The 144,179-nt window shown below is 41.0% G+C and overlaps 1 protein-coding gene and 1 pseudogene across 1 annotated transcript; both read left to right on the top strand.

The window, feature by feature from the left end:
- The window catches only part of LOC143036593 (splicing factor 3A subunit 1-like), a 45,066-nt pseudogene extending 26,426 nt beyond the window's left edge, over window positions 1-18,640 (top strand).
- Window positions 18,641-52,698: 34,058 nt separating this feature from the next.
- On the top strand, window positions 52,699-140,406 carry LOC143040986 (NFX1-type zinc finger-containing protein 1-like). The gene is made up of 17 exons (XM_076212452.1): window positions 52,699-52,857; window positions 74,418-77,125; window positions 84,929-85,012; window positions 85,109-85,211; window positions 85,333-85,501; window positions 95,926-96,069; window positions 96,214-97,636; window positions 106,399-106,555; window positions 109,972-110,083; window positions 119,009-119,217; window positions 119,340-119,572; window positions 124,056-124,835; window positions 130,674-130,830; window positions 133,529-133,640; window positions 133,750-134,030; window positions 135,786-135,955; window positions 138,701-140,406. Exons 2-17 carry the CDS (start codon window positions 74,452-74,454, stop codon window positions 138,751-138,753), a joined length of 6,861 nt encoding a protein of 2,286 aa, XP_076068567.1. The 5' UTR covers window positions 52,699-52,857; window positions 74,418-74,451; the 3' UTR covers window positions 138,754-140,406.
- Window positions 140,407-144,179: the final 3,773 nt, after the last annotated feature.

Here is a 144,179-nt window from a genome sequence, read left to right as displayed (position 1 = left end):
AGGGTACCCCTTTGAGTTTTTTGGGGTTCTGGGTCATTTTGGTCAACTCGGCCGATTTGCGCGCTATTCGAGCCACAGGTCCGGGGCGGCCTGGGATGCCCTTGGGTGCAATGGCCGGGCAGTCCGGCGCACGGTATCCCTTTTAGAGGCATAAACGTCATTTGGGCGAACTTTGGATGGCTCTGACGGCCACACCCTTGGTCTGAGGATTGCGCGGTCTTCGGTGTTGTGGACCCTGCCCCACCCTCTACTTGTGGCGCAAGTTTGGAGGAAATCGGTGACTTCGAATTTCCCCCGAAATTCCAAAGGGTACCCCCTTTGAGTTTTTTTTGGTTTCTGGGTCATTTTGGTCACCTCGGCCGATTTGCGCGCTATTCGAGCCACAGGTCCGGGGCGGCCTGGGATGCCCTTGGGTGCAATGGCCGGGCTTTCCGGCGCACGGTATCCCTTTTAGAGGCATAAACGTCATTTGGGCGAACTTTGGATGGCTCTGACGGCCACACCCTTGGTCTGAGGATTGCGCGGTCTTCGGTGTTGTGGACCCTGCCCCACCCTCTACTTGTGGCGCAAGTTTGGAGGAAATCGGTGACTTCGAATTTCCCCCGAAATTCCAAAGGGTACCCCCTTTGAGTTTTTTTGGGTTCTGGGTCATTTTGGTCACCTCGGCCGATTTGCGCGCTATTCGAGCCACAGGTCCGGGGCGGCCTGGGATGCCCTTGGGTGCAATGGCCGGGCAGTCCGGCGCACGGTATCCCTTTTAGAGGCATAAACGTCATTTGGGCGAACTTTGGATGGCTCTGACGGCCACACCCTTGGTCTGAGGATTGCGCGGTCTTCGGTGTTGTGGACCCTGCCCCACCCTCTACTTGTGGCGCAAGTTTGGAGGAAATCGGTGACTTCGAATTTCCCCCGAAATTCCAAAGGGTACCCCCTTTGAGTTTTTTTTGGGTTCTGGGTCATTTTGGTCACCTCGGCCGATTTGCGCGCTATTCGAGCCACAGGTCCGGGGCGGCCTGGGATGCCCTTGGGTGCAATGGCCGGGCAGTCCGGCGCACGGTATCCCTTTTAGAGGCATAAACGTCATTTGGGCGAACTTTGGATGGCTCTGACGGCCACACCCTTGGTCTGAGGATTGCGCGGTCTTCGGTGTTGTGGACCCTGCCCCACCCTCTACTTGTGGCGCAAGTTTGGAGGAAATCGGTGACTTCGAATTTCCCCCGAAATTCCAAAGGGTACCCCCTTTGAGTTTTTTTTGGGTTCTGGGTCATTTTGGTCACCTCGGCCGATTTGCGCGCTATTCGAGCCACAGGTCCGGGGCGGCCTGGGATGCCCTTGGGTGCAATGGCCGGGCAGTCCGGCGCACGGTATCCCTTTTAGAGGCATAAACGTCATTTGGGCGAACTTTGGATGGCTCTGACGGCCACACCCTTGGTCTGAGGATTGCGCGGTCTTCGGTGTTGTGGACCCTGCCCCACCCTCTACTTGTGGCGCAAGTTTGGAGGAAATCGGTGACTTCGAATTTCCCCCGAAATTCCAAAGGGTACCCCTTTGAGTTTTTTGGGGTTCTGGGTCATTTTGGTCACCTCGGCCGATTTGCGCGCTATTCGAGCCACAGGTCCGGGGCGGCCTGGGATGCCCTTGGGTGCAATGGCCGGGCAGTCCGGCGCACGGTATCCCTTTTAGAGGCATAAACGTCATTTGGGCGAACTTTGGATGGCTCTGACGGCCACACCCTTGGTCTGAGGATTGCGCGGTCTTCGGTGTTGTGGACCCTGCCCCACCCTCTACTTGTGGCGCAAGTTTGGAGGAAATCGGTGACTTCGAATTTCCCCCGAAATTCCAAAGGGTACCCCCTTTGAGTTTTTTTGGGTTCTGGGTCATTTTGGTCACCTCGGCCGATTTGCGCGCTATTCGAGCCACAGGTCCGGGGCGGCCTGGGATGCCCTTGGGTGCAATGGCCGGGCAGTCCGGCGCACGGTATCCCTTTTAGAGGCATAAACGTCATTTGGGCGAACTTTGGATGGCTCTGACGGCCACACCCTTGGTCTGAGGATTGCGCGGTCTTCGGTGTTGTGGACCCTGCCCCACCCTCTACTTGTGGCGCAAGTTTGGAGGAAATCGGTGACTTCGAATTTCCCCCGAAATTCCAAAGGGTACCCCCTTTGAGTTTTTTTGGGTTCTGGGTCATTTTGGTCACCTCGGCCGATTTGCGCGCTATTCGAGCCACAGGTCCGGGGCGGCCTGGGATGCCCTTGGGTGCAATGGCCGGGCAGTCCGGCGCACGGTATCCCTTTTAGAGGCATAAACGTCATTTGGGCGAACTTTGGATGGCTCTGACGGCCACACCCTTGGTCTGAGGATTGCGCGGTCTTCGGTGTTGTGGACCCTGCCCCACCCTCTACTTGTGGCGCAAGTTTGGAGGAAATCGGTGACTTCGAATTTCCCCCGAAATTCCAAAGGGTACCCCCTTTGAGTTTTTTTGGGTTCTGGGTCATTTTGGTCACCTCGGCCGATTTGCGCGCTATTCGAGCCACAGGTCCGGGGCGGCCTGGGATGCCCTTGGGTGCAATGGCCGGGCAGTCCGGCGCACGGTATCCCTTTTAGAGGCATAAACGTCATTTGGGCGAACTTTGGATGGCTCTGACGGCCACACCCTTGGTCTGAGGATTGCGCGGTCTTCGGTGTTGTGGACCCTGCCCCACCCTCTACTTGTGGCGCAAGTTTGGAGGAAATCGGTGACTTCGAATTTCCCCCGAAATTCCAAAGGGTACCCCCTTTGAGTTTTTTGGGTTCTGGGTCATTTTGGTCACCTCGGCCGATTTGCGCGCTATTCGAGCCACAGGTCCGGGGCGGCCTGGGATGCCCTTGGGTGCAATGGCCGGGCAGTCCGGCGCACGGTATCCCTTTTAGAGGCATAAACGTCATTTGGGCGAACTTTGGATGGCTCTGACGGCCACACCCTTGGTCTGAGGATTGCGCGGTCTTCGGTGTTGTGGACCCTGCCCCACCCTCTACTTGTGGCGCAAGTTTGGAGGAAATCGGTGACTTCGAATTTCCCCCGAAATTCCAAAGGGTACCCCCTTTGAGTTTTTTTGGGTTCTGGGTCATTTTGGTCACCTCGGCCGATTTGCGCGCTATTCGAGCCACAGGTCCGGGGCGGCCTGGGATGCCCTTGGGTGCAATGGCCGGGCAGTCCGGCGCACGGTATCCCTTTTAGAGGCATAAACGTCATTTGGGCGAACTTTGGATGGCTCTGACGGCCACACCCTTGGTCTGAGGATTGCGCGGTCTTCGGTGTTGTGGACCCTGCCCCACCCTCTACTTGTGGCGCAAGTTTGGAGGAAATCGGTGACTTCGAATTTCCCCCGAAATTCCAAAGGGTACCCCTTTGAGTTTTTTGGGGTTCTGGGTCATTTTGGTCACCTCGGCCGATTTGCGCGCTATTCGAGCCACAGGTCCGGGGCGGCCTGGGATGCCCTTGGGTGCAATGGCCGGGCAGTCCGGCGCACGGTATCCCTTTTAGAGGCATAAACGTCATTTGGGCGAACTTTGGATGGCTCTGACGGCCACACCCTTGGTCTGAGGATTGCGCGGTCTTCGGTGTTGTGGACCCTGCCCCACCCTCTACTTGTGGCGCAAGTTTGGAGGAAATCGGTGACTTCGAATTTCCCCCGAAATTCCAAAGGGTACCCCTTTGAGTTTTTTGGGGTTCTGGGTCATTTTGGTCACCTCGGCCGATTTGCGCGCTATTCGAGCCACAGGTCCGGGGCGGCCTGGGATGCCCTTGGGTGCAATGGCCGGGCAGTCCGGCGCACGGTATCCCTTTTAGAGGCATAAACGTCATTTGGGCGAACTTTGGATGGCTCTGACGGCCACACCCTTGGTCTGAGGATTGCGCGGTCTTCGGTGTTGTGGACCCTGCCCCACCCTCTACTTGTGGCGCAAGTTTGGAGGAAATCGGTGACTTCGAATTTCCCCCGAAATTCCAAAGGGTACCCCCTTTGAGTTTTTTTGGGTTCTGGGTCATTTTGGTCACCTCGGCCGATTTGCGCGCTATTCGAGCCACAGGTCCGGGGCGGCCTGGGATGCCCTTGGGTGCAATGGCCGGGCAGTCCGGCGCACGGTATCCCTTTTAGAGGCATAAACGTCATTTGGGCGAACTTTGGATGGCTCTGACGGCCACACCCTTGGTCTGAGGATTGCGCGGTCTTCGGTGTTGTGGACCCTGCCCCACCCTCTACTTGTGGCGCAAGTTTGGAGGAAATCGGTGACTTCGAATTTCCCCCGAAATTCCAAAGGGTACCCCTTTGAGTTTTTTGGGGTTCTGGGTCATTTTGGTCACCTCGGCCGATTTGCGCGCTATTCGAGCCACAGGTCCGGGGCGGCCTGGGATGCCCTTGGGTGCAATGGCCGGGCAGTCCGGCGCACGGTATCCCTTTTAGAGGCATAAACGTCATTTGGGCGAACTTTGGATGGCTCTGACGGCCACACCCTTGGTCTGAGGATTGCGCGGTCTTCGGTGTTGTGGACCCTGCCCCACCCTCTACTTGTGGCGCAAGTTTGGAGGAAATCGGTGACTTCGAATTTCCCCCGAAATTCCAAAGGGTACCCCCTTTGAGTTTTTTGGGTTCTGGGTCATTTTGGTCACCTCGGCCGATTTGCGCGCTATTCGAGCCACAGGTCCGGGGCGGCCTGGGATGCCCTTGGGTGCAATGGCCGGGCAGTCCGGCGCACGGTATCCCTTTTAGAGGCATAAACGTCATTTGGGCGAACTTTGGATGGCTCTGACGGCCACACCCTTGGTCTGAGGATTGCGCGGTCTTCGGTGTTGTGGACCCTGCCCCACCCTCTACTTGTGGCGCAAGTTTGGAGGAAATCGGTGACTTCGAATTTCCCCCGAAATTCCAAAGGGTACCCCTTTGAGTTTTTTGGGGTTCTGGGTCATTTTGGTCACCTCGGCCGATTTGCGCGCTATTCGAGCCACAGGTCCGGGGCGGCCTGGGATGCCCTTGGGTGCAATGGCCGGGCAGTCCGGCGCACGGTATCCCTTTTAGAGGCATAAACGTCATTTGGGCGAACTTTGGATGGCTCTGACGGCCACACCCTTGGTCTGAGGATTGCGCGGTCTTCGGTGTTGTGGACCCTGCCCCACCCTCTACTTGTGGCGCAAGTTTGGAGGAAATCGGTGACTTCGAATTTCCCCCGAAATTCCAAAGGGTACCCCTTTGAGTTTTTTGGGGTTCTGGGTCATTTTGGTCACCTCGGCCGATTTGCGCGCTATTCGAGCCACAGGTCCGGGGCGGCCTGGGATGCCCTTGGGTGCAATGGCCGGGCAGTCCGGCGCACGGTATCCCTTTTAGAGGCATAAACGTCATTTGGGCGAACTTTGGATGGCTCTGACGGCCACACCCTTGGTCTGAGGATTGCGCGGTCTTCGGTGTTGTGGACCCTGCCCCACCCTCTACTTGTGGCGCAAGTTTGGAGGAAATCGGTGACTTCGAATTTCCCCCGAAATTCCAAAGGGTACCCCCTTTGAGTTTTTTTTGGGTTCTGGGTCATTTTGGTCACCTCGGCCGATTTGCGCGCTATTCGAGCCACAGGTCCGGGGCGGCCTGGGATGCCCTTGGGTGCAATGGCCGGGCAGTCCGGCGCACGGTATCCCTTTTAGAGGCATAAACGTCATTTGGGCGAACTTTGGATGGCTCTGACGGCCACACCCTTGGTCTGAGGATTGCGCGGTCTTCGGTGTTGTGGACCCTGCCCCACCCTCTACTTGTGGCGCAAGTTTGGAGGAAATCGGTGACTTCGAATTTCCCCCGAAATTCCAAAGGGTACCCCTTTGAGTTTTTTGGGGTTCTGGGTCATTTTGGTCACCTCGGCCGATTTGCGCGCTATTCGAGCCACAGGTCCGGGGCGGCCTGGGATGCCCTTGGGTGCAATGGCCGGGCAGTCCGGCGCACGGTATCCCTTTTAGAGGCATAAACGTCATTTGGGCGAACTTTGGATGGCTCTGACGGCCACACCCTTGGTCTGAGGATTGCGCGGTCTTCGGTGTTGTGGACCCTGCCCCACCCTCTACTTGTGGCGCAAGTTTGGAGGAAATCGGTGACTTCGAATTTCCCCCGAAATTCCAAAGGGTTCTGGGTCATTTTGGTCACCTCGGCCGATTTGCGCGCTATTCGAGCCACAGGTCCGGGGCGGCCTGGGATGCCCTTGGGTGCAATGGCCGGGCAGTCCGGCGCACGGTATCCCTTTTAGAGGCATAAACGTCATTTGGGCGAACTTTGGATGGCTCTGACGGCCACACCCTTGGTCTGAGGATTGCGCGGTCTTCGGTGTTGTGGACCCTGCCCCACCCTCTACTTGTGGCGCAAGTTTGGAGGAAATCGGTGACTTCGAATTTCCCCCGAAATTCCAAAGGGTCCCTTTGAGTTTTTTTGGGTTCTGGGTCATTTTGGTCACCTCGGCCGATTTGCGCGCTATTCGAGCCACAGGTCCGGGGCGGCCTGGGATGCCCTTGGGTGCAATGGCCGGGCAGTCCGGCGCACGGTATCCCTTTTAGAGGCATAAACGTCATTTGGGCGAACTTTGGATGGCTCTGACGGCCACACCCTTGGTCTGAGGATTGCGCGGTCTTCGGTGTTGTGGACCCTGCCCCACCCTCTACTTGTGGCGCAAGTTTGGAGGAAATCGGTGACTTCGAATTTCCCCCATGGATTTTTGGGTGAAATCCGAGGGTGAGCGATTTGGTCCAAACTTGCGCCACTTGTAGAGTGTGGGATAGGGTGCACATGGGCGTAGACAGCAGAATCGTGAGACCAAGGGTGTGGCGGTGAGAGCCCTGGAAAGTAGGGCCTTTTGACGTTTATGCCTCTGGCAGGGATAGGGTGTGGGTGACTGGTGTGGGATTGGACTGGAGGGCATCCCAGGCCTTGCCGGACCTGTGGGTGTGATAGCGGGTAAATGGGTGGAGGTGACCAAAATGGCCCAAAATCCCCAAAATCTCCAAGGGGGTACCCCATGGATTTTTGGGTGAAATCCGAGGGTGAGCGATTTGGTCCAAACTTGCGCCACTTGTAGAGTGTGGGATAGGGTGCACATGGGCGTAGACAGCAGAATCGTGAGACCAAGGGTGTAGCGGTGAGAGCCCTGGAAAGTCAGCGATTTAGCCGCTATGATGGCCACAGGTCCGCGGGGGCCTGGGATGCCCTTTAGTGCAATGGCACAGCAGTCATTGGCACGGTATCCCTTTTACAGGCATAAACGTCCTTTGGCGGAACTTTGGATGACTCTGACGGGCGTCCCCTTGGTGTGAGGATTCCGCGGTCAACGGTGACGGACACCCTGTGCCACTGTGTACTTGTGGCGCAAGTTTGGACGGAATCGCTGAGCTTCGGATTTTGCCCGAAATTCCACGGGGTACCCCCTTTGAGTTTTTTTTTGTTTTGGGTCATTTTGGTCACCGCCAGCGATTTAGCCGCTATGACGGCCACAGGTCCGCGGGGGCCTGGGATGCCCTTTAGTGCAATGGCACAGCAGTCATTGGCACGGTATCCCTTTTACAGGCATAAACGTCCTTTGGCGGAACTTTGGATGACTCTGACGGGCGTCCCCTTGGTGTGAGGATTCCGCGGTCAACGGAGATGGACACCCTGTGCCACTGTGTACTTGTGGCGCAAGTTTGGACGGAATCGCTGAGCTTCGGATTTTGCCCGAAATTCCACGGGGTACCCCCTTTGAGTTTTTTTCGGTTTTGGGTCATTTTGGTCACCGCCAGCGATTTAGCCGCTATGACGGCCACAGGTCCGCGGGGGCCTGGGATGCCCTTTAGTGCAATGGCACAGCAGTCATTGGCACGGTATCCCTTTTACAGGCATAAACGTCCTTTGGCGGAAATTTGGATGACTCTGACGGGCGTCCCCTTGGTGTGAGGATTCCGCGGTCAACGGTGATGGACACCCTGTGCCACTGTGTACTTGTGGCGCAAGTTTGGACGGAATCGCTGAGCTTCGGATTTTGCCCGAAATTCCACGGGGTACCCCCTTTGAGTTTTTTTCGGTTTTGGGTCATTTTGGTCACCGCCAGCGATTTAGCCGCTATGACGGCCACAGGTCCGCGGGGGCCTGGGATGCCCTTTAGTGCAATGGCACAGCAGTCATTGGCACGGTATCCCTTTTACAGGCATAAACGTCCTTTGGCGGAACTTTGGATGACTCTGACGGGCGTCCCCTTGGTGTGAGGATTCCGCGGTCAACGGTGATGGACACCCTGTGCCACTGTGTACTTGTGGCGCAAGTTTGGACGGAATCGCTGAGCTTCGGATTTTGCTCAGCGATAGGGTGGACTGGAGGGCATCCCAGGCCCTGCCGGACCTGTGGGTGTCATAGCGGGTAAATCGGTGGAGGTGACTAAAATGACCCAAAATCCAAAAAATCTTCAAGGGGGTACCCCATGGATTTTGGGGGGAAATCCGAAGGTCAACGATTTGGTCCAAACTTGCGCCACAAGTAGAGTGTGGTATATGGTGCACATGAGCGTAGACAGCAGAATCCTGAGACCAAGGGTGTGGCGGTGAGAGCCCTCCAAATTTGGGCCTTTTGACGTTTATGCCTCTGGCAGGGATACCGTGTGCCTGACTGGTGTGCCATTGGACTGGAGGGCATCCCAGGCCTTGCCGGACCTGTGGGTGTGATAGCGGGTAAATCGGTGGAGGTGACCAAAATGCCCCAAAATCAAAAAAATCTCCATGGAATTTGGGGGGAAATCCGAAGGTCAGCGATTTGGTCCAAACTTGCGCCACAAGTAGAGTGTGGGATAGGGTGCACATCAGCGTAGACAGCAGAATCCTGAGACCAAGGGTGTGGCGGTGAGAGCCCTCCAAAGTTGGGCCTTTTGACGTTTATGCCTCTGGCAGGGATACCGTGTGCCTGACTGGTGTGCCATTGGACTGGAGGGCATCCCAGGCCTTGCCGGACCTGTGGGTGTGATAGCGGGTAAATCGGTGGAGGTGACCAAAATGCCCCAAAATCAAAAAAATCTCCAAGGGGGTACCCCATGGAATTTGGGGGGAAATCCGAAGGTCAGCGATTTGGTCCAAACTTGCGCCACAAGTAGAGTGTGGGATAGGGTGCACATCAGCGTAGACAGCAGAATCCTGAGACCAAGGGTGTGGCGGTGAGAGCCCTCCAAAGTTGGGCCTTTTGACGTTTATGCCTCTGGCAGGGATACCGTGTGCCTGACTGGTGTGCCATTGGACTGGAGGGCATCCCAGGCCTTGCCGGACCTGTGGGTGTGATAGCGGGTAAATCGGTGGAGGTGACCAAAATGCCCCAAAATCAAAAAAATCTCCAAGGGGGTACCCCATGGATTTTGGGGGGAAATCCGAAGGTCAGCGATTTGGTCCAAACTTCCGCCACAAGTAGAGTGTGGGATAGGGTGCACATGAGCGTAGACAGCAGAATCCTGAGACCAAGGGTGTGGCGGTGAGAGCCCTCCAAAGTTGGGCCTTTTGACGTTTATGCCTCTGGCAGGGATACCGTGTGTCTGACTGGTGTGCCATTGGACTGGAGGGCATCCCAGGCCCTGCCGGACCTGTGGGTGTCATAGCGGGTAAATCGGTGGTGACCAAAATGACCCAAAATCCAAAAAATCTTCAAGGGGGTACCCCATGGATTTTGGGGGGAAATCCGAAGGTCAGCGATTTGGTCCAAACTTGCGCCATAAGTAGAGTGTGGGATAGGGTGCACAAGGGCGTAGACAGCAGAATCGTGAGACCAAGGGTGTGGCGGTGAGAGCCCTCCAAAGTTGGGCCTTTTGACGTTTATGCCTCTGGCAGGGATACCGTGTGCCTGACTGGTGTGCCATTGGACTGGAGGGCATCCCAGGCCCTGCCGGACCTGTGGGTGTCATAGCGGGTAAATCGGTGGAGGTGACCATAATGACCCAAAATCCAAAAAATCTCCAAGGGGGTACCCCATGGATTTTGGGGGGAAATCCGAAGGTCAGCGATTTGGTCCAAACTTCCGCCACAAGTAGAGTGTGGGATAGGGTGCACATGAGCGTAGACAGCAGAATCCTGAGACCAAGGGTGTGGCGGTGAGAGCCCTCCAAAGTTGGGCCTTTTGACGTTTTTGCCTCTGGCAGGGATACCGTGTGCCTGACTGGTGTGCCATTGGACTGGAGGGCATCCCAGGCCCTGCCGGACCTGTGGGTGTCATAGCGGGTAAATCGGTGGAGGTGACCAAAATGACCCAAAATCCAAAAAATCTCCAAGGGGGTACCCCATGGATTTTGGGGGGAAATCCGAAGGTCAGCGATTTGGTCCAAACTTGCGCCACAAGTAGAGTGTGGGATAGGGTGCACAAGAGCGTAGACAGCAGAATCCTGAGACCAAGGGTGTGGCGGTGAGAGCCCTCCAAAGTTGGGCCTTTTGACGTTTATGCCTCTGGCAGGGATACCGTGTGCCTGACTGGTGTGCCATTGGACTGGAGGGCATCCCAGGCCCTGCCGGACCTGTGGGTGTCATAGCGGGTAAATCGGTGGAGGTGACCAAAATGACCCAAAATCCAAAAAATCTCCATGGATTTTGGGGGGAAATCCGAAGGTCAGCGATTTGGTCCAAACTTGCGCCACAAGTAGAGTGTGGGATAGGGAGCACATCAGCGTAGACAGCAGAATCCTGAGACCAAGGGTGTGGCGGTGAGAGCCCTCCAAATTTGGGCCTTTTGACGTTTATGCCTCTGGCAGGGATACCGTGTGCCTGACTGGTGTGCCATTGGACTGGAGGGCATCCCAGGCCTTGCCGGACCTGTGGGTGTGATAGCGGGTAAATCGGTGGAGGTGACCAAAATGCCCCAAAATCAAAAAAATCTCCAAGGGGGTACCCCATGGAATTTGGGGGGAAATCCGAAGGTCAGCGATTTGGTCCAAACTTGCGCCACAAGTAGAGTGTGGGATAGGGTGCACATCAGCGTAGACAGCAGAATCCTGAGACCAAGGGTGTGGCGGTGAGAGCCCTCCAAAGTTGGGCCTTTTGACGTTTATGCCTCTGGCAGGGATACCGTGTGCCTGACTGGTGTGCCATTGGACTGGAGGGCATCCCAGGCCTTGCCGGACCTGTGGGTGTGATAGCGGGTAAATCGGTGGAGGTGACCAAAATGGCCCAAAATCCAAAAAATCTGCAAGGGGGTACCCCATGGAATTTGGGGGGAAATCCGAAGGTCAGCGATTTGGTCCAAACTTGCGCCACAAGTAGAGTGTGGGATAGGGAGCACATCAGCGTAGACAGCAGAATCCTGAGACCAAGGGTGTGGCGGTGAGAGCCCTCCAAAGTTGGGCCTTTTGACGTTTATGCCTCTGGCAGGGATACCGTGTGTCTGACTGGTGTGCCATTGGACTGGAGGGCATCCCAGGCCCTGCCGGACCTGTGGGTGTCATAGCGGGTAAATCGGTGGAGGTGACCAAAATGACCCAAAATCCAAAAAATCTCCAAGGGGGTACCCCATGGATTTTGGGGGGAAATCCGAAGGTCAGCGATTTGGTCCAAACTTCCGCCACAAGTAGAGTGTGGGATAGGGTGCACATGAGCGTAGACAGCAGAATCCTGAGACCAAGGGTGTGGCGGTGAGAGCCCTCTAAATTTGGGCCTTTTGACGTTTATGCCTCTGGCAGGGATACCGTGTGCTTGACTGGTGTGCCATTGGACTGGAGGGCATCCCAGGCCCTGCCGGACCTGTGGGTGTCATAGCGGGTAAATCGGTGGAGGTGACCAAAATGACCCAAAATCCAAAAAATCTCCAAGGGGGTACCCCATGGATTTTGGGGGGAAATCCGAAGGTCAGCGATTTGGTCCAAACTTGCGCCACAAGTAGAGTGTGGGATAGGGTGCACATGAGCGTAGACAGTATGTATGAGCCCCTTTTCAGAATGTATACAAAAAAAAATTTATGTCTTGCAATTTTTCATGCATTTTCCAAGTATAATAACATTGTAGAATTACCCCCCACCCAATCCTTGTAATATGCTTTTGTTTGATTTTGGATGAATACACAGCCCTGACATACCTACCTGTCGACATAAAAATCACCCAGGTAGCCATATATATGTCACTCCCTTTTGATCTTTATTTTCATTGGTCCACCACCATTCTCTGTATCATTTACATAACATATATTACTTCTTTTTTACCTTTCTGGTGATAATATTGTAAAAGGCAGGTCCACAAAAAATGGATTCTTTAACAAGTTTATTGTAATACTGTTTATGTGGGTAGATTGTTACAGATTGATAACCTAGTAACCAATTTAATTTATGGACCATGATTAATGTATATCTCTTTCTTTGTAGCGGAAAAAGATTTTCCAAGTGCACCAGCATTACCTTGTCCCTTGCAAAATCAGCAGCTTCCTCAACAGCAACAGCAAAAACAGCAAGAATTGTTACGATCTGCAGTTCAAGAAGTCATAGTTCCCAAAGAACCACCACCGGAATTTGAATTCATAGCTGATCCTCCATCCATTTCAGCATTTGATTTAGATGTTGTAAGTATTTAGATGACCTTTCTGTATGAAAACCCCTTTGTATTGGGAAGGGGCCTTTGACATATATATATATATATATATCTATTATATATTAAAGCATAATGTTCATTGATATTTTCCAGGTTCGCTTAACAGCCCAGTTTGTGGCAAGAAATGGAAGACAGTTCCTGACAACATTAATGAACAGGGAACAAAGAAATTATCAGTTTGACTTCCTGCGTCCTCAGCATTCTCTCTTTCAGTACTTCACAAGACTTCTTGAGCAATATACCAAGGTTTTGATTCCTCCAAAGGACTTAATGAAGAGACTGTCTGATGAAGCACAAAGTCCCCAGGCTGTCATGAAACAGGTATAGTGCACTTAAACCCATTTTATATGGTAACCAAATATATATATATACCAAGGGCTTTTATCCCCTTTCAAGGGAAGGAGCCAAGTCAACAGGACGGAGAATATGACTAGGTATCCTACTCTTTGTAGCCCCCAAATGGGCCTTCCTCCATCCTTCACCCACCCCTATCCCCTGCATTTTCCCTTCCATGCTCAACAGACATTTTCTTGTTGCTCAAAGCCCCTTTTACCCCACCCATCTACCTCATCCTCAGTCATCCTCATAAGTTCATACCATATACTTCTTGCTAATTTCTTCACCCATTCTTCCCATGTGTCCAAACCATCCTAATCTTTCATCTGTCCTATCTACCAGCTCCCTTTCAACCCCTGCTCTCCTCATCACCTACTCATTTCTCACTCTATCCAACCTTACAACCCCCTACCAAACTTCTGATACTTATTCTCACTCTCTCACTCGTAAATTCCAAGCCTCTGCCACATACAATGTCATAGGCACAGTCACCCCTTCATGTAATCTATTTGCATCCAGTCCCAGATGCTTAATTCTCATGACATTTTTAAAACCTAAAAGAAATTTACTTCTCTTAAGCTGCAGATTACCTTCACCCCACACCCTACACCCCACTCCTCCATTTCCTGCCACATGCAACCCCAAATACTTAAAAATTATCCACTTACTCCAGCCTCTCTCCTTTAAAACTTACTTCCAACTTGCTGCCATCCTCTCCTCTTTCACATCTCGCCTTACTTTTACCCTTATTTATCCTTATTTATCTATCACAAATTGCCTTAATCCCACCTCTGACCCTGCCTCAAGTGCAGTGTCATCCACAAACAACTAGCCCAACTCCCAACTCCCACTTTTCTCCACAATCTCTAACCATCTCCAATCCCTTGCCCATTCCCCTCACTTTAACCACCCATACCACCATATCCATATACACCTTGAACAGCCATTGTGATATGACAACCGTGACGCAGCCCCACCTTTACTTCAAACCACTTGCTTTCCGTTTCCAATCTTTACACAGGCTCTATTATTTTCATAAAATTTCTTGACTATTAATAGCTTTCCCCCAATCCCATATATCTGCAATACTCCCACAGTGCCTTCCTGTCAACCCTGTCATAAACCTTATCCAAATCTATAAAGACCCAAAAAACCTTACCTTTTGGCAAAGCCTTCACAAATCTACAAAAATTTGATACATGCATCATCTACCTTTACTAAACCCTCATTGTTCCTTACCAGTTACTCCCTCTGTTCCTGTTCTAATCCACTCAATTAAAACCCTCCTATAAGCCTCTCTAACTGCATGTAATAAATGGATCCCTCTAAAACTACTACAATTACACTTCCCCCCCTTTTTCTATGTAAAGTGGAACTATACAGGCAGTCCTGGCTTTCTCCTCTCCCTCAGAGACACATTAAACAACCTCACTAGCTAGTCCACTATAATTATACCTCCTTGTTTCAGACAAACTGCATGGCACCCATTGAACCCAGGTGCCTTACCAGCTCTTATAATTTTTCCAAGTCCCTTTGTACCTCATCTTTTGTTATATTTCTTCCATTTCCCTCTCCCATCACAATCATTTTCTTAGTGCCTCTCTGCCTGTATGCCCTTCCCTAAACTCCACACTCAACAGCTCTCGAAAATATTCTACTTGTCTTCCCCTTACCACCTTCACTTTCAGTAACCTCTGTCCATCTGTGCCTTTTACCTTTTTCTCTCTGCACTCTTTGTTTCCGTGCTTAACAACCATTCCTCTTGCATGCAATGTCCCTTTTACTTTATTGATCCACCTCCTTGGCCTTCCTCAAGCTTATTCCCTCCACATTTGTTGTTCATCTTCCCTCAGTCCCATCTTCCATATGTCCTAATCACCTTGGCATTCTTTGATCTGCTCTGTCCAACAGTACTTTTTCCACTCTACCCCATTTCTCATTATTCATTAATACTATTCATATTTCTCAGATGCCTCGTCTCAAGCATGCCTCCCTAAAATTTTAGTATGTGTGAATAATATTTTGATGCAGCTCAAACAGATTTCTCCCCATCTCCTCTTTTTCTGCATGAGGGGACGGAGAGTGGGGGTCACTGATTAAATGAAGTGGCCTTAGTGTGTATGTGCTTTGTTTTGCTGCATTGCTTCTGACCCAGGGCAGTGGGCAAGATGCAGGGATGACCTGTCATCCAGGGGGAGCCAGGGAAAGAGGGAAGGAGGGGTGGTGAATGGGAGTGGAGTATGTGGGGATGAAATGGGTGGGAGTGGATTTATGCCTTTGATTTTTGGCTACCTCCCTTGTAAGGAGGAAAAAGCCCTTGGTATGTGTATTATTATAATTGTATTTATTTATTTATTTTTCTATGCATAAGTAATAGATATAGAATTGAAAAATAAGTAGTTGTATTATTGAATTAGTATTTATTTATTTTATTTTTTCATAGATCAAATACAGAGTGGAATGGGAGAAACATCAGGCAGCACTGAAACGTAAAGAAGAGGAAGAAGCTGAGAAAGAATGAATGGAATATGCTGCCATTGACTGGCATGACTTTAGTGTGGTGGAGACTATTGACTACTCTCCATGGGAAAGTGGTACTTTCCCTCCACCCACCACTCCACAAGAAGTGGGTAAGAGAGTTCTTATTCAGGAACGACTTGAAGAAGGAGGACCTGATAATGATATGGTTCTGGAGAGTGATGAAGAAGAGGAGGAGGAAGAAGATCATGATGGACTACGTGCCAGTCGTGACGACACACAGGTTCAAGACATGGAGGAAGGGAGCTCAGAAGAGGAGGAAGAAGATGAAGTAGAAGAAAAGAGAGAAGCTGAAAAAATGAAGCCACCACCTCTTCCTAGAGAACCACCACAGCCTCCACCAGCACCTCCAGTGCCTGGTCAGGTGGTTGTCAAGGAGTATGATCCAAGGCAGCGCAAGGAGCAACAGAAAGGTGTTGCTCAGGATCAGTTCCTGGTTTCGCCTATTACAGGTGAACGCATCAGTGCTGACAAAGTAGGTAAACACATGCGCATTGGAATGCTGGATCCACGCTGGCTGGAAGACAGAGATCGTCAGCTTCAAGAAAAGTCAAACCAGGAAAATGTTTATGCTTCAGGCTCTAGTATAAGCTCAAGTCTGAAACAACTTGCTGAGCGCCGTACTGATATTTTCGGTGCTGGTGATTTGGAAACTGGTATTGGTAAGAAAATTGGTGAGGAAGAGAAACGTGAAGAAAAGGTGACTTGGGATGGCCATACCGCATCCATGGAAGCTGCAACTCGGGCAGCCCGAGCTAATATTTCAATTAATGAGCAAATTCATCAGATTCACAAAGTCAAAGGACTACTACCAGATGAAGAGAAGGAGAAGATTGGCCCACAGCCAAAAAGCAATCAGCCCCCTGCAAGAGCACCACCGCCACCACAGCCACCGCCTAAACAACAGCCTCCTCCACCTAAGCCTCAGCCTCCACCACCCCCTCCAAAAGCAGTACAGCCACCACAACCAGCCCCTCCTCCAAAACCGTCAGCTGCTCCACAGGTTGTGCATTCCACACCACCAGTGATGACCATGCCCCTCCCCTCACCGCTACCACCCATGACCCCCATGATGCTTCCCGGTAGCAACATGATGGTAGTTCCTCCAGTACGGGGTCCGGTTATGGTAGCACCCCGTCATGGTTTTATTCCTGGCAGTGGACCAGTTGCTGGCTTCATGCCACCCCAGAACCCACCACAGGGAGCTCCTGGTGTTGGGAACATGCATGGAGGAAATCCAATGATGGAAGCTGCCAATCCTGGTGCTCCAGGAACAGGCCCTATTGGTGGTAAGAACCCATTAGAAGATGGGGAAGATGGTCCTGCTGCCAAGCGTCCACGCACAGAGGATTCTCTTGTGCCAGAGCAAGAATGGGCACGTCGATTCCAGGGTGCCATAAAATTCAATGTAGGAGTTCCTGTTGTGGCAGACAAGCCTGAATGGAGATTGTCGGGTCAGACATTAACCCTGACCTTGCCTATTACTGACCCGATTAGTGTGGTGAAAGCTCGTATTCATGATGAAACTGGTCTCCCTCCTGGTAAGCAAAAATTGGTCCGTGATGGCCTTTTCTTCAAGGACTCCAATACACTTGCATTCTATAATATTACTCCTGGTTCTGTTATTCAGCTCCAGCTTAAGGAGAGAGGTGGCCGAAAGAAATAGATTTTTACAGAGGTGATGAAAGTCCTTATAGTTGTGTGGTCTTGATTTTTTTTTTTTTTTTTCTCTCTCTTAGTAATTATGGTAAAGCTACATATATCTTTCTTTAGTATAAAGAAATCTTTTTAAAGTTCATGCTTCAGAAAAGTTCTATAATAATGATAATTGTTGCCCTTAGTTTCACTGACTGGAAACTTGCAGCCCCCACACAGGCTGGCAGTACTCCTCAGGCCCTCTCTATGGGAAGAAGCTTTGTATCATCTGTTGTATTAATGTGGGATGGTTTCTATTCCACTGGCATGTAGAAGGAGGTGGTAAGCTGTTGTGATTTGTCAGCCCTCCTCCTATGAAAAGGTGAAGGAAATAAATTTATTGAGTTCGTCAACCTAGTCCAGACACAACCTCACAGGGTTGCACCTCAAGATAATAGTGAGGATTACGACAAATTTTGAATCTGGATAGTTAGGGGATGATTCTTGGATGTCTATATAGCAGGACCATCATATGCAGTACCCATCAGTGGTCCCAAGTTGCATAGCTATGTAATTTGTACAATACTGAAGACCAGTATATTTTCTTCAGATTTTGGTGAACTGTTATTGCTGTTTTTTTAACAGATTATCATAAGTTGTATGGGTTTAATGAAAAATATACTTTAGTAATTAACATTGGCGTTTACAAAGACTGCCTGGAGATCATCTGTTATATATTGTCAGATGATTGACATAATTCATTCTTGATAATCCCAAGTGTTTTGTGGGTGCATTACTATTAAGGGTTTGCTTTGGATAAGTCATGTTCAGAGTAAATATTATATGTAGGAACTACTGGTCAAATCTGGCCAAGACAATAAATATAATACTGGACTACATTTTATTTTATTTACCTTCAGCCAGAAAAGCTTATGGTGTGAAAAATGTACATGTATATATACAGCAGTACAAAGCATTAAAATTAACATATAAGAAACAAAACTAAAAATCAAATTAATATACAAAGAATTCATATACAGAAATATGTATATTTGTCAATACCACTTATATATCAGTGGTTGGAAGCATAGTTTTTAGTACACGAGCAGTAGTTTCAATTGTTGCATTGAACCATCTGGTTTCCTGTGATAATTCCACAGCACTGGCAATATATATGTTGAATATTTCTTCTGAACTGATTTCCTTGCCCCTACTCTGTACAATCTATTTACAATTAACCTGCCAGAGCAGACTTCTCCACGCAACCAGGCTCTTGCTCTTTCATATGTGGATGAAGCCAATCACATTGGTAGACACAAAACTGGAGAGAGCATTCCACGTAATGCAGAACATACTTGACAGGGCGCACCCATGGAAACAACAGTGGTGCATTAGGACCAGTGCGTCGAAATGCAAAGCTTCTGTTGCAGAAAAAAATTTGACAATCATGGACACAAGAATAAAATTATAATAATAATAAACATACATACATATACCAAGGCATTTTCCCCCTTACTAGGGAGGTAGCCAAAAAGGAAAAGGCATAAAATCTTTCCCACCCATTCCATCCCCGAAAACACTCCACACCCCTCCACCCTCCCTCCCATCTTAGCACCTCCTAGATGACGGGTCATCCCTGCACCCTGTCCACTGCCCTGGGTCAGAAGGAGTGTCGCAAGACACAGCACATCCACAGCAAGGCTGCTTCATTAAATTGGCGACCCCCCCCTCTCCGTCCCCCCATATAAAGGAGAGGACGGGGAGAAATCCCTTCGGGCTGCATCAAAATTTTGCTCACACACTACCTCACCCCCCATCATGACTTATCCATTCCACCTCATGCATCACAACATCTTCCATATACAACCATTCTGGGGTATTGGCTGCTTGTTATTGTGGCAAAGTAGCATGCAGTCGATATTTTAGGGTCTATATGGGGCGCCCCTACAGACCAGAGCCACACATCATTTTGTCTATGATAGAGGAAAACTCTGTTCATAGAGAAATTATGACACTTTTATACTACGACTGTCCCTCCGTTATGCTGTCCCCCAACCCCTTGTTGCTGTCCTGTACCATTTCTCTGAGTATTTCTTTTTCTGTGGTGGGGGAAAAGAATACTGCCACCAAGTATTCCCACTTGGATCATAAGAGGCGAGAAGAAAGGGACGGGGATTGGGACTAGGCATCCTTCTCCTTGTAGCCCCAAAGGGCACATTCCTAAAAGTAAAGGCATGATAAATAATAATAAAGAAATAAATAAACATCCCAGTGAAAGATCAAGCCTATATGCTGGGTAGCACACAGTGCACTGCGAAGTAGACGTGGGCAACGTGGTTTCCCAAGGGTATGACTGTAGTGACCAACCAAAGATGAGCCTATTTTTGCGATCTTTCACTTTTCAGCCTTTGGTGCCCGTGTCTTTGGCCTGAGTGGTGTCCGAGTGGAATCCACACAGGCCCGGGGCGGCCTGGGATGCCCTGCAGTGCAATGGCACACCAGTCAGGCACACGGTATCCCTGCCACAGGCATAAACGTCAAAAGGCCCAACTTTCGAGGACTCTCACCGACACACCCTTCATCTCAGGATTCTGCTGCCTACGCTGGTGTGCACCCTATCCCACTCTCTACTTGTGGCGCAAGTTTGGACCAAATCGCTGACCTTCGGGTTTCACCACAAATTCCATGGGGTACCCCCTTTGAGATTTTGGCCATTTTGGGTCATTTTGGTCACCTCACCGATTTACCCGCTATGACACCCACAGGTCCGGCGCGGCCTGGGATGCCCTGCAGTGCAATGGCACACCAGTCAGGCACACGGTATCCCTGCCACAGGCATAAACGTCAAAAGGCCCAACTTTGGAGGGCTCTCACCGACACACCCTTCGTCTCAGGATTCTGCTGCCTATGCTGGTGTGCACCCTATCCCACTCTCTACTTGTGGCGCAAGTTTGGACCAAATCACTGACCTTCGGATTTCACCACAAATTCCATGGGGCCCCTTTGAGATTTTGGCCATTTTGGGTCATTTTGGTCACCTCCACCGATTTATCCGCTATGACACCCACAGGTCCGGCAGGGCCTGGGATGCCCTGCAGTGCAATGGCACACCAGTCAGGCACACGGTATCCCTGCCACAGGCATAAACGTCAAAAGGCCCAACTTTCGAGGACTCTCACCGACACACCCTTCGTCTCAGGATTCTGCTGCCTACGCTGGTGTGCACCCTATCCCACTCTCTACTTGTGGCGCAAGTTTGGACCAAATCACTGACTTTCGGGTTTCACCACAAATTCCATGGGGTACCCCCTTTGAGATTTTGGCCATTTTGGGTCATTTTGGTCACCTCCACCGATTTACCCGCTATGACACCCACAGGTCTGGGGCGGCCTGGGATGACCTGCAGTGCAATGGCACACCAGTCAGGCACACGGTATCCCTGCCACAGGCATAAACGTCAAAAGGTCCAACTTTCGAGGACTCTCACCGACACACCCTTCGTCTCAGGATTCTGCTGCCTACGCTGGTGTGCACCAAAGTTGGGCTCTAGTTTTAATATATCATGGCTAGATTCAACCACCAAATCTAAGTTGAATATATCGTCCTTAGATTCAAACACCAAATCTAACTTGAATCAAAATTCAAGTAAAAGCGCCCCTTGCCTCCATACTACCCTCTCCAACTGCACATCTTCAAGCCGCTTCCATCTTCAGAAGGGACCAGAGTGCACCTCAATTCTATATACCCAGCCACTCGACAGTAATCCATCGTCTTATGCATGGCCTATCGGACTAGTACTGAATTGGGGGAGAAGGATAGCATGTGGTTGGTATTATTAGTCATCCACGCCTGAACCTGATTATATAGAATTGCTTAATGCGCACTCGGCAATTCCAAACCATTTTCAAACTTGGATAACCCCTCGAGGGAGCACCTCAATGCAGACTCGAACTCGGACCATTGGGCTCAACAGGTCCAGTCCTAATCCGCTTGGCCATGGGTGCCCAACCTAAAGTATATCTGGAACTTAATACCATGCTAGAAAAGTAACAATAAGTTCTCTGTAATTTCACTCCCGATCAATTTTTGCAACCTTCTCCTTCAATTTATTCATCTCCTCCTTCTTCTCCTCCAATTTATTCATCTCCTCCTTCTCCTCCTCCTATTTTTCCCCCTCCACTCATAGATTAATCAAAAACATTTGTACCCAGCATGGGAATCGAACCCAAGTTCTATAGCACTTTGCCAGAATCGTGAGACCAAGGGTGTGGCGGTGAGAGCCCTCCAAAGTTGGGCCTTTTGACGTTTATGCCTCTGGCAGGGATACTGTGTGCCTGACTGGTGTGCCATTGGACTGGAGGGCATCCCAGGCCTTGCCGGACTACCACCACCACCCCACCACGTTCCCCTTCTCCCGCCCCGGCTCCAAGGTCAAAGCCTGATTGACCCAGGCAGTTAGCTGAATTTTCCTTCGAGTCGGAAGATGGCCTGCGGAGCAAGTCAGGTTTGTTGTTGACTTCGCAGAAACACACTATTGTGTGATATAATGACCCGTGATATTATATATATGATGTAATATGAGGTAATATATATGTGTATATGTATAAGGTAACATTGCCAATTTCTTTCGTCTTCATCCCTGCCAGTCTCTTCTCCACACACCCCGACATTCTCCCACTCCCCCTACCACCACCATCCCACCACGTTCCCCTTCTCCCTCCCCGGCTCCAAGGTCTAAGCCTGATTGACCCAGGCAGTTAGCTGAATTTTCCTTCGAGTCGGAAGATGGCCTGCGGAGCAAGTCAGGTTTGTTGTTGACTTCGCAGAAACACACTATTGTGTGATATAATGACCCGTGATATTATATGATATATAAGGTAATATATAAAATGGTATAAAATCATATGTGATATAATATATGGTATATTAAAAAAAAAACAGCAAACCCCCCCCCGCACCGCAATTGACAAGGCTTACCCTACCAGTGGGTTTCTGTTTTTATGGTGAGTAGTAACTAATACAGTATTATATGAGATAGTATATAATATGATTAATATAATATCACATAATACAATTTAATATATATATTATGTGATATAACTTAACAAAAGTGGAAGAGAAAAGATTATTAGAAAGAAAATCTTGGATAGACAGGAGAGAACATGCAACTGGTACCTTTTATTATGAATACTTTGACCCCGTTGTTAGATACGAAGCTTGTTTTTTCTTTTTTGAAGATGTCCAATTTTCCTAAGATGTAACTGTGACCCTAATGACAAAAAAGGCAGTCTTCTTTTTGTGTTGCCTACTGAGTATCAACCAAACATTCTTTTTAAGGAGCTTGTAGATATAAGTAGACAAGTGAGCTAGACAGAGGGGTACATAATGAGAGTTTCGTTTATATTGGATCAGCTGTTAGGTAAACAACAGAGAAGTTGAGAAATTTTATAACTTCACTCTCAGCATTATGTTAAACAAGGGCTTGGGGACAACTCTATTGCTGATGTGACCTGGGTGAGTGTGCAGTGAATTCAAGATTGCATGAGTAAACAATATTGCATCCGGATTTCTAATGGAGGATCTGATTGGAGAAAAGGTGTAGGAAAAAATTCAATTGGTTTACAATTGTAAGATCATGTCCTTAGGGGAGGTTCTTACATATAAAGTTAAAGATGATTGGACTAAAGAAATCATGGCGTCACTGCAAAACTAACCTAGGACCCAAATTGAGTGTTATTGACGAGATTCCTCGCAAGAACTTTGTAGTGCTGTGTACAAAGATTAACAGAAGATAGACATAGAAGAAAAGAGATAATTTTATTCACCTCAATTGAAGGCTATAACTGAAGGAAAAGAAAATAACAGTGGAGGATTGGAGGTATGAGGCCTACTGACTAAAATTGTTTGTGATAGGGCACACAGATGGTGGGGGGTATATACATCTTCAGTTGATGACGTCATGCTGAGACATTTGCAGGGGTGACTGAATGAATGAAATATCAAGGTAGAAAAGGAGTTAGAGACTTGCTCTTGGGTTAATTGTTGTTGTTTTTATTTTAACTATTAATGCTGTTATTGCCATTGTTAGTAGTAGTATCTATTAGCTATAGATTCTCCTCATTTCATCAAAAGTAGTTCAGAAAAACAACCATCTATGACGTCCTCAGTAGTTATGTAATACTTCTGCAGTAGATTATTTGAAGAATGTGTGCCATCTGTTACACACAATTTTAGTCAATAGGCCCCATGACTCCAATCATCCACTGTTGTTTTCTTTTCCTTCAGTTATAGCCTTCAATCGAGGTGAATAAAATTATGTCTTTTCTTCTATGACTATCTTCTGTTAATCTTTGTACACAGCACTCTACAAAGCTCTTGCAAGGAATCCCGTCAATAACACTCAATTTGAGTCCTAGGTCAGTTCTGCAGTGACATCATGATTTCTTTAGTCCAATGATTTTTAACTTTATATGTAAGAACCTCCATTAAGGGCATGATCTTACAATTCTGAACCGACTGAATTTTCTCCTACACCCTTTCTCCAGTCAGATCCGCCATTACAAATCTGCATGCAATATTGTTTACTCAAGCAATCTCAAATTCACTGCACCCTCACCCAGGTTATATCAGCAAAAGTAGGAGATAATAAGCAGATGAGATGATGTTCTTACTAAGTAAGGAAGACTGTATGTGGATTGAAGTGTCAAGTAGTTTGCTAGTCCTTGTAATGGTAAATGGAATATGATGCTATTGGTGGAAGGTGTCTAAAGAGTGTAGCTTTTGATGTAATATACAAATGAGAGGCTAAATGTGTGTAAAAGCATAAAAGGATGTAAAGACAACATGGGCATTAAGAGAAAGGGCTGCATTTAGAATTGAGTAAGAGTGTTGAGTAGGAAAGCAACAAGCAGGTGGTGTAAAGGGTGGAACTAGTCATGGACTTGGGTTTTATAAGGCGAAATGGTGGGGGATATATATCCTTGGTTGATGAAGTCATGCTGAGACATTTGCAGGGGTGACTGATTGAATGAAATATCATAGTAGAAAAGAAGTTAGAGTGAGACTTGCTCTTGGGTTAATTATTGTTTTTGTTGTTATTATGATCATTAATGTTGTTATTGCCAGTGTTAGTAGTAGTGTTTATTGGCTATAAAGAGATTATCCTCATTTCATCAAAAGTAGTTCTGAAAAACAGACTGTAGAAATAACCATCTATGACATCCTCAGCAGTTACGTAATACTTCTGGAATGGATTATTTGAAGAATGATCAATTGATACTTGGTAGGAAACACAAAAAGAAGACTGTCTTTTTTGTCATGAGGATCACATATCTTAGCAAAATTGGACATCTTGAAAAAATATGTAACAATAAAATAAGCTTCATATCTAACAACAGGATCAAAATATTCATATTAAAAGGTGCCAGCCCACCTGTTCTCTCCTCCTGTCTATCTTTTAAAGATTTTCTTTCTAATAAACATTTCTCTTTCACTTTTCTTCAATGGTTTTTGACCCATCTCAGGGACTTGGTGAGGTTCTGCATTCTGATAGGCTTAAGAAGATACAGGTGCCCATACCTGCATTTACCCAGCCTCCCCCAGGGCCCAATATTCCTACTGTGTCACCCCTTGTTCATCACTCATATCATCTATGTTCAAAAGGTACAGTGCCTTGATGGTCTATTGTGTACATATGTGTTACTGTGCACCTTTTGTCATTGTAACCGCTATCTATCAAGATTGTAAATTGTATTTACTCAAGTGTATTTATCTAGTATCTTGTAGGAAAGGGAGCTATGCTCATGGTGTCCCGTCTCTGTATCTCGCCATATCTAATTTGCTCTTAAATTCTTGTATTGTTATTGCACACACTCTTGTTTCATCTAGTTTGTTCCATACATCCACCACTCTATGGGGAAAGCTTTTTATCCATGTCTTTTCTATAACTGTCCTTTGTGAGTTTCTTTCCATGTCCTCTTGTGTTTCTCTTATCCCAATTTAGTAAGTCGTTTCTATCAAGGATTTCTACACCTTTCATAATTCTGTAGATGGTCAAGTGATCTCTTTCTCTTCTTTGTTCCAGAGTCAGTAGTTCTAGTTTTGACAATTTTTCTTCATATGACACTTTTGATAGTGTTGGGGGCATCTTTATAGTTGCTCTCTGGATTCTCTCAGTTTTCTTTATATTCTTTTTAGTACTGGGTGATCATAGTGTTGCTGCATACTCCAATTTGGGCCTTATCAATGTGACTAATATTTTTTTTTACCATTTCTTCATCCAAGTAAATAAAAGCCCCTTTTATTGATCTTAACAAGTTATAGATTTCACCAACAATTTTGTTTATATGCTTGTCCGGGGACATTGTCTTTTTCAGATCCCACTTCCATTATTTCTTTTTCACCAAATTTATAGTCTTGATATCCTTTTCTTACTTTTTCCAAATTCCATTATGCTACATTTCTTTATGTTGAAGTCCATTTCCCACTTCTGACTCCATTCCCAGACCCTGTTCAGATCTCTCTGTAGTGAGTCACAGTGTGTAAATAATTATGTGCAGCCTCAGTTATGTTTGGCATAACCACAGGGGATGTGATCTGTTTTTCAATAGCTATTTTGTAACTGTCAGCCAAATGTATGGTTATTGTATATTTCCTCAGTTGTACTAATTATTATTGTATATTTCATGTGTGTATTGTATCATGTCCCAGACATCCAGCAATTTATGTCATGTTCTTTGTTTCCAAATTTTACTTACTGGTGCCAGTATATTTTCATGTCTTTTGTCTGTCATGTTCCTGTATAGGATTGTCTTTTGTCTATTGCCATATTTTATGTGCCCTTGTGTTTGTCTGCTCCCTGCCACAAATGTTGTTTCCTCAGTGAGGGTACCAAGAGGTGGTGGCCGAGTTATGTAGTGGGCACGTGTCAAGTGTTATATTTGTAATATTGTATAAATATGCAATTGTGTAGAACCATTTAGTGGGTTCTCGCTAATGAACTTGCCTGACCCCTTGTGGCATTAGTTTTTTGACGGCCTTAGGTAAGAGAACACGTCATTCTCCTTAATATCATACTTTCATATTAATACATCAGTGAGTTTTTTTTTTTTTTATCCCACCACTGTATACCCATTCCACTCCCCTCCACCACCCTTTCCTCCCTCTCAACTCCTCATGGATGATGGGCCATCCCTGCATTCTACCCACTGCCCTGGGTCACAAGCAATGCAGCAAGACAGCACACCCACAGCAAGACCACTTTACTTAATTGGCAACCCTCCTCTCCTCCCCCTCATGCAGAAAAAGAAAAGACAGAGAAATCCCTTCGAGCTGCTTCAAAATACCATTCACACATAAACACCCCCTATTCCTCCATCCCCTTCCCCTGCCTTCCTTGCATAACAGTATCATCTATACACAGTCACTCTCCACTCATCCCTATCTCCTGCCTTTCCCTTCCTTGTTCAATAGACATCCCCCTCTTGCTCAACACCCTCATCACCCCATCCATCCATCTCATTCTCGGTCATCACCTCAAATTCACTCCATCCACCTCTGCCTTCCACACCTCTTTTATTGTTTTTTCTTCACTCATTCTTTCCATGTGTCCAAACCATCCCAATACTCTTTCATCAGCCCTGTCATCTCCATTTCCACTTCCACTGTCCTTCTCACCTCCTCATTTCTTATGCTGTCCAATCTAGTAACCCCTACCACACTTCTCATACATTTCATCTCATACATACATACATATACCAAGGCTTTTTCCCCCTTCCAAGGGAGGTAGCCACAAGGGGAAAGGCATAAAAACACTCCCACCCATTTCATCCCTAAATACACTCCACACCCCTCCCACCCTTCCTCTCATCTGAGCACCTCCTGGATGACGGGTCATCCCTGCACCCTGCCCACCGCCCTGGGTCAGAAGCAGTGTCGCAAGACACAGTACATCCACAGCAAGGCCGCTTCATTTAATCGGCGACCCCCCCTCTCCGTCCCCCTTTGCACATTTCATCTCAAACTCATTAAACTTTTCTTCGCTGCCTCTCTTAAATTCCAAGTCTCTGCCCCATACAAAGCTGTCAGCACAATCATCCCTTCATACAATCTCTTCATTACATCCATTCCCAGATGCCTATTCGTCATGACACTAACTTCAGCTACATATATAGATACCATCAGGAAAAGAAAGATTATAATATTTGTTACCATGAGCAAATAAAATGACATCATCAAAGATGAATCACAGGTTGTCTAGAATAATTACAGAAACTCAATCAACATATCCTTGGTCTTTCCACTCGACAAAAAAATAAAATAAATAAATAAATAGATCAATAGATAAAAAATAAATAAATTGTCTGGACACCTTTTGATCAGGTCTTGTGACCTATTTGAACTCCTTTTGAGGCTCTTCTATCTCGCTGAACATGGGAATAAAAATCTATACAGCAATGAGTCTGACAATATTGCAAGTTCTGATGATGAACTCTAAATTAGCCTGAAAATGTACTGTTTTAGCATCACTATGGTCCAAAGTAAGTGCTCATAAGAATTAAAGTTGCCTTGGAAAAGTTGCAATGGAATTTCTTATAGAGTAATTGCACAGATTTTGGTCCATGGCCGTGAAGATATTTCTCCTAGTTTTCTCAATTTTCACATGAGGGGACAAGAAGGAAGGATAGCTGTGTAAATGAAATGGCTGCCCCTTCTGTGTGTGTCTTGCTTCATTGCTTTTGATTCAGGCAGTGAGCAGGAGACAGGGACGACCATGAGGAGCTAAAATGAGCAAGAAACAAAAGGGTAATGTATGGTAGTGGAATGGGTGGGGGTGGGTGCATGCCTTTGACTTGGTTATCTCTCTTAGAAGGTGGAAGAAGCCTTTGATATATAGACAGATATATCCCATTATGCACCTGGTCTTTACATTTAAACAAAACTTAGTATGTTTTGTTTTATTAAATATTTCATTGATCAACTTGCATCTGCATATCATCCCAGGACTTCTGGGAATACAATAAATAAATAAATATAGATCAGTAAATGAATAAAATATAAACAAATATGTAAATAAATAAAATAACATTTCATTACTATATTGCTCTTTATGCACTACCTCACCATATAAACAAATATGTAAATAAATAAAATAACACTTCATTACTATATTGCTCTTTATGTGCACCTCACCATTGTTGTGACTTGCTTAAACTTTTGTAGATTTTTGTCAGTTGTGATCACAGCTTAAAGTTTCAATGGAATAGTTATTTCATAGGTGATTTCAAAATTACAAATATTCACCAAATCTTGTAATTAATGAATCAGTCTAATGTATGGTAATTTGCTGTTCAAATTGTAATAATTGTTTGTTTTCCAGATGAAACCATGACAGAAAATGCCCTAATGACTATACTGCCACCGTTGACTGTTGCTGCAACCATAACCAACTTAGAGTAGCTCTATAGCTACAACTTCAGCTCCAGAAACAACCCAAAGTGTACCCCATACAAAGTATACCCCAAACTTCAACCCAAAGTATACCCCAAACTACAACCCAAAGTATACCTACTACAGTGCAAAGTAGTTTTACATCTGGAACAACAAACCAAAGTAGCTCAACAGCTATAACTTTGAACAGTACTCCATCTCCAACCATAAGTAGTTCTAAACCTGGAACTACAACCCAAAGCAGTCTTGTAACTACAAATTTGGATATTTCTGATAGTTCAATCACATCCAGTTCAACGTCCTCAGGGACTGTCTCTGTCCCCACATTGATGTCATCTACTAGAATAACGTATGTCAGCACTGAGGGTGCCCTGAGTTATACAATTGGAGATGTTTGGTACTGGGTCGGAAACTGCCAACACACAACTTCAGTGAAAATGTCCCGGAGCAGACCTTCTTGGTGGATCTGACGTTGATATGTCCATCTACAAATCTTAACTTTCCAGTGTAAAACTATGATTTATAAATTCTGTTCTGTTGAAGGCAAACCACTTAATTTGGCTGAAAGCCTGATCACAGATTGGAGGTTTTCTGTGCCAGATTTAGATGAGGTAAAGTCGTAAACAATGCAAAGTTTGGAAACCCTTTGTTCAAGATAAACAAGATAAACCTAACACACAGAAATTTTAGGAATAAGATATTACTATAATGGCACATGCAAAAAATGTAAAACTATGCATAAAAGTTCACCCTACAGTCCATTTTGCTAACTCCTGTACATACACGAAACCTGCCCTTAAAAAAGTAAATAAAATAATGAAATAAACAGATAAAAATTCTCACGCCCTTGAGATCACCTGAACTCTTCTTAGTGGGCCTGGTGAGTTCACACCAACATAGATAAAATCAAGTAATATTGACAAATCTGAATGAAAAGCAGGGTTCACATGAACAATGTTGCACCACCAAGTTCTCTTTTTCTTGGCAGCTTTTTTCCATTTTGCTGGGCTCTTTGTTCACATGATACTGGAATTTATTCTTGTGAGAGGCAGGACACCTTGCAGTCAGTCTCATACTAGCCAGTGTTTACAAACACCACCTGTGACCAACGTGGCAAGCCACACACCACCACCTAACCCAAACTAACAAACCTAACCTAACCTACCCAAACTGATCTAAACTAACCAAACTGATCTAAACTAACCAAATTAATTTAACCTAACCTAACCAAACCTTGCTTCCCCAAAAAACAGATAAATAAAAAAATGACTGTTACTTTTATAAATAAATTGTGGTGGGTAAAAATGGGGTTTAAATTACTAAAAATGAGAAATTTATGAAGTTATATCTGATGAGAAGGATATGAAAAGCCATGTTGAGATTGGTGTAGTAAAAGAATAGCATAACACAACCTTAACCAGATTTGATGTGCTTCAACATAGAATACATCAGAAAGGAACACTTTTGTCTCCAAGAAGGATGCATTTCACCAAAAATTACTCTGCATTCAATTGTAGATTTGTTTTGTACTTGACTCACTAAAAGTGTTATTACATAAATATTTTTAGTAGGATCTGTGATATTTCTATCTACCCTTTCTCATAAGCCAAGTTATTTGGCATATTAAGCAATTGTATATGCACTGTTTACAAAAACTAAGGCCACATAAAAGATACACATATTTGCTTATCATCCCCCGCCCAACCTTAAAAAATTGCCAGACTCGATTTTTCTCTCAAAAATGGGGAGCGAGGTTGGTGCCATTCAGACCTTCCATTTTCAAAATTTATGCTTCTCAAGTTTCCAGCCTTTCGAATGTGAGCAAGTGCACCTCGGTACTATTCAGCATAGTGCATAAATGGCTGACTTGATGAAAGTAAAGGAGCGTTTGGTTTACAGGATTTTTCACGGCTTTTATTGTCTCTAGCATAGTGCAAGAGGCCAATTCTACCCTATTAAAGTCCTGGTATGGATTAAGCATTGCCAATGACATGTCTCTTTCTGAATTCCATGCAGAATTCTCTGACATAACATTTGACAATGAGCCACTACAGAAGTCATGCAGGCAATCATTTGTCAAAGTTATAGCTGGTGAATTTGCATGATTCATGCACACATTTTGAAAAAAAAAACTCCCACCCAACCCACCTCCTCTCTGAAGGACTTTTTTTTTCTTCTTTTTTTTAAGTGACCTAGAGGTAACTGTTTTCTAAGGTTTGGTATGTTGTCAGCAAGTGTTTGTTAACTGATGTACTATTGTTACCTTTTTTAGGCAAAACACAGAAGTCATTGGCATACCAATTTTGAGTCAGTTGCGAGCCCAGTCTTGAGCAAAATTCCTGAAGTGTGTAAAGCAATTTACCAACTTCAGAAACCAACCTGCCTTAAGATGCCCACAAACAACAACTCATTTTTCTTTAACCATCTCCAGTCCGCCCATTACCTACCATACCACCCCATCCATGTACAACCACACCTCGTTTAACGACGACAATTGGGACCAGCGCGCCGTCGTTAACAGAATTGGTCGTTAAGCGAAAGTGTATACATATACATACATGTACTGTATGTACAATGTCCAGCAATACATGTATCTTTATTTTTTTGTATTTTCCCTCTTTTATACAGTACATTAAAGCTTTATTTACTGTTTATTTACGGTGGTTAGGTTCCTGAAATTACCGTATATGACCAAATCCGCGTATGCTGACATTCCATATTGAATACCGGGGTATTTTTTCAGTTTCGACCATGGGCACAATATAGCAATAGAAAATTATTAATTTTGTAAATCAAAATGTATCAACGTAATATGCAATTTTGTGGGCGGAAATGAAAGTAAAAAATACCATGCTACAAGAAAATATGCTAATGAATGAAGTTGGTAGCATAGGATCGGGACGCCATCTTGTCGTCTGCCAACGTCTCTCACGACGACGACAACGAGGACGAGCCGGATGACATTTAATTTGCAGGTAATGATTTATCAAACACAGGTCAGGTTAGTTTAGTTTAGGTTAGACAAATTCATCATCCTTTTATTTCTTCGACATCGGCATCTATCATAACAAACATGGTGTACCATTCATCCGAAATGACTTCGTTACTTACGAAATTTGTTTTAGCACCTTTTTTTTATTTCCGCTCACAAAATTGCATATTACTTTGATACATTATAATTTACAAAATTAATAATTAATTTTCTATTGCTATATTGCGCCCATGGTCGAAACTAAAAATTTACAACTACTGGTATACACTACCCCAGGTAGTTTTTGCAGCTTGCAGGATGGTAATGAAGACCTAAGCTTCAGAACACTTTACCTCACAGCTAATATCCACCGTACAAGTTCAATTATAACATCATACAAATTTGCCTCAGCCAACTTATTATCGTACACGACGTCGTAACTTCGGGAGATTTACGTTAAACGTCTGTCATAAAGCCCGTCGTAACTCCGTGTCGTCTCTAACCAAGTAGGTCATTAAACGAGGAGTACCTGTATATATCAAACAGCCATGACAACATGACACACCTTTGATGCAACCCCACCTTTACCTCAAACCACTCACTCTCTCCATTTCCAATTCTAATACAGGCTTTACTACTCTCATAAAAACTCTTGACAGGGGTACTTATCTAATTTAGTACACAGGAAAGGAGCAGCACATATTGAGTCCCATCTCTTACTCACCAATTTATCTTACCTAGCTTCAAATTCATGTACAGTTCCAACTCTATATATTTAATTTCCAATTATATTTATATTTGAATTTGTAGATTATCTCACCATGGGTTATATCACCTTCTAAACTATTCCTGGTATTTATGCATCTATATGGAAAACTGTATTTCTTTACATCTTTTAGGCATTTGTGGGTGGGTGGGGGTGGAGGAATAAGAGAGTCTGTGAATCCAAATAACAGACATAAAAGACATAACAAGAGATAAGGAAATGAGAATACAACTTCATTAACTAATTTTACATGAATGTAGTACTAGGAAATATTCTAAAGATCACATAATGACCAAAGCATTTGAAAACTCAAAAGTTTTAATACAAAGTACCAGTATTACTTGGTAGGTGTTTTAGCATTATTAGAAAGTGAATTTTCCTTTTGAAGTCCTCAAACATTTTATGTGCACTGCAAAATAGCAAAACCAACTTGTACCTGCAGCTGTGGAGGAACTACATTTATTGGACTTTCTACCCGCTGTCAAAATGCTCTTGGAGACTGAAGGGGTTGGTGGTGAATGTGTAGTCATCTGTAATGCAAAGTCCAGTGCTGTATTATATGCCTTTACTCTTTGCTTTTCCATGGTACTCTGAGACAACTCACAACTCATGACCTCTGGTTTGTGATTCTGAGAGGACTGGACTAGAAGATGCTGGATTTGTCAAAATGGGTGATGGAGATGAAGATGTAAGAGGCAACTCATTCACTACATTACTATTGTGCTGCTTGCTGATTGCTATAAATGCTTCAGTAAGGTCATCTGTTTATTATGGTGACCTAATTCATTGACACTTTCAGTAACAGTATACTCAAATCCATCACACATATCTATTCCTTCTATCACAGTACTGTATGGCTGTTCATATGAGCTCTGTGATGATTGTATTGAAAGACTGCCATCCTGTGAGAGGATGGTGCCATATTAGTGATCACAATATAATATTTTCTTCACACAAATAATCTGATCAACTCATCCCTATACCATCTGTAAAACCTCCCTTCTCTTTGCTAACTCTGCATTTTGTAATCTTTTGTACTGGTTCATTCAAAATTCTTCCACACACCTTTCCAGATATATTTAGAAAACTTCTGGCTCTACATACAAGACCTCACTAAGAAAGTAGTTATCTGTTTCTCTGGGTGTTGTTGCCAAGATGACATAATGATGCATTGAACCTGCTTGCATCATGATGAACTATGTTGCCCAAATTTAAGTATTGGTGTCATACCAAGTTATACCATTATGTTCATACCAGTTAATTGCACTAAAAGTGAGCGTATGGTTGGGTCATTACGTAATTGTAACTTATAATGCCTAAATTATTATTATGGCAATATATAGTTTAGAAAAAAGAAATTGTGATAGTACCCTTCTCATCCCCAATGAAAAAATACAAGAACACTACAAATTACCTCATGGTGTGTTGGTCATGACCAGTTTGCCTCTGACAAGAACTCCTCACCACTTACAGACAGTAAAACAAGGTTGATGAACAGATGTCTTGCCTGCTGAGCCACTTTGTGTCGATTGTATCTTTTTGTGCTATCTGATAAAGTACACCTTTAGCTTCTTAAATTTGGCATGAGCTTGGTTCATTACGTAATTGTAACTTATAATGCCTAAATTGTTATTATGGCAATATATAGTTTAGAAAAAAGAAATTGTGATAGTACCCTTCTCATCCCCAATGAAAAAATACAAGAACACTACAAATTACCTCATGGTGTGTTGGTCATGACCAGTTTGCCTCTGACAAGAACTCCACCACTTACAGACAGGAAAACAAGGTTGATGAAAAATTCCCATTTTCCAGATATCTTGCCTGCTGAGCCACTTTGTGTCGATTCTATCTTTTTGTGCTATCTGATGAAGTACACCTTTAGCTTCTTAAATTTGGCATGAGCTTGATCTGTAACAAGAGTTTTTATCATTATTGAGAACACCATTTCATCAATTGTATAAATGTTTGTATGTGCTGCATTATTCAGAACTGTTTGGTAAAATTTTAGTAAAATACATCCTTTGTCTAAGTTTGTTAGAGGACTGTATTTCCCTCACTTTTTATTTATCTATTCATTTTTTGTAAGCCATGCAGCACTGTGATACAAGGAATAGATATGTGTGATGGATTTGAGTAGCTGTATACTGTTACTGAAGCAGTGTCAATGAATTAGGTCACCACTGTAAACAGATGACCTTACTGAATCATTTACAGCAATCAGCACAATAGTAATGTAGTGAATGAGTTGCCTCTTACAACTTCATCTCCATCACCCATTTTGACAAATCCAGCATCTTCTAGTCCAGTCCTCTCAGAATCACAAACCAGAGGTCATGAGTTGTCTCAGAGTACCATGGAGAAGCAAAGAGCAAAGGCATATGATACAGCACTGGACTTTGCATTACAGATGACTACATATTCACCACCAACCCCTTCAGTCTCCAAGAGCATTTTGACAGCGGGTAGAAAGTCCAATAAATGTAGTTCCTCCACAGCTGCAGGTACAAGTTGGTTTTGCTATTTTGCAGAGTGCACATCAAATATTTGAGGACTTCAAAGAAAAACTTAATTTCTTTTGAGTTTTCAAACACTTGGGGCATTTTGTGATCTTTAGAATATTTCCTAGTACTACATTCATGTAAAATTAGTTAATAAAGTTGTATTCTTATTTCCTTATCTCTTGTTATGGTTGTTGAAATTTGGATTCACAGACTCTCTTATTCCCCCATCCCCACCCACCTACCCACAAATGTCTAAAAGATGTAAAGAAATATTTTCCATATAGATGCATAAATACCAGGAATATTTTAGAAGGTGATATAACCCAAGATGAGATAATCTACAAATTCAAATATAAATATGATAATTGGAAACTAAAGATATAGAGTTGGAACTGTACATGAATTTGAAGCTAGGTAAGATAAATTGGTGAGTAAGAAATGGGACCCAACAAGTGCTGCTCCTTTCCTGTGTACTACAATTAAATAAGTACCCCCGTCAAGAGTTTTTATGAGAGTAGTAAAGCTTGTATTAGAATTGGAAATGGAGAGAGTGAGTGGTTTGAGGTAAAGGTGGGGTTACGTCAAAGGTGTGTCATGTTGTCATGGCTGTTTAATATATACATGGATGGGGTGGTGTGGAAGGTAATGGGCAAGGGACTGGAGATGGTTAAAGAAAATTGAGTTGTTTGTGGGCATCTTAAGGCAGGTTGGTTTCTGAGGTTGGTAAATTGCTTTACACACTTCAGGAATTTTGCTGGAGACTGGGCTCCAACTGACTTACAAAGGATTACAAAGGACAAGCATGCTGACAGGAGACCTTTTGGTCTATAACTATGTCAGATGCAAAAAAAAAAAAAAAGATAATAATGATAAATAAATAAATAAACAAACAAACAAATACAAATTATAATGATATAATAGATAAAACTTGTAATAATATTCTCCTCTTGTTCACCTCCTTATGTCTCCTTGACCTCGTTTATGGCCCTGCCTCTTCATTGCAATAGAGGCCAGGAGGATGGAAGCACTGGTTACCCGCCTTCCAGTAGTTCTCCTTTTGCATTGTGTAGGCTAATAAATCTTTCACTGCAAGGTCTGCCCTCTCCTAACGTCCATTCCACTTCTGTTTCCTCTTACATTGTGTTGAATTCCTCCTTCTTCTTCTTCTTCTATCGTATTGAGTTCCTCTTTCTTTTTTCTGTTCTCTCAGCTTCCATCCTCCTCTTCCAGTTCCCGTCTACAGTCTTCATTTTCACCTTTCCTCCTTCCCACTACAAGCATTCTCTTCCAATTCTGTCTTCCAGTCCTCTTTCTCTTCTTCTTCTCTCTTGTTTAACTTCTCTCTTGTTTAACTCTTCCATCCTTCCTCCTCTTTCATCCCTGCCTATCCATCCTTCTTTGGTCGAAATTTATGTCCTTCCATCCTTTATCAGTCTCCTCGCTACTCTTGAAATTGGTATGCCGAGGACTTTTGTGTTTCACCTAAAAAATGTAACAATAGTACATCAATTAACAAACACTTGCTGACAACTTACCAAACCTTAAAAAACAGTTACCTTTAGGCCACATTAAAAAAAAATAGTGTGCATGAATCATGCAAACTCTGATGTATTCTATGTTGAATCACATCAAATCTGGTTAAGCTTGTGTTATGGTATTCTTTTACTACACCAGTCTCAACATGGCTTTTCATATCCTTCTCATCAGATATAGCTTCTCAAAGTTCTCATTTTGAGTAATTTAAACCCCATATTCACCCACTACAATTTATTTATAAAACTATTTTTTCTAATTATCTATGTTTTGGGGGAAGCATGGTTTTGTTAGGTTAAATCAATTTGGTTACTTTAGATTAGTTAGGTTAGTTTTGTTAGGTTGGGTTAGGTGGTGGTGGTGCGTGGCTCGCCATGTTGGATACAGGGGGTGTTTGCAAACACTAATTAGTATGAGACTGGCCGCAAGATGCACTGCCGCTCATAGGAACAAACTACAGTACCATGTGAACGACTGAACGAGTTCAGCATAATGGGGAAAAAACTGCCGAGAAAAAGAGAACTTGGGGCTGCGACATTGCTCGTGTGTACCCTGTTTAGGCCGACACACTGCTGGTGCAGAAGCAACTTTCTAAATGATATAGAATATTTTTTCACAAAAATTATAAACATATTTGATATTACCTTGTTTTATCAGTCGTTAAAATAATGTCAGTTGAACACTATCAATGATTCATCATGGATCCCTACATCACACTCATATTTTAACAAATTGATATTTGTTGAACACTTTTATCTATTCCTTGTTTTGTATGTACTATGTATGTTTTTCGTGGTGTATTTTTCCATTATGTGTTGTCTAGAGTTCTGAATCAAAGTGATGATAAACGTATATAATCAGATTTGTGATTTTTTTCAAACTATGCTTTTACCTGTTTTAACCATAAGAAAATTGTATCATAATTTTTTTCAGGAAAGAAGAGTAAAGATTAAAAATAGAGAATGGGGACTTGAGTGCAAGGGGAATGCCTGTTGAGCAAAAAAGAGAGTGTAAGACAAGTGTGACGCGAGAATGGTTGCGATCTGATCATGAATTGACGTACTCCGAAGGGATTTTTCTTTTGTAATCAATAAATTCTAGAGTAGGGATTGGGTCGCTATCACGTCACTCTCTTAAGCCTTAATTACTTTAGTAATGTTTCCCTAAATTAACGAGAATGGCGTAACCCAGTTTAAAATGCTATCCAGTCAAAACGTCCCCGGTGTGGTAGTACCAAAACGTCCCCGGGTCAAGTACCAAAACGTCCCCGATCTGCAACGTACTTGTCTGTTTACGATGAAAATAATTGATAAACCACATCTAATCTATAATTAAGAAGACTACAACCGTGAATGAATGACCAGGTGTCAAAGGAAGGAGGAAAAACATGAACATTAAACAATGTTTGTTTTATTATAAAATATTATTATGCATCAAAATTATATTTATCATATTAAAACTACTTAACACTTCATTTGTAAACAAAAAAGAAAAACTGTGTGAGAAGCGCACAGTTCCTTTTTATGAAGACATTTTAACTGAAACTTCATTTCTCTTGAAGAATGTCTGTCGTCGGGGCGTGGTGAAGGGATGGCAATGAGCCGACATCAATGATCAGGACTCAGGGGAGAGAACCAGTAGACTATTCAGGCTGGGGTGTTCAAGGGTAGGCAATGAGGGCCGATATTATGATAACAAGAGACTCCACTAATAGAATGTCCTCTGCCAGGGCGTAGTAAGAATCGGCTAGGAGGAGTCGATATTATGATAGTGACGGGGCTTTCCGGAAATTCCGTCATATTCGGGGAATCCTCTGCCAGATTGGTAGGGTTGGTGGAGACCGTGCGACATGACTGTGCGTCACATCGGAGTCGTATCATTATGCTATCCTCTCGCGCGTCGTTTGGTATTTGCCTATATTTTACCTAGTTGTATTTTTCAGGAAAGGGAGCTACGCTCGTGGTATCCCGCCTTTGTATCTCGCAGTGTCTAGTTTGCTCTTAAACTCATGAATAGTATTTGCGCACACTATTTCATTGTCTAGTTTGTTCCAAGTGTCCACCTCTTTAGGTGGGAAACTTTTTTATTCAGATCTCTTCTGTAGCCATGTTTTTTTTCATGTCCTTGTCAGAGTGAAAAGCTATCCCTCTAATATTTTGGATGTACTTAGAAATTTATTCATCATCCAGCTCTAATATCCTAAAATTACTTGTCACAATTTTTAAATTGTGACACCCAGCTCGTTGTCTCCCTTCCCATTTTCTCGTCTGTTTTCTCTCCGTATCAGCCCTTCATTCCCCATACTCGGGGGAATTTCCAGTCCTTAAGACTACTAGTAGCAACATCCTGTCTTTTCTCCTCGTTATCCTCTTTATTTGTCATGTCATTTTTGACAACCAATTCAATGCCTTAACGAAGGGAGAGACTTCTAATACCTAGAAACCCCCCCCCCCCTTTTGATTTGTGTTCTCGGAGCCATGCTCAACGATTCGCGCCCACACAAAGCACTCAAACACACCCCCTCCCCCCCCCTGCGCGCTGCCACATATTTGTTTTAAGCTAGGTAATTAGAATTATTAGGACTGTGTTTAACCCGCTCGTGAACAGTGTCTACCTCAAAGAACACTTGGAACTGTGTCACCCTCCCGCATGAACATTATTCGTAGTACCCTTCGCAACTAGGGACGGAGACATAGTACTATTGGCAACGTCGGAAGCCGGCTAGCGGACATCGTGACCTGACCTGTCGCAGGACAGGGGCAGTCTAGCGTGGGTTCCCATCCATGTAGGAACTCCTACACGGTCTCGGAAGATTCAGGTGCATCGATCTCGCACAGTGGATACGATGAGTTCCTTTCGTTATTACGAACTGGTTAAACGTCATCCAATATTCAAGGCATAGTGAACACGTGAACACGTGAAACTTTTTAGTGATGAACTCAGTGCTACGGAGTTCCGTGTTACCGGTGATCAGGATCTTATCAACATCGCGTAGACTACCAGGATCATCTCATCAAGACCGCCAGAGGCAGATACATCCCCTTTCGGGACATCCAGACCGGAGGGACATTGGCAGAATTGCGGAGAGACGCCTACCCAGCCGTCTTCAGTGCCCGCTCGGAGATGTCAACTGCAACCAGGCAGTTCCCGCCCATCGCCAACAAAGGCCTCATCCGAGGTGTGAAGCCGTGCTCGCCTGAATCCACTCCCACTACCCACATTAGATGCTAAGTTCAATTTATTTGATGTTACTGTAAGATGTTTAGTTGAAGCGCAGGGAGACAGAGTACGATAGGAACCATTAATTAACTTTTAGACCTACCTTTATAGACTATACTAACCATATTTGATATTTGAACAAGTTATCAATTAAAAGTCACATTAGGAATTCTGGGTTTCATTACCCAAAGACGGTCATCTTTATGAGTTGTCCCCACACCCCTCTTTGATTTACTCACGCTTGCCTTGGAGGGAAGGCGAGTGGTCCCGAGATGTGATAAAAATCACCTGGACTTCGGTTCCCCAACTGCAGCTATCTTCCCCCTCCCTTCATCAATCACTTAAGGTACGTGTTACCCACACCACCTCATCTACCACCTTCTTCCACTGTCCAGGAATTTGCGTCACGTGCTCACTAGTGGTCCTTCGAACCGGATATTCATTCCATTACCTATGTACAGAACTCGTAAATTAATGCGACTTCACTAGTTCAATAATCAGTATGACAACTCATGAAGTAGATCACAACATGTTTCCCTGCGCATAGGTTAGCAACTCAATGCACTGTACAGGAGTCACTCCTGCTCGTTAAGGCACGCACTAGGTCAACCATGATATAGCAATTTTATGTCACATTAATTTACCATTCCTACTTTTACCTTTCTCTTGTGCAACATTTCGCCCCTTAAGTAGAATTAGATTGTGCTGAAATTACACTGGTCCCTTTTTCACGGGTAATTCCGCCCGGCCTCATCATTCAGCGGCATCCTCAGCCGCACATCGTAATTTTAAGTTCAGCCATTTTCGGCTTAATTTAGTTTCGGCTCGGCCCAGCCTTCCAAAGCGGCGCAAATACCCCCCCTTTTGGCGCCATCCGCCACCACGTCCTTGTGTTAAGCCTAGCCGTTACCGTTACGGATGACCTGACGCTAACGGCTCGCATCGGCCCGGATTCAAGCGGCCTTATTTTTAAACTTTCGCGGTTTCACGCGAGTATCCTCTCTCCCCCCTCCTTTGTCAGACCAGCTCGTATGACAGCACAATCTTCTATAGTCACCCCCTTCGATTCTCCATTTTCGTCGTGCGATTCTTTCGCTCGACTCTGCATCGTTCTTTAGAGGGAGAGCGGACACCCCCCCTCTCGGCTTATGATTCAGTGACCGCAAGCATACTCAGACGGCGGCCACCATGTCTTATTACAGCCCTAACGAAGACGCAATTACGAACGCAACACTGACCGAGCTCATTGCCATCACGCAGAATTTCCTTGACGCTGTCACGGAATATGCTGAAGCTTACGGGACTATCAACGTTGAGAGCCTGAGTCCCAGTGCGGCTACGGAAATTCTTCAAGAAGGTCAAGACCATCACCAAACATGGCGGTTATTGGAGCCCGCGTGGGCACGCCATCCTCACGAGGATCGGCTCACAAAACTGAAACAGGAACTAAGACCCCACAAGAAGGTACTATTAAACCTAAAAGTCCGAGCAGATGCGCGAGTGAACGGCGCAAATACCGCCGTTCAAGCGTCAAACAGCCAGCTTAATCAAAGCCCACTGGTCACATACATAAGGGAAGAAAATCATACCCCCTCTTTCGATGGGGATCTGGAAATGTTCTCCAGCTGGTGGAGCATTTTCAAGACAAATGTTCACGAAAGCAATAGGTACACAGAGGGAGAAAAGTTCAGCGCTCTCATGCGCTCTCTAACGGGGCGTGCCAAGCGTCTTGTTGGATACCCCGTGTTCAACAACACCGCGTATGAACACACCATCCGACGGCTGCATGATGCCTATGACAAGCCCTTGGCAGTACGAAGAAGTCTGAAGGAACGCCTCGTCGCCATTCCCGCACCTACGGACGAATGTGAGGACTTGTCGAGGTTCCTCGCCGATTGGGATGAGTTGGGCGAAAGGTACAGAAACGCAGTAGGACAAGCCCTCTCCGATGAATTTGTAGAGGATGTCCTAGTGCCGAAACTACCCCGACAGGTTCTTTCATCAATATACCTGTTCAAAGGCACTTCTGAACTAAGTGCACCAGAGCTTCAATCAGCACTCAAAGTTTACTCGGGTGCCATCACGGGCAGTCGGCTCCATACCCCGGTGTTGGTACGCCCAGTTGCCGCAGCTATCCCCACACCCGTTCCTACTCAATCCTCAACACGCCAGCCTCGACAGACATTGACGTGTGCTCCGACGCCACCGAGGAGTCAAGGTCATACGTCCAGGCACAGCACTGGACGGCCTGTACCCACGCCCCCAGTAGGTCACACCCCGGAAGCCACCTGCACCCCCTCTTCATCGCACTCGGCTCCCATCTTACCAACTTCAGTCAGCACTTCCACGGCACCAGATGCCACTTTATCTCAGGACCCGGAACCAGTACCAGTCCTCATTGATAATATACAAGTTGCCACTGACGCCCCAAGCTCTCAGAGCACCTCTGCTTCTACATCATCCACGTCTGTCAGCTCTCACCACGACAGCTCCTGTGCCACGCCCCCAGAAGGCCACGCCCCGGAAGTCGCCTGCACGCCCTCTTCAATGCACGCGGCTCCCGTCCCGCAAGCTGCAATCCGCACTTCCACGGCACCAGATGCCACTTTATATCAGGACCCGGAACCAGTACCAGTCCTCATAGAAATTACTCAAGATGCCACCTATGCTTCTACTTCATCCACGGCTGTCAGCTCTCAACATGACGGCTCCTGTGCCACGCCCCCAGTAGGCCACGCTCCGGAAACCACCTCCACCCCCTCTTCATTACACTCGGCTCCCATCTTAGGAACTTCAGTCCGCGCTTCCACGGCACCAGATGACATTTCACATCCAGAACCGGAAGCAGTCCCGATCATCGTTGGGACTACACCAATTGATAATGACGCTCGAAGTCCTCACATTACACCATTCGATCCTGGAACCACTGTTACGGTCCCCAGAGAAGACGATGTCAACAGCTCCGTAGGAGTCCGCACTCTTAAAGGAGAATACGAGCGGTCTGTCATACGAATCATCCCTCGAGAGATCAATCTGAGCGCGGACACGCCCCCTCATTCCCACGCGGACCGTCACGAACTGACCGCGGAGCACCTTCCCCCCGCGGGGGAAGGCGAAGCGGACACCGTAGACGACGGAACCTCTCCGGCGGCGAACGACCCGACTGAAATCGCCTGTGAACACGAGTACCTCGCCACGCCACCTACGCTACAACCCCGCACGGCCTCGATGACCGACGTCACAACGAGAGCTTCAGCCACGTCACTCAACGAGCCAGCAGCGGCTCCATTAACAAGAGCACGACCAAGAAGAACGGCCGCCTAGCAAGCCAGAAACTAGTTCTTTCACTCTTGATGAAAGACCAGCCTTCTTCTCCCAGCTTCAAGCCATAGGGGAGACCGCCCCCCCCCCTCCTCCTTTTTGGTTCATAACCTGTGTCACAATTTTTAAATTGTGACACCCAGCTCGTTGTCTCCCTTCCCATTTTCTCGTCTGTTTTCTCTCCGTATCAGCCCTTAATTCCCCATACTCGGGGGAATTTCCAGTCCTTAAGACTACTAGTAGCAACATCCTGTCTTTTCTCCTCGTTATCCTCTTTATTTGTCATGTCATTTTTGACAACCAATTCAATGCCTTAACGAAGGGAGAGACTTCTAATACCTAGAAACACCCCCCCCCCCTTTTGATTTGTGTTCTCGGAGCCATGCTCAACGATTCGCGCCCACACAAAGCACTCAAACACACCCCCTCCCCCCCCCCCTGCGCGCTGCCACATATTTGTTTTAAGCTAGGTAATTAGAATTATTAGGACTGTGTTTAACCCGCTCGTGAACAGTGTCTACCTCAAAGAACACTTGGAACTGTGTCACCCTCCCGCATGAACATTATTCGTAGTACCCTTCGCAACTAGGGACGGAGACATAGTACTATTGGCAACGTCGGAAGCCGGCTAGTGGGCATCGTGACCTGACCTGTCGCAGGACAGGGGCAGTCTAGCGTGGGTTCCCATCCATGTAGGAACTCCTACACGGTCTCGGAAGATTCAGGTGCATCGATCTCGCACAGTGGATACGATGAGTTCCTTTCGTTATTACGAACTGGTTAAACGTCATCCAATATTCAAGGCATAGTGAACACGTGAACACGTGAAACTTTTTAGTGATGAACTCAGTGCTACGGAGTTCCGTGTTACCGGTGATCAGGATCTTATCAACATCGCGTAGACTACCAGGATCATCTCATCAAGACCGCCAGAGGCAGATACATCCCCTTTCGGGACATCCAGACCGGAGGGACATTGGCAGAATTGCGGAGAGACGCCTACCCAGCCGTCTTCAGTGCCCGCTCGGAGATGTCAACTGCAACCAGGCAGTTCCCGCCCATCGCCAACAAAGGCCTCATCCGAGGTGTGAAGCCGTGCTCGCCTGAATCCACTCCCACTACCCACATTAGATGCTAAGTTCAATTTATTTGATGTTACTGTAAGATGTTTAGTTGAAGCGCAGGGAGACAGAGTACGATAGGAACCATTAATTAACTTTTAGACCTACCTTTATAGACTATACTAACCATATTTGATATTTGAACAAGTTATCAATTAAAAGTCACATTAGGAATTCTGGGTTTCATTACCCAAAGACGGTCATCTTTATGAGTTGTCCCCACACCCCTCTTTGATTTACTCACGCTTGCCTTGGAGGGAAGGCGAGTGGTCCCGAGATGTGATAAAAATCACCTGGACTTCGGTTCCCCAACTGCAGCTATCTTCCCCCTCCCTTCATCAATCACTTAAGGTACGTGTTACCCACACCACCTCATCTACCACCTTCTTCCACTGTCCAGGAATTTGCGTCATTACTATTGTAATCATTAACATTAATTATAATGAAATCCATAAGAAGGACTTTATTCGTAAACAAACACATGTAAACAGGTTGCTATGTCAACTATATTCCTACTCGCTATCGGAAAAAGGGGATCAAGAACGTTTTTCGATGTATTGATTACGCTCACGTGGTCTGAGAGATTGAAAAGATGCCACGTAGACTGCAAGACCAGGCGCGGATCCAGGGGAGGGGGCTGAAGCCCCCCCCCCCAAATTTGTTCTTCCATGAATCATTGTAAGGATGTCATTTAATCGATTTACTTTCTGATGTTTTGCCAGGTCCGGGGGTTAAATAAACTGACAGGATGTGTGCGGTATTTGGGCGGAATTGTCCTGTGTTTGGCATTTGTTTAATTCCATTTATCTGTTTTGTGCTGCGCGTGTTGTAGGGTTGCCAGGGTTGTGTCTTCTCAGTTGCGCTGAAAAGGGATAGAAAGGAGATATACCACGTTCGTTGGCCGTTTAACATACCTGTATTGTCACCTATATATATATGATTGGTTTGTGTTGTTGAAGCAATCAATCAAGAAGTATCATCTGCAAACAATAAGTATTCAGGAATACCACAGGCTTTACAGATATCGTTAATGTAAATCAAAAACAAAATAGGACCTAGAATACTACCTTGAGGTACCCCCATACTTACACCCATTAATCTCGATTTAACACCGTTAAATAAGACAATTTGATTACGATTAGATAAATATGACTGAAACATCTGAAGTTCAAAGTCTCTTATTCCGTACTTAGCCGTTTTCATCAATAGAAAACTATGATCAACTGTGTCAAAAGCCTTTTTAATGTCTAGAAAAACTGCGGCACATATTTTTTATTAGATAGTCGAGTTGCAATATATTCATGTAAGAGAGCAACAGGCATATATGTTGAGTTTTTTTCACGGAATCCAAATTGATCATCGAAAATGATCCCATGGTACTCAAGGTAATCTACCAATTGCTCAAGAATAACGGTTTCAAGTACTTTAGACAATACCGGAAGGATCGAAATCGGACGAAAATTCGATACGTTTGATGTAGGCCCATCATGTGAGATCCCATGAACAATGCTGTGTGTTATTAATGTAATTTAGATACTTTTATTAACAGGTTCAGAAGTTAATGCACGTTTTTGTTTGTATTTCTGTTTTTAAAGCTACTTTTATATTTTATTACTTCCATGAGTCCATGTGCACTAACACTACACACGGATCCTGCAATAATAGAGAGTGTACGCGTGCCAGTGCCTTATCACTGACTAGCACAAGCGTGTAACAATAGAAAACGAATATACATTCTATTATATATGTCTAAAATACAGAAAAATCTGAAAAACGTTATTAAGTTAAGTATACCTCAGACTTCTGATACATCAGACTACTCAGAGGAAGGAATTCAGGTTAGCCCCCCCCCCCTCCCCCAAATTTTTATCCTGGGTCCGCCACTGTGCAAGACGGCCTAACAAAGATATTAATGGTTTCTTCAAATTGTCCCTTTTAAAAGGTAAGAGTTAAAGTAAGAACCAGTTATTAACAATTAAAGAGCCCACGTCCGATATAGAGAAAGGAAATGAGACGTAAAAGAGGAATGCAAGTTACACGGATGCTGGCAATAACCCCATGCCTTGTGTTGTTGCTACGTGTTTGGATAACCCTTTACGTTCTCATAACTATGTTATACTCTGTTTTATGAAAAGTAAATTTTTCTTGTTAGGCATGAGGGTGTCACGAAATGGCTGCCGTATAGGGGGTTAGCCTACTCCTCACCTAACCTATTATAGACTATCCTAAAATAATTTGTAAACCTTAAGTAGGGCAATTTAAAGATTTCTGAAGAGGCCTATCCTATGTTATATTACAGGAAGAGGCATATTAACCTCGTGTTACCTCGCTTTAATCTTATAAGGATTTCTTCTGCCTCACGAATCTTTCAGATACCCTACTCCATTTTCACAGTGATGTTTTTTTTTTTTTTTTTTTTTTTTTTTTTTTTAATAAATTGTACATTTACAGGGAACCAGTCTGGGAAACCAGAACTAGTCTCGGAACTGGTCTTGGAAACCAGTGAACCGGTCTGGAAGACCGAATGGGACGCAAGTTCTCAATTCCCTCCCTCCCTCGGTTTGGGAAGCGTTTAGACTGATGTTGAAGAAATAAAGGCAGCAATGACCGTCGTGTTTCCTTTCAACCACGAATAGAAAGTGGACTAGAACCCACCTACCCAATGCCCCAGGTCCTACCATACGACTAACCTGCAGCCCAGTCCCACTCCTCATCCTTCGGTTTGTGTCATTGGAAGTCAAGGAGTAGCGGGATAATGACAGTTCGCCCCTTCAAACATAGGAGTGTGGTTGATCTATATATGTATATAGATATATATGTATATTTTTTATATATTCTTTTATTTTTTTTTTCACGGTTCGCCGCGACATCCTCTTCTGCTTCTCTTGCCCCAGTTTAACAAGTCCTCTCTATTGAGTATTTCTGTGCCCTTCATGATTCTGTAGGTGGTCAGTAGGTCACCTCTCTCTTGTTTGCTCGCGGGCATGACGTCACTTTGTCGGAGTGCGCGAAATTTACACTTTTTTTCAAAACTACAAAGACTATTCCCACGAAGTATTTTTGCTGTTGAAACTGAATTTAGAAAAAAACGCTATTTTTCAATTCCCCCAAAATTTGGCTGCCCTTCGAAAACAAGTAATCGTCGGAAGTGTGACACATGAAGAGTCGTCGCTATTCATGCGCTATCGTAAACATTGAATCTATTGAATAGCTGTGAGAATTTTTGATAAATTACGGTCTCTTGCATTTCTGCCAAGTGTAAAAATGGTTAAGGAATGTACCAACAAAACTAACAATGTCAATAATTAGGATTTCCACATCTTTAAGATTAAGCTTCCAACACTTGTTTAATCTGCTCCTTTTTTATTTCTTGTATTTTTTGGGATCCTCTCTTGTAATGTATAGTATCCTAACATATATAAATACAACTATTTCCATGCAGAAAGTTCCCCTGTAAAGTATAACTCTCTCCCTCTATGACTACTCTATGACTGCATGGTATTCAACAAGGCATGGATTACTAGTTACATAATTTAATAGTCTAATTTCACTCATTTATGGCAAAATAAATGTCTTTATCATAATTTTTAGATTTCCAATTTACAAGTTTTGCCGAGTTTTTAATTTATGCAAGACTGTATGCCAATTTCAATTACATACGTTCATGCAAGTTATGTATTTTTTGGATATAAGAGGGTTACATAAAAAGCGTCATTTTTCTCAGTTATTGCTGGGTTAACAAATGTCTATCCAAACTTTTTTCTCACCTCTCATGGTCTAGCTCATGATTCTGAAGAGTAGCTTAGTGGGCATTCAGAGCACACGAGAAATACCCCAGACATCCTAGGTAACCTATGTAACGCACATTTTGTGAATATACACTGATTATAACCCACAAAATGTGCAGCACCAATGATGATCTCATAATTGGACTATAGATAACTGATCCATTTGGCATGCATACATGGAGATTCGTAAAAAGGTTAGATACGATTAGATTAGGTTCATGATGTGTGCATGTCTAATGGATATCTGAAAGTCCAATTATAATTCCATTATTGGTGCTACACATTTTAATTAATATTCAATCTGCAGATTCACAAAATGTGCATGACAGCCTACACAAAGAACACTAGGAATAAGATGATCTAGTTTTGCCTTAGGCCTAGCCTATCCCTCGATATACCAGTCAGTATTTCCTATCATTTCTACCCAGTACCTCTTTTGTTTTCCTCTTCCTGGCCCTTTTGCTTCCTACGTTCTTCACTATAGCCGTACTTCCCATTTGCACCATCGTTGTCAAGGTCAACTCGGGCATGTTCAGTCATTTCCTGATCATCTTTTTACCTTTGGCGTCTTATTATGGTCTCAAGCATATATGGCTGGACAGATATATAATGAACGACCTCCCCTGTCTAACTCCTGTTCTTCAGATTCAGTTAAATTCTGCGACACTTTTCAATAGAAACAGCGAGTTTATACGCAACAATAACCTCTAAGACGCGACACAACGTCGACTCCTATGACGTTCTTGGGAATCCTCAGAAATCCGCCCAAACACGTATTTTCATCAGAATATGACTATTACGAAGGTGAAATCGACTAGGTTAGTTTACAAACCATTTCTAAAAGAGGGTGGGTGGTTTAGAAAAAATACTTCATCTATTGCACTCTAATCTGGAATACGTTCGGGACACGTACTCAATTGATAGTTCGTACAGAACGTAACTTCTACTTCAGTTCTCACACCACAAGGTGAATCATGCCCGCGGTCGAGCGAAACGTTCAAAAACGTACCTCTCTACGTTCTGAACGTCTATACATTATTACATACAACTACTTACAATCTTATTTACTTTAAACTCTAGAGATTGAATATACATTATACAAAAATTAGTGTCTTACAATGTCAATATGTAATACACAAATGTATAAAAAAAAATTCTACACTTCAACATTTATACATTCACTAAGGCATGACAGTCGCCATGAAAAGAAGTTAGGGGGGGGGGTGCTGCGTCTGGCTGTATTCCCTTCGACCCGAGCAAGGGGGCTCAGGAATTAACCCTTCCACGACGAGCAGAAGGAACGGGACGGTAGATTATGATTGTATGCTTAGAGTATAAGGTAGAAATTTCTTATCATTGTTGTTGTAACTACTATGATTATTATCATTGTTACTGTTATCATTATATTTTTATTACTGTTAATATCAATAGCACTCTCATAAATGTTATTGTGTCATAGGATGGACATGAGGAATTGGAGGGAATCCAGAAAAGAACGAAAAAGACGATCTCCACGCGACTGAAAAGGGCGTATAGGTGAGAGCAAGGTCTAAATATACAGGTCAGACCGTTGGAATTCTTCTGCGCAGCTTCTGACGTCATTTGGCTGAGTCCATTTTCTCTTTGTGATACACTAAAGGAAAACTGTGAAACGCCAAGGAAGACAGGAACTATAATATTTTATATATATATATATTATATATCATATATATATATAGACAGGAACTATAATATTTTATATATATTTATATATATATTCTATATAATATTTGTCAGAATATAACTAATTGCGTGGAGCAGTGCGAGCGAAGGCAACGTCATTTTTGAACGACGGACCAGCTTCAACTGACAGCTATAGGACCCGCTAACCCCACTTTGAGCAGCCAGGTGACGTTCACGGGCCCGCTGCGCCAACTCCCTCGAAATTCGGTCGGAAGTGGTTAGACCTTATATTCTTAGATCTTGGGTGAGAGGGTCGAGGGGCATTCATGAGGGTTTTATCAGAATATAATAGCCAGCCTTGATAACAGAACAATAAGCAATATATTTTAGTGTAAAGTATGTTCTACGAGGAGAATTGACAATAGTAAACAAATGAGTTAGAGACGTAATGGTACAGATTTTGCAAATAGGATGGACAGACTGTCGTGTTTGTTTTCTTACCATTGTTTTTCAACTTATCATTGTTATCAGTCTTATCAGTAGTATCATTTGCTAAAGATAGGAAGAAATCCGGCTTCTCGCCTCCAGGATATGCCATTGTTCTTATTGATCGGGTACATCAGATCAGTTTGTGAAATTATGAACAGATAAAAGTTAGGTTAGTTGTTGTTTCTAAAGGGAGTCAGTCAATAACAGTTCATTGCGCGGCAATATGTTCATATTATATCCGCCTGATTGCCCTCAGCGTGCAACAATCGATCAGAAGAAATCGAGTATGACGAAACTATTGCCATGAAGTGAGGATAACATTCATATTAGTCGCTGTGGCAAGCAGCTGCTTTGGATAAATCCATAATCTGTCAATTTTGTGTAATAAAGTAGAACTTCTTGAATGTCCTTGGAGTATTAGAGTTGATATAACGACGTCACAGCGACAAAGACAAAAAGTATGAAATTTCTGTATTTTCAGATTTTCGAGTGGTACCTACGATTGGTCTGATGTTTGGTGATTAGAATCAAGATCTATGGAAGCCTCCCTGTGACTTTTATTCGTGTTTTCTCCAGTACTAATATGACAAAGTTATATGTTACGGACTTGCATGACCGATGGGCGAGAGCGTGGGAACTTCAAATTTATGAAAATATGACATCGTTTCCTGTTGACTTTCGAAATCTTGCTTTGTTTAAGCTTTTCTGACATTTCGAATAAGACAAAATCAGATTTTATTAATAGCATGGCAGCCAAGGCATTAGGCAATGTGCCTTGTGTCATAGGTGCACTTATTCTTGCCCGTTCGAAAGTGGCGTTGTTTCACTATATAGTTGTGGTCATACATTTTCACTCGGCTAATATATATATATATATATATATATATATATATATATATATATATATATATATATATATATATATATATATATATATGTAGAGACATTGGGACAAATTATGGGAAAGGTGGAGGGGGAAACACGGGTCTTTATCTGATTATCGAGTTTATTCCTGACCGGTTTCGCTTACAATAGCTTCTTCAGAAGCTATTGTAAGCGAAACCGGTCAGGAATAAACTCGATAATAATAAAAAAAAGACCCGTGTTTCCCCCTCCACCTTTCCCATATATATATATATATATATATATATATATATATATATATATATATATATATATATATATATATATATATATATATATATATATATATAGTGTATAAGTAACTATAACGAGAAGTAACTGTAAGTTTAGAGAAGAATGACTAAATATCACATGCAACCAGTATTTCTCAAAGATTAAGATGTGTGGGAGGTTCGTAATTCAGTTTTGTAGAAAAATTATAGTTTGAAATACGTTATACAAATATTTTACCTGATATACATAACACACGCATATACTGTAGACAAAGTAAAACAAGTGAAATATTGTTGTTGGAGTACTCATTTAAACCCGAACGATATGAATTTCTTTGACTTCGTTCACTAACCGACATCTGCGTAGTTTGTTTTGTGTGCGTGTAATTCACGTGAATTAAAATATGAATGATAAGAAAACGTAATCACGGAGCCAGAGAGCTCCCACCCTTTGACTGAAAAATATGAACTTGATTCATCATTGAGAACTGATGAATCTGGAAAAGTGGCACTTTACCTATACGCATAAAACATATTACAATGTATTCTCAAGCGTCATTTATCAAGAAATCCTGTACCCGATAATTTTTTATCTTGTCCCTCCTGGCCCCTCAGTTTCAATCGTAGGCAGGGTACCAAAAACTCATTTTCTTAGTTAGATTATCGTAAACTATTAATATGTGGTCATTTTTGTGTGAAGCAATTATATATTATTATGAGAACTTATTGAAGAATTTAAGTAAATGAAATGGGACTTTGTTATCGAGAAGTGACGTAGCTGCATGATGCAGCCGACTTTAGTGATGAGTCATATCCTTGTCATGGTACAGGCGATATTGCTGTGCTTGAATACACCCTTCACTGAATGTTGCTGAATACTCAAAAAGACGTAGATGTGTGTAATGCAATAATTACAGGGTCCATGGGTATCCATAACTGAGATAAACATCAATATTTGTAAAAGAATACTCTTTACAGATAGCAAAGGCATTTGCTAGATAAATTATGTGTTGTTAGGGGGACAGCACAGTCCTGTAACATTGAAATGTTCCGTACTGGTGTTGAAGTTTAAATGATAATCGTTAACATACATTTAACACGTACACTTAATCGGGTTGTCTTCACACAAAACTATCTTTATTTCAATTTGTTGTATATAGATATGAGATGAACTATAACAAGGCAAATCGTTTGCCATATCAAATACAAAATTGCATTGATGATGACATTACCACTTTCGATTTTGTTATTTTAATTCCATAAAGGGCCAAACTCTGCATTTGCATTAATGTGACGTTAATATATCTGCCATGGCTCTTCAACCCCCAGCGGAATAGAAGTTGTTTGAATTTAGAAAAAAAAAATGCATTAGATACAATGGCTGCGCAACTTAGCAATTTGGCGGTACTCAGTAGAATCTTTTAAATATTGCCTTATTGGATATATTTTTGGGTTTAGTTAACCTCTGAATGCCTGAAATCAATTGGTATTAATTCAGAACATCTAAATGTCCAAATTGGGACATCCCGTCTAAGTTGATGACATACATTTAATCTGCATGTGGTTTTCGGAAACTACAGGTAAAATCCCACAGACGAGTACATGTTAGATGAAAGACATGTTGCTCAACGCTTGACGACAGGGCGTTGGTGGGCCAGCGCTGCCCAAAACGTTTCTGACGTTCGGAGTGTTTGTTTACGTTCCCAACAGTTGCTTGGGTGACGTGCAAACACGGAGGCCAGCCCACTGAAACGACATACCGGAGTGAGATCTCGACTAGTGCGGAGGTAAAGGAGAGAAGCGGAGACCATAAGATTATAAGGTAATTCAACTCAAACCATGTTTCATTATGATGTGTTGTTGGTGTGCAATGACTAATAGTATTGTTATTATTAACTAGCGTGATGCCTGTCCATGAAATTCTCTAGCAAATTCTGTATTTAAACAAAGTCGTGAATTTCTCTGGAAACTGTATAGCTTTCAGTAAGTGTATTTCTGGTGGAGGGGGGGGCAAGGGATAAAAGCAAGTTTCAAGATTGAACTCATGTTTAAAAGTAAAATCAACACTGAAAAAGTTATGCGTGCTTGAACAAAAATATTAAAACGTACCGCGTTGCCCTTTAACTTATCAAAGGCGCGTTCTGCGTCATAAGTAGGAAAGTGTGCGGTAAGGCGCGTTCTGCGCCATAAGTAGGGAAGTGTGCGGGTGTGTCTAGGATTTACTGACCCAAGCAATGAACACACGAGCTGAACATTGGTTTACGACCCAGGAAGGTGACAAAATGAGCAAGTTAAGGTAGGGAAAAACATTGTGGCATTCCAAATAGATATGCAAGCTAACCTGGATACAAACACATACAAACTAATGATTCAGAACACACACACACACACACACACACACACACACACACACACACACACACACACACACACACACACACACACACACACACTTCAGTGAATGGACGGCGTAGAAGACGTACTGAAGAAAAAGTGAAAAATAGAGGATTCCAAAGCAAAGGAAGTACCTATTGTATTTGCAGGGTGAGGGGGAAATTGCTCGTGGGGTAGTGGGAACGTAGGGAAAGAGGAGAAGGGGAGGGATTGCTGAGGGAAATGGAAGGAAATGAGGAAGGAGAAGACTTGGAGGCAGACAGACGAAATGTAAACATCAAAAAACGGCCCCCCGACCAACTGAGTGCCAACGAAATGTCTAATAAAAATGTAAAGATCAGAAACATAGATAAGAGCAGTACAATGGAAGGTGAGGATGATAATTTCAAAGGATTTAATGAAAGGGCGGCGGATACCAACCTCCCCCGACTGACAAAACTGGAGGAAAAACTTCAACAAATGTCTGACAACTGGGAAGTTAGGTTTGGCAAGATGACAAAAATCGCCGAGAGGTTTGAAAAATTGGAAAAACTAGAGAAGGCGAACAAAAACTTAACTGATGAAATAGAAGACCCAAAAAGACAGTTAAGAGAAGTAAAGGTGGAGAATGAGGAATTGAAGAGGAATAGTAAAGAAAACAGAGAGGCCATAACTAAAGAAGCTAAGAATTGGAAAGCAACCCAAGAAGACAATAAAGTTTCATTCACTGACATAGTCAAACAACAATTGAAAGAACATACTGAAGACTCGGTTATTAAAGTGATGAGACAAAAGGAGAATATAGTAAGAGATTTAGCAGACAAGAAGATATGTACAATTATATTAGGAATGGAAGAAAAACACAACCCAGATAGAACCACAAGAATCAAAGAGGAAAATTATAAAGTAAGACAATTACTAGAATCAGTTCAGGAAGATGAACCAGAAATTATGAAGCAAATCGAAGAGAAATTTAGACTCGGAAAGTATAGCACAGATAAGACCAGACCAATTAAGATTAAATTCAAGTCACAAACGACGGCAGAGAATATCTTATCCAAAACACGGAAACTAGCAACAAGTGATCAATATAAAAAGGTATGGATAAAAAGGGAAATGAATAGAGAGGAAGAAAAACAGAAAAGACTTGAAGCTAAGGAAAATAACGAGATAAGAACGGAGTCAGAAAAAGAGAGATTCTATTGGAGAGTAGTGAATATGAAACTAAAGAAAGTCGACATACAAGAGAAAAACAAAAGGGAAACAGAACATAATGGAAGTGGCAGAAAACTAAGAGTGTCTTACACAAATATAGATGGATTAATAACAGGATTGAATGAGCTGAATGATTATTTGAAAGAAAAAGAACCAGACATAATGGGAATTGTAGAAACAAAATTAAAAGGTCCACTACCACCCAACAGTGTAGGACATGATACATATAATTATTGGATTAGAAACAGAGTGAAAAAGGAAGGGGGTGGAGTTATGTTCCTAACTAAGAAGGATATAAACGTGAAGTGTGTCACATATGGAAAGAATACAGTAGAGATGATAATGATGGAAGTAGAAGACAGAGATAAGAAGAGCAGAAAGTTTGTGATAAATTATGTGCCTCCGAAAACAGCCTCATGGGAACAGAGTGAACATAAAAGTATGTTAGAGGACACAAAGATAGCATTAAACAAGATAATGGAAGAGGGAGGAAGAATAGTTATGATGGGCGACTTTAATTGCAAAGAAATCTGCTGGGAAGAAATGACAGTAAAGGGTGGAGACGGCTCATGGGGAAACGCTCTACTTGAGATGGTTACTGACCATACAATGACACAATGGATACAGGAGAACACTAGGTATAGAAATGAAGAAGAGCCATCGAGACTAGACCTAATAATTACATCTGAACCTAGAATAGTGGACAAAATTGAATATAAAACACCAATAAGTAAAAGTGACCACATATTGATTGAACTGGAACTTAATGAAGAAAAATATATCAAAAGAAATGAACAATATAGAAAAGGAAGAATGATGTATGAAAAACAAACTTTGATAAAATAAGATAATTCTTTCAAAAGGAAAACTGTGAAGAAATATACAAAGAAGAAACAACAGTAGGAGAGAAATTGAATATTTTGACAAAAATTTACAAAAAAGGAGTGGAAAAGTATGTCCCAATACAAAAACAAGAAAAAGAATATGTAAAATGCTGGTACAACAAAAGTTGTAGGGAGTTAAAAGACAAAAGAGACAAAGCCTGGACCAGATGGAAAAAAAAGGCAGAAGACCTGAAAAATGGAAAATATATACCTGTTATAGAAATGAATATGTACAAACGTGCAGAGAGGAAAAGAGAAAATATGAAAAAGATGTCATAGAAAAGTGTAAAGATCAACCAAAACTATTCTACAGATTTGTAAACAACAAACTGAAAAACAAACAAGACTTGGAGAAATTAAGACAAGAGGGAATTGAATACACTGAAGAAATGGAAGTGGCGGAAATTATGAACAAACATTTTAAATCGGTGTTTACAAGGGAGAACATACAACCTGAAGAGAACGAATGGAAAGAGAAAGTCCCCCCTATGGAAGAAATAAAAGTAACAAAGAATTAAATATTAACACACTTGAGTAATCTTGATGTCAGAAAATCGCATGGACCAGATGAAATAGCAAACTGGATACTGAAAGAATGCAGGAATGAACTGGCAGACAAAATACATAGCATACTAAACAGTTCCTTGAAAGAAGGAAAAGTTCCAGAAGATTGGAAAAAAGCAAATATAGTACCTATATATAAAGGAGGAAATAAAGAAGAACCTACCAACTATAGACCAGTCTCTCTAACAAGTACAATAGCAAAAATTTGTGAAAGAATTATCAAAAGTAGATGGGTAAAATATTTAGAAAAAAGAACAAAGTGTTAAATCCAAGGCAATTTGGATTCAGACAAGGACGATCATGCGTCACCAATTTAATATGTTTCTATTCAATGCTAATAGATATAATACAAGAAAGAGATGGATGGGCGGACTGTGCATTTTTAGACCTAAAGAAAGCTTTTGACAAAGTACCACATAAGAAGTTGCTTAAGAAATTAGAAACTGAAGGAGGAATACAGGGCAAACTACTAAATTGGATGAAAGACTTTTTGCAAGAAAAAAAATGAGAATAGTGATAAGAGACCAGCACTCAAAATGGGATGAAGTAATAAGCGGTGTTCCGCAGGGAACAGTTCTGGCCCCAATAATGTTTGCTATATATATTAATGATATGGATGAAGGAATTGAAAGCTATATGAGCTTCTTTGCAGATGATGCAAAACTACTGAAAAGAGTGAAAACTGAAGAAGATTGTGAATCACTACAGAGAGATCTAAATAAAGTACAGGAATGGAGTAGGAAGTGGGAGATGGAGTTCAATACAAAAAAGTGTAGTATAATGGAATTTGGAAAAAGCAAAAACAGAATAACAGGAGCATATAAATTGGGAGAAGAAGGAATAAAAAAAAGTAGAAAATGAGAACAATCAAAGTTGCATTTACATACCTGGATGAAGAAATGATGAAGAAAATCCTAATCACCCTGATAAGACCAAGATTGGAATATGCAGCAACGATATGGTCACCAAGTACAAAAAAATGTATAAAAAAATTGAAAGAATACAAAGAACAATTACAAAATTGGCACCAACACTCTCAAAACTATCATATGAAGAGAGACTAGAAAAACTTGAACTACGGACACTAGAGCAAAGAAGAGAGAGAGGAGATTTGATAGCTATTTACAGAATCATGAAAGGCATAGAAATTACTGATAGAGAGAATCTGATAAAATGGGATGAGAGAAATACAAGAGGACACGGAAAGAAAATAAGACTTTTGTCCTAAATATCGGGGACATTTTGTCCTAGGGGTGCAGATTTCGGGACCTTTTGTCCGGGGACCTTTTGTCCAGGGACGTTTTGTCCTACATTCGTTATAAACATACCTACAAAACATTGATCGGTTCCACATCTATATCCAACTATATGACAATAAAATAAAACATTTTTTGATATTATAGTTATCCATGATAAGATAGTATGGGATTTTGATCAATGATATATGGGATTATGAATTATGGGATTTTGATTGTGGGTTTTCGACATGTGGGATTTTGTAACTGTGGGATTATGACATGGATTCTACTGAAAGAAGGAGAATAATCAGCCAACTTAAAGAAAAAATATGTCATTTAACTTTGAGTCGAAAATCCCCCTTATTCTGTGCATGTAGGGAGAATCTGGTTGTAGGATGTTTAGTCTTCGGACATTTAGTCTTCTGGACAATTAGTCTTTGGTCATTTAGTCTCCTGACAATTAGTCTTCCTTTGAAAAATAACTGTGGACATTTAGTCAACGGACATTTAGTCTTCAGGACAATTAGTCTTCATCTTCAAATTATAATAGGATAATCAGCTTAAAACATCAGTATTAAGAAAAAAGGAAAGATTGAATTTTATGTATAGATAATTCTTTATCATTCATAGACACATACAATATGAATTATTCTCAATATAATGTCTCTTCTCGACGAATATAATGTCTCTTCTCGACGAGTATTTCTATCCCTTTATACTGTACAAACCGATTGAAAGATTGAAATTTATGTATAGATAATTCTTTATTATGTATAGACACATATACATTATTTTCAATACAATGTAATATAATCATTTACTTTAATAAATCTAAAGTATGTAAGACGATTAGAATTACCAGTATTTGTCAACATTCTAGCACAAATATCATCATGCGAAACACAGTTTATTGAACATTTCAGTTCATGATCGCAGATTTCTTCCAACACGGCGAAGGAAATCATTGACATTTGATATGCCATCGTGATGCTGCTCGCACAAGTATTTAAGTTTATTCTGAAGGTGCATATATTTACGATTAATTTGTCTCAAAGGCGGAGCATGCCGACAGGAGACCTTTTGGTCCATATCTCTTAGGTGGCTTTCCGACTTTTGATTGCTGGTATGGTTTTATGGAATGTAGGACAAAACGTCCCCGGACAAAAGGTCTCGAAATCTGCACCCCTAGGACAAAATGTCCCCGATATTTAGGACAAAAGGTCCCCATTTTTTTCAACAAATATTGATTTTTATCAACTGTTTATACATTTTGGGACATAGTTAATTGTGGTTTTATAACAACCCTTAAATTCAGGAGAATCTCTATATATAAACACAAAGTACAATAATATTTGATATTTTATTAACCCATTCAACTCCTATGACAAGATGTCTTGTCATTTGGTCAAATAAAACAAAAAATCATAAAACACCAAAATGTTTGATCAAACACCAGAAAAATATGACGTCAGTCCTCGCTTCGCTGCGAGCGAAGCGAGGATTGACGTCATATTTTTCTGGTGTTTGATCAAACATTTTGGTGTTTTATGATTTTTTGTTTTATTTGACCAAATGACAAGACATCTTGTCATCGGAGTTGAATGGGTTTAAATATCTTATACGCCGAGATCTTTTTCAATACTCACTTTTGTTCGAATTTCCAAAATAACTTGTAATCGTACTTACTGTTATTTTTACTTATGTGCATTACCTTGCATTTACTTGTTAAATTTCATTAGCCACTTTCCAGACCATTGCTGTAATTTATTTAAATCTTCATTCCGCAAATTATGAGTACAATTACAGCACACAATTATGCTTTATTGAACTTATATTGTATGCCTATAATTTTTTTTTTTAAATCAAGTTAAAAACAAAAAATTCACCACTCACTTTTGTCAACGAATTTCCAAAATAACTTGTAATCGTACTTATTGTTATTTTTACCTATGTGCATTACCTTGCATTTACTTGTTAAATTTCATTAGCCACTTTTCAGACCATTTTTTTTAATGTTCATTCCGCAAATTATGAGTGCAATTACAGCACACAATAATATTATGCTTTATTGAACTTATATTGTATGCCTATAGTTAAAAACCAAATATTCACCAAAAAACATATAAAGGAATAAAGTAAAACACATCTGACAAATTTTTAGAAAAAAAAAAAATGGGGACATTTTGACCACCCACCTAGGCCGTTGGGGACATTTTGTCCCAGGGGTGCAGATTTCAGGACCTTTTGTCCGGGGACCTTTTGTCCGAGCACCGGTTTTATGGCCTATTATATAGCATTTGTAATGGACCATTTTCATTAAATAAATAACTTGAGATCAGGCTGGAGGTGGTCTTCCAAGTACAAAGGATTACAAAGGCGGAGCATGCCGACAGGAGACCTTTTGATCCATATCTAGGTCGGATGCAAAAAAAAAAAAAAAAGGATGATCTGTTGACCTCAGGTCAAGAGTAACAAATTCTGGAAAAGAAAAACTAATAATTTTCTTCCACATACAATAGAAAGTAAAAAAATAAGTACATTTTAACACATTATATTTCTGACAGACTGAAATTCCCTTGCAAAGCAAAACCATCTTTTCTTAGAAGTGAAAATGTATCTCAAATCCAATGGGTTATACACTGAATGAATTTTATTTTAGGATAATTTTGAAATGACCTTGTGAAGTCACAAGTCACAAGAATTGAAATAAGACGTCACTGAAAAGCGCTATATATGAAAGTGGCCGAAACGTCCGAAGTCGACAATTTCATGAGGCCTAAACGTCCGCTCACCTTGGGGTGGAGCCTGCAACCTCTTTGGGCCACGGAGATGACCCGTCCTCGGACGTTTCGACCTCATGAAATTGTCAACTCCGAACGTTTCGGCTTCATTCATATATACCGCTTTTAAGTGATGCCTTATTTAAACTTAATTAGCATCAAAAGGAATTTTTATGTTGTTCACTCATTCATTCATAAATAAATAAACAAATAAAAGTAAATGAAAATATAAATAGAAAATAACCAAAGTAGTAATGTTGGTGCCAAAGAAATAAAAATAATTAATGGCATTTTGGTGTTCTAAATTTGAAGTAGACAAAGAAGCGAGTTAAGCGTAAACATATGCAACATCAGAACAAACTTAAATACTTGTGCGAGCAGCATCGCGATGGCATATCAAATGTCAATGACTTCCTTCGTCGTGGAAGAAATCTGCGATCATGAACTGAAAATTTCAATAAACTGTGTTTCTCATGATATCTGTGCTAGAATGATGACAAATACCGGTAGTTCTAATCGTCTTACATAATTGTAAATTTATTAAATTGAATTATTATATTACATTGTATTGAAAATTATGTATAATATATGTGTCTATATGTCATGCGTGATCGATCGGTAAGCTATTGCAAACAGACGCGAACGAAAATGTATACACCACACCCAGCCTCAGACACCCTCCATTCACTCTCGCGCGGTAGATAGCATACTATAGTAGCACCAATTAAAGTATGACCTTTTCCCTTTACAATGACATAACAAAAAAAACAATATGTAAAATAGAACCAGAGATATAGCTTATTAAAGGACAAAAACATTGATTTTTCGAACTCGACTCGAACTTGTGACGTCACTACTACCTCACGAGTCTTTTACCGGTAAACTGTCGATAATTTCGGTAACTGTATTGTTGTTCACCAATAATTTCGATATTGAAATTAGCGATATTTCCCCAGCACTACCAAGCACCCATGGCGAAGCCAGGTGCTTGTATTTATAACAAAAACTTTTTCTCCCTTACATGGGGGGTAGCCAAAAACAAAAAGGCATAGAAACCACTCCCACCCATTCTATCCCCTACATATTCCACTTCCCTCCTCCCTCCCTCTCGGCACCTGGACGACAGGTCATCTCTGCATCCTGTCCACTGCCCTGGGTCAGAAGCAGTGTCGCAAGACACAGCACATCCACAGCAAGACCGCTTCATTAATTCGGCGCCCCCCCCCCTCACCGTCTCCCCATGCAGAAAAAAGAGAAGACGGGGAGAAATCCCTTCGGGCTGCATCAAATTATTACTCATACATACTTCCTTACCCCCATCCCCCACCCACTCCCCCTAATGCATCGCAGCAGCATCCATACACAACCCTTCTCCATTCACCCCTATCTTCAGTCCTCTCACCCGTCCTTCCTCAACAGATATTCCTCTCTTTTGTAATGCCCGTTTTACCCCATCTATCCATCTCATCCAAGGATGCCCCCTCATATTCACTCCTTCCACCTCTACCTTCTACACCTCTTTTACTAATATTTCTTCACTCATTCTTTCCATGTGTCCAAATCATCCTAATACTCTTTCATCAACCTTATCTCCCGATTCCCTTTCCACCCCTGTTCTCCTCACCTCCTCATTTCTCACTCTAGCCTAGTAACCCCTATCATACTTCTCAGTCATTTCATCTCAAACACATTCAAAATCCACTCCTCCACTCTTGTGTTCCATGTTACTGGTGTTGGCACAATCACTCCTTCATACAACCTCCTCTTAGCATCCATTCCCTAATGTCTATTTCTCATTACACTTTTTAATCCACCAAGGCATTTACTCGCTTCTCTCAATCTACATTCTACCTCCACCTCCACTACACCTTTTCCTGCCACATTTGCACCCAAGTATCTAAAACTATCCACTTCCTCCAGTCGCTCTCCCTTAATGCTCACTTCCAGCCTGCTGTCACTCTCTCACCTTGTACATCTCATCACCTTTTGCCCACATCTTCAGCTTCCTTCTTTCACACACCTTCTCAAACTCTGTCACTAACTTCCTCAATCCCCTCTGATCCTGCTATAAGCGCAGTGCCGTCAGCAAACAACAACTGGCTTATTTCTCATTTTTCTCCATTTTATTTAACCATCTCCAACCCCTGACTCACCACCCTTGCATTCACCTCTCGCACCACCCCATTCATGTATAAATTGAACAGCCAGGAAGACATAACACATCTCTGACGAAGTCCCACCTTTACCTTAAACCATTCACTCTCTCCATTCCTAATCCTAACACAAGCTCTACTAATATCGTAAAAACTCTTTGACTAATCTTAACTGCTTTCCTCCTATCCCATATATCTGCAGTATCTCCCACAGTGCCTTCCTGTCTACCCTGTCGTAAGCCTTTTCCAAATCCATACAAGCCCAAAAAAACATCTTTACCTTTTCCTATAGCTTTCTCACATATCTGTCTTACCACAAAAATCTGATCTACACAACCCCTACCTGTCCTAGAACCACACGGTTCCTCACCAATTACTCCCTCTGTTCCTCTCCTAATCCTCTCAATCAATACCCTCCCATAAGCCTTCCCAACTACACTCAACAAGCTGATCCCTCTGAAACTACTACACTCACACTTGTCCCCCATTCCCTTGTAAAGTGGAACTATACAGGCACTCCTCCAATCCTCCGGCACTCTACCCTCTCTCCAACAAACATTAGATAACCTCACCAGCCAGTCCACCATAACTGTACCTCCTTTCTTCAGACATTCTGCATGGCATCTATCCAACCCAGATGCCTTACCTGCTCTCATCATCTTAACAGCTGTTTTCACTTCATCTTTCCCTATTTCTACTCCATTCTCCTCACTCATCACTGTCATTTTCTTAGCACTTCCCACTGCAACTGCCTTTCCCTCCCTATCCTCCTTCACATTTAGCAACTCCCTAAAATACTCTGCCCACCTTCTTCTCACTGCCTTCTCTTCCATTATCATCTCTCCATCTGCACCTTTTACCATTTCTTCTCTACTTGATTCGCCTCCTCTTCCTCTTTTAATTTCTTTCCATAACATGTTTTTATTTCTTTCAAATTTTCTGTCGTACTCTTACCCCATTTCACATCTGCTATCCCCATTGCTTCCTTTATCTTGTGCATAACTTACCTTCTCTTTACTTTCTACCTATCATACTATTCCCTCGTCCTAATTTGTAGCCAATCTATAAATGCCTGCTTCTCTTCTACACCCTTCTTTGCTTCCTCATCCCACCACTCCCTTCCTTCTATTTCCTCCCGACCTCCTTGTTCCACACACCATTTTTGCACACCTTATGACTCCCTCCTTGAATCATCCCCATTCCTCCTCCACTCCTAGTTCTACTCTATCCTTCACTCCCTCCCACTCCTCTCTCAGCTTCTTCTTATACTCCTTCTCCTTTTCTTTCTCATTTAAGCAGTTCACTCTAAGTACCTCCCTACCTTCTGCCCTTTTCCTCTTTCTCCACCTATTCTCCACTCTCAATTACCTGCCACAATTTTTTTTCTGATATTCCCCCACTCTCTCTCCTTAGAACATGTTCATCCTTAACTCTTCTACCATACTCCTGGTCACCACTATATAGTCCATTAATGCTTTATCTGCGACCCTTCTATCAACCACCCTCTCCTATGTGTACTTATGCTTAAACTTTCTTCCTAAACACTATTTGCTATCATCAACTCTCTTTCAAAACACATCTCCACCATCAATTCTCCACTACGATGTTTACCTGGAACTCCATACTTCCCAATCACTCCGTCTATTGGTTCGTTTGCTACCCTAGCATTAAGGTCTCACAATACAACTACAATGACATTTCTCCCTAATCCTTCTACGCACTCATTTAAATCTACCCAAAAAGCCTCCCTTTCCTTTACACTCTTCTCACTACTTAGCCCATACGCACTTACAAAAACCCACATCTCCCTTCCCAGCTTCACCTTCATCCACATCAACCCTGAAGAAACTTCCTACCACTCCACTACATGCTTATCTATCTCTTCACTTATTAGTATAGCCACCCCTTCTCTCCCTCGTCCCCTCTTCACCCCTGAGAACCTCCCAACTACACTCCCAAATTCACACTCACCCCTCCCTCTAGTTTCACTCAAAGCCAGCACATCCATCTTTCTTCTCACAAACATACTACCCATCTCGTCCTTTTTACTCTCATCTGTACCACATCTACGCACATTTAAAGACCCAAACCTTAGGGTACTGGTCGGAGAACTCCCAGACCCTCTTATGCCTTTACATTTTTAGGAATGTCCCCTTTTGGGGCTACAGGTAACAGGACTCCTAATCCCATCCCCCGTCCCATTTTTTGTCGCCTCTTATGACTCAAGTGGGAATACTTGGTGGTAGCATTCTTTTCCCCCACCCCACGGTAGGCGAAAAAAAGGAAATTAATATTCAGAGAAATTGTACAGGAGGTACAGTCACAGTATAAAAGTGTCATAATTTCTCTATGAACAGAGTTTTCCTCTATCACAAAATTATGTGTGGCTCTGGTCCATAGAGGCGCCCCATATAGACCCAAAAATATCAACTGCATACTACTTTGCCACAATAACATGCACTCCAATACCCCAGACGGCACCAATAGATTTAACTATTTTGAGTTGTAACTTGGTAAGTTGAGAGAACTTAACCTCATTAAACTTATGGACAAAAACATCCATGGTGCTCGGAAAAGGAAAGGCACTGAAGAATGCCAATAAATATTATTTAAAATATTTGATAGCATGTAAAAGCTGTAGACAAAAGTACCAAAAACCCGGAGTATTTTCGCCTCATTAAGAGGCTTCTTCAGGGTGAGAAGACTTCAATGAATGTAGATGTAGTCTGCAGTACTGTGAGGGCTGGTGAGGACAGAACCAGCTCGCGCGGGATTGGTAGTTGTTGGTGGGGAAGTGATGTCTGTATGAAAATGAAAAGATAGTTGTGTATAAAAGAGGATTGCCACCGGGCGATTCGTGACTTTGGAAGGATGGACAGGAGACTAGGGGTCGGAGGCTGGAATTACCTATAACCTTGAGGTTACGTATGGATATTTATTCGTCTTAACCTCATCCAACAAATTTAGAAAATGATGAGAGGCTTAGTCTTAGGGAAAGACAGAGAAATTGGAAATAATTTTAGTGATAGGTAAGCTGAAATGAGAAGATACAGTAGGAGAGAAAGATAGAAATTAAAATAATTTCATTAGAAGGAAAAGTTTATGTAGAAGTTTGTGCATGTAGTCGTGGTTTTGTTTGCGATATGCTTGTGTGTGTATGCTATGCATAGAGAGGGTTGTTGCCTCTAAGCGTGTGTACATACAGCCTAACAATGGGCGAGATATTTACATCATTATCACTATTATTATTATCATTGTTATTAACATTATTATTATCACTATTATTATTATCAGTCAAAGCTGGTGAACGGATACATTATTTATATGTGCAGCTATACACGATTTCTCGTGTACACCGCACGTGGGAGAGAGCAGCTAACAAATAGATTTTACGGTGTGGTCTAGGTGTGATGTGCTATATTAGGTGTTTGTGTTTGGCATGCAGTCTTTCCAGGTGTTTCATGTGAAGATTGTGTTTGTGTTGGTTGAGTGGACGGATGTTGGAAACTTGGTGTAGGGACTTGACTGTTCTGAAGTCGCTCCATTGTGAACCCGTGATGAGTTTTAACAGCGGCATTCTGATTCTTCTGATGGTTGTAGTTGTTAGTGGGACATGTCAGCTGGCTCAATCCCGGGGACTGGCACAGAATCGGTCTGACGGGTCAGGTACAATCAACGTTTTGTGAACAGTGTTGCAGTTTTGAAGCATTTTAATCTTCCTTGGCCCTCGCTCCTTGTCTGAAGTGTGGGGTCCAGGTAAGGCCATCCAGTGTGCTACCCAGCACACAGGCATTCTTTCACTGGGACGTTTGTGGTGTTTATTTTAAGAGCAGTGTTATTGATTGTTCTATTGATTTGCTTACAACAGAAGTATACAGCTTTGCATTTCGATGCGCTGGTCTTAATGTGCCAGTGTTGCTCTCACACGTGTCCGGTCTAGTATGTGTTGCATTACGTGTAACGCTCCCAGCAGCATTTTGTCTGCTAATGTGATTAGTGTCGTCAGCATACAAAATAGAGCTCTGTTGCATGAGTAAGCCGGCTCTGGCAGGTCAGCAGGGCACATTCGAAATTGAGGTACAATTTGTACTTAAGGCCTTCATGCCAGACAGTATAGAATGTCTTCTCCACATCCTTACAAACCAAAATGGCCTTACCAGGGCGACCGTCTGGTGGTCTTTGAACCCATTGAGTGATCATGGAAATAACATCGTCTGCACCGCGCCCCAGCCGAAAACCAAACTGGCAGTCCCTTGGCACATGTTCCATCTCTAGATAGCTTGAAAATTTGTGGGAGGTACCCAGAGGCTAGTGAGCTATTGTATAGTGTCATGTGTGATTATGTAGTCTGGCATATGTTTGAGTAGGTGTGCATCGATGCATAAAGGGCCAGGGGCTTTGAATTATAAAGCCGAGATACCCTTTACCTCCTCCAAAACGATGGGGCAGATAAGAGGATCTTCATCTAACTGAAAGAGATCAACAGTCGTCTGGAATGAGGTCACTACAGCTATTCTTGAAAGAGACGCTGTGCAAGGTGCTAAAGCAATGTGGTCCTTGCACAGAATGGGGCTTAAAGACCTCACTCCATGCTGATGCCAGAAGGTCAGCCTGTACGGGGGAGTGTGCAGAATGGTTGAAATGGTTGATGACCTTGGGTGGAGGCACAGAGTACTCCAGCTGTCGTTTGATGGTCCTCCAGAACATGGAAGGGTCCGTCACACAGACACCAGAGAGCAAGTCCTCCAGAACTTGGAAGGGTCCGTCACACAGGCATCAGAGAGCAAAGCCATCAGTTGCTCCTTGTCACGATGTGAATCATAGAGGGACTTTGACAGGCTTCTCTGTAGCCAGTGCATGTCTTGTAGGATAGCGTCAGAGGCCTCTGGGGCTGCTTGTGATAGGTTTGTAAATCTGTTCTGTAGTGCAATGCATAGTCTGTTAGTGCACATAGAGGTGGTGAACATGGCAACCTTGTGGTGCTTTGTCCTAGGAATGTGCTTTTTCACTTTTTTTTTCAAACTTCGTGAGTGAGCGCCATTCCTACTCTATTGCTGCATGTGGAGCATTGTTCATGTTTGTGTATGTCATAAGAGTGTTTTTGAAGCCTTCCCTGTCGGCCTGACTGTAGTGTAACCGAGGCTCACTGGGGATAAGGATGGGTGAGGTGGAGATGCAAAGAATTAAGGGTATGTGGTCGGAAAGGGTGGGGGTACCGGGTGAGATAGTCGAGTTGAGGAAGAAAGCTCGGCTGATAGAGAACACCAGGTCAGGCTTACCCTGCACTCCATGACCCATGAATGTGGGAAAGTCTGGACCTAGGAACTTTAGCCAGTGAAGTACAGTAAGAGAGTGCACTTGCTGACTCACTGAGCTGCTGCTGTGCATGCCGGGGCTCCAATAAGCATGTCTGCAGTTGAAGTTGCCAATGAAAAAGGTTGGAACTTTGTATGACATCACCTTGGCAATAGAAAGTGGAGGAAGGGGATACAGGGAGGGTGGTAGAGAGTACACAGGAGAATGAGACTGTGATTAGTGCTCAACTTGATCATGAGCATCTGCTCATAGTGAAAGTGATCAAGTATTGTTGCCTGAAGGGACTTCCTGGCTAGAGTACAGATGCCCGAGTGCAAAGCAAGACCCCCAACTCCACGTGTTGAAACCTTGATCTTGGAGTGAGAGTTGAGGGCTGGATCACCCATCAAAGTCAAGCAAATGAGATCAGGACCATATCTGGCAATCTCTAACAAGGTGCTGGTCCTTTGTGAGGTCCTGCTTTGGATGTTCTGGTAAAACACGTAAATCTAGTCTATCCATGGGAATAATTGGCTTCAGTGAGTCTTGCAGGAATTGGAGATGGCACTGTGGGTTCCTCCACAGAGAAGACACTTGAGCTTCACAGCCATACATTCCCTGTAACGATGTCCTTTGGATGTACACTTGGAACACCAAGAGAGCTTAGACTGAGGACAGGATTGTGAATTATGCCCTAAGCCCCTTTACCTCTGATCTGTGATGGGGGCACATACATGAAACTGATTTTAAGTCTGACCTGAAAAACTTTCTCTAGATCTGACTTAGACTTAAAAGAAACTTTGACAATGACAGAGGCCGGAAGTCATTGACCAAATCAACACCTGCATTCTTTTCTTGTAGGTCATGTAGAATGACATCCTTATCTCCAAGAGAGTCCAGGACTATCCTACCTACATACAGGGACACTCTCACATGAATATAAGTGGGAGTGACCCTGCAGGGAGAGAATCCCAGCTACCCTTCCAACAATCCTCTTCTCAAAACAGGCATTGAAACTCTCCTAATCTATCAGGGTGAAGCACACAGGAGCACTGCTTATCCACCGCTTAAATGGTTGGCATCATCGATGAGCGAGATGCCTCACAAAAACAACTTGGAAGTTAGTCTTCATGATGAGGGCACTTGACAGTAAACCCATAAACGAAAATCAGACGTATAAATAATAATGAAAAAAAAGCAAAGAAAGCACCTTCAGGAAAGATGGTATAGACACAGACTAATGTGTGGCGCTAAAAGAAGAAAAATGTGGATGGCAGGCAATTTAGATATGTGTTGACTTTAGCAAGTCAAAAGCTTGTTACTAGTGTCTTGTGTATTAGTTGTGACCTAGATGCAAGTACAGCTAAGTGTTTGTGTCTTACCTCTTTGAAAGCACGACTTCACAGAGCAAATATAGCAAAAAACAGGAAAACTAGCAAACATTGATCAATATAAACAGGTAAGGATAAAAAGAGAAATGAATAAAGAGGAAAGAGAGGATGAAAAAACAAAAAGACTAGAAGCTAAAGAAGAAGAAAAAAAGAACAGAGTCAGAAAAAGAGAAGTTCTACTGGAGAGTAGTGGATATGAAAGTAAAAAAACCAGTTCATAGTAGAGAAAAACGGAAAAGGAAACAGAAAACACGATGGAAGTAGCAGAAAATTAAAAGTGTCTTACACAATTATAGATGGCTTAATAACAGGCTTGAACGAACTGAATGATTACCTGAAGGAAAAAGAACCGGACATAATGGGAATTGTATAGACAAAATTGAAAGGTCCACTACCTCTTGTATATATTGATTTCTATAACCAGTGTACATTTTCCATTTTTCAGGTCTTTTGTCTTTCCTCAATTTTATTCAAGCTATATCTCTTTTGTCTTTTAACTCCCTACATCTTTTGTTGTACCAATATTTTACATATATTTTTTCTTGTTTTTGTCTTGGAACATACTTTTCTACTCCTTTACAGTCTGCTTTTTGAAAAAATTATTTTATTTTATTTTATATAAAAAAAATCCATACATCAGTCTTCCCTTTCTATATTGTTAATTTTTTTCTCGTGTATTTTTCTTCTTTTCCAGTTCAACTTATATGTGGTCACTTTTACTTAGTGGTATCTTATATTCAATCTTGTCCACTATTTCAGGTTCTGATGTGATTATTAGGTCCAGTCTCGATGGTTCTTCCTCATTTGTATACCCAGTAATCTCTTGTATCTATTGTGTCATTGTATGTTCTATAATCATATCAAGTAGCACATTTCCCCATAGGTCGTCTCCCCCTTTCACTGTCATCTCTTCTCAGCAGATTTCTTTACAATTAAATTCACTCATTATAACTGTTCTTCCTCCATCTTCCATTATCTTAGTGTTATCCTTGTGTCTTCTAACATATTTTTGTGTTATCTCTCTTCCTACGAAGCCGTTTTAGGAGACAAATAATTTATCTATTGTGGCATTGTATGTTCTATAATTATATCAAGTAGCACATTTCCCCATAGGTCATCTCCCCCTTTCACTGTCATCTCTTCTCAGCAGATTTCTTTACAATTAAATTCACTCATTATAACTGTTCTTCCTCCATCTTCCATTATCTTAGTGTTATCCTTGTGTCTTCTAACATATTTTTGTGTATCTCTCTTCCTACGAAGCCGTTTTAGGAGACACATAATTCATCACAAACTTCTTGCCCTTCTTGTCCCTGTCCTCTATTTACATCATAATCACACTCTATTCTTTCCATATGTAACATTCCTCACATTTATATCCTTCTTAGTCAGGAACATAACTCCACCCCCTTGTTTTACTTCTCTGTAATCCAATAGTTATATGTGCCATGTTACACTGTTGGTTGGTAATAGACCTTTCAATTTTGTCTCTACATTTCCCATTGTGGCCAGTTCATTTTCCTTCAGGTAATCATTCAGTTCATTCAAGCCTGTTATTAAGCCATCTATATTTGTGAAAGACACTTTTAAATTTCTGTTTCTCTTCAGTTTTTCTCTACTATGATCCATTTCCTCATTTTCATGTCCACTACTCTCCAATAGAATTTCTCTTTGACTCTGTTCTGTTCTCGTTTTTTCCCTTAGCTTCGATTCTTTTTGTTTTCTCTTCCTCTCTTTCCTCTTTATTCACCTCTGTTTTTATCCACACCTGTTTAAACTGATCACTTTTTGCTAGTTTCCCTGTTTTTTGATAAGACATTCTCTGCTGTCATTTGTGACCTGAATTTAACCTTAATTGGACTGGTCTTGTTTATATTGTATTTCCCCAGTCCATATATTTCTTCAATTTCTTTCTCTATTTCTTGTTCATCTTCTTGGACTGTTTTTAATACATTGTTTACGTTTTCCTTCTTTACTCTTGTAGTCCTATTTGGATTATGCTTCTTTTCCATTCCTAATATAATTATACATTTATTTTTATCCACTAAGTCTCTTACTATATTCTCCTTCTCATCACTTTAATAACTGTGTCTTTAGTTTGTTCTTTCATCTGTTGTTTCACTATATTTCTAAATTAAATTTTGTTATTATCTTGGACTTTTTTCCAACCAGTTACCTCTTTTGCTATGGACTTTATTCTCTTTATTATTCCTCTTTAATTCCTCATTCTCATCTTTTAATTCTCTTAACTGTCTTTTTAATTCTTCTATTTCTTTAGTTAGGTTTTGATTTTCCTTCTTTAGTTCTTCCAGTTTATCAACTCTTTGTGTAACTAGATCGAGTTGGCTAAACCTAACCTCCCATGCTTAATTAATTCTTTTTTTATTTTTTCCTCCCTCATTAAATCCATAGAAGTAATTATCTCCTCCTTCCATTGAGCTGCTCTTATCTATATTCCTACTCTTAATACTTTTGCTCACCTGTTCAACCTCTTCTGTGTCATCTGCACACCTTTCGTTTAGGTACACCCCTTTTGACCTCCAAGGCCCATTCCTCACCTTCCTCATTTTCTTCCATATTCCTCAATAATCTTCCCTTCTCCTTTTTCTTCACCTGTCCACTACACCACAAGCTTTCCCCTTCCCTACTAATACAACACAGGTACTCCCTTGTTGCTGAAATCCACGAAAATTGCGTTTTTTCCGGAGTTCCAATCTTCGCTGTCAATCCGACGTGTGTGTGCATGTGAATAATACCAAATTGTAGTATACAGAAAAGAGCAAAGCTTGTTGGGTACTGTCTCCTATTCTCTTCATTTTCAACATGCCTAGACTTGAATTTATGTAGCCTACAGTTCCAACTTGTCTATAGCATTGATTTTCAATTATTGTATTTAGATTTCAACTCTTAGATTGTTTGAGCTGGCTATATCACCCAAGCTATTCCACATATTTATGCATCTATATAGAAAACTATAATTCTTCACATGTGGTCTCTTGATTTACACCCATGACCTCTTAAATCCTTCCCATCTTTAATGAGATCTTTCCTGTCAATGCAATATATCCCCTTTAGTGACAAATACTGTAATCATATCACCTCTTTCTCTTCAGTCTTTCAAAGTTGGCAGACCCAGTACTATTAGTCTTCCCTTTTATGGGACCAGTCTTATAATTTCCTTTTGTATTCTCTCATGTCCTACTTTATCCTTCACTGTGGGGACCATACTATTGATACATATTCCAGTCTTGGATGGACCAAGATTTCTACAAGTTTTTATCATCTGTCCATATAGTGAAATAACACCTTGATCATCTGCAGTAGTTTGGTATGTCTCTCCCACAATCCTTCTGATATGTCTGTAAGGTGACAGGTTGTCTTTTATCAACACTCCCAAATCTTTCTCCTCTTTAGCTTTAGAAGAAAAGAAAATAATGGTGCATGTGTATTCATATATCATACAGTTGCATATTACAAACCATCTACAACAAATCATAAGAGCCACAAATTTATATATACATGTATATACAGTATATATAGTGTGTATTTACCTAATTGTAATATAAAGAAAAGGAGCAATGGTTGTTTGGTCCTTTCTCTAATTTTCTAATGTACCTGGACTCTAATTCATTTACAGTTGCAACTTAATCTATATCCTTGATTTCCAATTATCATATTTAGATTTGAACTCATGCATTGTTTGATCTTGGAATATATTGCCTAAGCTATTCCACATTTATGCATCTATATGGAAAATTATTTCTTCACAGCTTCTCAATGTGTGGTCTTTCTAAATTTACTCAATTTATTCCCATGACCTCTTAAATCCCTCCCATCTTTAACCAGGAGATCTCTTCTGTCAATGCAATATCCTCTAGTGACCTAAATACTGTAATTATATCACCTCTTTCTCTTCAGTCTTTCAAAGTTGGCAAACCCACTACTTTCAGTCTTTCCTTGTGTGGTTTTTCTGCCAGGCTCAGGACCAGTTTGGTCACTGCCTTTAGTATTCTCTCAGTTTTGCTTATATCCATCATTCTCTGTGGGGACCACACTACTGACACATATTTGGACAAATCAGGGTTTTGAGTTTTTCATTTTCTCTTCATCATATAGTGGAACACCACCTTGATCATATGCAGTAGCCCATATGGCTCTCCCACAAACCTACTGATATGTATGTCAGGTGACAGGCTGTCTTTTATCAACTCTCCCAAGTCTTTCACCTCTTGTGCTTTTGTAATGTGTTCACTTCCCAAGGAAAAGGTAACCCCTTACATACAATGGGGACTACATATATCATGAGGTGCAAGATATAAGGATGCCAGCATTGGAGTTGTGACTTTATTTTGTAGTTGAAGTCGAGTGACCTCCATATTCTATGAAAGCTTGATCATATTTTATATGGTTAATACTATTTGGAGTGAAAGGGAATTAGTAATACAGCTGTAACTATATTTTGTAATGCGAATGTTGTGATACATCATCGAATCATGGTACATCAGGCAGTTAATGCTGCCCACAAGAATTTGACTCGTATTGAAGAGGTTAAGGATGGCCTTTTGCCACTATTGCCCACTTCCAGTACTTCGCATTTTTTTTGTATTGAATGTATTGTATGTATACACGTGTATTCATAATTCATACAATCATATATTAAAGTACATAAATGATAATAGCCACCCTCGACTACACCACAGCATGGTTCCCAACTATCAGCAAGAAGAACACAAACAACTTGCATAGTACAGAATGGAGCATTCTGAATACAAGTAATATCAGATGTACCAAAACCACAGTTTGATATCTAAAAATAAATTAGTCCTCCATATAGAACACCATATGAAAATGACAGTAACAAATCCTATGCAAAGAACCCTAAACACCACCCACCCATCATCCAAGAGTTCACAAGTATCACCAACAGAATGAAAAAAAGAAAAATTGAGAAAAAAAATACTTGAGGATCTTGAAACAACTTGCCACATATACCCCACAAAATACCCACACAAAAATACTTGCTCAGATCACAAAAATCCTTTAAGACAGACCAAAATCAATACTCCAACAATGACCCCCACACATAAATCCCATAAAGAAAATACTCTCACACCTGACAAGAACTACACTGGCCTGCATTCAGAACACCATTCATTGCAACAGTACCAACACAGATTGGTCTGCCACACACAATGCCCCATACTATCAACCTCTAGAGAATGGCACAATACTGTATATCATCCCTGAGTTATTTATGGTCTAGTGTGGAGGCTGTTGCCAGTTCCCTAAAGGCTGCAGGTCTTCTGCAAGAAAGACCAGGGACAGCAGAGGGATTACAGTATTCATTGTCATTGAGTTACAATCTTCAGCCTTCATGATTATTGTTTAAACATTACAAATGATTTCAAATATTTTTATTGTGGATCTGTCAACATGTATGTTCTCTTAACTATTTATAGCCACTTTTTTATGGTATTTCTCTTTTACAGTATTGGCAGGTTGGAACTCTTCAAGTGAAGAAAAATGGCTAAACCAAAGAAGAAGAGAAAGAGTCATATCACCAGTGGCAATAAGAAAGTAACCCCGGGCATTACAGATGGGGAAAGAAAGAAATATACAAGCAAAGAATGCATGTATGAACAACCAAATAAAAATGAGCTAGTTTGTATGAATAACAATAGCTCACTCTTGACAGGAAGTACTGGGTTTCAAGAAGACTCACACATACATGCCAGTAAATCTAAAAGTTGTAGAACGTTTTCTGCAAGTGTAGGTACAAACAATGAACTGGTTATGCAAGATGCAAATTTAGAGAGAGATTCTGACTGGACAGTGAAATATAAGGGTTTACTTCAAATGTCACCTAATGTAGTTGTTTTGAAATTGAGGGAAGGTATTTCAACAACTTTTTTGGAAGAGAAAGATGTTACACCAGATCAGTTTGCCTTGTTCATAAAAACTACTTCCTTTGCATCAAGTTATTTACATAAGGAAAGTTTGTTTCATTTATTGCAAGAAATATTTTCTTTGAGTTATTCCAAAAAATTAAAAAAATTAATCCTGCAAATAAGAAATCGCAAGGATCTCGTTAAGACCTTTTTCATGGATTTTAGCACCATTTTAGAAAAATTCATGGTTATAGTGCCCACCCTAGCAGGTCAAATGCTGCCAGATTTGGTTGGTTGTTGCATAGTCATAATAGAAGTTCTAGGTAAATCTGATGATAGCTCTTGGTGGGAAATGATGAGCAGAAAATTTTCCAAAATCCTAGAAGAAGTTGACAAACAAAATCATAAATGGTTACACAAGTTGCAATTGAATTTGAATGAAAATATCACAAGTGAATCCAATGAGGACTTTCGTATGCTATCAACAGTGCCAAAGGGTGATGACATTTCAGGATTGGTGAAACCTCAAGTTTGGAAAAACATCACCAAAGGAAAGTTCAGAAATGGTGACCATTATTTAGATACTCATTTTCGGCTACTCCGTGAGGATTTTTTGCGTCCACTCAGAAGTGGAGTGGAGAAATATAAAAAAAGAGTTCCTTGGAAAAACAGAGATGTCAGGATATATGAAGATGTAAGAATTGTTGGATCAAGATACAAGAAAGGAGAACTTCTCCATTATATCCAATTGAAACTTCCTAAGAATTTCAGGGTTGAAAATTCCAAACAATTGATGTTTGGAAACTTGCTCTGCTTTAGCAATGATAATTTTCAGAACATTTTATGTGCATCAATAACTGACACATACAGAGACGACCTTAGAAGAGGACAACTTGGAGTAAAATTTGAACATGAAGCAGGTCTCTTAAATAATGATACCTCATTTGTTGTAGCTGAAACAAAGTCATACTTTGAAGCATACAAACACACCCTTGCTGCCTTGAAAGAAATGGAAGGAAGTATGATCCCCTTCTACAAGCATATCATATGTGTTGAATCACAAATAAAAAAACCAGAATACTTAAAACCAGATACAACATATGATATGTCTGTTTTAAATGGGAAAGGACCCTTTAGTCATTTAAAGGATGTTATTGTAAGAGGAAAGGAATGGCCATCCTCTGAAGAGTTAGGACTTGATGAGTCACAACACAATGCATTACGTAGTGCATTAACTCGTGAATTGGCAATCATACAGGGACCTCCTGGGACAGGCAAAACTTTTCTTGGACTTAAGATTGCCCAAGTGCTTCTTTACAATAAGCACTGGCAAAACCAAAGAAAGGGCCCTATTCTCTGTGTTTGCTACACCAATCATGCATTAGATCAGTTCCTTGAGGGGATGCTATCTTTCACCAAGAGACTTTTACGTGTTGGCTCGCGTTCAAAGAGTGAGAATCTTGAAAAATATCAAATCAGTAGGGTGTGTAAATTCAAAAGGTTTAATTTTGATGATATTTATTATGGAAAGTGTGCAGATATAAGACAATTTGAATCTTGTCTCAGTGCATGTCATAGTGGACTGAAGATGTGCACAGATTTAAAAGGGATAGTTAGTCTTGATGTACTTTCTGATGTTATCCCTTGGCGTATTAATGCACAGTTAGAAAATAATCTAAGTGATTGGCTTCTCAGTGGGTTTGATTTTTCACTGCAAAAAGAAGACCTTTGTTGGAAATCCAGTTTAAATGGAGACCCTCAGACCCTCGAGAAAAATGAGATTGAAGATGGTTTTTGGGACATTGTTTCTGACATAGAAGAAGAGAGACAAATATTTATGGAAGAAGAGCACTATGAAGTTCCAAAGGGAAAACCTATTGTGGCATATGAAACCTGTGAAGAGACACTTGAGAGAAATTGCCAGCATCTTGAGGAAAAACTTCAGAATAACCCTTCTGATGCTGATACCTTCTGGTCTCTTGTGGTAAAAAGGAAAAGGTTGAGAGTTCTTCGTTATGGTCTCCAAATTGCCAGTGATCAAAATACAGACATGGACAATGTAGACATCTGGAAACTTGATTTTACTGCTAGGTGGAGTTTGTATCGCCACTGGATAAAAAGATTGTATGCCAAAATTCTAGCAATGAAGAAGCAGTACGAGATAATATTACAAAGCCATAATGGTGTTCTTAAGGAGATCAGTGATGCAAGATACCTGGACATCATGAAGGAAGCTGATGTTGTTGGAATGACGTTAACAGGAGCAGCAAAGTATAGGCATATTTTACAAGCTCTTGCACCTAGAATTGGTAAGTGTATTTTGCATTTTTCACTATATACTAGAACATGGCCTGCAGTATTTTTGCTTTAAGTACACTGTCTTTATATGAATTTTACTTACATCAGGGCAGTGGACAGGGTGCAGGGATGACCCCTCATCTAGGAGGTGCTAAGATGGGAGGGAGGGTGGAGGGGTGTGGAGTGTTTTCGGGGATGAAATGGGTGGGAATGTTTTTGTGCCTTGTCCTTTTTGGCTACCCCCCTGGTAAGGGGGAAAAAAGCCTTGGTATATGTATGTATGTATGTACTTACATCACTTGATTTTATAATAATAATATAATTTATTTAACATTGAATTAATATACATGAAGTGCAGATAATGAAAAGAACACATAATTCAAAATAACAATTACAAATGCCGAGGATATCACAAAAAAGCATGTAAGCTTATTTCCATTGTGGTCCTCATGTGATACCTATAGACTACTCTAGACTAATCCAACAGCTTTGAATTTCCTTTCACACATTAAACTAGGCTAATTCAAGTTAACACTGCAGACTGTTCTTTGAGAAGGGCTGTGTTACAAATGCCAGGATTATTAATGTGTATTCTAGCCACTTTTCTTTATTGTAATACTAAAAAAAAAAAATAAAAAAAAAAAAAAAAAAAAATAAAAAAAAAAAAAAAAAAAAAAAAAAAAAAAAAAAAAAAAAAAAAAAAAAAAAAAGACAGGAGAAATAATAAAATTACAGTAAGATCTTTCATGTATTCCATCTTCAGTCAAAATACATCAAAAGTAGTAGGAATAAATTGTTACACACCTTAAATAATTAAGATATTTTGGAAAGGCATGAAAGTAAGGTATCTGCATGTGTTTATGTTGTGTGTATTTACCTGGTTGTACCTAGTTGTATGTTACGGGAAGGGGAGCTATGCTCGTGGTGTCCCATCTTCATATCTCATTTGATCTAAACTTTTTAGATTCATGTATTGTTTTTGCACACACCACATTCTCATCTAACTTGTTCCAAATGTCTATTACTCTGTGGGGAAAGCTGTTCTTTTTTAGATCTCTTATATAACTGTCTTTCTTGATTTTCTTTCTGTGTCCTCTTGTATTTCTATCATCCCATTTTATTAGATCCTCTCTATCAATAGTTTCTATGCCTTTCATGATTCTATAGTTATCAAATCTCCTCTCTTCTTTGCTCTAGTGTCTGTAGCTCAAGTTTTGCTAGTCTCTCTTCATATGATAGTTTTGAGAGTGTTGGTGCCAATTTTGTAATTGTTCTTTGTATTCTTTCAAGTTTTGTTATACATTTTTTTGTACTTGGTGACCACATTGTTGCTGCATATTCCAATCTTGGTCTTATCAAAGTGATTAGTATTTTCTTCACCATTTCTTCATCCAGGTATGTAAATGCCACTTTGATTGTTCTTATTAAATTATAAGTTACTCCAAAAATCTTGTTCATATGTTTCTCAGGTGACATTCATAATAATGACATCCAGGTCCTTCTCATTTTCTACTTTTTTTTTTATTCCTTCTTCTCCCAATTTATATGATCCTACTATTCTTTTTTGCTTCTTCCAAATTCCATTATACTACACTTCTTAGTATTGAACTCCATCTCCCACTTCCTACTCCACTCCCATACTTTATTAGATCACTCTGCAGTGACTCGCAATCTTCTTCAGTGTTCACTTTTTTCAAAAGTTTTGCATCATCTGCAAACAAGCTCATATAACTTTCAGTTCCTTCATCCATACCATTAATATATATAGCAAACATTACTGGGGCCAGAACTGTTCCTTGTGGAACACCACTTATTACTTCATCCCAATTTGAGTGTTTGTCTCTTATCACTACTCTCATTTTTCTTTCTTGCAAAAAAGTCTTCCATCCATTTAAGCAGTTTGCCCTGTATTCCTCCTTCAGTTTCTAATTTCTTAAGCAACTTCTTATATGGTACTTTGTCAAAAGCTTTTTTTAGGTCTAAAAATCCACAGTCCGCCCATCTATCTCTTTCTTGTATTACATCTAGCCTTGAATAGAAACACATTAAGTTTGTGATGCATGATCATCCTTGTCTGAATCCAAATTGCCTTGGATTTAGCACATTGTTTTTTCTAAATACTTTACCCATCTACTTTTGATAATTCTTTCACAAATTTTTGCTGTTGTACTTGTTAGAGAGACTGGTCTATAGTTGTTAGGGTCTTCTTTATTTCCCCCTTTATATATACCGGTAGGTACTATATTTGCTTTTTTCCAATCTTTTGGAACTTTTCCTTTTTTCAAGGAACTGTTTATTATACTATGTATTTTGTCTGCCAGTTCATTCCTGCATTCTTTCAAAATCCAGTTTGCTATTTCATCTGGCCCATGCAATTTTTAGACATCAAGATTACTCAAGTGTTTCATTATTTCATTCCTTGTTACTTCTATTTCTTTCATAGGGGGGACTTTCTCTTCCCTTTCAATATCTCCAGGTTGTATGTTCTCCCTTGTAAACACAGATTTAAAATGCTTGTTCATAATTTCTGCCATTTCTATTTCCTCTGTGTATTCAACTCCCCCTTGTCATATTTCTCTAATTCTTGTTTGTTTTTCAGTTTGTTTACAAATCTGTAAAATAGTTTTGGTTGATCTTTACATTTTTCTATGTCTTTTTCATATTTTCTCTTTTCTTCTCTGCACACTTGTACACATTCATTTCTATAATAGGTATATATATTTTCCATTTTTCAGGTCTTTTGTCTTTTTTCCATTTTGTCCAATCTTTGTCTCTTTTGTCTTTTAACTCCCTACAACTTTTGTTGTACCAGCACTTTACATATTCCTTTTCTTGCTTTTGTCTTGGGACATACTTTTCCACTCCCCATTTTTTTTTTTTTTTTTTTTTTTTTTTTTTTTTTTCTTTTTATAAATATTCCATTTCTCTTCCACTGATGTTTCCTCTTTGTATATTCTTTCCCAGTTTTCTTTTTGAAAGAATTCTCTTATTTTATCAAAATTTGTTCTTTCATACATCAATCTTCCTTTTCTTATATTGTTCATTTCTTTTCATGTATTTTTCCTCGTTTAGTTCCAGTTTAATCAATATGTCACTTTTACTTATTGGTGTCTTATATTCAATCCTTTCCACTATTTCAGGTTCTGATGTGATTATTAGGTCCAGTCTCAATGGTTCTTCTTCATTTCTATACCTAGTGTTCTCTTGAATCCATTGTGTCATTGTATGGTCAATAATCATCTCAAGTAGAACATTTCCCCATGAGTCGTCTCCACCCTTTACTGTCATCTCTTCCCAGCAGACTTCTTTGCAGTTAAAATCGCCCATTATAACTATTCTTCCTCCATCTTCCATTATATTATTTAATGTTATCCTTGTGTCTTCTAACATACTTTTATGTTCATTCTCTTCACACGAGGCCATTTTTGGAGGCACATAATTTATTACAAACTTTCTGCTCTTCCTATCTCTGTCTTCCACTTCCATCATAATCATCTCTACTCTATTCTTTCCAAATGTGACATTCCTCACATTTATATCCTTCTTAGTCAGGAACATAACTCCACCCCCTTGTTTTGTCTCTCTGTTTCTAATCCAATAATTATATGCATCATGTCCTACACTGGTGGTAGTGGACTTTTTAATTTTGTCTCTACAATTCCCATTATGTCCGGTTCTTTTTCCTTCAGATAATCATTCAGTTCATTCAATCCTGTTGTTAATCCATCTAAATTTGTGTAAGACACTCTTAATTTTCTGCTACTTCCATTGTATTTTGTGTTTCCCTTTTGTTTTTCTCTGTTATGACCCATTTCCTCACTTTCATATTTGTGTATTAATGTATGTGTGTGTGTATTTACCTATTTGTATTTTATGGGAAGGGGAGCTATGCTCGTGGGTTCCCATCTCTATATTTCATTTTATCTAGACTTTTTAAATTTGTGTATTGTTTTTGCACACACCACATTCTCATCTAACTTGTTCCAAACGTCTATTATCCTGCAGGGAAAGCTGTTCTTTTTCAGGTCTTTTCTATAATTGTCTTTTTGTATTTTCTTTCTGTGTCCTCTTGTATCTCTACCATCCCATTTTATTAGATCCTCTCTATCAATAATTTCCATGCCTTACATGATTCTATAAATAGTTATCAAGTCTCCTCTCTTTCTTCTTTGCTCTAATGACTCACACAGTTCCTAACCAATTACTCCCTCTTTTCCTCTCCTAATCCTCTCAATCAAGGCCCGTAAGCCTTCCCAACTACACTTATCAAGCTTATCCCTCTGAAATTACTACACTTACACTTGTCCCCTTTTCCCTCGTAAAGTGAAACTATATAGGCACTCCTCCAGTCCTTCAGCAGTCTAACCTCTCTTAAACAAACATTAAATAACCTCATCAGCCAGTCCACCATCACTTTACCTCCTTTTTTCAGACATTTTTCCTAACATCCATCCAACTTCCCACTGCAACTACCTTCCCCTTCATATATATATATACATACATACATACATACACACGTACATACATACACACACATACCAAAGCTTTTTCCCCCTTACTAGGGAGATAGCCAAAAAGGAAAAGGCATAAAATCATTCCCACCCATTCCATCCCTGAAAACACTCCACACCCCTCCACCCTCCCTCCCATCTTAGCACCTCCTGGATGACGGGTCATCCCTGCACCCTGTCCACTGCCCTGGGTCAGAAGCAGTGTCGCAAGACACAGCACATCCACAGCAAGGCCGCTTCATTAAATCGGCGACCCCCCCTCTCCGTCCCCCTATATAAAGGAGAGGACGGGGAGAAATCCCTTTGGGCTGCGTCAAAATTTTGCTCACACACACTACCTCACCCCCCATCCATTCCACCTCATGCATCACAACATCTTCCATATACAACCATTCTCCATTCACCCCTGTCTTTTGTCCTCTCCTGTCCTTCCTCAACAGACATTCCCCTCTTCCCCAAAGCCCCCTTCATCTCATCCATCCATCTCATCCTAGGACGTCCCCTCATGTTCACTCCCTCCACATCTGCCTTCCATACCTCCTTTACTAGTCTTTCTTCACTCATTCTTTCCATGTGTCCAAACCATCCTAATACTCTTTCATCAACCCTATCTCCCAACTCCCTTTCCACCCCTGTTCTCCTCCTCACCTCCTCATTTCTCACTCTATCTAGCCTAGTAACCCCCATCATACTTCTCAGACATTTCATCTCAAACACATTCAAGCTCCTTCTCTCTTCCTCTCTTATGTTCCATGTTTCTGCCCCATAGAGTGCTGTTGGCACAGTTACTCCTTCATACAGTCTCCTCTTAGCATCCATTCCCAAATTTCTATTCCTCATTACACTTTTTAATCCACCAAGGCATTTACTCGCTTCTCTCAATCTACATTCTACCTCCACCTTCACTCCACCTTTTCCTGCCACATTTGCACCCAAGTATCTAAAACTATCCACTTCCTCCAGTTGCTCTCCCTTAATGCTCACTTCCAGATTACTGCCACTTTCACCCCTTGTACATCTCATCACCTTACTTTTACCCACATACATATATACATATATATATATACATACATATATATATACATACATACATATATATATATATATATATATATATATATATATATCTACCACAATACACTTTAATTCTAAGCCATCAACATCGGGAGATCCATGGAGGCTAACATGCAGAAATTGAAATGTGGTATAGCCAAAGCTATCACATGACAAGTGCTTTAGTGACTTACTGATTGTGCCATCAAGAGAGATATAAGTTGAGCCTTGATGGTGGAATCAGTAAGTCACTAAAGCACATGTCACATGATAGCCTGGTTCGAGTCCTTGGCCATACCACATTTCAATTTCTACATGTTAGCCTCCACGGAAAATGATGTTGATGGCTTAGAATTAAAGTGTATTGTGGTTGATAAAAATGCATCTCTGTTCACTGGGACCCATTCAGTGTTGTACATATATATGTATATATATATATATATATAAAACCTTGTTTGCAACATGCAGCACTTGCACAGCTGGTTTGCTTGCTGATTTTGACGGGGACAGGTTGTTGACCCATATCCACCATGTGTCCAGTATGGTACCCATAAATATATGAGGAGATGCCCAAAAGTAACCATAAGAGTATTGTGTGGGACAAACCCATAATAGTTCAGGCTTCTGCTGCTAGATGCAATACGAGATGACCATTAGGCAGCAGTCTGCTCACTGGTCTCATCATGGGAAGATGTATTGCACGTGAATTGCCATTGTTTTGAAGTGTTTTGCATCATTTTGTCTCTTTTGTACAATGGAGGAAAGGAAGTGTGATGCAATGAAATTCTGTTATTTGCTGGAGAAAACTGCAGCCAAAACAGTTGTCAGGCTTTAAACAGCTTACATAGATACTGCCATGGCCAAAACACAAGGTTATGAGTGGTTTGAACGCTCAAGGAATGGTTATCGCTGGAAGACCAGTCTCCTTCAGGGTAAGCATCAACCTCCTGAATGAATGAAAATAGTAAGAAAATTCATTAACTGATCTGAGGACTGTCACCAAACAATTGAAGAACTTGATTTAACTGGTGTGTCCTGGAGCTCCTGTCAATGTATTTTGATTGAGGAATTGAGGATGAAAAGTGTTGCAATGAAATTGGTGCCTTGCTTGTTCACAGATCATCAAAAGTTGCCACAAATGAATGTATGGGAAGAACTGAAAAGTTGGAAGCTGATCCAGAACTTTTTTGAAGGTCAACACTGGTGAAGAAAGCTGGTGCTACAGCTACAACCTGGAAATAAAATGGCAGTCAAGTCAATGGAAACATTCAATGTTGCCATGACCCAAAAAAGGGTGTCAAATGAACTCCAATGTCAAGATGATGTTGATTTATTTCTTCAATGTGAGAGGAATTGTCCACTTTATACTTATCAGCTCTGAAACATTTGCGAGACTGAAATGCCCACCTGTGGCAAAGTGGAGAGTGGTGATTTCATCACAATGTGCAGTGAGTGTGAGACAGTCTCTCTCTCTCTCTCTCTCTCTCTCTCTCTCTCTCTCTCTCTCTCTCTCTCTCTCTCTCTCTCTCTCTCTCTCTCTCTTTCTCTCTTTGTTCTTCTTCTTCTTCTTTCTCCAAACGAAGAAAGTCGTCAAAGAAAAATGTGCAAATGTGAAAAGGTTAAGAAGAAAATGACTGTTAAATTGCATATCTTTGCAAGAGTTCCAGAATTGTTTTGTACAGTGGAAAACACACTTGTGCTTTGTTTCACATGGGGAATGCTCTGGAGGTGATAAAAGTGTAGACATGTAAAAATATCTGAGTGACAGATTCCCCCCCCCACACACACACACACTCAGCATCCAGGACTCTGCCTAGCATGGTAAATATGTGGGTTAGTGACCTATAATGGGGTTGGATGGCCATTGACTTAGTTTATCTACCCATCTCCCCTTTTGATGGTTTTCTTTTTCCTCCATCTGGGTGTCCAACACACCCTCCTCACTGGCGGGTCAACAGTGCGGGAGCCAGTTTTGTTGTTCACAGTCCAACCATGCAGCAGGTAGTATTTGGGGTACATGGTACTAGTAGAACAGCTGCCTCATGTGGTATATGAAATGTTTGACTTGTATCTACCACATAGTAAAATTTAAATCTGCTAAATTGTGAAACACAAAAGTGTTGGTAATGGTTGAAAACCTATTGAATTTGGATATGTGCTAGCAAAATGTCTTTGGTGTTGTTCAGACATGTCTGAATTTATGTTTTTAACTTTCAAATATGAAGATGCAAAGTTAATGTATTCTTAAAGTTATTGTAGAAGAAGCAGCTGAGATATTGGAGGCACATGTGATGGCAGCAATTTCTCCAAGTTGCCAACATTTGATCATGATAGGTAAGACAAGTTTATGAATTAAATTTTCTAAACTGAGAAAAATTGGAAATCCTTGTACTGTGTACATCAAATAAATGTAATGACTTTTATATTCAGGTGATCATCAGCAGCTACGTCCTAGTACAAATGCCTTTGAATTGGCCACTAAGTATGGACTTGAGACATCACTCTTTGAGCGGATGATAAACAACAATGTTCAGTAAGAATTAAAAAATTGCACAATCATTATTGAAATATTGGTCTTATTTATACATGACTTTTTTTTTTTTTTTCTTTTTTTTTTTTTCTTTCCATGTGTATAAAATGTATTTTTGTTGCAGGTACGAGACACTGGCCTCTCAACATCGCATGCGACCCACAATTTCTGAGCTCTTAGTACCAAGCATCTACCCAAGCCTTCAGGATGACCCATCTGTTCATGACTATCCAGATGTCATGGGACTTGAAAAGAATGTATTCTTTGTTACTCATCAGTATCCAGAGAAAACTGTGAGTCTTTCTACTTTGACTTTATTATTAATTAGGAAACCTCTCTTGTAAAGGAAAAAAGCCTATTGGCTAGGCAGAAAGGGGATATTAAACATTGCTGGGATTTTCTTACCATTGTATATCACACCCTAGCATTAAGGTCTCTCAGTGCTATTACATTGACATTTCTCCCTAATCCCTCTATGCACTCATTTAAATCTATCCAAAAAGCCTCCTTTTCTTCTACACTCTTCTCACTACCAGGCCCATATGCACTTACAAAAACCCACCTCTCCTTTCCCAGTTTCACCTTCATCCACATTATCCTTGAGGAAACCTCCTTCTAAACCACTACACATTTACCTATCTCTTCACTTACTAGTATAACCACCCCTTCTCTCCCTCGCCCTCTCTTCACTCCTGAGAACCTCCCACTTACACTCCCAAACTTACACTTGCCCTTCCCTCTCAACTTAGTTTCACTTAAAGCCAACACATCCATCTTTCTTCTCACGGACATATTACCTATCTCTTCCCTTTTACTGTCATCTGTACCACATCCACGCAATTGAACCAATTGACGGAGTGGTTGGGAAATGTGGAGTTCCAGGAAAGAATCATAGTGGAGAGTTGATGGTGGAAATGTGTCTAGAAAGAGAGTTGATGATAGCAAATACAGTGTTTCTGAAGAAAGTCATGCATAAGTACACATGGGAGAGGGTGGTGGATGGAAGGGTGATAGATAGAGCGTTAATGGACTATGTAGTGGTAGATAGGAGTATAATAGGAAGAGTTAAGGATGTACATGTGCTAAGGGGAGAGGGTGGGGGAATATCAGATCATTTTTTGGTGGAAGGTAAGTTGAGAGTGGAGGATAGATGGAGAAAGGAAAAGGACAAAAGGTAGGGAGGTGCTTAGAGTGAACTCTTTAAATGAAAAGGAGAAGGAGTACAAGAAGAAGCTGAGAGAGGAGTGGGAGAGAGTGAAGGATAGAGAAGAACTAGGAGTGGAGGAGGAATGGGGATGGTTCAAGGAGGGAGTCACAACATGTGCAAAGATGGTGTGTGGAACAAGAAGGACAGGAGGAAATAGAAGGAAGGGTAGTGAATGGTGGGATGAGAAAACAAAGAAGGTTGTAGGAGAGAAGAAGCGTGCATTCAGAGATTGGTTACAAAATAGGACGAGGGAGTCATATGAGAGGTACAAAGAAAAGAAAAGAGAAGTAAAGCAAAAGGTAAAGAAGGCATAGAGGAGAGCAAATGTGAAATGGGGTAAGAGTATAACAGAAAATTTTGAAAGTAATAAAAAGATGTTTTGGAAAGAAATTAAGAGAGGAAGAGGAGGCAAATCAAGTAGAGAAGAAAAGGTAAAGGGTGCAGATGGAGAGATGATAATGGAAGAGAAAGCAGTAAGGGGAAGATGGGCAAAATATTTTAGGGAGTTGCTAAATGTGAAGGAGGATAGGGAGGGAAAGATAGTTGCAGTGGAAAGTGCTAAGAAAATGAGAGTGATGAATGAGGAAAATGGAGGAGAAATAAGGAAGGATGAGGTGAAGGCAGTTGTTAAGATGATAAAAGCAGGTAAGGCACCTGGTCTGGATGGATGCCATGCAGAATGTCTAAAAAAAGGAGGTACAGTTATGGTAGACTGGTTGGTGAGGTTATTTAATGTTTGCTGGAAAAAGGGTAGAGTTCTGGAGGACTGGAGAAGTGCCTGTATAGTTCCACTTTGCAAGGGAAAAGGGGACAGGTGTGAGTGTAGTAGTTTCAGAGGGATTAGCTTGTTAAGTGTAGTTGGGAAGGCTTATGGGAGGATCTTGATTGAGATGATTAGGAGAGGAACAGAGGGAGTAATTGGTGAGGAGTGTGGATTTAGGACGGGTAGAGGTTGTGTAGATCAGATTTTTGTGGTAAGACAGATATGTGAGAAAGCTATAGGAAAGGGTAAGGATGTTTTTTGGGCTTTTATGGATCTGGAAAAGGCTTACGACAGGGTAGACATGAAGGCACTGCGGGAGGTTTTGCGGATATACGGGATAGGAGGAAAGCTTCTAGGAGCTGTCAAGAGTTTTTATGAGAGTAGTAGAGCATGTGTCAGGATTAGAAATGGAGAGAGTGAGTGGTTCGAGGTAAAGGTGGGACTTCATCAGGAATGCATTATGTCTCCCTGGCTGTTCAACTTGTACATGGATGGGGTGGTGCGAGAGGTAAATGCAAGGGTGGTGGGTCAGGGATTGGAGATGGTTAAAGAAAATGGAGAAAAGTGGGAGGTGAGCCAGCTGTTGTTTGCAGACAACACTGCACTTGTGGCAGGATCAGAGGAGGGAATGAGGAAGTTGGTGACAGAGTTTGGGAGAGTGTGTGATAGAAGAAAGCTAAAGATAAATGTGGGTAAAAGTAAGGTGATGAGATGTACAAGGGGTGAAAATGGCAGCAGTCTGGAAGTGAGCATTAAGGGAGAGCAACTGGAGGAAGTGGACAGTTTTGGATACTTGGGTGCAAATGTGGCAGGAAAAGGTGGAGTGAAGGTGGAGGTAGAATGTAGATTAAGAGAAGCGAGTAAATGCCTTGGTGGATTAAAAAGTGTAGTGAGGAATGGACATTTGGGAATGGATGCTAAGAGGAGACTGTATGATGGAGTGATTGTGCCAACAGCACCATATGGGGCAGAAACATGGAACATAAGAGAGGAAGAGAGAAGGAGTTTGAATGTGTTTGAGATGAGGTGTCTGAGAAGTATGATGGGAGTTACTAGGCTAGATAGAGTGAGAAATGAGGAGGTGAGGAGGAGAACAGGGGTGGAAAGGGAGTTGGGAGATAGGGTTGATGAAAGAGTATTAGGATGGTTTGGACACATGGAAAGAATGAGTGAAGAAAGACTAGTAAAGGAGGTATGGAAGGCAGATGTGGAGGGAGTGAACATGAAGGGACGTCCTAGGATGAGATGGATGGATGGGGTGAAGGGGGCTTTGGGGAAGAGGGAAATGTCTGTTGAGGAAGGACGGGAGAGGACAGAAGATAGGGGTGAATGGAGAATGGTTGTATATGGATGATGTTGTGATGCATGAGGTGGAATGGGCGGGGGGATGGGGGGGGTGAGGTAGTATGTGTGAGCAAAATTTGACGCAGCCTGAAGGGATTTCTCCCCGTCTTCTCCTTTTATGCATGGGGGGACGGAGAGAGGGGGTGTCGCCAATTTAATGAAGCGGCCTTGCTGTGGATGTGCTTGCCTTGCGACACTGCCTCTGACCCAGGGCAGCGGACAAGGTGCAGGGATGACCCGTCATCCAGGAGGTGCTAAGATGGGAGGGAGGGTGAAGGGGAGTGGAGTGTATTTAGGGATGGAATAGGTGGGAATGATTTTATGCCTTTTTCTTTTTGGCTACCTCCCTTGTAAGGGGGAAAAAGCCTTGGCATATGTATGTATATCACACCACTGTAATAGGTAATAGGGACATGTACATACATACATACATTTACCAAGGGTTTTTCCCCCTTTCAAGGGAGGTAGCCAAAAAGAAATGGCATAAAATCATTCCCACCCATACCATCCCTAAATACACTCCACTCCCCTTCACCCTCCCTCATATTAGTACCTCCTGGATGATGGGTCATCCCTGCACCTTGTCCACTGCCCTGGGTCAGAGGCAGTGTCACAAGTCACAGCACATCCACAGCAAGGCCGCTTCATTAAATCGGCGACACCCCCTCTCTGTCCCTCCATGCAGAAAAGGAGAAGACGGGGAGAAAATTTTTCGGGCTGCGTCAAAATTTGCTCACACATATTACCTCACCCCCCATTCCCCCATCCATTCCACCTCATGCATTACAACATCATCCATATACAACCATTCTCCATTCACCCCTATCTTCTGTCTTCTCCCATCCTTCCTCAACAGACATTCCCCTCTTCCCCAAAGCCCCCTTAACCCCATGCATCCATCTCATCCTAGGACATCCCTTAATGTTCACTCCCTCCACATCTGCCTTCCATACCTCTCTCACTAGTCTTTCTTCATTCATTCTTTCCATGTGTCCAAACCATCCAAATACTCTTTCATCAACCCTATCTCCGAACTCCCTTTCCACCCCCGTCTCTTCCTTCTCCCTCCTCACCTCCTCATTTCTCACTCTATCTAGCCTAGTAACTCCCATCATACTTCTCAGACACCTCATCTCAAACACATTCAAACTCCTTCTCTCTTCTTCTCTTATGTTCCATGTTTCTGCCCCATACAGTGCTGTTGGCACAACCACTCCATCATACAGTCTCCTCTTAGCATCCATTCCCAAATGTCTATTCCTCACTACACTTTTTAATTCACCAAGGCATTTACTCGCTTCTCTCAATCTACATTCTACCTCCACCTTCACTCCACCTTTTCCTGCCACATTTGCACCCAAGTATCCAAAACTGTCCACTTCCTCCAGTTGCTCTCCCTTAATGCTCACTTCCAGTCTACTGCCACTTTCACCCCTTGTACATGTCATCACCTTACTTTTACCCACATTTATCATCAGTTTTCTTCTTTCACACACCCTCCCAGACTCTGTCACCAACTTCCTTAATCCCTCCTCCAATCCTACCACAAGTGCAGTGTCATCAGCAAACAACAGCTGGCTCACCTCCCACTTTTCTCTTTTTTCATTAACCATCTCCAATCCCTGACCCACCACCCTTGCATTTACCTCTCGCACTACCCCATCCAGTTATAAGTTGAACAGCCAGGGCAACATAACGCATCCTTGACAAAGACCCACCTTTACCTCGAACCACTCACTCTCACCATTTCTAATCCTGACACATGCTCTACTACTCTACAGCTCCTAGAAGCTTTCCTGTTTGGTTTTAAGTTAACCATTCACATACTGATAGAATAGCTTGGGTTGATATTTGCATTTATCTATAATATCCTTCTCATGGTTCCTTTTTTCCTCTCGTCTCACATTAACATACTCATTTCTATAGTTTATATAAGTTTGCCATTTGCTTTGTGTTTTGTCTTTTCTCCACCTTTTCCAAGCTTTGTCCCTTCTGTCTTTTGTTGAACCAACATTTAATGTACTCCCTCGCTTTTGTCTTGGTACATGCCTGTTTACCCCTTCATTGTAATTGTCCATCAATATATTCCATTTCTCTTCCACTGTATCTCTTCCATATAGAATTTTTTCCAGTTTGCATTCCGGAAGAATGTCTTTAGTTTTGCAAAGTCTGTTTAGTTATACATCAATCTTCCTTTCCTATACTTTTCGTTCCTCTCCGTGTCTATTTCTTCCTTTAGTGCAGTTTCGATGAGTACATGGTCACTCTTTCTAATTGGTGTCTTATAATGGACTCTGTCCACTATTTCAGGTTCTGTTGTGAATATTAAATCTAGTTTCAGTGGCTCTTCATTGTTTCTGTACCTTGTGTTTTCACTGACTCATTGGGTCATTGTGTACTCCATGGTCTTGTCTAGCAGTACATTGCCCCACAAGTCATCTCCTCGCACTGTCATGTTGTCCCAACAAATTTCTTTGCAATGGAAGTCCCCCATAATTACCAGATTACCCTTACCCATTAGTATCTCGTTTAGTGATTTTTTTGTATCTTCTAGCATTTTTGTATGTTCGTTCTCTTTCAAGCATTCGTTTTTGGAGGCACATAGGTCACCACAAACTTTCTACTTTTCATATTCTTGCCTTCGACTAAACTTTCTACTTTTCATATTCTTGCCTTCGACTTTTATCATGATCAGTTCAACATTACCTTTGCCCTCTGCAATTTTTGTCACTTTTAGGTTTTTCTTGGCCAAGAACATGATTCCCCCTCCCTGTTTCTTGTCCCTGTTTTTTATCCAGTAATTGTATAGACCTTGTCCAATAACGGTGGATGGTATTGCACCTCTTAGTTTAGTCTCTAGAATTCCCATTATGTCTGGTTGTTCTTCTAACAGATAATCATTGAGTTCGTTCAGACCTGAAATTAATCCGTCTATGTTAGTATAGGCCACTTTTAATTTTCTTCCTTCTCCATTATTTTTTCTGTCCTTGGTTTTTTCGTTTTGATGCGCCATTGTCTCAATCTCATGTCGATTACTCTCCAATGGAATTCTTTGCATTCTGTCTCTGTTCTCATCAAGTTTTTTTCCTTTTCTTCTTCTCTTAGTGACTTTTCTTTTTCTAATTCCTTAGTACTCATTTCTCTTTTTATCCATATCTTTTGTACTTTTCACTCTTTGCCAAGTTGCCTACTTTTTCAAATATGTCTTCTACTACCATATGTGACCTTAATTTTATCTTTAGAGGTCGATTTCTATCCTTAGAATAGCGACCGATCCTATATGTCTCTTCCAGGTCTATGCGTGCATCTCTTTCTCCCCCCTGAATTTCATTTAGGATTTCTACTGCTGTCTCTTTTTCTTCTTTTTCTCTCATGTACCTCACCAATCTATGTTTTTCTTTTAGTCCATATACCACAATACATTTTTTTCTATCTACTGTATCCCTGACCCAGTTTCCTTTTTTGTTAATCACTTGGATAATTGTGTCTTTTGCATTATCCTGCATTTGCCGCTTGACTTTTCTTTTTCTAATTCCTCAGTACTCATTTCTCTTTTTATCCATATCTTATTGTACTTTTCACTCTTTGCCAAGTTGCCTACTTTTTCAAATATGTCTTCTACTACCATATGTGACCTTAATTTTATCTTTAGAGGTCGATTTCTATCCTTAGAATAGCGACCGATTCTATATGTCTCTTCCAGGTCTATGCGTGCATCTCTTTCTCCCCCCTGAATTTCATTTAGGATTTCTACTGCTGTCTCTTTTTCTTCTTTTTCTCTCATGTACCTCACCAATCTATGTTTTTCTTTTAGTCCATATACCACAATACATTTTTTTCTATCTACTGTATCCCTGACCCAGTTTCCTTTTTCGTTAATCACTTGGATAATTGTGTCTTTTGCATTATCCTGCATTTGCCGCTTGACTTTTCTTTTTCTAATTCCTCAGTACTCATTTCTCTTTTTATCCATATCTTATTGTACTTTTCACTCTTTGCCAAGTTGCCTACTTTTTCAAATATGTCTTCTACTACCATATGTGACCTTAATTTTATCTCTAGAGGTCGATTTCTATCCTTAGAATAGCGACCGATTCTATATATCTCTTCCAGGTCTATGCGTGCATCTCTTTCTCCCCTCTGAATTTCATTTAGGATTTCTACTGCTGTCTCTTTTTCTTCTTTTTCTCTCATGTACCTCACCAATCTAGGTTTTTCTTTTAGTCCATATACCACAATACATTTTTTTCTATCTACTGTATCCCTGACCCAGTTTCCTTTTTCGTTAATCACTTGGATAATTGTGTCTTTTGCATTATCCTGCATTTGCCGCTTGACTTTTCTTTTTCTAATTCCTCAGTACTCATTTCTCTTTTTATCCATATCTTATTGTACTTTTCACTCTTTGCCAAGTTGCCTACTTTTTCAAATATGTCTTCTACTACCATATGTGACCTTAATTTTATCTTTAGAGGTCGATTTCTATCCTTAGAATAGCGACCGATTCTATATGTCTCTTCCAGGTCTATGCGTGCATCTCTTTCTCCCCCCTGAATTTCATTTAGGATTTCTACTGCTGTCTCTTTTTCTTCTTTTTCTCTCATGTACCTCACCAATCTATGTTTTTCTTTTAGTCCATATACCACAATACATTTTTTTCTATCTACTGTATCCCTGACCCAGTTTTCTTTTTCGTTAATCACTTGGATAATTGTGTCTTTTGCATTATCCTGCATTTGCCGCTTGACTATTTCTTTAAAAGCAATTTCCTTGTTTTCAATGTTTTCCTTCCACTTCTTAATTTTCTGAATACTATACTTTCCTCACCTAGGTTCTCTTCGGTCTTTTGTGTCAATTCTTGTAATTTATTGTTCACCTCTATCTTTAAATTTTTGCTGTTGTTATTGTCGTTAGTTTTCTTCTTTTCGTTATCATTCTTCAACTCATTTATATCCCTTTTCATTTCTTTAATCTCGTTTTTAAGATCCAAGTTGGTTTTTCTTAGGTCAGAAATTTCGTGATTCGCCTGTGCTAAGCAGTCTATTAATCCTACGATGTCTTTTCTTAAGTCCATAATTTCACTCTCCCACCGAATCCTATTTTTGCTCATATCTCTCTCTATCTCTAATAATCGACTTAAGTTCCTGCTTTCATACTTACTAAATCCTGGAAAATCTTTTTCATCGCACGTGTTTGGGTATAAACATTGTTTTGTGGATGCATGTAACATGTGAATCGTGCTAGTGACCATCAGATATGGAAGGTGGTGTGTGTGTGTGGGGGGGGCCACTTTTTGACTCATCCCAGGGTGGCACTTACCCATGTTTGAGCCCTGAGTGTATTTACCTAGTTGTATTTTACGGGAAGGGGAGCTATTCTCATGGTGTCCCGTCTTCATATCTTATTTTATCCAAACTGTTTTTAAATTCATGAATTGGTTTTGCACATGCCACTTTTTCATCCAACTTGTTCCAGATGTCTGTTACTCTGTGGGGAAAGCTGTTCTTTTTCAGGTCCCTTCTATAACTGTCTTTCTTGATTTTCTTTGTGTCCTCTTGTATTGCCACTATCCCATTTTATTAGAACCTCTCTATCAATATTTTCTATGCCTTCCATGATTCTATAAATAGTTATCAAGTCTCCTATCTCTCTTCTTTGTTCTAATGTATGTAGTTTAAGTTTTGTTAGTCTCTTCATATGATAGTTCTGAGAGTGTTGGTGCTAGTTTTGTAATTGCTCTTTGTATTCTTTCAAGTTTTGTTATACATTTTTTTGTACTTGTGGTTGTACTTATTTTGTGGATGTGTATGTACTTATTTTTTTGGCTGTGTATGTATGACACTGTGATGCTTGGAAAGGAGTGTGTGGTAGATAGGGAGGGTGAGGGAGTGGTTATGTGTGAATGATATTTTGACACAGCCCAAAGGGAATTCTCTCTCTTCTCTTTCTGCATGAGGGGACAGAGAGGGGTGGTTGCTAAGTGGCCTTGCTGTGGATGTGCTATGTCTTGGTGCATTGCTTCTGACCCAAGGTGATGAATGATATGCAGGAATGACCCATCATCCAGGAGGAGCCAAGATAAGAGAGAGGGAGGGTGGTGATTGGGATTGGAATATGCCTATTGACTCTGGTAACCTCCATTGTAAAGGTGAAAAAGCCTTTGGTATATGTATAAAGAAAGAGAAATACCAGACAGCAGGCCCTCACTTATATGTTGCTGTCCTGGCGTGATTGAGTCGAGTCCCAATCTGGTCATAAATTGGACACTTTCTATTGTTCCAAGCACAGTGTAAACATTTTCCCCTTTTAATATGGGATATCCTGCTTCACTAGGGATAAACATAGGTAAGATACAAAAATATTCTTACTTCTATGGCGTATGTATATAGGGTGATTTAGAATAGAGCACAACCCACTAATATAGGGCATAGGGAGGTGCCATGTGTATGGGTGCCACAAATCACTAAATAGATAAACTTGTTCTAGATTCTCCTACTTGCCTTTCCTCACACAATCAACTCTTTATTTTGTATGAGGGTGTACAAACATTTATTAGCTACCTATCTGTTACCCACTTGGTTCTATAGTCATAAGCAAATGGGCACTACTTCTAGGTGCCACTGTGTGCCATCTTAATCTGTGCATCCTTTTTAGCTGGAGTCAGCACAAAAATTTGCCTCCTTCCACTCTGTATCCTAGGGTGATGCCGAGGGATTTAAAGCCTTTGTGTTGTGGTATTACAACAACCCATTTTTGGTGTATTTCTACTATATCCTAGCTATATTTATGTGGGTGTGGAGTGTATTTAGGGATGAAATGGGTGGGAGTGTTTTTATGCCTTTCCCTTTTTGGCTACCTCCCTTGGAAGGGGGAAAAAGCCTTGGTATATGTATGTATATTTATGTCATTCCTCTGACATACAATATGAATCCATTTGAAGTATAACATGGCATACATGACATAATAACAGGACACCATGTACCAACCACTTCTAACTTCAGATGGAGGTGGAGATTTTGTGAAATCTCAGATGTGTGGATATTGATGTAAACCCATTGTAATTCAGTTGAGGCTCCTTAGGCACCAGACCAACAATTCCAGCAATTCTTCAAGTACCCTGGAACACCCCCAGACAATAATTCACTACCAAGTTTCAAACTGTACCAGTGTGCCACCAGATTTTTCAAGCAACAATTAAATAGTACTAATACAGAAAAAATTAAGCATCATACACAGTCACTGTACTAAAGATACAGAACATGTTATCTTGCACTAGCCTGCACTACAACAGTACAAAATCCATTCACACATGGGGTATCATGCCCAAGGAATCCAGGGTACCATTGTATTAATTTAAATCCTTCTACAATTTCTTTGTTATTCAATGAATTTTTACTTGTCAGCCAATTAATGATGACAGCTATGAAAATGAGTTTGAAGGACAGTTCATCATGGCTTTGTGTCGCCACCTTATGCTGCAAGGTTATTCCCCAAATGATATCACTGTCCTCACCCCATACACAGGACAGTTCTTCCTTCTTCGTAAGGTGAGAGAAATTGTATTCAATACAGTTTGGGAATAAGTTGTTATATCCTGAAAACATTCTAAAGCCAAGTCTTTGCAATGATTGCAGATGATTGATATCTAAACTTTTGTTGCTCTAATCATATACTCGATTTTTACCCTGCAGCTCCAGAGAGAGTGTCACAAATGTGATGGTGTGCGGATCAGCATAGTAGATGCCTTCCAAGGAGAAGAAAGTAATATAATTCTTTTATCATTAGTACGAAGCAACAAAGAAGGGAATGTAGGCTTTCTTCGAATAGATAACCGTGTATGTGTAGCACTATCTCGTGCCAAGCATGGGTTCTATCTTGTGGGAAACATGAATATACTAAGAAGCTCCAGCAACCTTTGGAAAACTATTGAACTGAAGTTGAAACAAACAGGGTCTATTGGAGAATCATTAACACTAAAGTGTGTAAATCATCCATATAATTTAAGCAGAGTGGAAACTGCTTATGACTTCTTTATCAAATCCCCTAATGGTGGATGTCATATGCCCTGCCTCAAACCATTGCCTTCTTGTGGTCATCCTTGCCAACAACCTTGTCATTTACAAGACATGAATCATAAGGAAATTATGTGTTTAATGAAGTGTGATCGTGTTTGTGAACGTAATCACCCATGTCTTGATTTGTGTTGGATGAAATGTGTTTGCAAAATCATGGTGGAAAAGGAATTGCCATGTGGTCATGTGCACCCAGTACCATGCAGTGTTGAAGTATCGAGATTTCATTGCCCTACGGTTGTTGAACGAGTACTTCCATTGTGCCAACATGTTCAGCAAATGGACTGTTCAGACAATCCTAGTATGGTAGTATGCAAAACTCCTTGTAAAAAGATACTCGCTTGTGGCCATCAGTGTACAATGACATGTCACTTAGCCATAGATCCAGACCATAGCAAATTCAAATGCAGGCAGCCATGTAAACGTCGACCACATCGATGCATCCTTGATCATGAGTGTCCTAGATATTGTTACGAACAATGTGGATTGTGTGAAGTAGCAGTGAGTAAAATGCTGCCATGTGGTCATGAAGCAGCATTGCCATGCCATTTGCCAGAAGGTTGTTTTGTGTGTAAAGAACCCAGGAATACTGTTCTGCCATGTGGTCATGAACAAGAAATTAAATGTTTTCAAGCAGAAATTGATGTACATTGCACAACACTATGCACAAAAACACTTCCATGTGGTCATGAGCAGGAAACCATGTGTCACTTATTAAAGGAGGCTACAAAATGCTTGGAGCCTTGCATGAAGACACATCCATGTGGACATCACTGTCAAAGAAAGTGTTTTGAACAGTGTTTAAGTTGCCAGGTCATAGTGAAGAAAGTGATAAATTCCTGTGGCCATGAGGTAGATATCGAATGTAGTGTGGAAGCTACAAGAAAATACTGCAAAAGTACTTGCAAGATCCAGCTAGCATGTGGACACCTGTGTCAAAATTACTGTAGTGATCCATGCACCAGAGACTGCACAGAAGATGTTGCCAGCACATGTGTCTCAGGGCATCTGTTCTTTCTTCCATGCTATGTTTCATCATCAGGTATGAAAATAATTTTGTGTATAAACATAAACATTATATGCTATTGTGCAGTTGGAGAAATTTACCTAATTGTATTCAATTCTAATAATATGAAATTATGTAGACCAAGTTGGAACCATGCATGAACTTGAGGCTAGAAATATTGGAGAAGAGATGGGACCCAACAAGCATTGCTCCATTCCTTTATACTACAATTAGGTAAATACACAATAGCCCAAGCTGGAACAATAAATGAATTCAAATCTATATGATAACTGTAAAATGTAAAATGAGGATAAAGACCAAGATACTGCCTAAAATACTTCTTTGTCAGCTGCTTCCAGAAAAGAAAATTCAACATGCCAAAGGGTCTGAGCAGAAACAAAACTGGTTCTCAAACATAGCAGTAGAAGGTCAAGATTATCATAACTGTATAAACTATTGTAGTGTGCAGGGAAAGGGGCTTTGGTACCTTATTTACAGTTTTTCAGATATTGTACCTTGTTTAGAATTCATATATGGTTCCAGTTAAGGTATATTGTATAGAAGTTACAAATACATACATATACCAAGGCTTTTTTCCCGTTACAAGGGAGGTAGCCAAAAATGAAAAGGCATAAAATCATTCCCACCCATTCCATCCCTGAATACACTCCACACCCCTCCACCCTCCCTCCCATCTTAGCACCTCCTGGATGACGGGTCATCCCTGCACCTTGTCCACTGCCCTGGGTCAGAAGCAGTGTTGCAAGACACAGCACATCCACAGCAAGGCCGCTTTATTAAATCGGCGACCCCCCCTCTCCGTCCCCCCATGCATAAAGGAGAAGATGGGGAGAAATTCCTTCAGGCTGCGTCAAAATTTGCTCACACATACTACTTCACCCTCCCATCCCCCCACCCATTCCACCTCATGCATCACAACATCATCCATATACAACCATTCTCCATTCACCTCTATCTTCTGTCCTCTCCTGTCCTTCCTCAACAAACATTCCCCTCTTCCCCAAAGCCCCCTTCACCCAATCCATCCACCATACCTCTTTTACTAGTCTTTCTTCACCCATTCTTTCCATGTGTCCAAACCATTCCAATACTCTTTCATCAACCCTATCTCCCAACCCCCTTTCCACCCCTGTTCTCCTCCTCACCTTTTTACAAATGCCAACTAAAGTTACAAATGCCAACAAAAATGTTGGAAGAAACATCATGTGAGAATGAAGCCTTTATTCCCAGTGTGATGTCCTACTCATTAAAGCTTTATCAAGTAAAGTATTACTAAATGTATTATACAGTACTTTGATCCCTGGAAGAATGGGTGAAGAATCTACTGCAGGATATTGTCCCTGCTTCCAGTAGAATTTGTGTAGCTGTAGCAGACAGGATGCTTGTCCACTTTGTGCTGGAGACTAATGAGTTAAGATAGTAGGGACACTAAGCAAGGAGGACTCTCAAGGATTCATTTAACATCAGAAATTATTTGATAAATAGTGATGCAGTATTGTGTGCAAATACTATTCAAGATTTTAAGAAAAAACTTGATGCTGAAAGATACAAAGATGGGTCGCCACAAGCATAGCTCTCTTCCTGTATAGTACAACTAGATAAAATGTAATTTATGGCCAAAGCTGTCATCTATGGCAAATGATGATAGGAAGATAAGGCAAGGAATAGATTTCAGGTTTTCTCATGTAAAACTGTGTAGGAAATAGGTGCAGTGCTGCTGGAGCTTGCAGGAACTCCTCTCCGGCTCCTGTGCAAGAGGATGGGGGGAAGGGAGGTTCTTAGAGTGAACTCCTTGAATGAAAAGGAAAAGGAGAAGGAGTACGAAAAGAAGCTGAAGGAGGAGTGGGAGGGAGTAAAGGATAGAGCAGAGATGGGTGTGGAGGAGGAATGGGGATGGTTCAAGGAGGGAGTCTTAAAGTGTGCAAGGATGGTGTGTGGAACAAGAAGGACAGGGGGAAATAGAAGAAAGGGTAGTGAATGGTGGGATGAGGAAACAAAGAAGGCTGTAGAAGAGAAGAAGCGAGCATTCACAGATTGGTTACAAAAGAGGACAGGGGAGTCATATGAGATGTACAAAGAAAAGAAAAGAGAAGTAAAGCAAAAGGTAAAGGAGGCAAAGAGGAGAGCAGATGTGAAATGGGGTAGGAGTATGACAGAAAATTTTGAAAGTAATAAAAAGATGTTTTGGAAAGAAATTAAGAGAGGAAGAGGAGGCAAATCAAGTAGGGAAGAAAAGGTAAAAGGTACAGATGGAGAGTTGAAAATGGAAGAGATGGCAGTGAGGGGAAGATGGGCAGAATATTTTAGGGAGTTGCTGAATGTGAAGGAGGATAGGGAAGGAAAGATAGCTGCAGTGGGAAATGCGAAGAAAATGAGAGTGATGAGTGAGGAGAATGGAGGAGAAATAAGGAAGGATGAGGTGAAGGCAGCTGTAAAGATGATGAAAGCAGGTAAGGCACCTGGTCTGGATGGATGTCATGCAGAATGTCTGAAAAAGGGAGGTGCAGTGATGGTGGACTGGTTGGTGAGGTTATTTAATGTTTGCTGGAGAGAGGGTAGAGTACCGGAGGACTGGAGTAGTGCCTGTATAGTTCCTCTTTACAAGGGAAAAGGGGACAAGTGTGAATGTAGTAATTTCAGAGGGATTAGCCTGTTGAGTGTAGTAGGGAAGGCTTATGGGAGGATCTTAATTGAGATGATTAGGAGAGGAACAGAGGGAGTAATTGGTGAGGAACAGTGTGGATTTAGGACGGGTAGAGGTTGTGTAGATCAGATCTTTGTGGTAAGACAGATATGTGAGAAAGCTATAGGAAAGGGGAAGGATGTTTTTTGGGCTTTCATGGATCTGGAAAAGGCTTATGATAGGGTAGACAGAAAGGCACTGTGGGAGGTTATGCAGATTTATGGGATAGGAGGAAAGCTTTTGGGAGCTGTCAAGAGTTTTTATGAGAGTAGTAGAGCATGTGTTAGGATTAGAAATGGAGAGAGTGAGTGGTTTGAAGTAAAGGTGGGACTTCGTCAAGGATGCGTTATGTCGCCCTGGCTGTTCAACTTATACATGGATGGGGTGGTGCGAGAGGTGAATGCTAGGGTAGTGAGTCAGGGATTGGAGATGGTTAAAGAAAATGGAGAAAAGTGGGAGGTGAGCCAGCTGTTGTTTGCGGACGACACTGCGCTTGTGGCAGGGTCAGAGGAGGGATTGAGGAAGCTGGTGGCAGAGTTTGGGAGAGTATGTGATAGAAGAAAGCTAAAGATAAATGTGGGTAAAAGTAAGGTGATGAGATGTACAAGGGGTGAAAGTGGCAGTAGACTGGAAGTGAACATTAAGGGAGAGCGACTGGAGGAAGTGGATAGTTTTAGATACTTGGGTGCAAGTGTAGCAGGAAAAGGTGGAGTGAAGGTGGAGGTAGAATGTAGATTAAGAGAAGCGAGTAAATGCCTTGGTGGTTTAAAGAGTGTAATGAGGAATAGACATTTGGGAATGGATGCGAAGAGGAGACTGTATGAAGGAGTGATTGTGCCAACAGCACTGTATGGGGCAGAAACGTGGAACATAAGAGAAGAAGAGAGAAGGAGTTTGAATGTGTTTGAGATGAGGTGTCTGAGAAGTATGGTGGGGGTTACTAGGCTAGATAGAGTGAGAAATGAGGAGGTGAGGAGGAGAACAGGGGTGAAAAAGGATTTGGGAGATAGGGTCGATGAAAGAATATTAGGATGGTTTGGACACATGGAAAGAATGAGTGAAGAAAGACTAGTAAAAGAGGTATGGAAGGCAGATGTGGAGGGAGTGAACATGAGGGGACGTCCTAGGATGAGGTGGATGGATGGGGTGAAGGGGGCTTTGGGGAAGAGGGGAATGTCTGTTGAGGAAGGAAGGGAGAGGACGGAAGACAGAGGTGAGTGGAGAATGGTTGTATATGGATGATGTTGTGACTGCATGAGGAGGAATGGGCGGGGAAGTGGGGGGTGGGGTAGTATGTGTGAGTAATTTTTGACGCAGCCCGAAGGGATTTCTCCCCGTCCTCGCCTTATATGCAAAGGGGGACGGAGAGGGGGGGTCGCCGATTAAATGAAGCGGCCTCGCTGTGGATGTACTGTGTCTTGCGACACTGCTTCTGACCCAGGGCGGTGGGCAGGGTGCAGGGATGACCCGTCATCCAGGAGGTGCTCAGATGAGAGGAAGGGTGGGAGGGGTGTGGAGTGTATTTAGGGATGAAATGGGTGGGAGTGTTTTTGTGCCTTTCCCTTTTTGGCTACCTCCCTTGGAAGGGGGAAAAAGCCTTGGTATATGTATGTATGTATGTATATATACCCCATCTGGGGTATTGGATGCATGTTATTGTGGGGTTAAAAGCTGCTAAGTAGCATGCAGCTGATACTTTAGGGTCTATATGAGGTGCCCCTACAAACCATTTGTCTGTGATAGAGGCAGTCTGTTCATAGAGAAATGATGATACTTGATTATACTACAACTGTCCCTCCTTTATGCTGTTCCCCCACTCTTGTTACTGTCCTGTGCCATTTCTCTGAATATTCATTTCCATTCTTTGCCTAACCCTGTGGAGGAGGAAAAAAAACACTGTCATCCAAGTATTTCCACTTGAGTTGTGTGAGGTGACAAAAATGGAACTGGGATAGGACTAAACATCCTTCTCCCTGTAGCCCCAAAGGGAACATTCCTAAAAAAATGTAAATACATAAAAGGGTCTAGGGGTCGTTTTCCAACCAGTACTCTAAGGTTTGAGTTTTCTAATGTGCATGGATGTGGTACAGATGAGAGTAAATGGGTAAAGATAGGCAGTGTTTGTGAGAAGAAAATGGATATGTTGGCATTAAGTTAAATGAATTTAAAGGGATGGGTGAGTTTGAGAATGTAGTTGTGAGGATCTCTGGAGTGAAGAGAGGACAAGGGAGAGAAGGGGTGGCTATACTAGTAAGTGTAGAGATAGGCAAGTGTGTAGTGCAGTGGTTCCCAACCAGGGGTCCATAGAGATTCTGTTTAATTTTAGATTTATTATACTGGCATTAGGAGACTCTGAATAAAATTCATACTACTGTACACAATCCTAACTGAATGCTTGAATGCTAGAATTGCTCTATATTAGCTAACAGTATCAGGGGTGTCAAACACACGGCCCACGTGACAATTTTGGCCCTTGGGATGGTCATGAGTGGCCTGCGAGATGACAGGAAGATTTATTGCCTCCTGAAATAACGAGTGTCGTGAATATATGTACATACATACATACATATACCAAGGCTTTTTTCCCGTTACAAGGGAGGTAGCCAAAAATGAAAAGGCATAAAATCATTCCCACCCATTCCATCCCTGAATACACGCCACACCCCTCCACCCTCCCTCCCATCTTAGCACCTCCTGGATGACGGGTCATCCCTGCATCTTGTCCACTGCCCTGGGTCAGAAGCAGTGTTGCAAGACACAGCACATCCACAGCAAGGCCGCTTCATTAAATCGGCGACCCCCCCTCTCCGCCCCCCCATTGCATAAAAGGAGAAGATGGGGAGAAATCCCTTCAGGCTGCGTCAAATTTTGCTCACACATATTACCTCACCCCCCATCCCCCGCCCATTCCACCTCATGCAATCACAACATCATCCATATACAACCATTCTCCATTCACCCCTATCTTCTGTCCTCTCCCGTCCTTCCTCAACAGACATTCCCCTCTTCCCCAAAGCCCCCTTCACCCCATCCAACCACCTCATCCTAGGACGTCCCTTCATGTTCACTCCCTCCACATCTGCCTTCCATACCTCTTTTACTAGTCTTTCTTCACTCATTCTTTCCATGTGTCCAAACCATCCTAATATTCTTTCATCAACCCTATCTCCCAGCTCCCTTTCCACCCCTGTTCTCCTCCTCACCTCATTTCTCACTCTATCTAGCCTAGTAACCCCCATCATACTTCTCAGACACCTCATCTCAAACACATTCAAACTCCTCCTCTCTTCTTCTCTTATGTTCCATGTTTCTGCCCCATATGGTGCTGTTGGCACAATCACTCCATCATACAGTCTCCTCTTAGCATCCATTCCCAAATGTCTATTCCTCATTACACTCTTTAATCCACCAAGGCATTTACTTCTCTCAATCTACATTCTACCTCCACCTTCACTCCACCTTTTCCTGGGATATATGAATAAGAGAGAGAAAATTAATGAATAACCTTTATTTCATTATGGCAATAGTAAGTGCAATAATTAATTCATATTGCTATTTATAGTAATACAGCTATTGCAGCTATTATATAGGGAAGATGCTATATAAATGAAAATCAGTGGAAATTTGTAAACATGTTCAGAGCCACTTCATTAACCTGTTCATTACTGGGGACTTACTTTTGATTGTGTTTAGGCTAACATTAGACGAGTTTAAGCACATTGGGAAGTGTAGGAGTCCACAGGTGAAAAAGTGACTGGAAAAGGGTGAATGGGACAACAAAAATTGGGAACCGATGGTGTAGTGGAAGGAGGTTTCTTCAAGGTTAATGTGGATGAAATTGAAACTGTGAAGGGAGGTGTGGGTTTTTGTGAGTGCATATGGGCCTGGTAGTGAGAAGAGTGTAGAGGAAAGGGAGGCTTTTTTTGATAGATTTAAATGAGTGCATATAGTGATTAGGATGAAATGTTAATGTAGTGGTATTGGGAGACCTTAATGCTAGGGTAGGAAATGAAGCAATAGACAGAATAGTTGGGAAGTGTGGAGTTGATGGTGATGTGTCTAGAGAGTTGATGATAGCAAATACAGTGTTTAGGAAGAGAGTTAAGCATAAGTACACGTGGGAGAAGGTGGTGAATGGGTGGTAGATAAAGTGTTAATGGATTATATAGTGGTAGCCAGGAGTATAGTAAGAAGAATAAAAGAAGTACATGTTCTAAGGGGGAGAGTAGAGGTAATAGATCATTTTTTGGTAGAAGGTAAGTTTAGAATGGAGGATAGATGGAGAAAGAGAAAAAGGACAGAAGTTAGGGAGGACCTTAAAGTGAACTGCTTAAATGAGAACAAAAAGGAGTACAAGAAAATGAGAGAGAAGTGGGAGGGAGTGAAGGATAGAGTAGAACTAGGAGTGGAGGAGGAATGGGAATGTGTTCCCCACACCATCTTTGCACACCTTGTATTTCTGGTGGAGAAATAAGGAAAGATGAGATGAAATCAGTTGTTAAAATGATGAGAGCAGGTAAGGCACCTGGGTTAGATGGATGCTAAAAAAAAAAAATGGAAGTACAGTGATGGTGGACTGGCTGGTAAAGTTATTATGTTTGTTTAAGAGAGGGTAGAGTGCTGGAGGACTATAGGAGTGCCTGTATAGTTCCAATTTACAAGGGAAAAGGGGACAAGTGTGAATAGTACTTTCAGAGGGATCAGTTTGATAAGTGTATTTGGGAAGGCTTATAGGAGGGTTTTGATTGAGAGGATTAGGAGAAGAGAGGGAGTAATTGGTGGTGAACAGTGTGGGTTTAGGACAGGTAGGGGTTGTGTGGATCAGATTTTTGTGGTAAGACAAATATGTGAGAAAGCTTTAGGAAAAAGTAATTATGTTTTTTGGGCTTTTATGTATTTGGAAAAGGCTTATGACAGGGTAAGAAGGCACTGTTGGAGATATTGCAGATATATGGAATAGGAGGAAAGCTTAGCAGTCAAGAGTATTTACAAAAGTAGTAGAGCATGTGTTAAAATCAGAAATGGAGAGAGTGAGTGGTTTGAGTTAAAGGTGGGACTTTGTCAGGGATGTGTTATGTCACCCTGGCTGTTCAGTTTATATATGGATGGGGTGCTACATGAGGTAAATCCAAGGATAGTGGGTCAGGGATTGGAGATGGTTAAAGAAAATGGAGAAAAGATCAAAATAAGCTAGTTGCTTGTTGATGACACTGTACTTGTAGCAGGATCAGAGGAGGAAGTGGGAGATAAATGTGGGTAAAAGTAAGGTGATGAGATGTACAAGGGGGAGAAAGTGGCAGCAACCTGGAAATGAGTATTAAGGGAAAAAGAGACTGGAGGAAGTGGATAGTTTTAGATACTTGGGTGCAAATGTGGTGGGAAAGGGAGTGGATGTAGAATGTAGATTGAGAGAAGTGAGTAAATGCCTTGGTGGATTAAAAAGTAATGAGAAATGAATAGACATTTGGGAATGGATGCATATATATATATATATATATATATATATATATATATATATAATATATATATATACATATATATATATATATACACATATATATATACACATATACACATATTGCTAAAGTTGAAATATAATCTGTATGATTATATATTTCTGTATCATATCTTGCAGTGAAAAGATGCTCTTAAATATGGGTCTGTTTCTTTGTTGCTAGCTAGTAGGATGAGGGACAACTGCCAGTTGCCAAATGTGAAAAATGGGAACAAATAAGTTGAAAGAGATCTTGGGCCCAATCCACAGACACCCTTTGGGCTACATCAAGTGGAGGTTAATGAATAGAAAAGTTGTTGTTGTTCCCAAGACTATCTGACTGAGCAGTCCCATCCCCTTGAGGAAGGCCACTCTTGGAATAGGTTTTTCCCTCAAATCCTTTATATATATAATGTCTATTGTGTTGCTGGTGTGCATGATTGGATAAGTACCACAACCCTTTTTACAACAATGCAGATAGGTTTTAAAGTATGGTGGGGATGTAATTCTTTTAAACATCCATCTTGCAGGACCACCACTAGCAGGTATGTATTATTGGTCTATATATTGATTGATTTTATTTTCTATTTCAAATATAAGTGAGCACAGAAGAGGCATGGACATATTGCAATGAACCATGCAAAGCTCAGTTGGAGTGTGGACATACATGCACAGGAAGCTGCAGCTTGTGTTTCCATGGACAGATACATATCCCGTGCACTAGGAAATGTCGGCGCCAGCTTTTATGTAGACATAAGTAAGTAATTCTTGATATAAACCTGAAACTTTGTGTAAATAGTAGGTGATTGGGAACATCATAATTTGTGGAAAAACACTATCAAAAAGTTGACACTACTAATAAAGGATTGGGTAAATTGTGAATTATTTTGTAATTTTTAGTAAAATTGTGAATTAGAATTTCATTTGATAGCTGAACTGATGTGGAAATTTAGAGGTATTCACTCACAATTGTTAACGAGTTTAAGTCAACCTGTTGGTGAATTGTATAGGAAGTCTCATTTAGCATTTAAATTTAGACAAAAATATGTTATAACTGATGCACCATACAGTACATCACTTCACAGGGAATAAAAGGAAACATGAACTGTCACTGTATAGAAATTACATCAACAATCATAGTAAATGACTGAATAGGAAACATGAACTGCAAATACAGAAATTACATCATCAATCATAGGAAATGAATGTGGTGCTTATGATCAGATAAAAGTACTATATGTTTAAATATACATATAAGCTTTTTATCCCTTTATAGGGGAGGAAGGCAGCCAAGGCAGCCATCCTACTCTTATCTATCACCCATTTGTTTCCTTTCTAAGCTCCTGAGGATGAAGGGTTGTCCCTGACCACCCACTGCTTGGGTCGGAAGCAATGCAGCAAGACTTGACACATCGCAGCAGGGCCCACAGTATAAGTTGTTTAGTCACACTGCTTCAATTACATAGCAACCATCCCAGTGGCTAAAATAAATGCAAAGCAGGTAGTGCATATATGTAGAAAGTTTAGTCCAGGTCACCAACCATGATAAGTAGAATATTCAGTAAAACATAAAAACTAGGACAAGTTAGAATATTTGGAATGGATCAACCAAAGAACAAGCAGAAATCATGAAGCTTGTAAATATAGCTAAGGAAAGTAATAATGTAAGAATAGAAAGAAACTGAAAAGTTTTCATAGAGTTTTATATAAAATTTTGAGGAGATGGTATTGTAAAAGAGAACAAGTTGACAAAGGAAACTGTAAGGAAACTTAAAAATAGTATATACTAATGTAGATGCATTATTATTAACCCGGTTAGAAATCTGTGATTATTTCATGATTAAATAAATAAAATGTTACATGTAGACAACAAACTAACAATTGGTATAGGTGTCAAAATGGTGAATGTAGTCTAGAGATGTGCTAGAAAAGGTAAGATTGGAAATGGGGTTATTATGATAGTGAAGAAGGATTCAGTTTGGCGCAGTATCTGGTGAAAGTAAATATTTAGTAACAAGAATTACTTTTTTATGCCAGTTAAAGATTTGTAATCTCTGTTGTTGATGCTTTTCACAAAAATTCTACAGTTGCTCCAATCCCCAATTTTGCTGAATAAATTATTTTAATATTGTCTTGATATCATTTCTTTGATCTATCAATGGATCTCTTCCCTCATGGTGTCCATTTCAGGGAAATTTTATGGAGTATATCATCTAATCCCTAGTCATGATCATATCAATGTAGCTGTCCTCTGTCCACAGATATATATATATCAAAGGCTTTATCCCCCTAAAAAGGAGGTTGCCAAAAAACAAAGGCACAGAAACCACTTCCACCCATTCAATCCCTACATAATCCACTCCCCTCTACTCTCTTCCCTCCCTCTTATCTTGGCACCTCCTGGATGATGGGTCATCCCTGCATCTTGTCCACTGCCCTGGGTCAGAAACAGTGCTGCTAGACACTGCACCTCCACAGCAAGGCCACTTCATTAATTCAGTGACCCCCCTCTCTGTCCCCCCGTACCCCACCCACTCCCCCTCATGCATCACAGCATCATCTATACAACCATTCTCCATTCACCCCTATTTTCTGTCCTCTCCTGTCCTTCCTCAACAGACTCTTTCCCAATCCCCCTTTTACCCCCATCCAGCCATCTCATCGTAGGTTTACCCCTCATATTTACTCCTACCTCTGCTTTCCACACCTCTTTGACTTTCCACAGACTGTAATTATTTCTGTCCAGAGCACTTAGGTATGATTACACTAATTTACAAAGAAATGGAGGCAAGCATGCTCATGAGATCCTGCCTCCTAGTCTCTAATTTTCTTTTCCACATGTTTATACATATATGTGGAAAGATGTATAAATTGTGGAATAGTTTGAGATCAAGTGTATGACAGGTTACAAGGATTGATAGAATGAAAGAGAGAAGAGCTAGAGATGAAAGGGTGCTGGTAGAAAGGGCTGATGAAAGAATGCTGGGATTGATGGCACATGAAAATGATGAGTGAAGAAATACTATCTAAATGAATGGAAAGCTGAGTTGGGTGGAGTGAATTAAGGTGAAGACCAAGAGTAAATGCTGCCCAATTGAATTTTCCTCATCTCTGATATTGTGTGAAGGGATGAGATGATTGCCATGGAAATTAAGAAACGAGGATAAACCAGCTACAGTTATTGGGCCATGTTGTAGATGTTGAGTATCTTCCTGCAATATTTTGATGTGGGCAGTGGGTGGGGGGTAGGAACCTTTAATCACAAGGAGCAAAGATGGAAGAGAAACAAAAGGGTGTAGGGGTGGGTGTATGTTATGAATGGCTACCTCCCTTAAAAGAAGGAGGAAGCAAATTTTTCTTTTTTTCTTTTATGGATAGAAAAGATGAAATGGTGATGCAAGAACTGTTTACCAGTATTTATTAAAAACAGGAATATTTTATGGACCTGGATAGATATACTAGTAACCAGCTTTTATACATATCCTACCAATAAATCTACTTGTAACTGCAATTCTTAGAGATTTTATATATGTATACACACATATACCATTGGCTTTTTCCCCCATACAAGGGAGATAGCCAAAATCAAAAGACAAATCCACTTCCACCCATTTCATCCCCCACACAGTCCACTCATACATACATATACTGGTATGTAATTATAATATATGTATATATTTACACACACACCAGCATGTTCATTTTACTCCCTTTCCTTCATTCATGCGAACAGAATTGCTTACAGTCAAAAATTATATAAGACAGTCCTGTTATCCACAGCTAACTCAGAAATTGTGGGGTTTTTCTCCATACCTAAAAAATTAAACCACCTGGAAGTATCCATAAAAAAAAGTATGCAAGAATGGTCCCATTTTTCTATAGGTTGAGAAAAAGTTTTAAGCCTAGTCATGTCTTTGTGATGATCATATTCTAGAGTTTCAATTAACTTTTTCTTAAAAAGGTGGCCCATTACCAGTAGTCTTGCCAGAACAGTTGGGTGCACTTGTTGCAGAATATACAATATATTTCTCTTGCATTGTCATAAGAAATGACAAGTAAAGCAGAAAATTGTATTGGATGCTTAGGAATATATTATATTTGCACAGGTTCAGGAGAGACAGTATGATATTCATAATGACAGTGCATATTGATTTAAAAGTTTGTAAACCACAGGTGTGATGGGGACTGCAGTTCAACCTGCTTGCCATGCCAGGAAAAAATTACCTTCAAATGTCCTCATTTTGTGGAGAAGGTGAATTGTGGAAACCCAAGGAAGCCCTGTAATGTAAGAAATTACAATGTAATGTTTTATACAGAAGAAATTTGCTTATTTATTTTATATATTTACTTATTTATTAATTTATTTTATTTTTTTCCCTGCTCTCTAGACTGGCTAAGCAGGCCAGTCGCCCTGAGGAATGACACAGCTGGAATGGTATTTTCCCACAAATCCTTTATAGAGTGTATATTGTGTTGTTGGCATGCAATGTGTATAGTGCAGTCTTCCATAATGTATAGTATGCGGTGAAGTGTTGCATCTTGGACAATCTGTGATGCAGTCATTGAGCCCCTTTTGGGAGTTTAGAAGGGCTGGATGATGGCTGCACAGCAGTCAGGCTATGTGGACCTGTCTGAGGGAGAGAGAATTTACATTTTAGAGGGATGGATGGTCTGGCATGCAGCAATATAGTCTTTCAGTTCATTGATGGAGCAGTGCGTGATTTGATTATGGATATGCTTCTAGTGGCTGTGGAGGAAGAGAAGAGTATTTGGATGTTGTTTTCATGATTCTTGGTGTGTGTGTTCTACAATGTAGTGTGGTGGGTGTGTTGTTCTTAAAGAAGAGGCAAAACCTTTTTCTAGGCTATATTTGACTAAAAATCATCAATATAGTTTGAAAACAAAAAGAAACAATATAAGTAAACATACCCATTCTAATCAGGCTAATATGCACAAATAGCTACAAGTAGACAAAATAATGTAGTGCAACCCATCAGGCAACCATACAAGCTTCATGAAGCTTAGATCACCACAATCTTCCCGCCCTTGAAGACTCGCCATTTAAAACCAAGAATTTTGCAGCACTCTTGCATAGACTGGCGCAGCTGTTCCAGGCCAGCATGAGCAGGAGTAGAGGGATCATCCCTACATTGGAGACCAGGTAGAGCACCAGATACCTGGACTGGAAAAGAATCAACCTTCATATCTCCCTCCTTGATGAATACATTCTGATCACCCACAGCATCAGAAGAATTCAACTCTGAAGAATCAGCAGCAGGCACCAGAAGAATCCCCACCAAACCAGTCTCTGTAGAAAGATTGACATTGAGATTCTTTTGCCACCTCATATGATACATTACCTGTTGGAGCCAAGTCATGTACTGATATCATTGATTTGTCAGCAAATCTGGCATAAGCATATTGGGTTTGCCTCTAACAACTGAACCTCATCAACAAGTGAACATGACATCATAGTAAGACAGGTCCAGGAACAGATAACCAACTTAGCAATGAACAGCCACTGGGAGATAGACACTGGTAAGAGAAGAGCCTCTCATGTGAGCATTGGTGGCTATGCAGAGCAGAGATTTAATTGAATGAAGATCATGGGGCAGCACTGTTTCCCACTGAGATTCTTCAAGTTTCTTGGATGCTACAGCAAGTGTTATGTACCTCTCACAATGCCCATTCCCTTGAGGATTATAAGGTGTTGTTCGACTAGTGGTGATGCCTAGATTGTGCAGGAATTCACGTAGATCCTTAGTCATAAACTAGGATCAGTGATCAGAATGCAGGTAGGAAGGCATACCAAATAGTGCAAAAATCTGATTTAGACATTGGATCATAGTACCAATAGTCATGTTCTGAGATGCAAAGGCAAACAAAATGAGCATATAGCAGTTTCTGGAGTTCAAGGGTAGAGACCCCTTGAAAACTAAGATGTTCAAAGGGCTGCATGGCCTTGATAAAGGGAATTTGGTGTGGATTGTAGAACTGAGGTTTCAATCAGGCACACTAAGGGCAGTCAAAGCACACCCTCCTCACATCTCAGGAGTAAAGATTTCTTACTCTGACAAAATGAGCAAGTCTTGTTGCACCAGAATGACAAAGTCAAGTGTGGAGCTCTGATAGTTTCTCGTTATTGACAGTAGCTCCACAGTGAGTATGTGAGAGTGTGTCTACAGGAATTTTGTATTTACCAGGACTGAAATTTTTAAAAGTTATGGGTATATTGTAAACGCTTAGAAAAGCACAACTGTTTGTTGTTCTTCAAAGGCACAATATACTTGACACACATAAGTTTATGTTCAGACAATGATACACATCAACCTTTCCACACCGTAGCTCCACCATGACTGACTTGCAATGGCGTGGCTTCTACCTTGGCGTAGGAAAAACTCTCAGGCCTAGCAACTGAACTTTGTTATACATGCAAATTAAGTACAGATTATACAATAAATCAAATGAAAAAATTCCTATTATACATTGCATTGTATGTTCAATCAAAAACAACACAAGATGCACAATAACAAAAATTTATATTTCAACAGAAATGTCATAGTTGTAGCACCCCAACTCTATCCTCCATCATTGAATTTTATTATTCTTGATTTTTCCAAGTCAATTCATATGGAACATAAAACTAATGACCTGTTGGTCCATAACTAAGGTAAAACCTCATCCTGTCAAGTAATGAGACCACATCTTTACAGTCCATAATTGCACATGCCTCCTTTTCTACTGCAGTGTATTCAGTAGGTGTGAGGGTGCGAGAGAAAAAGGCAACTAGATGGCCTGCCTGATTCAGAGAAGCAGCAATGGCTGTAACAGAGGCATCTGTCTGAACCATCAAAGGAATAATTTCATCAACTGAGTGCACAACAACCTTCCCAATCTCTTCTTTGAGATCATTGATGGCTTTCAGGGCCTCTGGACTTGGAGGAAAAGTGTCAGTAGCAACAAGAAGTCTGATCCTGTCAGAGAATTGGGGAACCCACTGTGAATAATAGGAAAACATACCAGTAACACTGCATAAGGAAGTACAGTCTTTAACATAAGAACATAAGAATAAAGGAGACTGCAAAAGACCATAAGGCCTACACTAGGCAGCTCTGTATCCATCACCACCTGTCATCCCCATCCATAAAGTTGTCTAATCGTTTTTTAAAACAACTGATAGTTTCAGTGCTTACTACATGGTTACTAAGTTTATTCCATTCATCGACCACCCTATTAGTAAACCAATTCTTGCCTATTTCCTTCATAAATCTAAATTTGTCCAGTTTATACCCATTACTGCGAGTCCTGCACTGTTATTTTATTATGATGACCTTGTTTGCATCACCCTTGTTATAGCCTTTGATCCACTTGAACACTTCTATTAGATCACCCCGCACTCTGCGTCTTTCCAGAGAGTGTAAGTTTAGGTGCCTAAGCCTCTCTTCGTAAGGCAAATTTCTGAGTCCTTGTATCATTTTGGTCATTCTTCTCTGTACTGATTCTAGTGAATTTATGTCCATTCTGTAGGACGGAGACCAAAACTACCGCATAGTCAAGGATGGGTCTAACTATCGCTAGATAGAGTTTAATAATTACCTCTGCACTTCTATTCGTTACCGTCCTAGCAATGAAGCCTAATCCTCTGTTAGCTTTATTTCTGGCGCTAATGCAATGCTTCCTGGTTTTAAGGTCTGGACTCACCAGAACTCCCAAGTCCCTCTCTCACTCAGATTGTTCTAAAAACGTGTTATCTAGGTTGTATCTATTTTCGGGGTTGTGTAGCCCTACGTTTAACACCCTACACTTAGAGATATTGAAGTTCATTTGCCATTTCACCGACCATGTTAACAGTTTATTAAGATCATCCTGCAGAATCTGGGCGACGTCTCCTGACCTAATTAGGCGTCCTATTTTAGTGTCGTCCGCAAACTTACTAACATCACTATTTAACCCATTGTCTAAGTCGTTTATATACATAATGAACAACAAGGGACCCAAAACCGAGCCCTGGGGGACCCCGCTAGTAACATTGCCCCACCTAGATTTTATTCCATTTATGGTGACCCGCTGTTTTCTGTTACTAATCCAAGCTCTAATCCATTCTAACACTTTTCCTCCTATGCCATGGGCTTTGATTTTATTTAGTAGTCTCTGGTGTGGCACTTTGTTGAACGCTTTGCTAAAGTCAAGGTAAATAACATCGTAATTTTCATTGTTGTCTGCCTTATATACTTTAGTGTAAAAGGATAGAAGATTAGTCACAGTTGACTTACCCTTGGAGAAACCATGCTGTGAATCACGAATTAAATTATGCCCTTCAATGTGTTCTCTGAGTCTATTTACTATTATTGATTCAAGCATTTTTCCTATAACCGATGTCAAACTGATTGGCCTGTAGTTGCATATAGAAGTATTAGTAATTCCTTCAACAGCCATAAACATGAATCTGGTTTGAGATAGCCATGGTTTTATGTAACCAAGAAAATCTATTGATTATATAGAAATGACAGACTTGGTCTCATTGAAGGGTTGTGGAACTGGGCAGCCTCTTGAAACTTTGCCAAGTTCTCATCATGCTCCAGCTGGGTCTTCCCTGCCATGATAGTATTGTACACGTAAGCATAAGTTCCATGCAGATGGTGTTGCTTGATGATGTCAACAGTGCTTTGGAAGCGAGCAGTGCCATTCGTAACCCTGAATGGGACTGCGTAACTGATATAGCTTGCCATTCACTTCAAAAGCAGTACAGTGATACCTTGAGATACGAAATTATTTCATTCTGTGACCACTGTCGTATATCAAAATAATTGTGTCTCAAAACAATTATTCCCATTTAAATCAATGGAAGTAGAAATCCATTCCAGTGATATGAAATTACCCCCAAAACAAACTTAAATTACACAAAACAAGCACAATTTATAGATAAATACACCCACTCCTTGTTTAACGACCTACTCGGTTAACGACAACTCGGAGTAACGACGGGCTTTAAGACAGACCAATATCCGTTTAACGTAAATCTCCCGAAGTTACAACGTCGTCGTGTACGATAATTAAGTTGGCTGAGGCAAATTTGTATGATGTTATAAATGAACTTGTACGGTGGATATTAGCTGTGAGGTAGTGTTCTGAAGCTTGGGTCTACATTACCATCCTGCAAGCTGGAAAAACTACCTGGGGTACAATATATACCGGTAGTGGTAAATTTTTAGTTTTGACCAAGGGTGCAATATAGCAATAGAAAATTAATTATTAAGTTTGTAAATTATAATGTATCAATGTAATATGCAATTTTGTGAGCAAAAAAAAGGTGCTAAAACAAATTTCGTAAGTAACGAAGTCATTTCGAATGAATGGTACACCACATTTGTTATGATAGATGCCGATGTCGAAGAAATGAAAGGATGATAAATTCGTCTAACCTACACTAAACTAACTTAACCTGTGTTTGATAAATCATTACCTGCAAATTAAATGTCATCCGGCTCGTCCTCGTTGTCGTCGTCGTGAGAGACGTTGGCAGACAACAAGATGGTGTCCCGATCCTATGATACCGACTTTGTTCATTAGCATATTTTCTTGTAGCATGGTATTTTTTATTTTCATTTCCGCCCACAAAATTGTATATTACGTTGATACATTTAATTTACAAAATTAATGATTAATTTCCTATTTCTATATTGCGCTCATGGTCAAAACTAAAAAAATACCCCGGTATTCAATATGGAATGCCAGCATACGCGGATTTGGTCATATACGGTAATTTCAGGAACCTAACCACCGTAAATAAACAGTAAATAAAGCTTTAATGTACTGTATAAAAGAGGGAAAATACACAAAAATAAAGATACATGTATTGCTGGACATTGTACATACAGTACTTGTACGTATATGTATACACTTTTGCTTAACGACCAATTCGGTTAACGACGGCGCGCTGGTCCCAATTGTCGTCATTTAAATGAGGAGTGGTTGTGCATGAGTAATAACACACACAATGATAATAAATAACAATGACAAATGTTATTTATCATATACCACAGAGACAGGGGGTAGGAGCTCCATCTTCTTATGTAGGTCTGTTCCAAGCTTCAAAATAATGGTGACACCTTTGGAATGGTGCACCTTTTTTATTGCATCTTTCTGCTTATCTGCTTATGATCGTGGATATTGTTGGAGCATTGTGTCCATATTCTTTGGCTAAGTCGCCCTCATACCACTCTCATGTTTTGTAATTATTTCGTATTGTACCTCCACCATGATGATTTTTTTTATTTTCCCTCCTCCTCCTCCTCCTCCTTCTCCTCCTTGTCCTTACCTTTGGAACCCATGGTTATGCACAAAAATCAAAATAATAATACACAAACAGGCACAAACAGGATGAACAAACGGCGAAGATATAAATGAGAAGACAACACATGAACTAAATTGTTGGGAGCAGAGCAGTCTGCCACCTACTGTTGGTTTTTCAAATTATTGCTCATCACCACATCATATCTCAAAAATTTTGTTGTATGTTAAGGTGTATTTTTTTTTTTTTTTTTTTTTTTTTTTTTTTTAATTTGCATCGTATCTCAAATGTTTTGTAAGGGCAATCATATCTCACTGTATCACTGTATATGGCTTGCCCTCTGCCTATGTAGGTATTTAGTAATGAGCACTTTTCAGGTCCAGTGAACTATAGTACTGGTAATGAGACAGTTCTGTGACAATGTCATCTATTCTTGGAAGAGAGTATGGATCCAAACGAGTTAATCTATGAATGGTATGTCCACAGTCAACAACCAATCTCTTTTGGTGGTGCTTGTTTGATACAACAAGAACTTGTGCCCTCCATGGAGATGTGCTCTCCTCAGTAACACCATCATGTAGTATCTTGTTAATTTCAGACCTTATGAACTTCATATCATCATCAAATTTCCAAGATTTTGTTGCAATGGGAAAATTGAAACAATAGGTGGAATACAAGGAAAGTTATTGGAATGTATGAAAGATTTCTTGAACAGGAGAAAAATGAGGGTGGTACTTGAGACAAGAACTCTACCTGAGAAGAGATGAGAAGTGGTGTCCCACAGGGTTCTTTATTGGCTCCAATAATGTTTGCCATATATAAATGACATGGATGAAGGTTTGGAGTGTTATATGAATTTCTTTGCTGATTTTACAAAACTACTAAAGAAAGCAAGTGCAGAGGATGATTGTTAACTACAAAATGACCTGGGCAAAGTCTGAGAAAGGAGTAAAAAATGTGAAGTGAACTTTAATATCAAGAAATGTTTGAATAGTATAATGGAATCTGGAAAAAGTAAAAATAGAATGTTGTGACAATATAAATTTGATACAAAGGAAGTTTAAAAAGTTAACTCGGAAAGGGACCTAGGAGTAATTATCAGCAAAGACATGGCACCAGACAATTATATCAACAAAATAGTTGGAGAAACATTCAATTTACCTAGATCGAAAGTGGCCTAAGACTACCTGGATGAAGAAATGTAAAGAAAATATTAGTTACATAAATAAGACCAAGATTGGAGCACGCTGTGACACTATGGACACCCAGTACTAAAAAGAATATAAAGAAATTAGAAAGAATCCAAAGAGCAATGACAAAAATGGCACCAACACTCTCCAAATTGACATACGAACAAAGATTGGAAAAACTCAAACTACCAACCTGAAACAAAGAAGAGAAAGAGGAGATCTAATGACCATCTACAGAATTATGAAAAGGATGGAAGTGCTTGATAGAGATGATTTATAAAAGTGGGATAAAAGAAAAACAAGAGGACATGAAAATAAACTTAAAAAGGATATTTATAGAAGAGATCTGAAAAAGAATAACTTTCCACACAGAATGGTGAATATCTGGAACAAATTGAATGAGGAAACAAGGAGTGCAAAAACTATACAAGAATGAAAAATGTAACTGGATGCTGAGAGATACAAAAGCAGGTCACTACGAGGCATAGCTCTCTTCCTGTAAAATAGAACTAGGTAAATACAAACATAAGGTCTTTGAATTAATGTGCTAAATCTAATGCAAAGGAAGAAGAGGACTGATTGGGGACAAGGGTGGGGGAAGACTGGGTGTGGATAAGGGTGCAGGCTGTGGATCGCAAGGTAAGGGTGAGGTTATTGGAGGGCAGGTAGAACATGTCCAAGTGTTGTGTATTTGTGTCTGCAAGTGTTGTATAAGTGAAGTGGGCCCAGTTTTTGCATATGTTGCATTGAACTGAGCCCTTTGTCTGAGGTGTAGGGTTTAGAGCATGTTGGGTATGTGTATTTTGTGGTGGGTCCAGTATTGCTCTATACATCCCTGGCTAATAGTAGAAGAAATGGTAAGCACTGGACAAACACTTCTCAGTACAGAAAAAACATAACAGTGCATGTTGTAAAAGGATTGTGGTACTCGCCCAGGTGGCCAAAGCTCCTCCTGGGGATAGGTGCCAGCTGCATAGAGCTGGTGGCAGGGGATGTATGCTGCAGTTTGGCCCCCAAATCCTGGGGTTGGGGGGTGGGGGGTGTCCCCCACAATGAAAACTGCATCACCAGGACCAGTGTTGAGTGGGTCAATGTATGGTTGTAGTACTTCTGTAGTTTTGAATTATGGTGTGTGCATGTAATTGTATTGTCTGTTTATGAAGACATTTACATTTCCAAGGTGTTGAGTGTGGGTAGATTGTGCATGTATAGATAAAAAAAAAAAGGGGGGATAGAACTGAGCCCTGTGGTACTCTACTCTTGAAGTTATGTTGATTTATGAATTGCCTTATTTATGTGCTTGTTCAGTATTTCTTGATGTATCTGTTCTATGAAGACAAAATGCTAATTTTGTCTAGTTGTGGTGGTCCTGAAAGACTGAGAAAAGAGAATCTTCCTATCAGTTGTCTTAGATCCCATACACACTATCTCCAGCTGCAAGTGCAGCTCCAAGAGGTTGGCACTTGGTCTACTGAGCAGGTTCGAGATTTCACTAAACATTAAATAGATTTCCTCTTTTTATCACATAAGGAGAGCTGACAACCAAAAATTTGTTCTCCTATTAGTCTGTATTCTATAAATGGGCACAAATATAAAGTAATGCTTTTTGCCAGAGAGATCTGTTCAAAGAAATAGTGACTATTGCTTCCTGCACTAGGGATATAGGTTTCCAGTTGGCAAAGACCAAGTCATATGGAATTATTTAATATCATCTTGATTTATATTACAGAAACCATGCACTTGGAAATGTCAACATCTTAAATGCAGAAATAAGTGTGGTGCAGACTGCTCACGTCCTGGTTGTGAAGAGCCATGCCCAAAGTTCTTGCAATGTGGTCATCCTTGTATTGGATTCTGTGGTGATCCATGCCCCACCCTCTGTAGAATTTGCAACAGAGGAGAACTTAATGTGAGGTCAAGGAACATTGAGAAGGCAAGGTACGTAACCTTCCAGACTATAATATTTGGCCATAATGTGTGGTGACCATTAAGAATTACTTAATGACTAGTTTTAATATGTATTGCTAATCACAAAATGAAAATTTAATACATATTTGCAGGTTTGTCTTGTTAGAAGACTGTGATCATGTGATTGAAGTAGAAAAACTGGAGAATTGGCTGCAAAAAAGTAAATATGTTGGAATCACATGTTGTCCTCAGTGCAAACATCCAATATACAACAATCGCAGATATATGCATATTGTTTCTTCTAAATATAAAGAAACAAGATCAATAATGAAGACATACATAACTTATGCATTTCAAAAAAAAGAAGTTGAAATAGTTATAAATAGTAAGTGTGCCTTTTTATTTTGTATATATATTGAGTGAGAAACAAGTGAGGTGAGGAGGAGAGCAGGGGTAAAAAAAAAAAAAAGAAAAAAAAGTTTGAAGATACATACATACATACATATACCAAGGCTTTTTCCCCCTTCCAAGGGAGGTAGCCAAAAAGGGAAAGGCACAAAAACACTCCCACCCATTTCATCCCTAAATACACTCCACACCCCTCCCACCCTTCCTCTCATCTGAGCACCTCCTGGATGACGGGTCATCCCTGCACCCTGCCCACCGCCCTGGGTCAGAAGCAGTGTCGCAAGACACAGTACATCCACAGCGAGGCCGCTTCATTTAATCGGCGACCCCCCCTCTCCGTCCCCCTTTGCATATAAGGCGAGGACGGGGAGAAATCCCTTCGGGCTGCGTCAAAATTTACTCACACATACTACTCCACCCCCCACTTCCCCGCCCATTCCTCCTCATGCAGTCACAACATCATCCATATACAACCATTCTCCACTCACCTCTGTCTTCCGTCCTCTCCCTTCCTTCCTCAACAGACATTCCCCTCTTCCCCAAAGCCCCCTTCACCCCATCCATCCACCTCATCCTAGGACGTCCCCTCATGTTCACTCCCTCCACATCTGCCTTCCATACCTCTTTTACTAGTCTTTCTTCACTCATTCTTTCCATGTGTCCAAACCATCCTAATATTCTTTCATCAACCCTATCTCCCAAATCCTTTTTCACCCCTGTTCTCCTCCTCACCTCCTCATTTCTCACTCTATCTAGCCTAGTAACCCCCACCATACTTCTCAGACACCTCATCTCAAACACATTCAAACTCCTTCTCTCTTCTTCTCTTATGTTCCACGTTTCTGCCCCATACAGTGCTGTTGGCACAATCACTCCTTCATACACTCTCCTCTTCGCATCCATTCCCAAATGTCTATTCCTCATTACACTCTTTAAACCACCAAGGCATTTACTCGCTTCTCTCAATCTACATTCTACCTCCACCTTCACTCCACCTTTTCCTGCTACACTTGCACCCAAGTATCTAAAACTATCCACTTCCTCCAGTCGCTCTCCCTTAATGTTCACTTCCAGTCTACTGCCACTTTCACCCCTTGTACATCTCATCACCTTACTTTTACCCACATTTATCTTTAGCTTTCTTCTATCACATACTCTCCCAAACTCTGCCACCAGCTTCCTCAATCCCTCCTCTGACCCTGCCACAAGTGCAGTGTCGTCCGCAAACAACAGCTGGCTCACCTCCCACTTTTCTCCATTTTCTTTAACCATCTCCAATCCCTGACTCACTACCCTAGCATTCACCTCTCGCACCACCCCATCCATGTATAAGTTGAACAGCCAGGGCGACATAACGCATCCTTGACGAAGTCCCACCTTTACTTCAAACCACTCACTCTCTCCATTTCTAATCCTAACACATGCTCTACTACTCTCATAAAAACTCCCAAAACTCCCAAAAGCTTTCCTCCTATCCCATAAATCTGCATAACCTCCCACAGTGCCTTTCTGTCTACCCTATCATAAGCCTTTTCCAGATCCATGAAAGCCCAAAAAACATCCTTCCCCTTTCCTATAGCTTTCTCACATATCTGTCTTACCACAAAGATCTGATCTACACAACCTCTACCCGTCCTAAATCCACACTGTTCCTCACCAATTACTCCCTCTGTTCCTCTCCTAATCATCTCAATTAAGATCCTCCCATAAGCCTTCCCTACTACACTCAACAGGCTAATCCCTCTGAAATTACTACATTCACACTTGTCCCCTTTTCCCTTGTAAAGAGGAACTATACAGGCACTACTCCAGTCCTCCGGTACTCTACCCTCTCTCCAGCAAACATTAAATAACCTCACCAACCAGTCCACCATCACTGCACCTCCCTTTTTCAGACATTCTGCATGACATCCATCCAGACCAGGTGCCTTACCTGCTTTCATCATCTTTACAGCTGCCTTCACCTCATCCTTCCTTATTTCTCCTCCATTCTCCTCACTCATCACTCTCATTTTCTTCGCATTTCCCACTACAGCTATCTTTCCTTCCCTATCCTCCTTCACATTCAGTAACTCCCTAAAATATTCTGCCCATCTTCCCCTCACTGCCATCTCTTCCATTATCAACTCTCCATCTGTACCTTTTACCTTTTCTTCCCTACTTGATTCGCCTCCTCTTCCTCTCTTAATTTCTTTCCAAAACATCTTTTTATTACTTTCAAAATTTTCTGTCATACTCCTACCCCATTTCACATCTGCTCTCCTCTTTGCCTCCTTTACCTTTTGCTTTACTTCTCTTTTCTTTTCTTTGTACGTCTCATATGACTCCCCTGTCCTCTTTTGTAACCAATCTGTGAATGCTCGCTTCTTCTCTTCTACAGCCTTCTTTGTTTCCTCATCCCACCATTCACTACCCTTTCTTCTATTTCCCCCTGTCCTTCTTGTTCCACACACCATCCTTGCACACTTTAAGACTCCCTCCTTGAACCATCCCCATTCCTCCTCCACACCCATCTCTGCTCTATCCTTTACTCCCTCCCACTCCTCCTTCAGCTTCTTTTCGTACTCCTTCTCCTTTTCCTTTTCATTCAAGGAGTTCACTCTAAGAACCTCCCTACCTTTTGTCCCTTTCCTCCTTCTCCATCTATCCTCCACTCTCAGCTTACCTTCCACCAAAAAATGATCTGATATTCCCCCACCCTCTCCCCTTAGCACATGTACATCCTTAACTCTTCCTATCATAATCCTATTTACCACTACATAATCCATTAGCGCTCTATCTACCACCCTTCCCTCCACCACCCTCTCCCATGTGTACTTATGCTTGACTTTCTTCCGAAACACTGTATTTGCTATCATCAACTCTCTTTCTAGACACATTTCCACCATCAACTCTCCACTACGATTCTTTCCTGGAACTCCACACTTCCCAACCACTCCATCGATTGGACCATTTCCCACCCTAGCATTAAGGTCTCCCAGTACTATTACATTGACATTTCTTCCTAAACCCTCTATGCACTCATTTAAATCTATCCAAAAGGCCTCCCTTTCTTCCATGTTCTTCTCACTGCCCGGCCCATATGCACTTACAAAGACCCACATCTCCTTTCCCAGTTTCACCTTCATCCACATTATCCTTGAGGAAACCTCCTTCCACTCCACCCCTTTACCTATCTCCTCACTTACTAGAATAGCCACCCCTTCCCTCCCTCGCCCTCTCTTCACTCCTGATAACCTCCCACTTACACTCCCAAACTTACACTCACCCTTCCCTTTCAACTTAGTTTCACTCAAAGCCAACACATCCAACTTTCTTCTCACAAACATACTACCTATCTCTTCCCTTTTACTCTCATCTGTACCACATCCACGCACATTAAAAGACCCAAACCTTAGGGTGCTGGCCCGAGGCCCTCCAGCACCCCTTATGCCTTTCCTTTGATTTTTAGGAATTTGCCCCTTGGGGCTACAGGGAGAAGGATGCCTAGTCCCTCTCCCCGTCCCTTTCTTCTCGCCTCTTACGATCCAAGTGGGAAAACTTGGTGGCAGTATTCTTTTCCCCCACCACAGGGAATTCCCCCAATCAGAAAGAGAATACTCAGAGAAATGGTACAGGACAGCAACAAGGGGTTGGGGGACAGCATAACGGAGGGACAGTCGTAGTATAAAAGTGTCATCATTTCTCTATGAACATAATTTCTTCTATCATAGACAAAATGATGTGTGGCTCTGGTCCGTAGGGGCGCCCCATATAGACCCTAAAGTATCGACTGCATGCTACTTTGCCACAACAACAAGCAACCAATACCCCAGATAGGGTTGATAAAAAAGTATTGGAATGGTTTGGACACATGTAAAGAAAGAGTGAAGAAAGATTAGTGAAATGGTGTGGAAGGAGTGAACATTTGGGGGTAACTAAGATGAGATGGATGGATGGGGTAAAAGGGGCATTTGGAAAGAGGGTAATGTATGTTGAAGAAGAAAAGGAGAAGACTAAAGATAGGGATAAGTGGAGAATGGTTGTGTATGGATGCTGTGATGCATGGAAGAGTAGAGGATGTGAGAGTGAGGAAGTATGAATGAAAATTTGATGCAGACCAATTAAATGAAGTGACCTTGCTATGGATGTGCTGTGTTGTACTATTTGCTTCTGACCCAGGCCAGTGGGCGAGATGCAGTGATGACCATCATTCAGGAGTAGCCAAAAAGAGAGGGGTGGTGAATGGGTGTAGGGTATGTAGGGTTGAAATGGGTGGGAATGAATTTATCCCTTTGACTTTGGCTATTTATTTGTAAAGGGGAAAAAGCTCTTGGTATAAGTATGTATATAAATATATATGTATTGTATATATATATATATATATATATATTTTTTTTTTTTTTTTTTTTTTTTTTTTTTAATCAAAAGTAGATTAAACAAGACCTTTAGTCTAACAATGTCTCTCTTATATATTCCAGAAGTCTTCAAGAAAAACCTTTTCAGAAAGCAATTGATGGCAATTAGCAATGCCATTAGTTTGCTCTCATACAAACAGCCTAAACTGCTGAGTGAAATTAATAAACATTATACTATTTTATTCCAAGCAAAATTTTTGCTAAAGTCCTGTGAAATCTACAATGCTATTAAATGCTCCACAGAATGTTTGAAATACTTCCAAAGGATTGTATGGCATGTAATGAATAAAAAAATTGTGTCTCATCAGTACACACAGGAAGTGTCATGTGAACTTCAGAGGCAGTGTTACCTAGCATTTTACCATAAGTCATGTGAAAGAAATTCTGAAGTAGAGGATATATTGTACTGTAATTTGAGGCTTGAAAAATTTAATCCTGAAATGGAAGACAGACTTAAAAGGATCATGAAATGTTCTGCTAGCAGAAGGTTGACTTTCCATCTATATCCTGGTCTCAGATTTGGGACTTGGTTACTTTGTCCTGAAGGACATCCATACTATAGTGAATATGAAAGGCCATATGGTAAGAATAAAAAAGAAATGTGTAATGTAGAAATGTACAAGGTAATTCCAGAGTGCCAGCATAAGATTTATTTAAAGTGCTCTGTTACACCGACAAAAAAAAGATGTACAGCACAGTGTATCATCAAATTGGAATGTGGACATCCTTGTCAAGCCAGGTGCTGTGATGAGTGCACACCGCAATGCTTAGAAAGAGTAGTGCATCCACAAAACTGCCCAAGAGGTCATGGAGTGATTATTTCTTGCAGCATTTCACAAACAGGTAAGAAACCAAAATTATGAGTACATTTTGAAAATTGGTCATGTCAGTCAATCTCTTGCCCCTGGTCTCTCCTACAGGAGAGTCTTCCGGCTGCATCAAAGTGTCATCTACACAGTCATTCTCCACTCAATCCTATCCCCTACCATCTCCCTTGTTCAACAGACATTCCCTTCTGCTCAAAGCCCCTGTCACCCTATCCATCTCATCCTTGGCTATCCCCACAAGTTCACTCCATCCACCTCTGCCCACCACACCTCTTTTACTAATCTTTCTTCACTTTTACTGTGTCCAAACCATCCCAATACTCTTTCATCAGCCCAATCAGCCATCTTTTCTTCCCCCATCCTCTGTCTTGCCTTTTTTCTCATTCTGTCCAACCTTGTAACCCCAATCATACTTCTCAGACACTTCATCTCAAACACATTTAAACATCTTTCATCCTCTCTCAAACTCGAGTCTCTGCCACAGTGTTGTTGGCAGAATCTCCTCATATAATCTTCTCATTGCATCCAATCCCAGATACCCTTTTCCCATGACACAATTTAATCCCTCAAGGCATTTACTTGCTTTTCTCAATCTACAATTTGCCTCTACCCCCACTCTATTTCTTGATGCATGCAACCCCAAATGTTCGAAACTATCCAATTCCTCCAGGCTCTCACCTTTAGAATTTTTCCAACTTGCTGCCATCCTCTCCCCTTCTACATCTCGTCACTTACCCATGTCCTCTGACTTTGTCTCCTATCATACCTTCGCAAATGTCATAACTAATAGCCTTAATCCATCCTCTGATGCTGCAAAGTGCAGTGTCATCTGCAAAAAACAAATTGCACACCTCCCACATATCTCCCATATCTTTAACTATCTCCAATCCCTTGCATATATCTCCCACACCACACCATCCATGTACACATTGATCAGCCATGGTGACATGACACAGCCCTAACACAACCCCACCTTTACCTCAAACCACCTACACTCACTATTTCCAGTTCTAACACAGGCTCTACTACTACTACTACTCATAGAAACTTTCCATCCATTGCATTCTCAATCCCATATATCTGTAAAACCTCCCATAGTACCTTCTTGTCTACCCTGTCATTAGCCTTCTCCAAATCCATAAAGGCCCATAAAACTATCTTTATCTTTTGCCAAACCCTTCTCTTAAATCTGCCTCACCACAAAAATCTAATCCACACACACACACACTTTAGACACCGACATTGGTATGAACGGAAGGCTAGCAAACTAGCTCTCATTCAGTGCTTTTTTGACAATAACAAGGAAATGCCTAAGTTGTGTTTATGAAAGAGAAGTTATGTTTTCAGGTGACTGCTATGGTAAAGTAAGTATCCAGTTTGGTATAGTGTAACACACAAAATGGAAGAAGGAAATCAAGAAAAAAGATGAACCAACAAAGAGAGGATTGGACATGAGCAGAGTCAAGTCACCACTGGGGGTGATACAAAAAAAAAAAAAAAAATGAATGATACCCCAAAGTAAACTCAAGGTGGGACACCAATGTTTGTTCTGGGTGTCCAAGAGACAGAGTAGGTTTAGATGTAGAAAGAGAAACTAGATATAACAATATACTAAGAAATAGGAATATTAACGACTTGATGGAAAACAAATAGACTTAAAAATTGATTATAGAGCAATGCACAGAGAGATAAGCAAGGAAAACTAACGAAGATATGAACAGAGCTTAATGATCTAAAAAATTTAATTAAACATGGTCGGAAAGAATGAAAAACAAAGTTAAAAAAATTAAGTGTTCAAAAAAGAGGTAAAAAAACAAATAGAAGCAGTGACGGAAAAGGTTGGAAAATCAATTAAGGAGACTGATCTAGAAATGAAAAATCAATGGAAACTAGGACAAGAAAATCAGAAAATAACATTTGAAAATAGAGTACAACAGCAGGTACAGGAAAATGCTAAAAGAAACCGTAATTAAAGAATAGGAAAACTGGATAAGAGACATAGTGGATAAAAAAGTGCATTGCAGTTTGTGGTATTAAAGAAAAACATATACATATACAAAACATAAACATATACAAAACATATACAAACACCAAAGAGAAAAAGAAATTGCAAAGGCAATTCAGAAAGAGGTTCAAGAGGAGAGACAGGAATTGGACAAAGAGATTGAAGAAGTGCATAGTATGGGACAATACTCTTGATAAAAACACTATAGGCCACTAAAAAATCAAAGTCTCAAATGATAGCTGAAGAAGCACTATCAAAAGCAGCAAAGCTGGCATATAGTGAAAATTACAAAAATGTATGGATAAAAGAGGTTCAAGAGGAGGGATAGGAATTGGACAAAGAGATTGAAGAAGTGCGTAGTATGGGACAATACTCTAGGTAAAAACACTATAGGCCACTAAAAATCAAACTAAGGTCTCACATGATAGCTTAAGAAGTACTATCAAAAACAGCAAAGCTGGCAAATAGTGAAAATTACAACATGTGTAGATAAAAAGTAAAATAAGCAAGGAGGAAAAAGAGAAAGAAAAGACACTCAGAAATTAAGCAAATAAAAAAGAGATAGAGAAGAATGAAGACCAAAAAAGAGAAGAATGAAGAAAGGATTTTTTTTTTTTTTTTTTTTTTTTTTAGAGAGAGAGAGAGAGTAATGAGGCTGAGAAAATTGTACAAAAAGGAAATATAAACCAAGAGAAGAAAAGAAAAAATTAAAAATAACATATACTAACAGATGGTATGATTTCAGGACTAAACAAATGAAATTACTATCTGTCAATAGAGAAACCAGACATAATGGGAATACTAACAGACATGTTTTGAGGACTAAACAAATTAAATGACTATCTATCAATAGAGAAACAGACATTATGGGAATTGTGGAGACAAAACTAAAAAGTCCTCTACCATTAAATACTGTGGGACAAGTCTATACAACCACTGGGCAAAAAGTAGAAAGAAGAAACAGGGTGGAGTCATGTTTTTGACAAGTACCATAGCAAAAAAAATTTGGAAAAGTAAAAAATAGAATATCTGGAGAAGAACAATATATTCCAAGACTATTTGGATTTAGACAGGAAGATCATGTGCCACAAATTTGATGTTTTTACTCAAGACTACAGGAAAGAGATGGAAGGGCTGATTGTGCTTTCCTAGGTCTACAAAAACATTTTGACAAAGTACCACACAAAAAACTATTAAGAAAACTGGAAACCATAGGAAGGACTCAAGGTAAACTAATGTAATGGGTGGAGGATCTCTTGCATGGAAGAAAAATGAGAGTAGTCCTCAGAGATATAATTTCTACTTGGGAAGAGGTGATTAGTGGAATTCCACAGGGATCAGTATTGGTTCCAATAATGATTGCTATTTATGTGAATGATGTGGACAGGGGTGTGGACAGTTCCATGAGCTTTTTTGCGGATGACTCGAAATTGTTGAAGTGAATACTGAAATGGATTATATGATTTGCTGCATAGATATCTGAATAGGGTTTGGGAATAGAGTCAGAAGTGGGAAGTGGACTTTAACATTAAGAAATGTAGCATAATGGAATTTGGAAATAAAAAAAGATATCAGGACAATATAAAATTGGTGCAAAAGAAGTAAAGAGAGAGGGGTCAGAAAAATATCTGGGAGTAATCATCACAAAAGATAAATAAACAAAATTGTTGAAGAAACCAACAACTTGCTAAGATCAATAAAAGTGGAATTTACAAACTTGGATGAAGAAATGACAAAGAAAATACTGTTCACACTGAAAGAAAATAATGTTCACACTGATGAGGCCAGAATTGGAGTAAACAGTGACACTATTACCAAAAAGAATATAAGGAAAATTGAGATGATCCAGAGAGCAACTACGAAAATTGCCCCCACACTTTCAGAACTGTCAAAGAGAGACTGATAAAATTAGTTACCAACCCTGGAACAAAGAAAAGAAAGAGGAGACTTGTTGACCAACTATAGAACAATGAAAGGAACAGAAGTCCTTGATAGAGAAGACTTACTAAAATGTGATACAAGAGGACATGGAAAGATACTCAAAAAAGACAATTCAAGAAGAGACCTGAAAAAGAACTGCTTTCCCAAGTGAGTGGTTAATGTATGGAACAAATTGGATGAAATGGTAGTGTGTGCATAAAACCATACACGAATTTAAGAACAATTTAGATACAGAGATGGGACACCACGAGCATGGCTCCCTTTCCCATAAGATACAACTAGGTAAAATACACACAGAAAACTAAACAAAGGCCAAAATCATTACAATATATAAAGGAAGACCCAACAAATTACAGACTGGTTTCCCTTACATGTACCGTAACAAAAATTTGTGGAAAAGTTATCAAAAAAAGAGGGGTAAAACATTTGGAGAAGAACAACATACAAAACCTGAGAGAGTTTGGAGTCTGACAGAGTCTGATCATGTGCCACAAAACTGATCTGATACAGGATAGGAATGGATGGACTGATTGTGCTTTCCATCTCCATAAAGATTTTGATAAAGTGCCACATAGAAAACTATCAGGAAAACTGAAAACTATAGGAGGGATACAAGGTAAACTACTGAAATGGTTGGAGGATTTCTTGTATGGAAGAAAAATGAGAGTATTGCTCAGAGGTAAGGTTTCTACTTTGGAAGAGGTGATTAGTGGGGTTTCACAAGGATCAATACTGGCTCCAATGTTAGCTATTTATGTGAATGACATGGACAAGGGTGTGGACAGTTACATGAGCTTCTTTGCTGATGACACAAAGTTGTTGAGAAAAGTAAGCACTGAAATAGGCTGTGATTCGCTGCAGAGAGATCTGAACAAAATTTGGGAATGGAGTGAAGTGGGAAGTGGACTTCAACATTAAGAAATGTAGTATAACAGAATTTGGAAAAAGTAAAAACAGGATAACAGGTCAATATAAAATTGGTGAAAAAGAAGTAAAGAAATTGGGATTTGGAAAAGATCTGGGAGTAATGATCACAAAGGACATGTCCCCTGATAAATAGATAAAATTGTCAAATAAATCTACAATTTGCTGAGATCAATAAAAGTGGCATTTACATACTTGGATGAAGAAATGGTGAAACAAAAAATACTAGTCACACTAATAAAACCAAGACTGGAGTATGTAGCAATACTATGGTCACCCACTACCAAAAATAATATAAAGAAAGTTAAAAGAATCCAAAGTGCAACTATGAGGATGGCCCCCACACTTTCAGAACTGTCATACAAAGAGAGACTGTCAAAACTAGAGTTACCCTGGAACAAAGAAAAGAAATGGGAGACTTGTTGACCATCTTTAGAATCATGAGAGATATGGAAGTCCTTGATAGGGACTTACTAAATTGGGATACGAGAAATACAAGAAGACATGGAATGAAACTCAAAAAGGGCAGTTATAGAAGTGACCTGAAAAAAATGGCTTTCCCCAGAGAGTAGTGGATGTATGGAACAAATTGGATGAAATGATAGTGTGTGCAAAAACTATACATGAATTTAAGAACAATTTAGATACTGCGAGATAAAGAGACTGGACACCACGAGCATAGTTCCCCTTCCCGTAAGATACAAGTAGATAAATAAACACACACCCCTCAGGTCTCTTAATCTCGCTTGCCACCCACCACTTGTGGACATTTGGGCCCAAGACGAAACTCACTTCAGGAATTGGTGATTATGTCTTGGGTACATGTGTTGGTGAGTGTGGGATTAAGAAACCTAAGTGTGTATGCACTGCCACTGCAGGTGATACTTGTGTGATGTAGTGAGATGAGAGGGTGATTTTTAGGGTACTAGTGTAGAACTGTGTACCTATCATTTTTTTATGAAAGTAAATCTTTTCTTTTCTCAGTTGATGAAGAGACATTGTGGCAGTCCTGTGAGAGTGTATGTGGTGAAATTCTACATTGTGGTCACTCATGCAGTGGACTGTGTGGACAGTGTCGGAAGGAAGGAACTCACTCAATATGTAGAGAGTCTTGCAACAAGGAACTTCCATGTGGACATAGGTGAGATTTGTAGTACCATATAGTATACGTGTGTGTATGTGTGTGATTACAGTTATAGTTGTAGTGTCTAGGAAAGTGGTGTTTTCAAAGTCTTGTCTCTGGTTCCAATGCTCAGTTTTGTTCTTCAATTATCCCATGATATTTGACCATACTATTCCTTCTACTAACATATTCTATGAAACAATAATTCTATATGGATTAATTTAAAGTATTTCATTTTAATGTACCTCATTTTTTCCTTCAAATGGCTATTTTTTTATTCACTTTTTTTCATAGCCTCTGGTTTTCCTTTGCTCCCTCCCTCCAGTCGTGAGATTTTTCAAGTATGCCCACACTTTTCATGGCTCTAAACACTGATATTAAACCATGTTTCTTCTTTTTTCAAACACTGGCATCATTATCAATTGGAAGATGTTGCTTTGCATACATACAGTCACCAGCCCTCATGGTATCTTGAAGTAAGCTCCCATGCAACACATTCATATACTAAACAACTCTCATTAGGTTTGATGAACTTGTCCCAACCATGAATTTTTGGGTGTTTCCTTCATCTTAGTCACAACTCTAAGAAAGAAAAAAGTTAAACCATATATGTTGTTTGTTAGATTTAGAAATGAAGAGCTTAACTAAAGGGTTGTGATCAGTATGTAAATGAATGAGTAAAGATGGATGTAAATATGACTCAAAATGCTGCAGTGTTGTCACAACTGCCAAACATTCTTTTTTTTTATTATCATGATTCCTTCATATAGCATCATCATAGAGGTAGGAAGGGGAGGTGAATCCAGTAGAGAAGAAAAGATAAAAGGTGCAAATGGAGAGATGATAACAGAAGAGGCAGTAAGGGGAAGATGGGAAGAGTATTTTGGGGGAGTGCTAAATGTGGAGGATAGGGAGGTAGCCATAGAAGGCACCAAGAAAATGACAGTGATGAGAGAGAAAAATGGAGGAGAAATTAGAAATGATGAGGTGCAAGTAGTTCTTAAAATAAGATCAGGTAAGGCACTTTGGTTAGATGGGTGTCATGCAGTGTCTGAAGAAGGGGAGGTACAGTAATAGTAGATTAGCTAGTTGTATTTTGCGGGAAGGGGAGCTATGCTCGTGGTGTCCCACCTTTGTATCTCGCAGTGTCTAGTTTGCTTTTAAACTCATGAATGGATTTGCACATACTATTTCATTATCCAGTTTGTTCCAAGTGTCCAATACTCTATGTGGAGAACTGTTTTCTTCAGTTCTCTTCTGTAGCTATGTTTTTTTATTTTCTTTCCATGTCCTCTTGTGTTTCTCTTGTCCCAGTTTAGTAAGTCCTCTCTATTGAGTATCTCTGTGCCTTTCATGATTCTGTAGATGGTCAGTAGGTCACCTCTCTCTCTTCTTTGCTCCAGCGTCGGTAACTCCAGTTTAGCCAATCTCTCCTCATATGATAGGTTTGCAAGTGCAGGTGCCATTTTTGTTGCTGCTCTCTGGATTCTTTCTATTTTCTTTATATTCTTTTTGGTACTGGGTGACCACAATGTCGCCGCATACTCTAGTCTAGGCCTTATCAATGTAACCAATATTTTTTTTTATCATGTCTTTGTCTATGTATGCAACTGCCACTTTTATAGATCTTAGCAAGTTGTATGCCTCCCCGACAATTTTGTTAATCTGTTTGTCATAGGACAAGTCGTTTGTGATAATTATCTTCAAATATTTTTCGAATCCTTCCTTCTTTACTTCCTTGGTTCCAATTGTATATTTTCCTGATATTCTGTTTTTGCTTTTTTCCAAACTCCATTATGCTACACTTCTTACTATTAAAGTCCACTTCCTATTTCCAACTCCAGTTCCATACCTTATTCAGGTCTTCCTGCAGTGCATCACAGTCCTTATCAGTTTCTACTTTTCTTAACAGTTTGGCGTCGTCTGCAGAGAAGCTCATGTAACATTTCACATCCTCGTCCATGTCATTCACATAAATAGCAAACATTATTGGTGCCAATAGAGATCCCTGTGGTACTCCACTAATCACCTCTTTCCAATCTGAATATTTTTTTTTTTCTCTGAGCACTACTCTCATCTTTCTACCAGTCAGGAAGTCCTCCATCCATTTTAGTAGGTTCCCTTGTATTCCTCCTATGTGTTCCAGTTTATTAAGTAATTTTCTGTGTGGTACTTTGTCAAAAGCTTTTTGCAAGTCTAGGAAGGCACAATCAGCCCATCCATTTCTTTCTTGCACTATGTCTATTAGTCTTGAGTAGAACCATATTAAGTCTGTGGTGCATGATCTTCCTTGTCTGAACCCAAATTGTCTTGGGTTTATTATGTTGTTGTCTTCCAGATGTTTTACCCATCTATTCTTGATGATTTTCTCACAAATTTTGGCTATAGTGCTTGTTAGTGAAACTGGCCTATGGTTGGTGGGTTCTTCCTTGGTTCCTCCTTTATATATTGGTACAATGTTAGCATTTTTCCAGTCTTTAGGTAACTTTCCTTCTTTGAGTGAGCTATTTATTATGTATTTTGTCCATTAGCTCTTTACATTCTTTTAGAATCCAATTTGCAATTCCATCCGGGCCATGTGATTTTCTGATGTCAAGGTTTGATAGGTGTTCTGATATTTCTTTTTGTGTATATGTAATTTTGTACTCGTGACCTAATCATATTTCTTTTTCTGTATATGTTATTTTGTACTCATTACCTAATCATCCATATACAGATGTCAAGATCTGTGCTATGAACCATGTGGTAGATGTAGACAGAGGTGCATGAAGCGGTGCAAACACAAACGATGTAGCAACTTGTGTGGTGTCAAGTGCGATCCATGCTTGGTGAGGTGCCTTTGTTTTAAGTTTGATTCATCATGATAGCTTAACCAATGTATAATGAACAGTACATATCATTTATGATTACATTGTTAATGAAAGAATACATTAACAGTCCCCATGCAGTTGGAGATGTAAGCATCATAAATGTGAAAAGCAGTGCAGAGAGCTGTGTTCACGGCCACCTTGTGAAGAGCCTTGCCCGAAGAAATTGAAATGTGGACATTATTGTGTTGGATTCTGTGGTGACCCCTGTCCAGACCTTTGTCGCACTTGTAACAAAGATGAGCTGCAGGAAATTCTAGCCCAATCCTCTTCATTGAAATTCCAGGAGGTACCATCCCTTGAACTTAATGGTACTTTGAACTCGACTAAAGAAAATGAAAACAATGCTAGGTAAGACATTAGTAATTGTATCTACCTGTAATGTACAGTTGTGCTTTGTCAGATTTCAGTTGGATTAATTTTTATCCACAAATGTTTCTTTGGAAGGTGGAAGTATTTCTTTTGTTTTAATTTTTCTTATGTGAAGTAGTTTTAGAGAGATCAGTTTGTTGAATATAGAAATGCTTATGGGAGGGTTTTAATTGAGAGGATTAGGAGAACAAAGGATAATTGGTGAGGAGCAGGTTGGGTTTTGAATTTTTGTCTACCTGAACTGTTTATTTGTAAAGGAAAGGGACACATGTGAAAGAAGTAGTATATTGAGTGTAGCTAGAAAGGCTTTTTAGAGGGTTTTGATTACAATTTAAAGAGGAATGGTGGGAATCATTGGTGAGGGGTAAAGTGGGTTTGGGAAAGGAAAAGGGTGGGTGCATCAAATGTTTGTGATAAGGGAGATTTGCAAGTGATTTGGCATAAATTAGAGGGTTTTTTTTTCAGCCATAATGGATTTGAAGAAAGCTTGTGACTGGAATGCACTGGGAGGTATTGGAAATTATGGGATTAGGGGAAAGCTGTTTCGACCAATCGAGAGTTTTTACAAGAATAGAGTTGTATTAGGATTGGGAATGGAAAAGAATTGAAGGTGGGGCTGTGTCATGGAAGTGTCCTATGCAGTGGCTGTTCAATGTGTACATGGATGGAGTGGTATGGGAGGTAAGTGTGAAGGTGATGAGTAGGGGATTGGAGATGGTTAGAGATACAAGTGAATGGGAGGTAAGACATTTGTTTGATGACAGCTTGTGGCAGGTTCAGAGGGATTAAGGCATTTGGTGATAGAGTTTGGGAAGGTATGCACTTGCAGGAAGTTGAAGTAAATGTGGGTAAAAATGTGGTGAGATGTACAAGGGTGGCAGCAAGTTGAAAGCAAGTCTTAGAGAGAAAGCCTGGAGGAAGTGGATACTTTTAAATATATGGAGTTGCATGTTGCAGGAAATGGAGTGGCAGTGGAGGTCAACTCTTAGTGAGAAAAACAAGTACATGTCACAGGGGATTGAAAAATGTCATGAGGAATTGGCGTCTGGAGTGATTGTGTCTATGGCACTGTATAGGGCAGAGAATTGGAACTGGAGAGGCAGAAAGAAGAGCTGGCAGATAGTACTGATGAAAGATTATGGAGATGGTTTGGGCATATGGAAAGAATGAATGAAGATTAGTTAAAAGATTGGATGGAGTGCACTAAAGGGGATGACCAAAAATGATATGGATGGAGTGAAAGTTCAAGTGAAAGAGAAATGTGTTAAGCAGGGAAGGGATAGGTGCAAGTTGAGAGTGTCTGTGTATGAATGCTAAGTAGATGCAGCCCAAAGGGATATAATTTTCCACAGGAGGGGATAAGGAGGATGGGTCACTGTGTACATGTCTGCCCCGATGTGGATGTACTGTGTCTTGCTGCATTGCTTCTGACCTGGGCAATGTTCATGGGACAGATGACCATCCACAAGGAGCCAAGATGAGAGGGAAAAAATAGGGGTGGGAGAGGGTAAAAGGCCCTTGATGGCAGCAAGTTGTATTGGTAAAAAAAAAAAAAGTTTATGCAAGTTAATTTTCAATGTTTCTACATTGTGTTGAAATTCCTTACATATATTTGTAACAATAAAGCAGTTTTGAAAATTAAAGCCCCCTCCGACTTTTGGGCCACTTCGTAGATAGGTATAACATATATGATAAAGTTGCCAACTACTTTATGCTGATAAAAATTGCTTGCAGATTTGTTTTATTAGAGGACTGTAAGCATATTGTAGAGGTGAAGAGTTTGGAGTATCATCTGGAATATAGCAGAGAGAATTTACAGATCCCAAGGTGTTCTTTGTGCCAACAGCCAATATACAACAATTTGCGTTACCAAAGGTTTGTTTGGTACTCCAGCCCTAGTACAGGTATGTGGTCTTACTCATTTCACTCAATGGAAATATATATACAGTATTGCAATATTTCAAAATACCTTATTTTATTTGTTTTATTTATTTATATGTGCTAAGAGGAGAGGGTGAGGGAATATCAGATCATTTTTTGGTGGAAGGTAAGTTGAGAGTGGAGGATAGATGGAGAAAGAGGAAAGAGACAAAAGGTAGGGAGGTGCTTAGAGTGAACTCTTTAAATGAAAAGGAGAAGGAGTACAAGAAGAAGCTGAAGGAGGAGTGGGAGGAAGTGAAGGATAGAGTAGAGCTAGGTGTGGAGGAGGAATGGGGATGGTTCAAGGAGGGAGTTACAAAGTGTGCAAAGAAGGTGTGTGGAACAAGAAGGACAGGAGGAAATAGAAGGAAGGGTAGTGAATGGTGGGATGAGGAAACAAAGAAGGTAGTAGAAGAGAAGAAGCAAGCTTTCACAGATTGGTTACAAAATAGGATGAGGGAGTCATATGAGAGGTACAAAGAAAAGAAAAGAGAAGTAAAGCAAAAGGTAAAGGAGGCAAAGAGGAGAGCAGATGTGAATTGGGGTAAGAGTATGACAGAAAATTTTGAAAGTAATAAAAAGATGTTTTGGAAAGAATTAAAGTGAGGAAGAGGAGGCGAATCAAGTAGGGAAGAAAAGGTAAAAGGTGCAGATGGAGAGATGATAATAGAAGAGAAGGCAGTAAGGGGAAGATGGGCAAAATATTTTAGGGAGTTGCTAAATGTGAAGGAGGATAGGGAGGGAAAGATAGTTGCAGTGGGAAATGCCAAGAAAATGAGAGTGATGAGTGAGGAGAATGGAGGAGAAATAAGGAAGGATGAGGTGAAGGCAGTTGTTAAGATGATAAAAGCAGGTAAGGCACCTGGTCTGGATGGATGCCATGCAGAATGTCTAAAAAAGGGAGGTACAGTGATGGTGGACTGGTTGGTGAGGTTATTTAATGTTTGCTGGAGAGAGGGTAGAGTGCCGGAGGACTGGAAGAGTGCCTGTATAGTTCCACTTTACAAGGGAAAAGGGGACAAGTGTGAATGTAGTAGTTTCAGAGGGATTAGCTTGTTAAGTGTAGTTGGGAAGGCTTATGGGAGGATCTTGATTGAGATGATTAGGAGAGGAACAGAGAGAGTAATTGGTGAGGAACAGTGTGGATTTAGGACGGGTAGAGGTTGTGTGGATCAGATCTTTGTGGTAAGACAGATATGTGAGAAAGCTATAGGAAAGGGGAAGGATGTTTTTTGGGCTTTTATGGATCTGGAAAAGGCTTATGATAGGGTAGACAGAAAGGCACTGTGGGAGGTAATGCAGATATATGGGATAGGAGGAAAGCTTCTAGGAGCTGTCAAGAGTTTTTATGAGAGTAGTAGAGCTTGTGTCAGGATTAGAAATGGAGAGAGTGAGTGGTTCGAGGTAAAGGTGGGACTTCGTCAAGGATGCATTATGTCACCCTGGCTGTTCAACTTATACATGGATGGGGTAGTGCGAGAGGTAAATGCAAGGGTCGTGGGTCAGGGATTGGAGATGGTTAAAGAAAATGGAGAAAAGTGGGAGGTGAGCCAGCTGTTGTTTGCGCACGACACTGCACTTGTGGCAGGATCGGAGGAGGGATTAAGGAAGTTGGTGACAGAGTTTGGGAGAGTGTGTGATAGAAGAAAGCTAAAGATAAATATGGGTAAAAGTAAGGTGATGAGATGTACAAGGGGTGAAAGTGGCAGTAGACTGGAAGTGAGCATTAAGGGAGAGCGACTGGAGGAAGTGGATAGTTTTAGATACTTGGGTGCAAATGTGGCAGGAAAAGGTGGAGTGAAGGTGGAGGTAGAATGTAGATTGAGAGAACCGAGTAAATGCCTTGGTGGATTGAAGAGTGTAATGAGGAAGACATTTGGGAATGGATGCTAAGAGGAGACTGTATGAAGAAGTGATTGTGCCAACAGCACTGTATGGGGCAGAAACATGGAACATAAGAGAGGAAGAAAGAAGGAGTTTGAATGTGTTTGAGAGGTGTCTGAGAAGTATGATGGGGGTTACTAGACTAGATAGAGTGAGAAATGAGGAGGTGAGGAGGAGAACAGGGGTGGAAAGGGAGTTGGGAGATAGGGTTGATGAAAGAGTATTAGGATGGTTTGGACACTGGAAAGAATGAATGAAGAAAGACTAGTAAAGGAGGTATGGAAGGCAGATGTGGAGGAAGTGAACATGAGGGGACATCCTAGGATGAGGTGGATGGATGGGGTGAAGGGGGCTTTGGGGAAGAGGAAATGTCTGTTGAGGAAGGACGGGAGAGGACAGAAGATAGGGGTGAATGGAGAATGGTTGTATATGGATGATGTTGTGATGCATGAGGTGGAATGGGCAGGGGGATTGGGGGTGAGGTAGTATGTGTGCGCAAAATTTGACGCAGCCCGAAGGGATTTCTCCCCGTCTTCTCCTTTTTTGCATGGGGGGACGGAGAGGAGGTGTCGCCGATTTAATGAAGCGGCCTTGCTGTGGATGTGCTGTGTCTTGCGACACTGCTTCTGACCCAGGGCAGTGGACAAGGTATAGGGATGACCCGTCATCCAGGAGGTGCTAAGATAAGGGGGAGGGTGGAAGGGTGTGGAGTGTATTCAGGGATGGAATGAGTGGGAATGATTTTATGCCTTTCTCTTTTTGGCTATCTCCCTTGTAAGGGGGAAAAAACCTTGGTATATGTATGTATTTATATATTTTATTTTATTTTACTTTTATTTTTTCAGCTTTCATGTCCACTTGGTCTTCGAAGAAGGGACTACAGAAGCAAAGACATTAGTTTGATGAATAGAACCTTTGCCTCTAACTCCAAATTCTGTATTATTTGAGCTACTGACTCCAAATCATCTATATGTGGCAAGCAGTGTTAAAAATATATAATCTCGTAACTGCTGTATCCCCTGTCCTTTTTTTTTTTTTTTTTTTCCCCTTCAGAGAAATGGTACAGGAAAGTACCAAGGGGTGGGAGGGACAGCATAACAGGGACAGGCACAGTATAATAAAGTATAATAATTTCTCTATTAACAGAGATTTCCTCTATCACAATATTGTGTGGCTTTGATCCGTAAGGGTGCCCCATATAGACCCTAAAGCAGGGGTTCTCAAACTTTCCATCTAACGGAACCCTTTCACATTTGCTGGTACTCGGCAGACCCCCCCCCCAACGAAAAAAAGGTTTTGACCGACTTAGAAAGACGTAAAAGACTTAAGACTAACCATCACCAACACACAGAGTACAGTCAACTCTCAATTAATGTGAGGGTTACATTCCTGGAGATGTCGTGTTAATCAAAATCTCGTTAGTTAAACATATTTTTCCCATAGGAAATAATGGTAATAGGGGGGGTTAGGTTCCTGGACACTGGGAAAGTCTTGTCTATTTTGGGATTTTGTTACTCTTAAACTTGAACAAACACATTATTAATACATTTGTAGGTTACAGAAACAACAAAAACACACATTCTTTGTATTTATTTGTAGTACACATTTATTCTATGTGCGCACAAGAACAAACAAAATTAGTTTATTATTAATTGTGGGTTGGTGACACTGTTTTCTTTTTTTTTTGGTGTAGGACAGAAAACAAAGAGTTTACAACCTCTTAACTAAATTATTCATTTCTATGTAACAATTTTTCAAGCTTTTAGAAATTAGTTTACCATTAATTGTGGGTTGGTGACACCGATTTCTTTTTTGTTTTGGTGTAGAACAGAAAATGAGAGTTTACAATCTCAAAATTATTCATTTTTCTGTAACAATTTTTCAAGCTTTTATGGTTTATAATCACAGTCCATACATTTAAAAATTAGTTTACCATTAATTGTGGGTTGATGACACCATTTTCTTTTTTGTTTTGGTGTAGAAACTGAGATCAAAATAGAGTGGGGGAGAGTGACCGCGCAGAGGCCCTCTCGCTCTTATTGCCAAATTCAAATAGTGTTAAATCGAAATTGTCGTGTTATTTTAAAAAAATTCTTTTAAAATTAACTCGTGTTAAATAAAAAACACATTAGTTAAACGCGTGTTAAATTGAAAACGTGTTAGTTAAACTTGTGTTATTTGAGAGCTGACTGTACATAGTCGTACACTCGTAGTCTCTTTCCCTCTCTCCTCAAAGGCAAAATATTTCATCACTTTCATATTTCATTTTATTCATTCCTGTTCAAATAAATAATTATAATTTTTTATGCCACTGAACCCTTGAAAGGTCTTCACGGAACCCTGAGGTTCTGCGGAACACAGTTTGAGAACCACTGCTCTAAAGTATCATCTCTGTGCTATATAGCCACAGTAACATGCAGCCAATACCCCAGATGGGGGTTAAATAAAAAAATATATATATATATATATATATATATATATATACAGTATATATAAGAAAGTTTTTATAAAATTTGTAGTACTATCCAAATAAAGATTTTTTTTTGTTTAATGTAATTTTTTTTTTCCCATAGGAACAACTGCATTAAAGTCTTTCATAAGGATCAAAGAAACCCACCTAGTCTGATCATATTTACAGCAGAAATTAATTTTTCACCAAAAAGATATTTTATATCTTTATTTATACATATATAATGAATTATGATTTTTTTTAGCATTATCAGTCAAGCCCCAGAGCCTTCAAGCCATTCAGAGCACTTCTACCTTTTCTAAATGAATTGGTTATACTTGCAAGGAAGATTAACTTTCACAACACTTCCATTTTCACACACACAATAAAAAATTATTAGATATCTTAAAACAGATTAATAGCTGTACTTCACATTGTTTAATAGAACAACTTTCCCCTATGATATCAGACAGAGATAGATTGTTCAAACTGTTAGACCTCCATTCATTTGAGAAACTGGCATTCCACCAAAATATGGATTACATTGAAACTACTTGACATGTGAAGCAGAGGAACCTGCCCACTTCCCATCAAATGTTTGTGGGTCAAGTGTGTATGACGTATATGCAGGTGGGTTAAAATAATATTGAATCTGTCACTGAATATGATGCTAAATGGAGACTGAGGGCCTAATAGATTTTAGTTTTAAGATTATTGTTTAACCCGTCCCGTACGCAATTAGGTCTCAAAAGACCCCTCCTTTTAAAACTGAATATCTGGCCATCATGGTCAATCTTACCGATTTTGTCTAAACTTGCTTAAATGCCCCATACTACCCACCCGCAGGTCCCCATAAAATAGTAAGGTCCAACTCACCTTGGTTTGGCCACAATAATCCTTTGAAGTTGTAAATGTGGGAGTCGCCAACAATCGCGGTGGAGGGGAGGACAGGGCATGGGGGATATGTTTTTGGCGTCGGGTATGCGAGTTCATTTAGTATTACAAGTTATTGGCACTGTATTATGATTATGACAGTGGAAACACTTTGTATGGCTTATAAATACTTCAATCTTATCATACAATAATGCAGGAAGCAGTAGGAAACACCATAATATTGGATATATGCACGTACGCATCACTTACGCACAATACTAAAACTACGCTTATCGGTCTTTCCTAAAATTATTATTATTATTATTGTGGCGAAAGAGCATGAATGAATGTTGCATAGTGTGCCTGGATGGTTGGTATGGACATGACGTGATGTAACGTGTGAGTGATGCTTGAGTCGGAGTGAAAGCAATGGGTAGTGAGGGTATGCATGGGGGGGACGCCAGGGGGGGGGAGTCCCTGCGTCGCCTGCCATACCTCGCATAGCACCAGAGTAAGCCTAGAACCGGTGTTGAACACACGTGTAAAATCCTCATATTCATTAGCCAGAATAAAGTGAAGAAAGTGACACTCCTGCCTTTCCCTGACCCGGACAATTGTATGCGTGAGCTTCTGTTCATCACTCATGACATAAATGATCATGCCCATGTGAAGGAAAAAGATGAGTGAAATGAAAGAGAGTGAATAACGTAACAGTATCGTTACAGATTCACTCTCTCGTCTCATTTCACTCACCTTTTTCCATTGCACATGGGCGTGATCATGGTGTCACAAGCGAAAGACAGAAGCTCACACCTACAATTGTCCAGGTCAGGGAAAGGCAGGAATGTCACTTTCTTCACTTTATTCTAACTAACGAATATGAGGATTTTACACGTGTGTTCAGCACCGGTACTAGGCTTACTCTGGTGCTATGCGAGGTATGGTGGGCGATGCCAGGACCCCCCCCCCTGGCGTCCCCCCATGCATACCCTCGCTAACCATTGCTTTCGCTCCGACTCACGCATCACTCACACGTTACAAATCACATCACATCCATACCAACCATCCAGGCACACTATGCAACATTCATTCATGCTCTTTCGCCACATTATTATTACAGTATTATTTATTATTGTTATGACATTTTCTTTCTTTTTCATTATTTTATATGGTGTTTTATTATATTTATAATGCTTTATTTCACAGCTCTCGATATCACTATTAGCGGTCTTTCCTAAACTTATTATTATTATTATTGTAATGACATTTTCTTTCTTTTTCATTATTTTATATGGTGTTGTATTATATTTACAATGGTTTATTTCATAGCTCTCGATATCACTTTATATAAAAAGATGAGTGAAATGAAAAAGAGTGTAGACCTCCTCACTCTCACTGCTATACACAAGCCTCCTTTTAGTTGGGGGAGCCATTATAAGCAATAATAAGGTCAGCAGATATGGTTAGACGGCACTTTTAACACTTTTTTGGGAGCGCGATAGGGTGCGTAATGAGCCCTTCGAAAGCGAGGCTCACACTGACTGTGCTTGCCTGAGTGGCAGGCTACAGAGCCAGGGGTGGGGGGGAGGGATAGGTCTACAACACTACCAATTTTCACAGGGATATCAATTACAGCGCATTTGTGGTGCGTCCGTGAACATCGTGTCACTCCGGTGGCTTATCGGTCTTCCCCGGTAAAGCCACCCCAGTGGCTTATCGGACTTTACGGGTTAAATTTGTCCAGTGGAGCTGCCACTGCTCTCTGGAGTAACCTCTAATCAAATTTTTAACGTCCATGGGTGGAACATTGACTTGTGTTGCATGAGCTATAGTTGATGCCTTAGCAGATACATCAGCAAGCTTCCCTTGGATTCCTATACGTGAGGGAACCCAACAAAATTAAATTGTTACTTCTTCCTGTTGGTCAGAACTAGCCAGTCTTGAATTTCACGGACAATTTCCATAAAAATGTCCCATAGAGATGTTAGTATATTCATAGTGTGTGTGAATTGCACTCTTTTTCTGGTAGGATTGTTAAGAATATAAATTAGGACATTAAGAACTGCCAGCAGTTCTGCAGAGAAAATGTAAAATTTAAAAAGTAACTTCTTTTTGATTAAGGACTAAGGAGTTATCACTGAGCAGCCTACATCTGCAGTTCTTGACCAATCAGTAAAAATACTTACTGCATCAGTCCTACTGATATGTTCTAAAAATTTATTTGTAATTCAGTTGCTGAAAAGTCTTCTTGGTGCCCCAAACTGGTCAAGTAATGACCACAGGCCTTCACCAAGGAGGAAATTTTGGTTGGCATATTTCCTCAACACAAGGAGGAATCAAACACACCTCCTTAGCACTATTTATGAGTCTAACTTCTAATGATTTTGATAGTTCAGGTTGTGTTGGTGCTCAATCTGTGTTCTCTTACAAATTTAAAATTAGGGTTACTTTTGGATGTCTGAACTATGGTTAAACATTTCAACTGAGCTCCTCCCTTCTAATATAAAGATTAGGGATGCCTAAATCAACAAATAAACTGTCTATAGATGTTTTATATGCACCAATACAGATGCACTGTGCCATGTGCCATGTTGTAGGCTACATCAAGTTTTGCCAAAGCTGTGTCGCAAGAGGCCCCATATACTTCACATCCAGTCTATTTTACTTAGACATAAACCCTAATATATCCATAATAAAACTGTTCTGTCTGCTCCCCACTTAACACATGAAACAATTTTAAGGATGTAAGTCATTGCTTCACATAACAAATAGGTTCATTGATGTGAAGACTGAAAATAAATTTCTTCTTGAGAAGCATTCCCAAATATTTCACATGATTCCTAGGAATAGAGTTGAATTTCTTCTCTCTTATTTAACAGAAGCAAATAGCCTTATTTTCCTCTGGGGAGAATACAAAGCATCTATTGTTGGCCGCTTCATGTAACAAATAGCATTGAAGTGAAGATTGAAAGTAGATTTCTTATTGAGAAGCATTCCCAAAT

This window comes from Oratosquilla oratoria, chromosome 2 (genome assembly GCF_046742065.1).
Source record: "Oratosquilla oratoria isolate Oo_2021 chromosome 2, ASM4674206v1, whole genome shotgun sequence".
Classification (NCBI taxonomy): Eukaryota; Metazoa; Arthropoda; class Malacostraca; order Stomatopoda; family Squillidae; genus Oratosquilla; species Oratosquilla oratoria.
This window is presented reverse-complemented; position numbering and strand designations above follow the sequence as displayed.

Bases quoted from the DNA above. Each gene is read 5' to 3' on its own strand.
- LOC143040986 (XM_076212452.1), top strand. From the start codon at position 74,452: ATGGCTAAACCAAAGAAGAAGAGAAAGAGTCATATCACCAGTGGCAAT. The intron at 110,084-119,008 runs GTAAGAAATTAC...TTTATATTACAG, and splicing joins ACCCAAGGAAGCCCTGTAAT to AAACCATGCACTTGGAAATG. The intron at 130,831-133,528 runs GTGAGATTTGTA...ATCCATATACAG, and splicing joins GAACTTCCATGTGGACATAG to ATGTCAAGATCTGTGCTATG.